This window comes from Apostichopus japonicus, chromosome 3 (genome assembly GCF_037975245.1).
Source record: "Apostichopus japonicus isolate 1M-3 chromosome 3, ASM3797524v1, whole genome shotgun sequence".
Taxonomy (NCBI): Eukaryota; Metazoa; Echinodermata; class Holothuroidea; order Aspidochirotida; family Stichopodidae; genus Apostichopus; species Apostichopus japonicus.
In genome coordinates this window covers 4,827,611-4,941,395 of record NC_092563.1, presented here as the reverse complement: position 1 = coordinate 4,941,395, position 113,785 = coordinate 4,827,611, and the positions used below count along the sequence as shown (strand labels likewise).

At 36.9% G+C, this 113,785-nt stretch overlaps 3 protein-coding genes across 10 annotated transcripts; 1 reads left to right on the top strand and 2 right to left on the bottom strand.

Moving 5' to 3' along the window:
- Window positions 1-6,691: 6,691 nt before the first annotated feature.
- LOC139961087 (transmembrane protein 70 homolog, mitochondrial-like) lies at window positions 6,692-10,723 on the top strand. Its single transcript, XM_071959964.1, has 2 exons — window positions 6,692-7,106; window positions 8,274-10,723. The coding sequence occupies exons 1-2, from the start codon at window positions 6,915-6,917 to the stop codon at window positions 8,850-8,852; spliced, it is 771 nt and encodes a 256-aa protein (XP_071816065.1). The 5' UTR covers window positions 6,692-6,914; the 3' UTR covers window positions 8,853-10,723.
- Window positions 10,724-16,512: 5,789 nt separating this feature from the next.
- LOC139961053 (neuropilin and tolloid-like protein 2) lies at window positions 16,513-79,447 on the bottom strand. Of its 8 annotated transcripts, none has more exons than XM_071959902.1 (11): window positions 79,343-79,447; window positions 59,107-59,254; window positions 41,873-41,974; window positions 27,750-27,797; window positions 25,612-25,773; window positions 23,416-23,664; window positions 22,457-22,525; window positions 21,121-21,260; window positions 17,974-18,202; window positions 17,594-17,710; window positions 16,513-17,065 (listed from the first exon to the last, which is right to left on the bottom strand). In XM_071959902.1, exons 2-11 carry the CDS (start codon window positions 59,165-59,167, stop codon window positions 16,551-16,553), a joined length of 1,692 nt encoding a protein of 563 aa, XP_071816003.1. In that variant the 5' UTR covers window positions 59,168-59,254; window positions 79,343-79,447; the 3' UTR covers window positions 16,513-16,550. The 8 variants fall into 8 exon arrangements, with proteins under 8 accessions (XP_071816003.1, XP_071816011.1, XP_071815994.1 ...); XM_071959910.1 differs by lacking the exon at window positions 79,343-79,447 and adding an exon at window positions 73,770-75,026 and having other exon boundaries at window positions 25,612-25,770; XM_071959893.1 differs by lacking the exon at window positions 79,343-79,447 and adding an exon at window positions 73,770-75,025.
- Window positions 79,448-87,582: 8,135 nt separating this feature from the next.
- Window positions 87,583-111,934, bottom strand: LOC139961045 (ubiquitin carboxyl-terminal hydrolase 10-like). The gene is made up of 14 exons (XM_071959880.1): window positions 111,843-111,934; window positions 109,979-110,068; window positions 108,548-108,596; window positions 105,262-106,479; window positions 103,082-103,173; window positions 102,175-102,281; window positions 101,072-101,210; window positions 100,502-100,610; window positions 100,147-100,280; window positions 99,727-99,852; window positions 99,054-99,146; window positions 97,200-97,344; window positions 96,524-96,589; window positions 87,583-92,852 (listed from the first exon to the last, which is right to left on the bottom strand). Exons 1-14 carry the CDS (start codon window positions 111,852-111,854, stop codon window positions 92,635-92,637), a joined length of 2,598 nt encoding a protein of 865 aa, XP_071815981.1. The 5' UTR covers window positions 111,855-111,934; the 3' UTR covers window positions 87,583-92,634.
- Between the last annotated feature and the right edge of the window lie 1,851 nt (window positions 111,935-113,785).

Below are 113,785 nucleotides of genomic sequence, written 5' to 3'. Positions count from 1 at the left end.
CTCAGTCCTGGTGAAGGATCCAGGGTCCCAGGCCTAAAAGCTCATAAGCTGTCGTACAATTTTTAAAGGATTCATTTTTTCAATTTCTGCATGATCATAATATAAGTTCAAAAGCTAACTTTTTCATCATAAAGTAAAGCAGGAGGTCTTGAGTAGCACAAAGATAAATAAATATCTTTAATTCAGTTTAATAAAGAAATGTCTTAATTTCTAGAAAGTAAGACTCAATAATGACATCTATAGTCACGACAATGTCTTGAAAAAGAATTATCGTTATCATTGTGTTGTAGTTGTTTTTATTGAGAAATACATGGTCATCAGTTCGTTCTGGAATTTTATATAAATTGTATTTTATTTCGATTTTATGACATTTTTTATACCATTGCCATTAAAACAGCTCAAAATATGTGTACAAATCGTTCAATGCAATGCTTAATTAGGCGATTAATAAACAAAATGAAATGAAAGTTTAAAGTAAACATAACCTTTTTTTATATATCAATTTATTTCATAGAAATAATTAGCTTCAAAAATGACAGGGTAAACCAACAAATGTGTAACGATATATTTAAATTTCATTAACAGGCGGCCAAGGTTTTTTTTTTGTAATGGTAGTAGCTTATTAATTTCCGGTATTAATTTGTTGAGATTGAAATTGCGTGTTCATTTAAGGTCTGTTTGTCGAATCATGTAATATCATGTGCCAAAATAATTTCAGTGTTTGATGTATTTGTTTTTTATAACCTCCAAACAAGGTAATTTTATAACTGGATATAACGACCAAACAAAGAACATTCATAAATATTTGATGATACTTTGGTTCATTAAATTTTCTTTCATTCCATGGTTCATTACATGTCCGGGACTATATACTGAATAAGTTCACAACATTGGTATATCTGGAATGACAAACAAAATAAATAAATAAACTTGATCATACAGATAAATATTTCATTATTTGGAAATCAATTTTGATATATTTGTCTCTTAATTGAATGTGAAAATTGCAGGTAGTGACGAAGAAGTAAAGAACATTCGTAAATATTTGATGTTAATTTTGATTCATTTAATATTCTCATTCATTCCATGGTACATATACATGCACTATATACATAAATATGTAAGTGTAAGAGATGATATTAAAGTCCCTTCTTAAACCTACAAATCAAGAACCTTGTTGGAATACCGTCTAAATTTATCTTCATCGCTTCTCTTAAAGCCTCATAATGAATTCCATATATAAACAAGAAGTAAACGGTAACTAACTCATAGAACTGGTTATAAACAAGAAGTAACCGGTAACTAACTCATAGAACTGGTTATAAACAAGAAGTAACCGGTAACTACTGTAACTCATAGAACTGGTTTGAAACAAGAAGTAACCGGTAACTTACTCATAGAACTGGTAATAAACAAGAAGTAACCGGTAACTAACTCATAGAACTGGTTTTAAACAAGTAACCGGTAACTAACTCATAGAACTGGTTATAAACAAGAAGTAACCGGTAACTAACTCATAGAACTGGTTTTGGTACTATCGTGTAGAAAAAAATCACACAATCATGTGTATGTACTACTTTCTTGACAAAATTTGTCCCCATTTGCTGAGATCGGGGAAATGAAAAAAAAAAATCACACAGGAACATTGGTGTCTGGACAAAAAAGGTCAGACCAAAACAGTTATAGGACGCACACGCGAGCAGCTGTATTAAATGTTGATCTTTCCATTTTGTAACAGTACATAAGGCAGCATGCCCGGGATTTGTATTTTACGACGCAACCCTTAGGCTTAATACAGTTGAATCCTTGCACAGAGTCATAGCGAAAATTTGTCACCTGTGCAGGCACGATTCTGTGATTGTTTTGTAATATACGACAGAAAGAAAAACAGATCGTTTGGAACGTCACGATTGGTTGAATGAATGGTGAGGCTTACGTCTTGTTTCATGACGATGTGAAACTTACACCATACAGTATGTAGTAGAACCTCCTTGCTGTCTGAGGTCGGCTGAGGTACATGCAGTATGAAGCCCAGCTAGGGCCAACTACTCTTGTGCTGCATGTGTCCTGTTTTTAAAATATTTGCTGGGAGGGGTTTTCCCCTCTGGTTTACTAATTTGGACTTGATGGGCACTTTTGACAAAACTCCAGATGTTCACTGCAGAAATTTTTCAAGTCAAATGTTGAACATTTGTTTAAAAATGTTTAAAATGTATTTTTAATTTACCTTTGTGTAAAGAGAGTGAAGAGAACATTGAAGTGAACAGGAGATGTTGCTGGAATGTTTAGGAATTTTGATAGGGTCATCCTATCTTCTAGTGCCTTAGATATGAAACTGATGCATATACATATATGTGTGTGTATATATATATATGTGTGTATATATGAATATGTATATACATATATATATATATATATATATATATATATATAATTGAAATCGTAGTGAGATGGAAAATCCAGAACAGTGAAAAAACTTCCAGCCTCCACCGGCATTCGAACCCGGGCCTCCCGCTTTATATGCGGACACCCTAACCACTAGGCTATGGACGCTTATTGTATATCCAGAGGTTCGAAACCGGTATATATATGTCTGTGTGTGTAGTACATATATATATATATATATATATATATATATATATTTATGTCATCCTGTTCTCTGACAAGCAGTGAACATGAACTTAGGATCTCTGCAAACTTTGTATGTGAGATCGCAATGATCATTTGTAGCTGATGGTTTCAATGAACAGGTCTAGGACAAGAGAAGCAAAAAAGAGAAATATTTTAAATCTTAGAAGAAGTGACTGTTCATAAACTCACATAGCAAGCATATTGTGGAAAGAAATCTTTTTTGTAAAGAACAGCAAATGCCTTTGTTCTATGACTGTTTATATAATAATATTTATGTAAAATAATTATTATCTATATATGTTGTCACTGTATTCTTTTCTGTTATATTTAGAAGGCATGCATAAGTTAATTAATGGTTCTGCTAAAAGATTTTGGGAAAATAGACGGTTTGAAAGGGAAGCTTAAAGGATATGATAAGCTGGTGATACATCTTGGTCAATCTGGGTACTTCTTGATGGCCATGCAGTCTTTTATTTTAAACTAGTTTCAATTCTGAGATTTTCTTATGGTTTTACTTTCGTACATTAAATGGAGGAATCTATGATGAAAACTTTTAAGTTAGAAAAGAAAAAAGGAAAAAAAAGAAAGCAATCTGCAAAACTAGGAAAACAGGGTTCATTTACTATCATGTTTAACTCTTGACAGAATTATTATTATCAAGTGATTAATTTTTTTGTCTTTCCAGACATCCTTTTATATTATAGCTTTTAAAGTGGAAGGTTAGTATTTGATGTTTTCCTGAAATGTCTCAATCTGAAATCAATAAGTGTTTTAAGATTATAATGTTTCTTTGGTGAAAGGAGTGATGATTTTTCTATAATTATAATTGTATTTTTATTTTGCTATCTGGCAACATTTTCTGTAGTTATCTAAGTTCATTTGGTGATACATTCCTATATCTGAATGTTAATATCAATGTATCTGTCTGTCTGTATATCTTTCTTTCCCTCTGTGACGGCTGAAGCAGATCAACAGACTTCTTCTTGTATATACAGTATCTAAGACTTGGTGGTGTCTTAAAACCCACCTTTAAGTCATTATTTATTCCTTTAACTATAACATGCATTTTTTTTTTAAATCTTTAACACTGATTTGGAATATGCACTTTGAGTCAGTTTCTATTGATGGAATCAGTAAATCATCCATCAGGGTGTGTGTCATGTTTTTTATGGCTCATCTTAGTTGAAAACGATGGTTTTGAAAGATGCGGTTTTGCATTGGTTTGCACCATTTTATGTCACTCTAAAACAATATATGCCACTCTAATACAGTTTGGGAGAAGTGACTGTTCTGTGCTCTCTCGAATTATATGTATTTCTTACCATGGACAAATAATTCGATACCTCTCATGTCCATCTTCCATCTGAAAGATTTGATGCATTTACTATAATTTTGCTAACTCACAGTTTGGAAGAAGATGACTGTTCTGTGCTCACTCGAATGATATTTATGATATTTATCATTTTAATTCTCAAACTGTTAAATTTAATGCCCAATTCCATTTGTTCCCGAGTGGTGATCATGTTTGGTTAGAATAAGAAGCACATTATGGTCACTGGTATTCCTCATTTTTTCTTTACTGGTCCCCCCCCCCTCCCAGTTTGTGACAAATTGAATACAACTTGAAGCTTGCAAGCTCTTGTCATATTATTATTCTAAATGGTGAAAACTATCACTAATCTTCCGGATTCCAGTTCACACTGTATGCACCCAATGAAAGCTGTCTTGCCATGTAACCATAGTGACAAGGTGTTCTTCTCTTTACTGTTTTGTGTGCATCGTTCTTAATTTATGCAGTATATATGTCATCGAGTGCTGTTTATGTTTGTACATTTCTAGGTTTATAACTAAGGGACAAATAGTAGTGCTACTGTTTTGATATACATTTAACTTGTGTCTTTTTGCTTACTTTTTCTCATCTTGTATTATAACATATGACTGTTGTTTGAAATGTTGCTCTGCTTTTCACAACAACAAAACTTCTTTCATAATTATTCAAAAGGGACTGCATGTATTATGTCAACATTTTATTTTTGCAACTGCCCACGTGGTATTAAACACTACTTCAATCTGAGCTACTACATCCCGTTGAGTAGAATCCTGCTTTCTCATTGAGCAGGTTAGCAAATTTATTTCTGCTAGTCGTCCGTCAACAAATATGGCACCGCCAAATTTTGTAAGGAATGCACCAGCGAGAACGTTCTTGTGTTGAGATTGACAAATGATGTTCGATCCTTCTCAGGTTTTGGTGTACCAGCCTGTTCAGTTGGGTATAAGTAACGTACATACATCACTGATCAATCGCTATTTCATGAAAACTGCAGGGATGTATACATGTTGTCCTAAATACCTGGACACACACCCATGGTATGGAGCAACCCTGGGTCAGTTAATTAGCCAAGTGACAACATCATAGGAGTAGCCGTCACGTTCGATGTTACGGAATCGATTAAATTACATTTCTAAGATCTTTGACTTGCTTGTATATATAATATAATACATCGGGTTTAACTTTTTCATCCTTTTTCAATTGGAGGCTTTTTTGTTGCAATTTAGTTGAGGCTTTAAGGTCAACTGAGTAGAGGTAGTTTTATTATGTATATGCTTCCTCCTACATATTTTTGTCTTATTAAGTTCTTCCTAAAGTGCTAACAAGGTATATTGCATTCAAATATATCAGTTTAATTGTGATGATTCTGTTTTGTTTCTTTCTTGGAGTTCGTCTGAACTAGCTATGATATTAAATGAATGGAAAAGATTGACTCTTTAAGGATTCGCCAAACTATCTGCCCTAGAAGAGCTGCCATGCATTATGGAGGTGGCTGGGGGGGGGGGGGGGGAAGATATGACAAAAACCCTGTTATACAGTGCAGCATCTCTTGATATTTGTAATTCAGACTACACATTCCTGCGCAAAGTAAGAAAGTAATATACAAAGTCAATCTTCTGTTGCTGGTTGTCTACATGTTGATTCTCTGTCAACACTATTGTACAGCCTGGACCGCACGTTTGGTTGTTTCACTTGACACGAGATGCACATGCGCAGTTGGCTGTGATGTAACGGTGTACTGAAATCAGTGTCGGCTTATAGGAAACGGAAACAACAAAAACCTAGCCTCCAATGGATTTTCGTATTTATCCTGACTATCGAAACATAATAAGAAACTGTTCTAACGCACAGGTATCTGTTGGTGAGCAACCCTCTGTCAATATCTAAGATTCTTTAAATAAAAAAAAGCGTATGAAGGGACAGAAAATCCGCCTCAAACAGCTCAAAAGAAAAACATTTTTATCCTACACAGACCAATGCTAAACCTTCGCCCATATTTCCAACCGTCCTTTCATATATGGGCTACTGTTTAATTTTCTACAAAGACCCTTCACGAATTTGTTTTTGTCCTTACTCCCTGGCGCGGATACAGGGGGAACCCTACCCCCCCCCCCCCCATCCCACATACAAACATGAAGAGTAGTTATTAGCACAGCCTTGCGTGTAGATCTTGTATCCCCCAGAATGCACCACTTTACGTATACAATTTTATTTATTTCTGGGTGAACCACCCCGGATTACCCTTCATGGGAGTCGGCTCAAAAGTTATAGTTTACTATTTATGGCCTAAATAACCTCACCATGCGCCATTGGACGTCTTAACTTTTATTTTATTCTGGGAAAAGGCGTCGCATTTGGAACCGGCTTCAACGACCCCATGATAACCGTGTCCTGATTTATACAGTCCTTGATTCGCCTCTTGCTCTTCCATAAAGGTTCATAATTCGACCTTTATCAGTCGGAGGAAATTTAGAATTTGTCCATCCCCACCCACTCCCCATAACTGTACTTTTGAAATTCTGTTTACGCTACTGAAAAGATAAACTGGACAATATTCCATCGGAGCAGGCTCGGTATCGTTCCCTGTCGTTGCACATATTTAGTACAAAAGTTTGACCACATATTATCTGAGAATTTGTGCGGCACATACTTATTCACAAAGCCCTAAACTTTGCTAGAGTGAGGGGTGTTGATAAACTTCTATACGTTTCTCCTTGCTACACGTGAATGTACCAGATATGCGAGACATTAACTATCGTTGTTGCATAGCTCCATCGCCGTATTGTACAGTATATTATTAGCCCCATGACATGAACTTTACTATCTGTACGAAAAAGGCTTCACGATAAATGGTTGAACGTTGAAGAACCGCTGGTGATTTGTTCTCTTGGTACATTTCGTCACATCTTGTTTTCACCCAACCTAATCCCGCTTTCCAAGCGAGCTCAAGACAATGGCAACAAAACTTATGCAAAGACTAAACAAGAACTGTGTAAACTTACCATGGTTTGCGAACAATCGCAGAATAGGCACCAATGGTAGAACGTTGGGCATTACGATATGTAGGCCTAGTAATACTGCAGAGGGTCTCAACAGAACAGCAATACTCTTTGGATCCGTCAAGTCATATTTTTCGTATCCACAGGTACGTATTCATTCCTGAACGTAGGTCTTACTAAGGTTATAAAACCTTTATCACCTTACACAGAACTGAAGTTAAGTGGTACTGGCCACAGGTACTGGCAAGAATGTTGTAGGCCTAGTCCAACTTATACTTAATAATAGGGCCTAAATTTGTTTGATATTATATAGCAGAAGGTATGCCCCATTTAAAGTACCAAAGTTAGGCCTAGGAACTCACTCATGCAACAGAACACTCTAAATCGTCAGCATAAACCCCTTTCTCTTGCCACAGTTCTGTTTTACAGACCTGTCAACCTGCCTTTCACAAAAGAAAAGGGGGAGGGGGGGGGGGTGTTGCCAGCAGATTAACACATAATATAGGGAGACCTTGGAATTGAAAGCAGCTTTTGAGCATTTATAAGCCATTGGTATTGGTCAGTATACAGCTGCGTATAACCTATGGGTGCCTTTGTAATGCTGCTCCTTAAACTGGTATTGAACCTAACACTACTTCATAGGTGTCTATTAACATAATTCAACAAAAAGATAGATACACTGACTGACTAAAGCTAACCTTTGACAGCCCATCCTTCTGGTCAACTGTGGCTTTCATATTTGATGCTCTTTTTGTGGGATTCAAGCCAAATGCAAAGAGTTATTTGTCTAGTTTGTTTGTATGTTAGAATTCATAACCATTCCAACCTTGGTATGAATGAAACAGCAACTCATTCAGTTGTAGAGGTTCCATTTCCATTTCCAGTTTTTAATTTGATCTTCAAACTTGTCATTTTAGATAACACTATTTTGTGCAGGCATCAATTTGATTGCATAGGATAACGCTTTCTCCTGTCTCGGGAATGAACCAGAAAAGAGCTTCTTGGGCAAGATCCAGAGGAAACCTGCCTTGGTTCTCAGCAGATGTAGCATTGAGACCAAATTGTGACTTGTTTCATGTTTCCTTGAACATAACACAAGAATATCCAAAATCCAAAAAGTATGATGGAGTTCCAACATGAATTAAGTCAATGACAATTGACAAGGATGGGGAAAGTGGTTTGGTAAATCCCTTGTTGTTATCCAGTGTCACAGATCTTTAAAAGATTATTAGATGTTTTGTATGTTGAAGATCTGGAAAATTAAATATCAGCCTATAAAATTTTCATTTATTCCCCCTTTCCCATTTCAACAGATTTGTGGATGCACTGCTACTGGAAATACAGTCCATCGAGGAAGAGACCGCAGGGCACAACAAGGGAGAGCATATTCAACTTCTGCAGAATCATCGACAAAACTAATTTATAGTGGACCTTTAACTTCTGTCGTGAGAGGCGTGAAGTTTTTCTCTCTAAGTACGACCATCATGAGTGGAACTTTGGTACCCCTCCTCCTGCGGTTTGGTGATTCTGGCGTCATGACCACAATCGGGCTGTCGTTTGCTACAGTGATGATAGCTACTCCAATCCTCTTACACTGGTTCTCCAGGAGCTACGTCACACGGTTGTACCTCGACGGAAGAGGAGACGGGTACGTCGCCAAGACCATGACTTTCATTCTCAGAGAGAAGACACACAAATTTAAAGCCACGGACGTTGCCATCCCTTCCGTGAGAAACGTCTTCACCACGTTTGTCGCAAACGGGCGACCTTTTCTGGTTGATCCCAGAGGATTTTTTGATCCCAATCAATTCAGTCAACTCATGGGACAAGATGAGATTAGTCAAGAGGAACTTGAAAAGATGATGAAAAATATGAAAGATGATGAAGACTGAAATTTTCAGTGACAGAGATGAATAAAACTGGATTTTAGAGGATGACTTAATCCTGCAGGAGTGGGAAGTTTATATAGCTATTTGATAAATGAACGTTACCATGGCGACTAGTTTAATATCAGTCAGGTTACGTGTTGAAATCGTGCCATTAAATCAGCTTTATGAGATGAGTTTGCTTCCATCTTGCAGCTCTCCACAAAAATGCTTAAAGGCATATTCCAGCTGCTGAAGTTGATTTTACATGCATTAAATGCTGGAATGTTTTCTGCACTTTTAGGTTAGGTCAAAACCACTTCCTCATAGCGTTTCATTTGATTAAGTTAGGAATATTCCAAACTTTGGTGATATTTTGGAATTTGTGAACAGAACAATGATGACTGGATGTGTGTGGTGAGCTAAACTTCAAAGATTGCGACTTCTAGGAGATTAAACATTACATAAACTTTAAAAAAAAAAATTCTACTCTGAAGAAGCTACTCAGGGGGTGACCAAATGAATGACCCAAAGGACTTCAATTTATCCAACTGCTCAAGTTTCAATACCATTATTCGGACGAGAAAGTCGCAGTTAGGGGGGGGGCTTTAATTTTGATTTTATCAAGTTTAGTGTCACTTACAGTTTTTCTGAAGGGACGTGACATTTTAAGCAATTGTGGAGAAGGTGTGTTACATGTAAGTTGATAACATGTTGTGAAGTGATATTTGTCAAGGTACACCAACTTGTCATCTTAACAATAGCAATTTTCAAATGGTTGAGTTTGGTGTGTTTAAATTTATCTGGACAACAGTGCTGTTATTTTTTGGGGGAGTTTTCAAGTTACCCCGAAAATGATATATTGACAAAACTGGTAAATTTAGTGAGTAGCTACGTATTACCCTGTGGCAGTGGCAGACTGGCCACACAGGTATTTGGGCAATGCTTGGTGGGCCGGTGGGCTGGGGAGCCTGGTAAAAATTACAGCCCATTTTCACAGTAGTTAATATAATACAGCCGGGCTGTGTAGAAATATATTTTTAACTGTGGGAATCAGCTCATGAAATCACCATGTTAGTTAGTCTGTTAGTTCGTAACAAAAGAACGTGCTATTGGCAACCTGTTCGTGCTAATAGATTTTGTATAGGTTTGTTTCCATTTTTTTGCATCTAGGCATTCCTTAACTTCAAAAATATCTCAAAACTGGAGGGCGATCACTATATAAGTAACAATCAATGAATAATGGGCATGTCTTGGTGAAAAATGCCCGGGCCGGTTTTAAGACCCAGTCCGCCCCTGGCCTGTGGTTATGCTTGAAGACAATGCAACATTTGCATTATTTGGAGGGCGTTGTGGTCAAGTGGTTAAGGCAGTGGACTGGTGATCTAAGGATTACAGGTTCGAGCCCTGGCCAGATCATTGCATTGTGTCCTTGGGCAAGGCACTTTATCTCCATTGCCTCACTTCACCCAGGTGTATAAATGGGGACTTGCGAGGTAACTTGTAAATATAGTTGCGTGCGCCGGTTTCTGGCTGCACCCTATGGGAAGTCCCCCGGGGGACACGTGGTTGTGGTGCACTGTGGTGCCCCTGGAGAGATTGATTGAATTGCGCACACTTTGGTGTGTGGGTGTGACAAGTTACCAATGACCAAGGCTAATAGCGCCTTTGAACAATTTATGTTGACTTTGGCGCTATATAAATGTCTTCTGATTGATTGATTGTTGACTTGCTTCAAGAACCGTCTGAATCCAGAATATGGCATTACAAAAAAGTTACACTTCGTTTAAAAGTTACTTGTAGATTTTACTGAAAGATTTAACATCCAGCTATAAAATAACCTTGTTTGGAGGTTAATATATGAACCCATTAAATGGGAAAAATAGGTCATTTCAAAATGAACATATCTTGTTGCTCTTTTGTAAATTAGCTTGTACATTGCATCCTTTATTTGGGGAAGAAATTATATATTTTTTTCATGGTGACTTCATTTACCAACTGGATGGCTCTCACTTTTCACTTCCAGTAGAGACAAGAAAGTGAATCAGAATTTAAATAGAAGTGAACTCTTGACACTCCCCCCCCCCCCCTCTCCCCTTTCCTGCTGCTCATTAAACTACTCGTTTTATCATAGCACAAGGATTTTTATTCATGTTGCACCTTTAGTAATGTTCATATTGATAAGTGATACTTCGTTTCTAGTAAAATAAATTTTCATTAGCTCATTATTTTTGATTTAGTAGATACTCACTGCTCAAGATAACAGATACTTGGCGAGACACAAAAATCTGCTACAGACTTTCGAAACTGCATTTTTCGCGATATTTTCTGCTTCCTATTTTGACCCTGCTCTTCTTACTCTCTATAGTGTCTTCTACAAGATATATGTCTTTGTACATCTTGAACCCCCCCCCAACCGGGGGGTCTCCAAGGAACCTACCACTTTACTAGTATGAAGGGCCGAAAGCGGGATAGCCAAATATACTTTTGTTACAAACTAAAGAGAAAAGAGAGGTGCTACTCATGGACATAGGCTATATTCATCTCCAAGTAATTCCGGAATTCCGATGCCCGAAGTTTCGTTAGTCCCGCAAATTTCATTCGAGCAAAACATTAATTGATATGCTGCCAGTCTCTTATCAAGAAATCATGCAAACCATATCTACTGTAACAGTAAGAGCCCACTCATACCTGTACCCCTTTGGATCCAAACGACATTCGTAAATATTCCCTCCATGATGATGAGTTTGCAGTTAAACATCTCAATTGAAGAAATTCTTCAACAATGTGTTTTAAATATACAACATACTTGGACAAATACTTTTGTTACTAAACTGCCCCTTGGCGGAAGGAGCTTTAGACTTATCTTGCTATTATACCCACCGTTTCACTGACGATTTCATATCCTCTGGAATTACCACCTTTTGGGAGGGTAGGGGGGGGGGTGGAAGGGTTGGTGGCGCAAGAGTTAGACCCTGTTTATTAGTATAAGTGACTTGCACCCTATTCCAGCTTATTTTTTATGCTTATATCCCTGTTACTTTGAAGAGCATTCTCAATCTTTGAGTGGGAGTGGGTGAAGGGGGTGGGGTAAAAGGGTTGGTGACGCAAGAGTAAGATCCTGTTCATTAGAATTAGTGCCATGCACCCAATTCTACCTAACTTCTTGATTATTATATCCCTTTTACTTCATAGAGCTTTTTCAATCTTTGGGGTAGTGGGAGGGGGGAGGGGGTTAATGGAAGGTTTGGTGGCGCAAGAGTAAGATCCAGTTCATTAGAATTAGTGACTTACACCCTATTCCAGATTCTTTCTTGATTCTTATATCCCTGTTGGTCAGGAAGGGGAGCATTAGGGCCCTGGTATTCAAACATGTTTGGAGGAGTCTACAGTGAAGTGGTCCCCCATCCCCCATCCCCCTCCCTTCGAGAAATCGTTAAATGAAGGGTTATATTTTGCTACTTTTGAAGCAAACTATTCAATTCTTTTCCACACTTATATTTAGGTATATTTGTTTTCTCTACCAAATTCAGTTGGCGACCCTCGAAACTGTATTACAAAAACTAAGAGGAAGGGTGGGGTGAGGGGGAGGTCAGCTTTGGTATCATAAATGTCTAAGGGCCAATAATAATCCCTTCCCTAATCTGACTCACAACAGATTTCAGTTGACCTCTGCGACCAAGTCTCACGTATCTATAGATATCGATAAGCCTATAAATATATATATATATATATATATATATATATATATATATATATATGTCATTAATCAATATATAAAAAATAAACAAAACCATTTTTATTTGCCTGTTTACTATCTTTATGTATAATATTTCCCAATAAATCATTCATTTCGTTTTATATTTACTCATCTTTCTGTTTCTGCTATTTTTATTGTTTTATTAATGAACAGTATATTGAATACAATATCCTTAATAATACACACTCCATACCGGAAAGTTTGAGAATTCGTGGCATATTAATATTATTTTTTATTGATTAATGATTTATTCCTTTTTTATATATATATTTAAATTTACACTTCTTACTGCTCCCTGAGCATTCTAGTGACGTCATTCACCACAATGAGCACGATCAATTGGTAGGGTTACATCGTCCGTACATATATTATATGAGCGTCCATTAAAGTTATAGCGCCTCTAGTCTCATAATGTGACGTCAGTAGCCTTGTTATCCTGGAAAATGGAATGTCTACGAAATCACTTTCTACTGATGTTTGTTGACCAACACATGCATGCTTATGCGAAAGCGCATGGTATATATTAATCTAGCGGCAATATGTCATAAAGAGAATGAAAGATAAAAAAAAAGCCAATGTTTGTCTATGAAACGAAGGATATACAAAACAACAAAAGTTATTTTTACAGAAATCGAACTAAAAACGAACACGGAGACCTTGAAAAAGATTTCACCATATATGCATTGATAACAGTTTCTACATGACAAAATTTATGAATATTCTAAAGAAAGATGAGACTGCTATATAACGGCAGAAATTATCGTTTCTAATGACATTTTGCTCATTTTCAACGATTTGTTCATACATACGTTGGTAGTAGCAAAATGTCTCTAGCGCCCTCGTTTTGAACATTGAAGCGTTTCAATTCAAACCTATTTATATTATATCTTGATACACTTAAACAAAACACCCCCTCACCTTTTGAATATAAACAAGAAAGAACAAGACACCACCACCCCCAGCCCGTGGACGTGCTCCCGAGGGGACAGAGATATTAGAAATACATTTAAAATGATATCTAGTTCAGAAAAAACCTTATTTTTGATCATGAGTAAAGAACACACTCTAAGCATCCTGGTAACTGTTGCTATGTTATCTGTGTGTTTTATACAGATTTTTGTGTCATGCAGACCAATGTGCCCCCATAATTGCACCACAAGTTACAGACAACAATATTTTGCACCTCCTTAAATTGCCCCCCCCCCTCCCCCTCCGGACTTGTATCAAATCAGTATCGTCATCTTCCGGCATATAAGTAGTCTAATATTTCAGTCGTTTTGATTGATCAGGCGAAAACATTCAAAAGCTGACGTTTTGGGAATTCCCCAAAATGTTTTAAAGAAAAGACCGAGAGAGAGAAAGAGCAAAAGAAGAAATATAACAAACATGATCTCACTTAGAATAATACAATATCGGTATATTTGATACCGTGATATATCTGCTTTCAAAGCAACGTACTTCAAAATATGGACATAAACTTCATGTGAGTCCATAAGCTCTTATAGCTTAACAACATTTTGATGTTGATAAACCATCTGTACTGTTTACTTTTTGTTTCACATTTATGATTCATTCATGAGTATAACATATCATTTTCAATATCTTCGTTAAATGATCAATTTTCTTCTTGATTTTTCACTTTTCTTAGATCATCTGACGATAACCGTTACCTCACGTAGAAAGCCGAGTATGCAAATATTTTCCAAATTCACTGTAACTTTTTCTGGACATCTACCGTATATGTACGCTTTCTGGATAACAATTGTAATCACCTGAGTGGGATTATGACTGATAGCCGATCCTGTAACCATGTGCCGAGTGTATTTGTAGCGTAATAATTATATTGGATTTTACATGACTTCTTTTCGTGGGAATCTTCCATATACCGAACAGGTCCTCGGCTCGGCTCGGCTCGGCTCGGCTCGGCTTTGGAAGAGCGACCTTAATTTTGTGAAAAGTAAAACATTTTACAAACAACTTGCAGCAACCACCATTTTGATACTGGGGGAGGGGTGTTGGGGGGGGGTAAGACTTAATGTCTTCAAGCAAGGGGAGGGACGTAAGGGGAGAGATGACCCCTCCCCCTTTGATAAAGTTTGGTTAAAATGGAGATTGACATTTATGTACTGTACGCTAGAACTTTTTGTAGTATTCTATCAGGCTGCCAGTGGGGCGTTGAACCCCCTCCCGTGATTGATTTTATTCTACGAGTGCACCCCCTCCCCCCTCCGCGCACCAGAAGTATACGTGGTTGCGCTGTTGACTTACACAAGACTACACTCTGTTTAATTGGTTACCATGGACTACCGTCACAGTACCGTGGACTCCAGCTAATCAGAGTCCATAGTAGAAGGGCGACTCGTCGATAGGCTAGGTCCAGTTCTAGACAATTCCAAAACTCCAGGACATCTCAAGTGGAAATTGAGAAAATATATGATAATGGCAAACGGCCATTACTCCTTCCTCATCGTATTATCAACATTAAACGAATTCATAGTGAAACTAGATATAGAGTTGACGCACATGTTTGCTACTCACCCTGTGCTGTTGAGCTACACGTACCGACTATACTGAAATCAATAAATATGGAAATACTAACATCTAGGCATAAGTGTGTGTTGAACAATTGTTTTAATTTTCTTTTTGCTTTATTCAGATTCTGACAAAGTTAAGGGTTATCATATAATGGAATTATAATTGGTAAAACATGACTGCTTTTACTGACTCTCAAAGTCCGTTTTTTTTTCCTCCTGGGCAAAACCAATGGTTTTAGATTGATAACATTTATCACTAGCAGAAAGTAAATAATATGCAATAAATAATTCATTTATTTTGCACTTTTGTAGTCATACATGACAGTTGATGGTTAAGCAATATTGTGAAGAACGTTACGAAAATTAAATTGATTAATTGCCGTTTTACAAATTGTCACCATTACAAAATACAAATTTGAGCACCAGAAGTGAACATTGAGCATGCGAACGAATTTGTTATGTTCACAAGCTCCAATTAATTTATCCTCTTCATAATAAGTTAATAACATCAATTGATAAGTCGTGAAATGCAATGCATTATGAACAGACTTGTCCGGACTGTTTGTAACCAGGAGTCAGGATACTATGTGGATGTTTTGTATTGGTTTGTACTGGATATACTCTTCATCGATAATAATGTATGCATGTGCCAAACCAAAATGGAGTTTTCTCTTGATCAACTCTTCTCTGCCCAATACTATACAGCCTCCATATATATTTATATATATATATATATATATATATATATATATATATATATATATATATATATATATATATATATATTTATATATATATATTTATATATATATATATATATATATACATATATATACATATATATATATATATATATATATATATATATATATATATATATATATATATATATATATATATATATATATATATATATATATATATATATATATATATATATATATATATATATATATATATATATATAGCTCTTACATTCATTATACAATTCCTCCATGTAGCCCAAAATCAGCAGAGGGCGTCTTAAGCCAGATCGGACCACGTCAAGGGACAACTATGTTACCGGGCTACATGTGTACATTCGTCATATGTCAATTAGAATACACTTCTCGATATCCCTTATTTTCCCGGCTCCCATAATATTTGACCCGGGGCCACAAGGGTCATGTATCCCCCCCCCTTGACGCCCTCTCGTCAGTGGGGATACAGGGAAGGGATCGCGCCGTCTCCGTCCACCAAGTGCTTCGGTCTACTGGTTCCCGTCCACTCTACGAAGGCATACACTGTGCAATGTTTTCTGCGGTCCAACATATGTACCATCAAGTACAATCTCAAACAACGACCAAGTGACGGTATAGGTTCGGGCCTCGGCACCGTAACCGTTTTATACAAATATACAAAAACGGTAGGCCTATCAATTTCATCTCTCTCTCATACATACATTTTCCATTCATTTGTTGTCTTAGGTATACTTTTCCCATCCGCTGGTACCCTTTCGTCCGTGTCCCAGGTAAATAAACTTAAATTCTGACCGGTGCTACTTCTTCTGTCCATGAGCTGCTCCAGATATTCGTTCACCTGTGAGGGCACACTACCAGCATCGCTGTTTCTACTCCTAGAAGAGATGCCCGAGACACTGGCCTCCGGTTGGGCGTAAGTCGGACTGGGATGCGCCCTCATCTCTGTATATCTGAATCTTTGAAAGTTTTGCGGTGCCATGGTGCTCAATTCTGCGGCATCGTGGCCGTCGTTATTGTCCATGAGAAACTGCACGGCACTCCTCTCGACCGTTCGACGCTGCCTCGCCTCGATGGCTTTGTGCTTAGTCCGAAGCCATGAATGGCGGCAAGAAAGAACAATGGTTAAAAATGTCGTCATAAGGATAATAGTCATGACTACACCTAAGGTGGCGTCTATTCTACCCTGTAATAGTGGCGGACTCGCGTCTGGGGAAAATAAAAACATTGAACCGTTTTTAAGAAGGAGAAAATATCCTATCCATGTAAGTCAATTATTAACCACTAACACCTAAATTTATCCTTGTCAAAGACGAGTGGAGAAGAGGGGGGAAGTAGGGTAAGGAGAGAGGGGGGTGAAGCAAGGAGATATATGCATACTATAATAATGAAGGAGAGCAAGGACGTAAGAGCAACTTGGGAGAGTTCCTCATGTAAACAACAACCTCTGTTCTCAAGAGTAAATATACAAAGCAGTTATAGTACGCCATCCCATCTTGAATTTTCAATATAGAAGTCATTGCTGTATAGTGGTGACCAATAAGACGATAGCGTATCATTGTATTCTATTGTGGGAGGTTAAACTTCTCAAATTGAAAGGAAAGGCATGAGAACGTTAACGCCCTCTATTTAGAAGCTATAACACATGTTATAGGCCTATACTAAAATTACACACACACACATCTTTTCAGGATTTCCCAACACTCAATGTCAATGAAATGTAATAAATGAACTTACGGCAATTCTCTTCGTCAGAAGGAAAGTTCCAGCAGTTTGGCCGGCCATTACACCTGAGTTCATGATCAATACAAATATGTTGACCGCACTCAAAAGATAAGGTACTATTGCACGGTTCTGTGAATATGTAAATGAGACGGTTGCAACAAACTGCAAGTATGCAAAATGACAGTCTTACTTGCTTTTGAAAACAATATATATATATTTGACTTAGCTCTAAAAAAACATGAAGCTAGAATTATTTCATCACAATTTGCAGATTCTTCGATTTAATGTTTCTAAATAGTTTCTTCCTCCTTATTGAGTCTTCGAGGCCACTTTAACATCCTTATTGATCCAATTCTCGAGTTATTTATCTGCAAACTAAATATTGAACTTACTATCGCGGTATGCTGTGTATATAAGTTGCCACTCGTTCCTGCCAATGTTTTTTGATGATACAAATCGTACATATCCTCGGTTCGTTTTCGTCATAACAGCTGGGGCAGTCGTGCTACAGAAATCATTAAGCTGCTTATCCTCCAGAGCGTATCTATCGTACACGATAACTCTGTTATATGCGCATTCATTGACGTAAGCTAGCGCAAAGTATTGAAACTCTATCAGTATCTGCGAAGTAAAAAAAGGACCGAATGAACGAAAGGAAGAAAGAAAGAATGAAATCGGAAAGACACAAACGAAATAGAAGGAAAGAAGAATGAATGAACGAGTGAATGAATGAAAGAATGAATTAATGAATGAATAAATGAAGGCATGAATTAATTACTGTAAATGAGTGAATGAACGAAAGGAAGAAAGAAAGAATGAAATCGGAAAGAAACAAACGAAATAGAAGGAAAGAAGAATGAATGAATGAACGAATGAATGAATGAATTAATTAATTAATGTAAATGAGTGAATGAACGAAAGGAAGGAAGAAAGAAAGAAATCGGAAAGAAACAAACGAAATAGAAGGGAGTAAGAATGAATGAACGAATGAATGAATGAATGAAGGGATGAATTAATGAATGAATTAATGTAAATGAGTGAATGAACGAAAGGAAGGAAGAAAGAAAGAAATCGGAAAGAAACAAACGAAATAGAAGGGAGTAAGAATGAATGAACGAATGAATTAATGAATGAATAAATGAAGGCATGAATGAATGAATTACTGTTAATGAGTGAATGAACGAAAGGAAGAAAGAAAAATACAAATCAGAAAGAAACAAATCGGAAAGAAACAAACGAAATAGAAGGAAAGAAACATGAATGAACGAGTGAATGAATGACGGAATGAAGGCATGGATGAGTAAATGAATTACTCTAAATGAGTGAACGCACGAAAGGAAGAAAGAATAAACGAGTGCATGTATGAATGCATGAAGGGATTACTGTAAATGAGTGAATGAATGAAGGAAAGAATCTTTGTGAGTGAATGAGTTAATTAATTGATGTGAATGAGTGAATGAAGGCATGAATGAATGTATTACTGTAAATGAGTGAATGAATGAAGGAATGTTTGTGAGTGACTGAAGGAATGAATGAATTAATTAATTGATGTGAATAAATGAAGGCATGCATGAAATAATTAATTACTGTAAATGAGTGAATGAATGAAGGAATCTTTGTGAGTGACTGAAGGAATGAATGAATTAATTGATGTGAATGAAGGCATGAATTAATTCATGAATTCATGAATAGATAAACGAATAAGTAAGTGAATGAATGAATGATTGATTGAATTAATAAATATGAATGAATGAATGTATGGATGTATGCATAAATTAATGCATCCATCAATGATCGAATGCATGAAAGAATTCGTGAAAGAATGAACAGATATCAGATTAAGGTGAGTGTATTAATTAATTAATTAAATAGTTTGTATGATGGCATCAATCAATGATAAAAATGCATGAATGAATGAATGAATAGATAAAAGAATAAGCAAGTGAATGAATTAATGAATGAGTGAATGAATGAATTAATGCATCAATCAAATATCGATTATTTGAATGAATGAAATAATAATTGTATGAAGGAATGAATGAAAGAACATCTCAAGCAGAATGAATAAATAAAGAAATGAAATAAACAATTAATGGGCATTTCACATTATATAAAGACATTTCAAGGGTAATACATTTTTTGTTTGATGTCACACATCGTTGCCAAATATAAGATTGATCAAGCAGTTCTTAAAAGTCGTAGATTTTACCCACAAAACGTGTCTTTTAATGTTGCTTATACATACTAATTATAGGCATTAGCCGATAATTGCAGAAGGCAATTAACTTTACGCCCTATTAATCTATATGCAAATCAGACTATATAATTATGCATATAAAGTATATTTGGCTGTCTGCATCTCAAATCCACTAACACAACCTCTCCTGGTTCATCAGCAATGGCAGTGTCGACTTAAGACTATATGAAGCTATCTGTTTTATCCAAGACTGGGAAACATTTTATCCAATCAGTTATAGCTTCAACATTTAATTGCAATACTCAATTCGGCCTGATCGTTATATCATGGAGTTGTTATGGTAACAACTACCTGGTTATATGTAAAGATAGTTAAGATGAGTTTAATCCTTAAAAACGTTGACGTGTGCATGGTTTGAAAAGAAGGTTTTAATCATCTCTTGTAGCATTGATATGCAATTAAACTTTATTGAAACAGAATTAAGACACCTGTTGATTTTGGTTTCGTGACGTGCATTTCTCCTTTCATGATGACAAAATGCCCATTTTCGGGAAATGTATCTCATTCTTAACTCCTGCATATTGCTTGGATATCTCTCTTAATATCGATGTGTTGTTTGAATCTTAAAAAATTCCCTAAAGGGCATTTTTATTATATTGAAGAAATCATCGAGGACTACAGAAAATCGATTACGTTGTCTGGACTGATTCATGTTAAAGTTTGACAAGAATTCTGATTTATATATGTTATATATATATATATATATATATATATATATGTTGATACTAGATGAGACTAGTGGAACACTAGTAGTTGTAACTCGGAGTTTCACGCTTTATAGCGATCTTCAGACAATATATATATATATATATATATATATATATATATGTATATATATTTGTACCATTATTGTTATTGTTGTTGCTGTTGTTATTGTTAGTATTGTTGTTGTTAGTATTATTATTATAATATTAATAGTATTAATATTAATTAGCAATCCATTTTGATTTTTTTTTAAATATTTTTAGAATTAGCTACAACTTAATTTTGATCATAACAAGCATGTTGATAGAAGAACGGATGTATTATCATGTGCATAATAATAACATACTGTGAACATACTTTTAGCAAGCTGTTTACATTCCTCTCTCGTATGCAACAAGATTTGGGCAATAATTTCGGTGTCAACCTGTACACTTACTTCCGCCAATTCTTACCCTCCTTCAGAGACATCCTACATTCGTCGCTGATAAACATTACCCCCCCCCCCCCCCCAGTTAAACAATTATGGCTAAGCTTGTCCTGCTTTAAACTCACAGTGTTACATTAAATATCATCTTACCTTGTAATTTACCGGTACATTTATTTCCCATATACAATCGACTCTATTTGCCGGAAAACGTCCTTCAAAAGTCAAAGTCTGAATCAGCTGTGCTGAGGTTATTACACCGTCAAATTGATCCTCGAGTTTGAAAAAGCAATCTGTGTAAGAGATATATATATATATATTATATAGAAGAATATATATATATATATATATATATATATATATATATATATATATTACGGTAGCAAATGTCTAACATAATTCATATTAATTGATGTCCATCCGCCAATAGTCACCCCTTGGGAAAATGACTGAAAGCAATTTTGAGGCCCGTTTATAATTACAGAGTGGGCGGAGATAGAGGGGGTGGGATGGGGGCTGGCCGAGGGATGATGACCCTATAGCGATGGATTTTAGCATTTTTGTAGGCGTTAGTGATTTAAAAGTACTTGAAAATCTTAATCTTCAGATATGTTTTAAATTGCAAATTAGAACATTTTTTGTCTCCTCAACGTGAGATCACACGCTAGTAAGTTTACCTCTGAGTGAAGTGGCCTCTCTCGATGTAATATTGTAACCAAATTTTGAATTGATATGAACATCGTTTGTATAAATTAACATATTATGCATTATTCATCAAGCTCGGACTGTGTGTTTCTTAACTGGAGCGAAATCAGAGATGATGTAAATGATTGTTAGAAGCATATGTAGAACTCCTCTCAAGTATATGTATATAAAAGCAGAAATTAAAGTTGACTGAACTCAAGGGTTATAAGCATGGAATTTATAGTGTCCAATTAATTTATGATAATGGATTAACAACTGCTTACTCGTCTTGCTTACCCTTTTCAACCAGTATACCGGTCAATACAAAGAGAATTAATGTGAATGGATTTATTATCAATTTATAAGTCCAGAAAAGCTAACGGCTGAATGAGAGAACTATATTTTTCTTGGAATGATTAGCTATGCAATGTTCTTCATAGCAATATGTGGATTTCTCTGAAATTTTACCCAAATATTTCCCCCCACAAAGGGCAGAAATAAGGATACGTAACTTCATATTGCGATATTGCCGTAATATAGGATGGGGATCTTTCCTATCATACAGACGGAGACAAGTTTTTATCTTGAATGGGAGGCACCCCTACTCCCAAAGTGCACGTTTTATAACGTTTAACGTAACTTAGAATAATGTATGTCCAATTACAAAATAGAGATTCATTACCGTACGACTGCATAATATATAGATATCCTCAACAACAAAAAAAGATGTGATATATATATATATATATAAATATATATATATATATACAGATTAAACAGATTATACAGATTAAAAAAAAATTACCTTCTGGTCCAACGTTACCAGATTTATCGACTTCTGTCACGGTCGGCTTCGTCATCGACCATCTAGGATCTTTGTGGTCAAACAGAGCAAACCAGGGAAATGAGATAAAGGCAGCAGTGTATGGTATAGGTCAAGTAGCATACCAGTAGCATCCAAACTGAACTTCTTGGCCTTTCAAAAACTTTCATGTTATTAGTAATCACATACAAATTCAAACCAGAAATATTTACAACAAAGGAGGAGGAGAAGGTGAAGGAGAAGTAGAGGGAGAAGGAGAAGGAGAAGGAGAAGGAGAAGGAGAAGGAGAAGGAGAAGGAGAAGGAGAAGGAGAAGGAGAAGGAGAAGGAGAAGGAGAAGGAGAAGGAGAAGGAGAAGGAGAAGGAGAAGGAGAAGGAGAAGGAGAAGGAGAAGGAGAAGGAGAAGGAGAAGGAGAAGGAGAAGGAGAAGGAGAAGGAGAAGGAGAAGGAGAAGGAGAAGGAGAAGGAGAAGGAGAAGGAGAAGGAGAAGGAGAAGGAGAAGGAGAAGGAGAAGGAGAAGGAGAAGGAGAAGGAGAAGGAGAAGGAGAAGGAGAAGGAGAAGGAGAAGGAGAAGGAGAAGGAGAAGGAGAAGGAGAAGGAGAAGGAGAAGGAGAAGGAGAAGGAGAAGGAGAAGGAGAAGGAGAAGGAGAAGGAGAAGGAGAAGGAGAAGGAGAAGGAGAAGGAGAAGGAGAAGGAGAAGGAGAAGGAGAAGGAGAAGGAGAAGGAGAAGGAGAAGGAGAAGGAGAAGGAGAAGGAGAAGGAGAAGGAGAAGGAGAAGGAGAAGGAGAAAGAAAACAAAGCTAATGTCCTCCTATTAAGGTATGTAGGCTTGACATTCAAATCTTTCTAAAGTTAAATTGAGGCTGTGGTTTCTTCGTGATTGTACGTATAGGCATTGGTTATAAAATATAGATCACAGAGACAAGAAATGACAGAACGTACTTGGAATATATTTGAAGTAGGCCTTGAATCCATTTTCCTCAATATCCAAATCGGTGAAAAAACCAACCCAGAGAAAATTTGTCGTCGAAGTGACTGGATCGGGAGGTTCAGTACCGCAAAGCCTGACAAGAAGAGGCGAAAATCCATAACGGCCATCGTGAATTTCAACTTGGTCGAATTGACAATTGTCGTCTTCTTCGACATTAAAAGTCTCTTCAAAAGTAATTTGTATTACCTCATCCTCTTCAGCTAGAATGTAAAATAAATAAATATATAAAAAAAATGAGAAAAATAAGAGATATTTCTTAGCGAGAATTAACTAAATCATTAAAAAGAAAAAACAAGAAACAAGACGAAGAAGAGGAATGATGTATGGGAGAGGAGAATGTTTCTGAATCTGGGATATTAAAGCAATGAATGCTTCGATCATTTATTCATTTTTTTTTTCTTGAATACAACACCGCATATGGGGTCCCAACTCCGGGCTGAGCTGGGCGGGGGAGGAGGACTACTGGGGCCAGGCTATGGACGGGCGTGGTAACGCCACAAGCTGCATTTCTTGCAAAACCATTGAAGCTTGATTTAACGTCCTTACCTCTTTCCTTTATTCTGGGGGAGGGGGTGGGGGTGACAATGATCTCTCAGAATATTATCGAGAATTTCTTTCATATTTACGCCATTTTTTCAACTTCATATACTATTTTAATGCATCCGAACCCTGAATATGAGACATAATACATAAACATGAGAAGTAACTAAAATATTCATAATATTTGAAACACAATAGGAAAGGTTATAAGAAGAAGAAGAAGAAAAAGAGGGACATTTATATTGATCGAACTATAAACATCTCTACCTGAAAGCTATGGTTATATAGAACTAGACCAAGACTAAACCCAGTTACCTAGCATGATATAAAGGCATAGAATAAATGGAAATGGTAATAATATTTATTGTTTCGCATCTGCGTGTGAAATTATTCAAACTAAGGTTAGTTATGCTGTACATTGACTGGACCGGCGAGGTTTTCTTCTTTCATCTATAATTCATCCTACATCCACACATTATAAAGGTTGTAGTTTGGGTTACAAAGTATAGAAATTAATAACTTTGCATTGTTTGTAGGTGGCATACCGGGGCGACGGAGGACGTTTCAATCTGAGAAGGTAGGGGGGGGGTGGGAGGGCGCCAATGTCACTTAAATTCACACACATGGGGAAGGGGAGTCAACTATCTGGGGCCTAGCCAATCTTCCCCAACCCATATCTGTAGCTGCGCCACTAATTTAATCGTTCGACAGAGCACGATAAATAAACGTCACCAATGAGTACTTCTGTAGAATGTACAGTTTTGACTTCTAAAGACAAACAAATTTTTGTCGAAGATATGGCCTCCTTGATAATTAGGTAAAAGGTCTCAGATTATAGAATGCTTTCCTTAGAGACTCATAAATCAAACATAGGAGGCCAACGTCATATGATTTTTGCATCTTTTTTGAAATCAATCCCCATACTGTGGTCCCACACGAGAGTAAAGACTGCATTATGTTGGACACGCACTCTTTGATGCAGTGTTTACAGATAGTGCGATACCAAACACATACACACACATAAACAAAACAGGTGATATAATCATATTAAGTCCATGCCCAGGCTTAACAACCTGTCTTTCACAGATAAAAAAAAGGGAGATAATTTGTTTTCCATCTCCACAAATAGAGAGATTAACTTAAAGAAGGGGGAAAATGGGTACAATTGGACAAAATCTAGCTAAAACAAGATAAACGATAATCTTTCCTTAAACAACCCCCCCCCCCATCCGCCCCCTCCAAAAAAAGGAGACATTATTGCTCAAATATCTGCCAGAAAACCTGTGTAGTTAAATATGTATAGGTTAAAGGGCATGATGCTTCTTCAGATGCTAACAGAAAACAAGCAAATTAAGAACTCATTAAGCGACACAGATGGAACGCAATGAACAATGAATAGTGCAAAAATAGACACTCCTAAATGTTTATTTCCACAGTCCTTAATCTCATCGTTTTTTCCCCTTTACATCTCCTTGCTGTGTCTATGTTTGCTCTATTCCTCCAGCTATTAGATCGAAACGTCAGGTCCTCTAACATTTACAAGATCATAATATTAACAGATACTAAACAAAATATGAAGATAAAAAAATATCAGTATTTCATCTTACCCTCGAAGAAAAATAAGCAATCCTCATTAGCATAGTATTCATATGGATAATCAGGACTTTGGAAGGAGCCCTTTTTATCGTTAGGACCGAAACTCTCCTCACATAGGCCAGCGATGACGTAATCATTCGGTTCGGGGAATAGATGGGTTGGTCCGTCATCTACTGTCCGGGAGAAAACAGACATGAACTATAATTGCAGACATTGTATAAGCAATCTAAAAATGATGATATATATCGTGTCGTCTGCTCATGTATGACGTCAGAATTTTATCACCGTTTATACTACTTAGAATAATGAAATGCATGCTTTCGTCCTTGTACGGCTAATAACGGATATATGGTATAGAAATCAGATGGAAGTAAAACTACAGTATTTTGTACAGTTTAATTTATAACTCCTAGACAAGTTTTTTTAGTCTACCATTCTGCAAGACCCGAATTGCGTGTCGAGAGGGACGAGTCTATTATTTCAAAGGGTAAGGTAAAAATTGTCTTACATTTTCATAGCAATAGCAGGTCAAAACGACAGTTTCCCAGCTTTCAAAGGGGCACCAAGACAAGTTTTAATAAAAATGTCGAAAATTTGAAGGGGAAAAAAATCGTACGGAAGTGACAAATGACAAAAATTAGTAAATTAAACCCCGTGATTTACGCTATATTAATATTTGACAAGAACAAGAACTGAATATTTGATTTACTTTCGCTGCATCTCAAAACGAGTGAAATAGAGTATACTCCCGTTATTATGTATAGTTAGCAATTCGGAATTATGTACCCCTTCAACACCTCGTGCTGAATTCATCTTTTCACCCACAATATCACACCAATAGATTATTGTGAAACTGCATGTAACATGTTTTCAACATGTGACGCGTGTGTTTCTTATTGGGTACATGCAATGCTATCTATTTACGAATAAATGCTCACTCCAAGCGTATATATCTATATAAATAAATAATAAAGGCTGATAAGCACAACAACTACATGAAACTGTGTGCACTGCTGTGCTGGAAAACAACTAAATAAATCTCAAAGTAACGATACAAAAGTTAAACCTGGTCGAGATTCTGGCTGAAATCAGAACCATTGACAAATACGTAGTGTTTTAATTGCTTCTTAAAAGTAGCAGCATTTTAGACTTCTTTAAAGCTGTCAGGAAGGCTATTCCACAATTTAGGTCCAGCCTTCGCAAACGAGCGATATACCCGTACGAGGATTTAACTCGAGGCTCTTTTAATACCATATTTCTGCTACGGCCAGAGGGTACCAACATATCATGGATATATTTAGGACCCAGTCCTCTAACAGACTTTAACACAATCAATATTATTTTAAAGTACACCCTCTCCTTGATTTTAAGCCAATGAAGATCATGGAATAGATCAGTCACATGATCATATCTACTTCTACCATATATCATTCTTGCAGCAAATTTTTGAACAGATTGGAATTGATCATGTAAATGTTGGTTGATACCTGGTGATCATCAGCAAAGCCATGAATATTAAAACCCATTCTAGAAACTTCAGCGTTAAGTGAACGAATATATATAGATGTTAAATAAGACTGGACCCAAAACAGATCCCTGTGGCACACCAAACTTAATTGTAATCTTGTCAGAAGAACAGCCCCCTATTCTTACTCTTTGCGATCTGCCCGCAATAAAACTATAAACCAGTTTAGGGCAATTCCATTAATACCAACTTCATTAGATAACACAGACAAAAGAACATTAAATACTTATATATATGCATATATATATATATATATATATATATATATATTATACATATATATATTTTATATAGATATATTATGTATATATATATATACATATATTTATATGTATTTATTTATATATATACATAATATATCTTGTTTTATCATATATTCTGAGGCAGGTGTCCCAAGAAACAGCAATGTTGCTAATGTTGTAAGACAATAAAAACAAGGAACAGCAACAGTTACAAGTTTTGATATTATTAATTAATTTTTCTCCAAAGACAAAAAAAAAACATAATAAAGAATAGGAAAAGAGAAAATCCATCTTAGTTTTCTCAAAGCGAAAACATCAAGGGAGATTTGGGATCATATAGTTATACAAAGTCTTTCATTAAAACGACTGGGTGTAAACCTACCGGCGCTATCCTGCCAACAGAGACAGAGGGACGTAAGCATGAATAGAACTGTGAAAGAAAGAAAGAGAAAAGGGGGAAAAACGAAAAAGTTAAAAAAATATACCGAGTCATCCCAAAGGTATTATGTTTGATTATTTTGCATATTAAATCCCCTTTTGGCGTTCCAGGCAAGAAACAAAATTCCCACCTTAAATTCTTAAATCCATAGCTCTCTGGCGGATCTATTCTGAGCACAGAGAAGATGAAAGACAAACATTATACCGTGGTAACTAATATAATTATTTGGAGCTGTGTTATGAATAGACTGTCGAGAATATATTTATAACTTATAACATGGCCAACGGATTTGGTTTGTTTGTAACAGGAATGTTGGAATAATCTATATAGGCCTGTAACTTCCGTCTGTAACTTCCGTCAGATCATATACTCGTGGATATTTACATTGGCTTTTATTGCATGTACATGTTATAAAGATACACAACTGTCTCAAAGGGATGTTCTGATATTGTTTCATTTCATTAATATCAGCGTTGCCATGAGCACGATTCTCTGTGACAGTTTTAACCAAACGTTCGAACTAATGATGTAGCAAAAGTTGTACACTGTTCTACATATATATATATATATATATATATATATATATATATATATATATATATATATATATACATATATATACATATATATACATATATATACATACATATACATATATATACATATATATATATATATATAATTACGAATTACGATCTTCCTTACCGGTTTCGAACCTCTGGACATACAATCAGCGTCCATAGCCTAGTGGTTAGGGTGTCCGCGTACAGAGCGGGAGGCCCGTGGTTCGAATCCCGGTGGAGGCTGAAAGTTTTTTCACTGTTCTTGATTTTCCAAGTCATTACGGTTTTCATTTATATATATATATATATATATATATATATATATATATACTTTCAATTACTTTCAATGTGGCTTGTATAACAGCCAGTATCCGTTTGACATAAAATGGCGCCCCATGGATTGAATATCAAACACAGATCACCCCAAGCACAGCGAACATGCAATTCGTTATCGAAGTGAAAACAGCGGGATTACCTTGACACTATACTATACATTTGAAGATACACAAAAAACTGCTGGCCCATGTGATGGATTGATATCCTATGGGAATTATCATATAAAAGAGATAATTATCATATTTTTCGACATTGAGAATGATAGGTAGATTTCTCATCGTGCGCTTGTGGTTACATCAGTGTTAAGAACAGCTATGTATCACTCATTACATATTCATGAAACCTGTTGAAGGGTGACTTTATGCAGCACAAGCTTAATTTGATGTTGTAGACGGTTTTAAAAGGGCTGATTTCAGTCCAGGTTTTATTTCTATACCAAGTTATTATTATTATTGTATTTTAGAAATTATCCTTTAAACATCTTACACACAACCAGGTCGTCTCCTCAGATATAACACAAAACTCAGTGGGAAAACAAAACACTTTTACGTTCCCAAATAACATTACAATGAATTACAAGTATGTCAATGCCAAAATGTGTTGAATGTTATCAAAGGGTGCTTTAATATTCATACTAAGTTAATTATTACGATTTCAAAGAATGGATTAACATTAAAATTAAGGCTTGCACTGAGGCTATGACAACTTGGACTATGACATTAATTTCAAGACAATAATTCTGCCTAGGCCTATAGTTTCCTCACATTTCTTATACCCGAGACGGAGTAAATTCAGCTGGTTTCATTGTCACAACAACTTCTGTCAGTATGAAAATACTCTAAAACGAAAAGTTGTTCTATTTTGTCCGATCAATGTCGGTGCAGAAGGTCCTGATTTTGAGGCCTCCTGAAAGCCCCTATTATAAACAACAACAACAACAACTTCAATATAGGCCGATAGCGCCCTCTTCTTAGGTAGACGTATGCTACATAGAAGTTTAATTTGCATATAAGGATCGGTATGACATTAGAATTATCATTAATTGTTATTACGTGTGGCTTACTTTGAAACACTGGAATGTCTACTCTTTTTCATCTTGTCCTATGTGAGGTAAGTACGGAAGCCTAAAAGTGCCATCAACATAAGAAACCTTTGCCCCAATAAGTCAACATTTTTCATTAAAAATTGTTTAGATGACAAGATAATATCTTATCAATAATCCGAAGAAATGTTGGATTGCTCAGTTGTTTAAACTGAGCAATTGAACAGTTTTCTGCAAAATGTTTGATGATTTTTGAGCTTTTAAGCTTCCGTAGGTAAGTTATTAATTGTGATGTAATCGAAGAAGTATAACTTTTACCGCCAAATGTGTTTCAAAGAGGCGCAGTATTAGTGTAGATTGTAATAATGAACATCCTTACACATGTGCTTCGTGTATATCACGATTGCTAAGACAATCTTACCAATCTTAATTTGTTTAACGAGTAACCTCCCCCCCCCCCCCCCTTCCATTCTTTTTTTCTTTCTTTGATAGTCAACAAATTGATTAAAACATCTTCAGACATGAATGAAGCGGGGCTTTTTTTTTTATATCTCTGTCACAAACATTAGCATTTGGTTTTAGTTTCGTTGTTATATGTGAAACTGAAAACCAAGTTGAACAGGTGCCTTACACATTTATGACGGAATAAAATGTCATTTTTAGACGGCGTAAAAATATGAAGGACATTCAACTTAAAATCACTACTTGGGAAACATTATGATGGAATTATTTCATATTTCTGTTTCCTCAAATTCTTCTGTTCTCATGAATTGAGAGTGAGGGTTGAAGGAACGGTACCTCGAGAGGTTAAAGGAAGGGTTCCTCGACGGGTTAAAGAAGGGTTACTCGAGCAAGAAAACGTCTCATTGAACAAAATTTTTGGATACTGCAAGCAATGCAAGTGGTGAATAATCTATTTCACCAACTGCAAAATATTTCAATCTTAAATTTGAAGCGGCCCTCTGAGCTCCCCCACCCTCACCCCACCCCACCCACACCCCTCCCTCCTTATCCGCTCGTATGGTATATACAGGTATATACTTGGAGCATTTAGAGTAGAAATAAACCACAGGTCCGTTACATCACTTTCAATTCCACAAGCTATACACTCTATCAGTTTCTGGAACCTACAAACCTAAAGCAAAAAAAATATAGTTATAAAGTTTATCATGTCATACACACAATCCACCCTACCCCCCCCCCCCCCCAATCCAAAGAAAGGTAAGTAAGTAAATAAATAAATGAAAAAAATGTTACCGCAGGGTTTTGGTCAGGTTGGTTGTGGAAAAATGAGCAAAACATCGTCACATTATTATAACCACGGGCATCGGAACCGGGGGCTGAGGGGCGCCACCCCCCAGTGAAAAATATGAGGGGGGCGGAAGTATCATTTCGCCCCCCCCCCCCGCTCCGCAAGTCAGAAAACCCCTTTTTCATTTCCAAATGAGAAAAAAAATCTCATTTGGAGCACCAAATTGCATCTAAGGACAGGTGAAAATGCAAAATTATTTACAAAATGGAGTGGGTGTTGAAGTGTGCTATATTGCACCAAATTGCATCTGAGGCCACCTGGAAATGCAAAAAAAATCCCCCTCCCCCAGACCGGCCATCAGTCTTCAGCCCCCCCCCCACTCAGAAGTACCTTCCTACGCCACTGATTATAACCAGCTCCGTTAAAAACAAAGGGGGACATACATGAATCTACATCAATATATGCATAACATCGAGAATAAAAATATAAAGAGAAATTTCTACTGATTTCTGAAGACTGAAAAATGACACCATTATAAAACAAGCAAAACCAAACACCATTCAAAAACCGATTTATTTCCGCAATCAAAAACCAAAATGAGACTATTGCTCATCATTTATACTCGTTTCTCTGTATAATTTACCATATATAATTGCACTCATATAAGATACATAATATGTTAAAATATCTTATAATTGTTCTCACGTTTCGAAATTATCCATTATATTTTGGCACTAATGATGGCCTTGCGGTTCTATTTACATTTTTTTTGTCTTACTTTATCAGAAGATAAAAAACAATTTCCCTGCTTAGGTGAATACCGAGTTAATAATGATTTTTTTTAATAAAAAATACCAAAGGACGTTGTAACCCTAACTATAATGATGATAAGCATAATTTCTTAATAGATTAAAAAAAAAATGGTGAGCATCTTTAGGTGGAATTTTGTAAGCAATTATTTTTTTTTTTTTTTAAACAGCCATTTTACCAAAGACGATTTTGTCAACATTTTATATAACAAACAGGCATTTTTGGTATGAATGGTATATTTTATGATTAAGAAATTATACCTGAACAACTACTTACCACTTAAGATCAAAACAGTATAACATAAATGAGGGAAACCGGCACATAAAATGACTTAATTTGAATTCTTACCCTGTGTGGTATTTTTTGTGATGATCATAATTGTAGTATACCGTATAGACCTTACGCAGAAATTGTTTTAAGTGTTTTCACCTGATTTCAACTTACAGATGAGAAGCCGCAGAATAAAAGTTCCAGGCAACGATGTTCTTTTAGCATCTTAGGTTTGATCATGCATGACAAATAGGCTTACAGATCTATAAAACAGATCCGGGGTGGCCCAGAAAGGATTTTGCTTTGAAAAAAAATAAAAATTGTCGAGACTGCTAAAAGGCTTGAAATTTCGGGGTTTGGATATCTCGAACATTCTTTTTGTTTTCGAAATTTCGATATAGAAAGGTTATATACGGCTGTGACATAAACACGTTTTGAAAATTTGGCAAATTTAACATTAATGTTTCAAATTTCCCCGTTTTCACTCAGAGAATTATAGAGCTGTATCTATGTATCAGACCTGTGCATGGTACGTATCTTTGAACACCGTCTGCATATCATACATATAGTGTTGTTAATATACAATATATAGCCTATGCGAAACACGATGCGAATTACTAGCCAGAACATTTTTGTCTTCATTGGTATATATAGGCATATAGGCCTATGTCAAAAAATAGCGTCCTAACTTGCGAGGATGCGCATGCGCATTTACCATTGTCATACGCAACTTTGACATGGCTTGGAATTACACCTGTTCTAAAGATAACGTATAACTGACCATAACCACAAATCGTGTTAATGTAATGAGAAGTTCTCCCTTAGAAAAAGAAAACTTAAAGTGCCCCAAGAAGTCAGACGGGTTCGTTATTTATTTCTTACCTAGTTTTATTTCGTATCAAATAACATTTATTTGACAGCCAATTTTGACTTCTGAAATGGATTTTATACCACTTCTTCCCCGAGTGGATATCTGTTGACGCATCCAAAATGGCAAAGATATCAGGCGAATCGAATGACGGGCCGTTTCACTGAAGTTTATTTTTATTGTCATTCTTTGACGTATAAAGTTTCAAAAAGGCTTGTCTATTACCTTATTTAGTATTCCATATTATTCTTTCCGTAAGTAGTCTAGCCGAGTTTTTGTAAAATATGCAAAATGTTCCGTCCCTCGTTCAATCAACGTGTACACAAGCTGCTCATTATTAGCATCACATACACATATGATATATAAACTGCCTCGTGTAGGTACAACACGAATATATATATATATATATATATATATATATATATAGAGTAGGTTGGCGTCTATCTTGGCGCAGAGTGCTCTATGTCCATTGGACAGAGCGGAATATATGTTGATACTAGATGAGACTAGTAGAACACTAGTAGTTGTAACTCGGAGTTTCACGCTTTATAGCGATCTTCAGACAACTCTGAAGTTGTCTCAGAGTTGTCTGAAGATCGCTATAAAGCGTGAAACTCCGAGTTACAACTACTAGTGTTCCACTAGTCTCATCTAGTATCAACATATATATATATATATATATATAAGGTTATTCCCGTATATTTGTGTTTGTGGATCTAAATATAGGCTTGCAATTGCAGTACCATATACCCATGCTAGCTTCGAGTGCGATGTATATACATATATCAGCCAAACGTTTGTCAACCTATACATAGACCCTAAATGAAGATCCAACACGATAAGACCATGCATGCAGTTGTAATATTTCTTCAGGGATTATTATTAGGCTACTTTTCTTTCTTTGATTTTTTTTCAATCTTGTGTTTAGTTTGTTGTCTGAGTCCAGTCTTGGAATTTTGGTGCATTGACAAAAAAATCACCTTGTTAAAAGCTGTTTTAAAATGTTGTATAGTGAACAGTCAGTGAAGTGAACAGTATAGGCCTGTGACACGATTTCATTGTAACGTCTGTATGTGTCATACAGACTACAGTGTATAAAATGTAAGATATAGCCCTTTCATACGTACAACCAATAGATCCGGTACTATATGGTAATATATATCAAACTCTGCATACGATACAATCTCATTCATTTTAACCCATATACATACATCGGTCTATCGCACCACTATAGCATTTCAAGCCTCCTAATAAACGATTTTCCTTCTAGACCGGCAGCCCAGAGCACTTTGATCAAACGAACGAGGTACCAATATCTGAGTATTGGAACATTTGTGGAAAAACCCAGTATATCCAGAAGTGGACGTCTGCCGTGGTCGCTCTGCTGCATGTGGCCCATGGGGCCGGTTAAAGGGGTCCAAAAAATGCATCTGATCAAACGAACGAGGTACCACTTGAAACCAATGTCAACTTAATGCATGAATGCCACATAGTACTGAATGGCCCATGACAGACAAATTTTCTGCTGCAAAGGGCCCGCCAGACGCCCCAAAAGGGCCCCTAAAAATGCATCTGATCAAACGAACGAGGTACCACTTGAAACCAATGTCAACTTAATGCATGAATGCCACAAAGTAATGAATGGCCCATGCCAGACAAATTTTCTGCTGCTAAGGGCCCGCCAGACGCCCCCAAATATGGCCCAAATGCCCATTATCGTAGCATTGACCCAGATTAAATATGCAAGGTACCACTCAAAACCGGTTTGGAATGTTCGGGTTGACCTTACAGACTATGGAAATAATCATGCCAGACAAATTTTCTGCTACAAAGGGCCCGCCAGACGCCCCAAAAGGGCCCCTTAAAATGAATTTGATCAAACGAACGAGGTACCACTTGAAACCAATGTCAACTTAATGCATGAATGCCACAAAGTACTGAATGGCCCATGCCAGACAAATTTTCTGCTGCTAAGGGCCCTCCAGACGCCCCTAAATGTGGCCCAAATGCCCATTATCGTAGCATTGACCCAGATTAAATATGCAAGGTACTACTCAAAACCGGTTTAGAATGTTCGGGTTGATCTTACAGACTATGCAAATAATCATGCCAGACAAATTTTCTGCTACAAAGGGGCCAACAAACACACTAAAAAAAAGGGCCCCCAAATGGGCTATGATCAATCATAGTTGGTACCACAAAAAAACCAATATCAAATGCAAAGGTACTTTCCACAGATTAAAGAACTGCCAATGCAAGACAAATTTTCTTCTGCATAGGTCCCACCAGATAGAAAGAATAGGTTGCCCAATGCGGCCCTATATGGGCCTAATGGATTGTATATTGATGCAGAATATATGTGCCTTGTGACATGACATTTGTAACATTCCACAGAGTAAAGAAATGCCAATGCAATACAAATTTTCTTCTGCAAAAGGCCCTCCACATGTAAAAGAAATATGCAGTTTAAATAGTTAAGATGCCACAAGAAACCAATCTATAACAATCAAGAACATCCTGAATTATTCAAATTCCTTCCCGCTACATAGGCCAATGGAATAATGAGATTAGTATACTAGTAGGTGTATCAATTACTGAACATTTCATTGAGCAAAACAAAAATGACGCGAACTCAGTCTTTGAGGGAGATCCTGACAGTTATAATGCATTCTCAAATCCATTCTTGTTCCTTTTATCTATTCTTTTTCCTTTTATCCAGTCAGTACTTTGTATCGTGAGCAGTGTTTAACTTGACAGTTACTTTGTTTCGCTGGAAACACTGGAGCAGATTAAAATCAGTTTATGTATTGTAAATAAGAAACCAAAAATCATTTTGTATCTTAAAACACTGTGTTTACGTTAGCATTGTAAATCTACAAAGTTTAAAATCTTGAGAAAGAACGCTCAAGTGTCCTCTTAAGACATACATGTAGTCGAACAAAAGAGATTGTTTTGTTTCTTAAGCTCAGACAAAGAAACAATTATCAAACAATGGTGAAAATGCTTGATAACTTGTACTTAACGATAAAGGTTTGGGTTGAAAGTAAAGCTTCAATTATGTATCTTTTAAAAACCATATTGGACAGTTTCAAGTTGAAACTGTCCAATATGGTTTTTAAAAGATACATAATTGAAGCATAGAAATGTATATGTACCTTTATGCTAGGTACACTCTTTAAAGGACTTAAAATGCTAAGATTGAACAAACAAATACTGATATCACCACGTATGACTCCATTCCCTGATACAAAATATAAAATGAGTAATTGGCGTATATTACTCCATCTTGGTCTTTTAGAACTTCCATCATTACACTAATTCAATTCGAATAGCTTGTAACAAGTCCAACAAATAGATGTGGCATCCATTTTTCAGAAATATGAATGCTAGATGAGGGTTTTTGTTTTCATCTATGAAGGGATCTTTTACCTTTGAAGAAAGTCATCTTGCTAGTTTAAAATGTACTAAAATCATAATTGGCAAAGATAGTAACAAAAGATCATTATGTGATTACTCTGAACATGACACATGTTAGGTTCGAAGTATAAGAACTGAGAATTCATGTCTCTTGACAGTGATTAAACACTGGAGTGTGTGCATTGTAAAAAGACACTGCATTTGCCATTCAGACAGATCTCTAAGTTTATGAAAATTAAGTATTCCCATGAACTTGATTCTAAAAAGACAATGGAAGCTCAAATCAATGTTTCATTGTCGGAGTCATCACTCCAAGATGGTTCAGTACTTGAATCATCGCCATCAAATTCGGAAGCCACGTCTGGTCGGCTACTTTGAAAATCTTCGCTCAGTTCCCCCTCTTGGAATAGATGATCTGGGAGAGCCGGTCCCTCAAACCAGTCAGGGCTGTAGCACCCATTCTTGCTCTTCCAACCGTAGTTCTGTGGATCCAAGCCAGGCAAGACTCTTCCTCAGAGTGTTAGAATTATAATGTGGGGAACTGTAATTTTTGCCCAGGCCAGCAAATCCCAAAATATTTAGAGGCTTAGGTGAAAGTGTTATCTTTACTTTGCTTAGAGCAGCGAATAGCTAAATAAGATAAAACACTGGTCTTGTGTACAGTAACTCCAATTTATGCTGGAAACAATATAATCATGAGCTTGAAATGTCATGTTACAAGGCACATATATCCAATTCTTTAGACCCATATATAGGGCCACATTGGGCCACCTATTCTTTCTATCTGGTGGGACCTATGCAGAAGAAAATTTGTCTTGCATTGGCAGTGCTTTACTCTGCGGAAAGTACCTTTGCATTTAATATTGTTTTTGTGTGGATCCAAACCGGTTTTGAGTGGTATCTTGCATATTTAATCTGGGTCAGTGCTACGATAATGGGCATTTTGGGCCATATTTGGGGGCGTCTGGCGGGCCCTTAGCAGTAGAAAATTTGTCTGGCATAGGCCATTCAGTACTTTGTGGCATTCATGCATTAAGTTGACATTGGTTTCAAGTGGTACCTCGTTCGTTTGATCAAATGCATTTTTATGGGCCCTTTTGGGGCGTCTGGCGGGCCCTTTGTAGCAGAAAATTTGTCTGGCATGATGATTTCCATAGTCTGTAAGATCAACCCGAACATTCCAAACCGATTTTGAGTGGTACCTTGCATATTTAATCTGGGTCAATGCTACGCTAATGGGCATTTGGGCCATATTTGGGGGCGTCTGGCGGGCCCTTAGCAGTAGAAAATTTGTCTGGCATGGGCCATTCAGTACTTTGTGGCATTCATGCATTAAGTTGACATTGGTTTCAAGTGGTACCTCGTTCGTTTGATCAAATTCATTTTAAGGGGCCCTTTTGGGGCGTCTGGCGGGCCCTTTGTAGCAGAAAATTTGTCTGGCATGATTATTTCCATAGTCTGTATGGTCAACCCGAACATTCCAAACCGGTTTTGAGTGGTACCTTGCATATTTAATCTGGGTCAATGCTACGATAATGGGCATTTGGGCCATATTTGGGGGCGTCTGGCGGGCCCTTAGCAGCAGAAAATTTGTCTGGCATGGGCCATTCATTACTTTGTGGCATTCATGCATTAAGTTGACATTGGTTTCAAGTGGTACCTCGTTCGTTTGATCAGATGCATTTTTAGGGGCCCTTTTGGGGCGTCTGGCGGGCCCTTTGCAGCAGAAAATTTGTCTGTCATGGGCCATTCAGTACTATGTGGCATTCATGCATTAAGTTGACATTGGTTTCAAGTGGTACCTCGTTCGTTTGATCAGATGCATTTTTTGGCCCCCTTTAACCGGCCCCATGGGCCACATGCAGCAGAGCGACCACGGCAGACGTCCACTTTTGGATATACTGGGTTTTTCCACAAATGTTCCAATACTCAGATATTGGTACCTCGTTCGTTTGATCAAAGTGCTCTGGGCTGCCGGTCTATTCCTATTGAAATATTAATATTAACATCCTCAGTTTACATGTTAATATACGTGTTTACGACATAGCAGCATTTGACGTACGGCAAATTAATTACTGTATCGTGGGCATAGTTAAAAGTCTGTACAAATAGATTTCCTGTGGTCCATGCACGTAGGTACCGTAACACACCGCAACGTGAACGTGATTGGCAACCATGGAGCATGCATGTAATAATTAATAAGCTGGTTGGTGTTTATCATGGATAACGTATATAATTGCCGCCATCGAGATTATGGGTGAATGTGCATAAATATTATTACTAATTCATCGTGGCTGATATGCATGTTGATAAGTGACTCTGTCTGTGAAACTTCTCTCGGAAGAGCAATATAACTAAAATCAACTCAGAATGGAAAATAAAAAGTACGAAGAGTCATAAATTAATGTCAAATTGAGCTCATTTATCGTGTTAATTTGTGCTCAATGTACTTTGTAAGACATTCATACATTCAAACATCCATACATTCATACATGCATACATTCATACATTCATGCATTCATACATTCATACACTCATACATAAATCCATATATCCATACATTCATACGTTCATACGTTCAAACATTCATAAATTTATTCATTCATTCATTGATACATACATTCATTCAATCATACATCAATCCACTCATTCCTTCGTTCATTCTCTCATTCATTCACTCATCTTTTAAACATTATCTCATTCATTCTCTCATTCATTCATTCGTTCGTCCATTCATTCATGGATTCATTAATTCATTCTCTCAACTTTACGTTCCTACAGGAAAGTTACTGTGTAACTAAACTTTTTTTATTTTTTTTATTAGTATGTTATGAGATACAGTGCGGTTACAAGGTTAAATCTCTGTGAAAATCTAAGAAAGGGAACACCCTAAGAAACACCCATGGGGTTTATCTATAGTAGAGTGATCCCAAACAAATATGAAAGGTAAAAAAATAGGATGATGAAATAACGAACCCAGCCCTTCCACAAAGTACACGACCTACACATATAAAATGTAATCTGTAATAAAGTGGGTACATTGATAACAAAAAGAAAAATTGTGTCCTGTAGTTAAAAACACTACATTTATCAACCTCTGATACTAAACCCCAGCCTCCCCTATCCCCGCCCTCCCTCCTTTAATCCCTTCGCATTTAGAATTTTTAAAACTGTTCACTGGGTCAGCGGATCGCCTTGACAAAATTATGGGTAAGGAATTTATGGAGGAGGGGGTGTTGCCATAGCGACGTTAAAGTCGACTCTCATTTAGGGGTTCTGGGGCTCTCCTATATGGCAATAAAAATACAATATGAGACGTGAAGTGGTGCATTATTATGAATATTTAGGCTATAAATTAGATATATGATTTGGTCTACCGCAAGGTAGCGCTAATAACCATTTTGTTTTACATTCGGTACCCAACGAACGAGGGTTGGTATAGGGTGAGGGTGGGGGGGGGGGATGGGAGCTCGTACCCAGACGACGGGAGTGGTCCTTAACATTACCCCTTACCCCATAGAACCTCCATCCTGGTACCCCTCCGAGGAACCACCATCCTCGCACCCCTCCAAGGAACCACCATCTTGGCACCCCTCCAAGGATCTCCAGACGCTTTATGTCAGAACGGTACAAACACGAAGAATATTATACAGGCATATCATTAAACGTTTTCCAATCATAAAAGGAAAATATTGAAAAACATAAGTGAAATACTGAAGAAAGTTCGTTTTTACAGTTGTACAATATGTTGCCAAGCTGTTTAAATTTAGTTGAACCATTGAACTAGTTTTATAAAAAAAAAATGACGTTACCGTAATTTCTATATATAACTTACTATAAATAATCCAGAAAAAATAATTCCGAATTTCATCCTTGGATGTTGTTTTAATTAGGGATATACATATGGTGATATAAATGCAACGCTGGTTCAACGTTGATTTCGAGTTTAAGTTCTCTGAAACTGATTGAACGCAATTCTCCTTTACTCTTTAAATGAATACTTTCTATTAATTTTTTTTTTGATTATTTTTCTCGTATATTTATTAGAAAGTTGCGGCTTCTCCTATTCAATTCAATCTTGTGACGAGACTGGGTGCACATGGAAGAGGTTATAAGTGAAAAGGACGAAAGCAAAATGAAAAAAAAAATGAGAAAATTCAATTATGAAAGGAACGGTCCCAAGTGAGCTGACAATGGAGGGGGGGGTATGACAGGGCGAGTAACAGAAGGACATCCCTACATGTACACCTGTATATTTAGCTTTCGTCATTATAACTGAAGGAACCCATTCAAGTTTACGATACTGATGACACGAATGTATTAATTATGTTACATATTGGCAACAAAATAGCACCAATAAAATATAATTCACATGATTTATTGCTTGAATTCATTTTTAGAACTTTGTATCTTAATTTGAAGTGTGCATGTATGATTCGAACGTTCGTTCGTTCGTTCAATTATTCCCAGCTTCCAAATGAACAAAAATTTAAAGAATTTCTCATGGACAAATTGCCAGTGTAAATATATTAATATGTAATTATACAAATAATCTTTACACAATATACTGTGATCTTACTTCTTGTACCATTGTTGCATGAGAAAGAAGAAAAAGGATGTCCAATATTTATTAAATCGTTTTCCCCTAAGTTCTCCTCAAGATTTTTCATAGATAGAACTATGCATATACATAAAGACACCGTTCACATGAAAACAGCATACCGAGAAAGGTACCCCATACGAAATTTAGATACCCCCCCCCCAAAAAAAAAACTGTTTTCACTCACACTCTGAAACTGTGTTTCTTAACCTTCATTACTCGCTTTCTCTGTATAATACTTGTTAAAAAACAAAAAACAATCTTGAACCGCTGTTTGCATTGGTGGATGAACTTACTCGTCCTGAAAATTGATTGTTTACACCCATAGCTTTGCACCCTTGTGAGTTTTCTGCCTCTAAGATGCGTGGAACCCAGGGTAAAGAAAAAACTGGTCAAAAACTATGTCTAGCTGGTTCAAATGGATTGCATATTGCGCTCATACGATACTATGAAACGCGCGAAAATATAATCTATTAAAAGAGACAAATTGATTATACTATGGCAGGGTGTTATGTAATTGTTATTTGTAAATATTAATTGTAAGTTAATTTACGAAATAAAAAATCCTCAAGACAACGGTGTCCATTATAGCCCAAACTCCTCTTAAGTTTGATTTTCAATTAACGAGCACAAAAAAAGTTGAGAATTTCAACTATTTGTGACTCGGTGCTTTTTTTCAAATGAGTAATACTTTATACGAAGTGTCTGGGCGACAAAATTTCCAAAATAGGATAAAAGTCATTATATAAAAAAAAAAATCATGAAATAAAGTCTAGTTGATTATCCTAGCCTGGTCAAATGCCATCTTGTTTTGAAATCAAACGTTTTAAAATTCGATAAACACTTCCGGACACTTCAGACGATATGCAAATGACTCCTTTATTATGTAAATTAGTAAGTTAACTTACTGTGTCTCATAATTATTGTGGATGCCCGATAGTCTCCTCTTTCCTCGGGTCCTCTACAGAAGTCGACCTGACGTTCTCGATTGTTGGTGATAAATTTCAGGTCTTAAAAAATAAATGTCCACATGGGAGATTATTCCGGGCCGTGAGAGGCAATTACACGTACAATCACAAGAAGAAGAAAATGGTCACAAATTGGTTCCAAGTAGGAGGCGACAAGTAAAAACCTACTTCCAAAAACACTTGGATAAACCGAGATCTCAAACAAGTCAACAAGGAAAAAATCGTCTTGTATTACACGTGGATTGTATTCACCAAAGCTGGATTCAAAACAACAACAACAAAAATACAGAAATAACCCGAAAGAAGACAACTATTACATTCGTCGATGTATATGAACGATAACTCGCGAATCAAACTGATATCATAAATAACAAGCTTTTGCCCTTATTTTCCTTCTCTATCTAAGATCGAGATTTATTATCGAGGAGCGCTCATAAAATTCACTTACAGCTCACGTGTTATTTTTACTGTTACATTAAATATATTACATTGTATACCTCCCTGGATATATATATATGTATGTATATCTATATATGCATCTATGTGTATAAATACAGGTAGGCCTATCTATATACAATATATATACAGATATACATCCAGCCAAAAACAGCTTACTCCTTCCTGTGTTAGCAATTTGACGGAACGCTTAAAATGAATCTTTTCCACAGTGACCTAATTTTGCTCAATAGCAATAAGTGACGCTACCCTTCATCAGATGAAAACATGCACATAACATGCTTCTATTGATAGAGAGAGAGATATTGCGAGAGAAACAATCCCGAGAGGATTTGTTTTGTCTGCTTTTCAAAACCCGTCGATGTTATACAAAGTTGGATGGACAATGATTCTTTAAAGAAATCTTAACCAACCGTGAAAAAGAACTCTTTGACAAAATATCAGACTGATCTAAAAAAAAAAAAAAAAATTGCTGTAATATCGAGAGTTATAAGTGGTATTGAAGAGTCGCTAATTGTGCTGACATTTTAACCGCCAATTTCCCAGAGTAATAGCTTTCGTCCCGACGAAGACGTAGATGATGATCAAGATGATGATGATGATGATGATGATAAGTATTGGCCATAATGTCAATCATCCTTACAGCCATTTCGCTGCCTCGTAATATTTCTCCATCACCTCTATCTTTCTCTCTCTCTGTCTCTCTATCTGTAAATTCCCGCCTTTCAGGAAATGGATGCAACGCATGCAGGCGTTTGCTTTTACGAAATGAAGCGAGAATCAGTTATGTCTTTTTATATTTTTCTCTAACGGGATTGCTGAATCAACGGCACCCACTGTCAAAACAGCTAATATGTTCGGTTCTGGATGAACGAGCGCGACATTTTAGTAGATTATGTACGTTGTCACTTGAAGCGATTTTAGAAATTTTAATACATATATATATAGAAATAAATGAAGCCTATAAAACGAAATTATAGGGGAAAGATTATAAAAAAAAAACAGTCCCTACATCTTCATCTACCTGTTTGATGTTCTGTGTAGTTTTTATCATCTTTGTTTTAACAGGAAATTAGCGAATGGGGTTTTCAAGTTTAAGTCGCCGGATACATAAACTTGTCATTCGTAAATCTGATTTATAGTTTGCAAGTTGAGTGTTATTGTGACTAATAAATAAGCAAGCTTATATTTGTCTAACGATATCGTTCAGGGTTTGATATAAAGTAAGTAACACTGTGGATATATATATATATATATAGGCTCGGTTTGATTTACACCTATATGATAATACATCATTATTATCGTATATTCGTATATATTGAATAAATGCGCTCAAAAACAAAATAAGTCGCGTAAACGCAATTTCGTCAAATGTTTGATCACCGCTAGCAATCTTGACAAATGTATATCAAGTATGATATCATGTTTTTTCATCTGTCATCGTGCATTCTGCATAGTATATTATGTATATACATATATATGATTCATCACAAACCCCTACGGATTTCCAAGAGATCGAAATCCCGCGAAAACTGTCCAATGGGACACAAATGTGTTTAACAGACACAGTGAATGTTTTACTCGGTACTATATGGCCTTGTAAAATGATCCACGTAATGCAAACTGGAGAAGAGGGCTGACACTTCAGCAAATTAAATCGCTAAGAAGAAAAGAGAAAGGAAAAAAGGGAGACGAAGGAGGGAAAAGAAGATAAGCCAGATATAAGGAGAGAAAGAGAGAGGAGGAACTTCTCCTGTTGCTCTTAAAATTGAGCACGACAAGAAAAAAAAAACATAATAATAATAAAGCCGATTGAGAAAAGTTAAACCAAAATTATTTTGATAAGAAAAGGATAAATATATTGAACTTCTCTGTTGTATGTGTAGGCTCTACATTGAAGGAGAAACTGAGAGGCATATGAGAGAGAGAGAGAGAGAGAGAGAGGGGGGGGGGGATATATACATGAGAGAGGTGGAGAGAGATAATTAGAGGGGCTATATGAAACGTAACATCCCATAGACAATGATAATTAGACAATGCTGTTCACTTTAATGGAAACGTGGGACATTCGGTCATATGAGAACTTGACAGGAAAAAACGGGAAAAATTATATCGGTAATTGAAAAATTATCAGCGTGTACTCCCGGTTGGCAGTTACGCGTCAATATTTGTGTATACTCACTTGTTATCAAATATACACCAAGGCTGTTTATTATCAATTAATTGTGATAAATTGTTAAGCTCCATTACACTAAATTCATAACAAAGTTGCCTTCTTACGCATTAAAGATTTACTCTTTTTTTAAATTTTATAATCGTTGATGATATTTTGTTCTCGATATAGTTTGGAGTGCTACTGAGATTTTCTTTCAATGTACTCTGAGTTGAAACTATCCTATAAAACTACAAACTTGTGTGTTTAAAGTAGTATAATATTTTTGGATAAATGGTTTACTAATTATCGCGAGGATACATTTTCCCGCTCAATTTGACTCGATCTGCTGTTGCCACATGGATAATATACGAAGTAAAGACAAGATGAGGGCTTTGAATTATATAGTGAAAACTAAAAAAAAAATTTGCATGAAAATAAAATGTTTGATATGCTAATTATATAATATTATATTAACTTCTCCAGATTAATGACGTAATAGATAGGTCTATCGCTCATAATTTTAAATTTTAATTGGAAATTTTATTTAACATTCAATTTCGTTTCGCAATCATGGGCAATCGAATTTCATTTCGCAAATTTCTTCCAAATACAGTTTTCGTGGGCAAACTTATCTAGTCACTTACATGCACCAGTGATAATGTTTCCACTCATGTACTTGTCAAATTACTGAATATTCCAGTCTCAGTTGAATGTTCTATAAGAAAATGGGTACCCAATTAGCATTGAAAAATGCCCAGATATATGAATATGCATATTTTGATCGGTCTGAGGTTTCGTCAAAAGAGATTACAACGTTCGAATGAAGGTTTCAAATTAGTTTCCGTAACGGTAATTTAAAATTCAATATTGTTTGATGGTTAACTTAAAGGAACGGGTTTTTGTCGTCCGTGATGTCATCCTTCCGTCGAACTCATGTATTACATGAATACCCCCCCCCCCCTTACCCACCCGACACACCCTTGAACTGAGTTGACGTATGCTATAGCTTCCTGACGTGGGTGATGAAATAAAAATAAAAAATGCAGTACGGCAGGGTCAACCGTGGCTAGAAGAAATTAAGAAAACCGGTCGGTAAGAGTTCCGTCATTAAAAGGAAGATTATAAACATAATTCTGTTCTTGGTATGTCATAATAAAAAAATAATATGTGCCAGTAACATTTCTCTAGCTATTGAGATTTATCGAGATAATCTCCTTTAAAATATTCTGAATCTCTGGAATGCCCCTTTAAGGCTAAACTGATGATGACGTCAGATCCTCAGTACAAATCGAATGTTAAAGTTAATCCAATGTTTTGTAAAATTCTAATAATTAAACCAAAAATATGTACATTCAACTTCATATAAACAACAGAAAACCTTTGGATGAAGTTCAATATACCAGTTTGTTCATGGAAAACTTGTAAAGACATTTGTACAACATTTCCCGTTCAGTTTTGTGTAACTGCATTTTGAGTGAACTGACCTGTATCGACTGCGTAATAGACCAAACAGTCCAGTCACTTTAATAGATGAGCCGCACTTGTTTAAAGGGTCGTACATCCGAAATGAAAAATGTTCTAGAAATATAACGGTAAATTTTCGAGTTTTGCTTCCGTGGACTATATCACATTTCAAAATTAATTGTGTATACCTAAAGCCGTCCTTAAATCTTATTTTCTTTGTGGTCTCGGTATTAAATTCAATATCCACAAGGACAAGAGTTTTCAACTCAAGAGGACGGTACCCCTTTAAGTGTCGAAGACATTCAAACTTTACAAGTTCCTTCAGATCAAGATTTGAGCCATGCAGTGCGATGCAAAGATTCTATTTATATATATAATAATTTTTTTTTTAGTTATATTTTATTTATATTCTGTCCTTTTGTATACTTGACATCCTCTTCGCAGCTTTACATGTGGGAAATGAATAGAAGTAATGAGAAATCGAATTTTTGCCTTCTCTTTCATCTGTTCCTATCTTTAAGTAACCTCCATTGTAACGCAAGGTGACAAGTTATGTCTGTAACTCTGCCATATTTCACACAAAACATCGCAAATATCCTCGATTAAAGACCCGAAGGCCTCACTCTTACGAAGGAACGTTGTAAAGTATATATCTCAAAACCAGCCAAGTGCGGTCACGCAATTGAAATCTGATATAGGTAGGGTTTTTTTCTTTTAAAAAAAAAAAACAAACGGAAGAAGAAACTTCCCCCTCTCCCCCCCCCCCCCCAAAAAAAAATTATAATAAAAAATAAATAAAATACGTGATGCTGTCGTTTCATTAACTTAAATCAGAATTAATATTATCTCAAGATAGAGAGGGTTACAGGGAGGGGATGCCGGACGAATACAGTTCAAGACATTAACAAAATACATACCGGTACATACAGAATTTATATATCATTTGTAAAACTAATAACAGTTTTCAGTAATTATATAAATATATGTGTGTGTATATATATAGGCTATATATATATATATAGGCTATATATATATATATATATATATATATATATATATATATACACACACACACACACACACATATATATATATACACACACACACACACACACATATATATATATATATATATATAGGCATATTTTATAATTAAATTACTCAACGGCAGAAATGTAACTAACAGATGCTTTCATTGCGAAGATACTAATTAAATGTTGTTGCATTAGCGTTTAACATTCATATTGAGGAATAGCAGACGGCTGACGCCAAAGTTGCACGTTGACAATAAAGAGGGCGCTATAAACAATAAATATCATACATGAAAGTATAAATACCTGAAGCGCATATACATCGATTCATCTTCCCCTGATGATGAAATGTAGGTTAGGAATGCATCTGTGTAACCTCTATGTACCCAGCGCTTTCATAATATCATTGAAAAATCTTCATTATATCCTTGAATTAGTCTAACAGAAGAATTGAATGAACAATTGGAACGGTAAAGATTCAACTACCGTTTAGGCGATGAAGCATACTAAATTTAAGATATTAAATAATCTAAATATAGAATTGTATTACAAAATATGACGTCGGGCGGGAAGTACTGAAACCAATGATAGCATAACGGGAAAGATGTTCAACCAAAGACGAAATGAGTCCTGTTTTGTTTCTTTATAAAAATTAAATAACAATAAAAAATACTGGCATATTACGGTATGTGGTATTTTTCTGGACTTTATTCTTCAAATCATTTAAAAAGCAATTTTTCAACCATTTTAACATTTTGTCGCGATTATGAAGTCGCTATAATAAAATAATATACAAATAGTATATTCAAATAATATGCTGGTCTCCGATTTCTAAAATAATCTTGCAATTTTTCCAGCCGAGAATTTATATATAACATACACGGTATATTGCAACCGCAACTTCGATACATTCAAGATACATGGGACTTTGGTTTTTACCGACCAGTGTCGCGCTATACCCCCTCTCCCGCCTCCAAAAACATGACTAAACACGAACTTATGAAAAGACAACATTGTGCCGAAGTCCTATATTGTATTGAGTTTCTCTAGTTTATATAGACACAATTTCATACGGTCGTCCTCTGCGTTTGACGTTTTCCAATTTTACCTTCACTTTCGTGTTATTTACTTTAATCTGTTCTGGTTACTGCAGACAGACAATACAGTCACGTGACAAATCGCATATCAATAATTAAATTGAGTCTAGTTTGGTATAAGTGACTAGTCTAGTCAGATATCTATATAAACGTTCAATAAATGTCGAAAAAAGAGAGGCTGAAAAACCTCATCAGAAACACAAACACGCGACCGCCTTCCTTCTTTTGTCAACAAGAGATCGTGCCATTTCTAAGGTTAGAAAGTAGATTTTCTTCACTCGACCATGCAGACTCGATTCATTAGAGGAGAAATAGAGTTGGGAGAGCTACAGGGGAGCTTTACTTACACGGTTCGAAGAGAATGAAAGTCCACCGTCTGACAATAAAATTCTACCACATTCTACGGTATGCTGCAAAGTATATTTCAGGTGCAGTCCATTATGAGTTATCTGTTATTTTAGTCAAATATAGATAGATTGATTGATTGATAGATAAAATGATAGACAGGTTGAAAGAACGAACGAACGAACGAACGAACGGACGAACGAACGAAAGAACGAACGAACGAACGAACGAACGAACGAATGAATGGAAGGATGAATACAGGCATGCATGAATGAATGAATGAATGGATGGATGGATTTATGGATAAATGAATGGATAGATGAATGGATTTATGGATGTATGGATTTATGGATGGATTTATGAACGAATGAATACAGACATGTATGAATGAATGAATAGATGGATGGATGGATGGATGGATTTATGGATGGATGGATTTATGGATAGATTTATGGATAGATGGATGATTTTATGGATGGATGGAAAAATAAAGTTGAAATAAATAAAAATAAATGGATGGATGGATGGATGGATGGATGGATTTATGGATGGATTTATGGATTTATGGATTTATGGATGGATGGATGGATGGATGGATGGATGGATGGATGGATGGATGGATGGATGGATGGATGGATGGATGGATGGATGGATGGATGATCGATCCATCTATCCATCCATCTATGTCTTATTTTTCTATTTAGCAATATGGTTATCGGCTAATATCACAATCGAAAAAAAAGCGGGATTCATGCAATTCAGTTTTCTTATTGTGAAGGACAATGTGGGTGTGGACAGGAGTGGGGAAGAGTTCTAGTATTATTAAGCCAACCCATCAGTTATTTGGACAATAATCGTTGTATTAAAATACCAACCTAAAAACTTGCAAAAAAAACTTGGAACATGTACGAAGCAACAACATACAGAAAAAGACATTTTATTTACAGAATATTTACAATACCTTTTTATCAGTTAAAATTAATCCAAATCTGCTGGGATTAAACAAAACATTCACATTTTTTGACCGATTCATCAAGGATTTTTTATTTTTATTTTTATCAACAATTTTACAATATATTTTATTCACAAAAATATTTCTTGAGATACTAGTAAGGAAGGACGATTATGTTTGCTTATTTGAGATCACAGTAACTTCTTATTACCATGTGCACAGTAAGAGTCATCGTCACATGAAAGCACTGAAGGTATTCAAAAATATGTACAGAAACGTATTAAAGGATCCAACTACTCGAGTTGTCAAGATAAACGTTTTGAACTTTTATTAAGTTGATTTAGATTTAAAAATAATACATTGCGCCAACATCAATACTTCTGTCAATTACAAGGTAACGAAGGCACTTTAAAGCTTCCGTCGATCAATTGTCTCTCAGACATGTTTTCATAGAACAAAATGTGGCCTATAGACGGGGAAGCATGAATGAAGTTGGCTTCAAATTTGACTTTGGTAAATTGGAAAAGATTTGTAGAAAATTGAGTGATGGATGGGAGGTGAGCAAGGATAGTGACACGCAATTGGAAAATCAACTATTTGTTAAATGTCATGCAATTTAAGAAGTCGACTGAAATGAAGCTATTTAAATTCAAATAAAAATGTCTGTCCTATCGTGTGAACTCGAGTGTATTGGAAATTTCCTGTATGTTTTGGTATTAAAGTATCTGGTCGTTTACCCAACTCAAGTTCTCGGTATTCAGTGAAGGCTATATGAATAAAAATTATATATAAATATACTTGAAAAAATACTGGCCCTTTAGAGGAATTCGAGCAAACCCACCCTACTCCCCACCTCCATTCCCATCTGGTGTATATGTTCGGACGCCTTCTAATTAACGATGTTGTTATGTCCCAAAGTTCAGCGAAACCAACAAAGTGAGATAGTGATTCCACTTTAGGCGAGACACCTAAATAGAACAATGCTAGTCCTGTTATATGACGTATTTATTTGCCGTAATCTAGAAAACCAGTCACTCTGTTATCCATCTCCAAGTCATTTGTGAATCTTTAAGTCGGATCTTTATAGGAAAAGATACAGTGGACAAAACTGTAAACATAATGGAAAATTAACGACCATTGGAATGAAAATATAAGAACAATGACAAAAAAATCCCGCCTCCACCGGAAGTTGAAACGTCTGTATATGAGTCAGATATAGAATCAATATATAGAAATACATTTATTAGAATGTATTTCAACCTAAGTATGCGTTTTCGCTGTCACAGTGTATATAGTTAGTTAATGGGGATTTAAGTAACACAAAAGCCGTTTGATTGTAGGTTATACATACAAAGCGTCAGTAATCAAATGATTTGCGATTTTCTTTTCTCCCTCAACCTTTTCATGTATGCATTTAAGAAGACGTTTAAAATAATAATGTTTGTTTAAAATTAAATTTGTATACACGATGGTGTAACAGTCTCATTCAATATAAACGCATTCATCCCAGTACATCTCAGTCCAATTCTATATAGCGCCACCACTTTAGACGCCCTAGTAGCAGACACGAAGTAATGTACGGTATATATATAGATTTATAAGTCGTGAGTTGGGGTCTCAAAGTTTATCAAGCTACAGTTGCTAAAACAATTTCGAGTTACTTTCTTCAAGGTTCTGAATCTCAACAAATTATTTCAAGAAATTGAGAAGTGCTTATTTAGACAACTGTATGCGTTAGTGAGGCAGCATCCTTTGAGAATGATATTGTTGTTCATGGTTGAGCTTCGGTAAACAATATCTGAATTTCTGGCATATTGGAGCAATACACTGTAATATGACGTTCACTGTCATCACAGTAATAATTAAAGATCCAAATGTTTAGTTTGCATATTATTGTTGTTTATGAGGTGATGCGCAAAACCTCGGGACATCATCTTTGTCAAGAACAACAAACAAACAACAACAACAACAATAGCAATCACCACAACCAAATAAGGATATTTTGATGGCCTATATACGATATGCAGACTATTGATGGCGTACAGGATATAGGCCTATTGATGGTCTATACGATATAGGCCTAGTGATGGTCTATAGAGATAAGCCTATAGTGATAGCCTATACGATATAGGCCTATTGATAGACTATACGATGTAGGCATAGTGATGACCTATATGATATTATCCTTTAGTGATAGCCTATACGATATAGGCCTATAGTGATGACCTATAGGATATAAACCTACAGTGATAGCCTATACGATATAGGCCTAGTGATGGCCTATAGGATATAATCCTACAGTGATAGCCTATGCGATATAGGCCTATAGGATATAAGCCTATAGTGATGACCTATAGGATATAAACCTACAGTGATAGCCTATACGATATAGGCCTAGTGATGGCCTATAGGATATAATCCTACAGTGAAAGCCTATACGATATAGGCCTATAGTGATGACCTATAGGATATAAACCTACAGTGATAGCCTATACGATATAGGCCTAGTGATGGCCTATAGGATATAATCCTACAGTGGTAGCCTATACGATATAGGCCAATTGATGGCCTATACGATATAGGCCAACTGGCCTTTTTTTGGGAAATCAAAATATGTCTGCACAAAAGGGCAGACAAGAACAAAGAAAGAGTAACAGAACAAATATTGAGTAAAATGCAAATAAATCCCATCTAATGACGATGAAAATGAACCATTGCAAGATTGATTCAACCGTCTTTAGAGTATACGAATGTACATACGAAAGATGTGCATTAGACCATGGAGCTGTGCATGGCTCAAATTCAAATACAAATCTTGGTTTTATCAAACACTCTTATATCATTAACAAAGCACGTGATTGCTCACACTATATAAGCCTGTTTGGTTTCAGGAAGCTAAGAATTAAAGAACATTTGAACCGGGTCATTAAGTTAATTCATTACTTTTATAATTACGTAACCGTATTTCAAGTTCTTTCCAGATTCACTTAAGCTACGAAACACTTATCAAATCAAACATTCTCGCACAAATAGTATTTTGACTTCCGTCCCAATCCTTATATGTAAAGTAGGTCAGGCGTTATTTAGATCTACGAATGTTATTTATTACATTATTATGAGTTTGTCTCCTATGCCTATGTAGTCGGCTACAGGGGGTCGACCCTCTTCATTAAAAGTAACATAGTTTCTCACATGAGTTCAAACATTTTGCATTTTTTCCCTTCAAGATTTGAAACATACTCGTCGTTTGTGACATTAAGCGATCTATAACAAACATTTTTGTATTCATGTATACAGTTTTTTTGGAAAGCAAAGATTAACTTTACTGTCCCAAAGCAACTGAATTTAAATGAGGTCCCTATATGTCATCTAGAAGGGGGCCGCTATAATATACTGAATATTCTTCTATGTGTTGATAAGAGGCGAGGCAAGCTATGACATGAAGTCTAAGCCTCTTTTTTCTAGATCATGTTACTACCCAAGGGAAATAGAAGAAGACTCTCATCGTCGGCAAACGGCCTTGAGTTTTGTGATATGTTCCACGCCTGATTTGCTACATAATACCTGATGTCTGGTGCAGGGTTTGTCCTCTAGGTCTTCAAAGTTAATATACATACGCTGAAGTATAATACCAGTATCACACACACTAAATATATATATATATATATATATATATATATATATATATATATATATATATATATATATATATATATATATATATATATATATATATATATATATATATATATATCATGATAAAGATTCAGGACTGCAAGGAAAGTGCTCTATGCTATAAAAGCAGAGCCTAAATATATAAGTATATGCCTTGGCAAGTACAGTTGTTACTCGGAGTTTTACGCCCTTATGGTGGCGATCATCAGACAACTGAACAAATACTCGCTGCGCGGGTATTATCCTAAGAGGAACACGAACCCGATTTCTAACGTGCACGGTTCATTGGTTTGAGCCTATTGTGGCGACACTTGGAGATGAAAAACCCGCATTTGCTCAATAAGAGATCCGAATTCTCAATTGATATGGTTGAGCAACAAAATCTCTGATTAGAAATTCTTTTCCTGTTAGTCGCTTTATAAAATGATTTTGAAAACCTCCCCATGGACAGCAGAAACTTGTTTGGGCGCATGCCGCACTTTGCGTTTGTATCTTTGTCGTACAGGAATCCTATCCATTTACCCTTTTGTCCAAGAATATTGGTTTGTTATATGACGCTCTCTATAATCTACAACGATGGCATCAAACTGTGAAATAAGCAACTTATAAATTGAAGTTAGTTAATTATATGTTAAATTATCAGTTCGTTACGAACGTTCAAACTTTCGTCTCATCGGCCTACTTTCCTTCCCACTCATCTTCTTTTCAAGAAGAAAAAAGAATAATAATAAACGAATATAATTTGGAACTTAATGTTTGTGACCTTGGAAAAGATTTGGTGATGTAATTTGATCAACTTTGCCATATCCCAAAATAATACATCAGTAGTGACAAAGTTATGCGTAAACATATTCAAACCTCTGAGTGATATTGGAATATATATTTATATGTATATATTATACGTAAATAATACTAAAAAACAAGTAATGACATTATAATGTTATATAAAACGAAATGAAATGAAATGAGTCCTTGTACCAACAAATTGTGATAAAAATCAACGCAAAATGCTATTTTTTTGGTTGCAGAAATGAATAAGAGTATAGTACAGAGATTTTCAATAATTACAATGATACCAGATTTATTGTATTAATAAGGATCTTTTGGGATGTACATGCCAACAAGTTAAATATGTAATCCATCTATAACCTTCTGTTGGGCCTCAAACTGTTCTAAGAGGCAATAAAGGAGACACCGAATTCTTAACGAAACATCTTAGGGGAACAAAAATTGATTTTAGTCATAATAGCATTCTCCCAAATTTGGCGTCGACGAATTTTTAGTCAATTTCGTTCCGTCTTTGCCAGAGGGTATATATGACTTTAAAGTCCCCCCCAAAAAAATAAAGAAGAAAATAAAAATAAAAGCGATTTTAAATATAAAATAAAAGTAATAGAATAAAAAAAAGTCAAGTGTGTAAATGGTCAGAATATAACATGTTCAAATGATGTCGTAGATGTGTAGGTGGGTGTAGATAGTAACTGAACATACGTTAGTAAAATGGAATGTCACAGTCAACGCAATAGTGTGGATTCTAGCCTACATCATGTGTATATACGGTTTAAAAGAAATAGCTATAGTCATGTGTTTGGCACATGTATAAGGTAGTCTAAAATCTTAATTCATTTATCGAGAGGAGGGGTGGAGTGGTGTTGGGTGGGTGGTGGCCGGAAGGTTAGGATTAGAATATTTACTAAGCAGAATTACTAATAAAAATAACATTGCATTAGAAAGCATATATAGGCCCACGCCACAAAGCGGTGCCAAGAATGTGTGTCCATTATAGTCCTTATCTGGATCAAAAGTTAGGCCTTTCTGTTTATTAGATAATTTAAAAAAGGAGAGGGAGGCCCTCTTCTTATAGATCCACCCCTAAAATTGACTTTTACACGGGCAGAAAAATTCAGTGAAGTTTGTGTACAACAGGTCTGTACCAAAATAATATGTCTGGTAAAAATTTCAAACTTTCAACTTCATATGTTTATTTTCTTGTTTTCAGAGAAATATTTGGTTTGATTAGATAATTTCGTGCTCACCCATGATTCACTTTCAGTTACAAACATAACCTATGGCCCAAACAGTTGTCAACTGCCATCGAGATGATGACAGAAAACAAACCCCCTCCCCGCCCCCCCCCGCCTCCCCCAATAAAAAGTACCTGAAGTTAATAACCTATTGCGTCATACATGTCATACTTTCAATTACTTTCATTTGAAAAATAAATATATCCTTATTTTCATTATCTCGCTATATATTATTCATCATTGCGTGCTTAGAGAACGACTTTAGACAGCAGAATTTATATTTTCTCTCAAATTCTCTCTCTCCTTCTCTTAGAAATTTATATTGTTGATATTCCATATTATTTAAAAACGAAGAAAGAAAAAATTACATAAATAAAAATGTGAAAATATAGAGAAGCAAAAATGAGTGAATAATATCCACTTAAAATATATTTAATGTGTGAATTGCTCCTTTAAGGTCCAATCGATGATGACGTCAGCTTCTTTTTCAAGGCCTAATTGTAAACGTCGAACCATTGTTTGTATATCAAATTTAATAACACTGTCAAATAATTTTCCTTTAAGATCATATCAAATATAACAGAGCACCGAAGCATGTTATACAACATGATTTGTCCTTGATGGTATGTACGGCATCATGTGTCACTTTTGAGAACCATTTATGTCTTATCATTTCTTATTGATTTTTGAGATGTTTCCAAGGAGTTGAGTTTATATTCTATTTGCTAGACTAGTAAGTCCAGTCACTTTGATTGACAAACCTTTGATATTTAAAAGGGGGAGGGGGACATATTTCTTTAAAACAAACATAAAAGTAATAATGCAATGTAGCATACACTGTTGTGACTTGTTTTGTAATTATTCTAATGCAATCTGGTTTGGTTAACGTCATCCATTCCTAAACCGGTTGTATATGGCTTATATTTCTTCCTCGTTTATCGCCAGTTCTTACATACGTTACGACACAGACCCATGCGGGTATACCATATAGAGCATGGGTTCCCTAACTGGGGTGCATAAACCCCCAGGGGGTGCATGAGTCCATCCCAGGGGTTTCGTGAGACGTTTATGAAAGTCAAAACTAGAGTACTTTTTGTTGAACTAAAATCTGATATATCATATAATTTAGTAATGTACAAAAGTCGTACCTATCGACAAACTCTGCAATATTACACTATGAACTTGATCCTTTACGAAGGATTGTTATACATATTATAGTATAATAATGACTCAAATGGTGTCTTGAAAAGTTGGGGCTTCCACTAGGGGGTTCCTGAGGAATGAAATTAGGGAAACCCTGATACAGAGAAGGAAGGGATATAACCAATGCAAAATGGGGAATTGGGTGGTAGTTTCACCATTTGAGTAAGACAACATGTTATTGTTCCCAATTTGTAGGATGCTGGAGAGATTAAGAATTTGCTCCTGAGAAATGTACTTGCCTCTGTTTTCTCTTACAACAAATTTAACTCCACCCTATGCCTATCTCATAACAGAAAGTATTATTCGATACACAAGTTAAGATTTTAATTTTTTTTATTCCTTGCAAGTCCTATACAAGATGACACGATGTAGTCAGTATTGTGAGATCTCTCGTACAAATTTTCTTGTAGATATCTGTTTTTTCTGCAGTCCCTACCCCGGGGGTGGGGTAGGGAACGGGGGACCACTTCCCATCACAAATAATATAGGTTTGATGTATAGGTACAAATGCCTCACAGAGTGGTTACTGAGTCTGAATAAAGTCTTAAATTTATCTTTGAAATATGACATGTTATGGTTTTGTTTTGCTTTCTCGTTAAAAATTGGCAAATTTATGATAATTATAGGCCTACTATAAAACGCCTAAATCACGCTAAACAATTGTGCATTAGCTTCGACAGAGTTTGATTTCAATCAACAAGAACAACAACAAAATTAAAAATAGTTGACAGCATTTTGCAAAAATTTTTTTTTTATGTAATTGATATCAATATTGAAAGGTTCTGGGTGACGACGAAATATAACTTAACGGAATTCGTCAGTTTATATAATGCATCACTTTTGTTTAGTTGCTTAAAACAATCTTGGCGATGTCTGTCTGTCGTATGATCAAGTTAACAATATTATTTTGATTAATACGGTAGTTTCAGCAAAATTGCCACAAACTGGCGACGTAACGACTTGCTTTATGGTATATGGAAACTAAAGTGGAAGTGATTATGTATTACAATTTTTACTTTACTCTAAAAGCTGTTATTCAAATACCAGTCATTAATTCAACATCAGAGGCAAAAATTTCCCATTTTTCTTTTTTAATTATAAAGAAAGGGAAATATTTTGAAACATTAATCGATTTTATTTGTAAATCAATCTACACTTGAACATCAATTTATTGGTTAAAATATCAATTTTTTTTGTAATGAAGTATATTTATTTTGCTGTAAACTGTCTTCCAGAGGCGAATTCATTCATTTTATTCTTTAATTAAAACGGCTGTTATAACATTTTCACGAGGATTTGTTTCCCCCTCGCCATCAAATAAAACGTGATTAGGAACGTGAATATAAGTCTTATAAAAAAACATAGACTAATCACACGAGCATAGCAGCAAAGAGTTCATATTTAACATATAATACAAGTACCTTGATTAAATCTAGTGAGAAGTGTGGTTACCAAAAAGAGGCAGCTGCTTTAATATTTGGAGGCTGTATACCTGGGGGAAGGGACCAGGGGACTGGAACTCCTCCGGGGCCGGGGTCAATAATAGGAAGCCCGGGCAAATACAGGACAACGAATAATGTATTTCGATGGTATATTTAAAACATTAATAATAAAACAAAATATGTATGTATATATCTTTGTGTGTGGGTGGGCGGGGAGGGGGGGCGGCTGTTGACAAATAATTGTCCACGAAGCCCGATTTGGCGCTGGACGCCTCTCGGTGGGTGCCAAAACCAATGCAAGATGAAGTCGTTTATGATACTGATAACAAAATGGATTTTTTTTTGTATACATAAATACGAGGATGTTACGTTATGTACACTCTGCCTATACCAATGTAATATAACAAGCAAACCCATACGAGTATAATGACACTCAAAATATCGCTTGGGGAGTCTGCTATCTTGACAACTGTGGCGGTTCTATGTTGTGATTTACATAATCCACGTATAGTGTAGACTATACTGACTACAACTGAAAATACAACAACATGAATGTGGGAAACACACAAGAGTATAGTTGAATGACAGCTAAGTTGACGAGGAGAATGAAGGATATATTCTTGAGATAAGATACGGTACGTTCCAACGTTGATGCGGAGATAAAGAATGGATTTCGGCAGGAAAAAAAAAAGAAGTAGCAGTTTCATATATTTTATGTTTTTATCTTGCAGCTATACAAAGAACACTTTAAAGAGGGTTTATATGTTTCTATTGATCCTTTCGGCTGTTTAGGATATCCACATCAAATGTGTGGAATGCTCCTTTAAGGTCATATTGATGATGACGTCATAGGTTTAGTACAGAGTGAATAATAAACCAAACAGAGTATTTGTCCTAACAAATACTGGAAAGATAACAGAAAGTGGACTTACCTCTAGTAATGTGCACATGATTTCAAAGGTGCGGGGGAGCAGTGGGAGAAAAATTCTACCCCCCCCCTCCCCCAACCGACTGACTTAGGTAGAATTATGAACTTTTATGGAAGGACGTTCTGGGCTAGGAGAAATAGTCTAATTCGTACCCACCTGAAAAATCCCACCCAACTGGCAATATGTGGGTGGGACATGCAACCCCTCCCCCCCCCTGTATAAGCTACTACACTCTCCCCATTTGTTGTTATCCCTTGTGAAACATGTTGATTGCGATATGAATGACGAGTTAATTTCTATATATATGGTGACATAATAATATGCAAACTATGTGAACGTTATACTCCTGTTTAGTTTCACATAGAAGTTTTTTATTCTCAGAATAGATCAACTTTACTTACCAAGGCATTTAATGGTGTCTGCTATTTTGATCTTCATATTTAGATGTATTTTCTGAATCATATTGAAATGATTTTCTTGGTATATCTTCGTCGCGTCAACTTAACTTCGTCATCTCTTCCCCGAAAATTAAACATGGAAAGTAAGAATCTGAAAATAGATTTTAAAAAAGACAACATTATAATGAGAAACAGTAAAGTAATCCTCTTTTGCAGGAAAATACCTCTGTTACTTTCACTTTAATAATAAATTATAAGTTGGATGTTCATGAAGGAATGGTATATAACATAAGGGAGGATTTGGGCTGGGAGTATCACCCCCTCTCCCTTTTTTAACCACACACCAATATCACAAGTACAGTAGTTATATAGTTATACTAGTTAGACCTAACTATGGACCTATCTAAAGTCTAAATATGCCTCGAAATGCCCCTTCATGGGAGTCGGCATCAACGACCCACACAGGCCAGTCTTCATTTCTAGAATCCTGCATCCGCCAAATTCGTTTTGTGTAAAGCTATAGTAGAAGCTGAGTATCCGGCTTGTGTACGTTTTGTAGGGTAACTAAAGCTGTAATTGTATGCCAACACACACGCAAGTTGCTGTGTTTTACATTCATACCGAGGACACCGTTGTTTTTTCTATTGTTTAAATCCACGTACCGTAACCTTAATAATACCCTCAACAATAGAATTCTTGCGAGGATGGAGTGATTCTTTAGAAATCACATCCGAGGACCTGGAATTCTTTTGTTCAAGTCCTCAGAATACAAAACAAACGCACACGCACGCACGCACAGTCGCACAAAAGCGTACAGCAACAAACAAACATGTGTTTTACATCATCAACTTTTTCCATCATAGTAAACCCCATTAAGTATTGCCACACGATATTCATGCCATGCATGTGTATGTCTTTGCACGTTTGAAAATGTCTTCTAGGGTTTCAACCCAAGACCTATAAACAGTTGGAGAAAAGACGCACTGTAAAGTCAATGCACTCGACTGCAGATGTAATGTTAATAGCATCACGTGAGGCTGTAGCTAACTTCCCCGTCTCTACTTCTCATCAACTCGACAGGAGCGGGAAATGTCACCGTGGAGAAACATTTCTGTACAAACCACTTTTACATGTGCAATTTTAGCTTTTTATATCGTCAGACCTTAGGTCATATAGAAGGGCTTGTGTAACAGAATCATTCCTTTCACAACAAAAACAACAGCAAAACGAGAGAAAGAAAGAGAGAAAGAAAGATAACACAGAGTGCTCTGTCTAAAACTGAAACCTCCGAAATGTGTCATTTGGCTATATTTTAGTGTGTGTGTCTGGTCATATTAATCACTGTTACGACAAATTTACACCCCAGAGGTGTCAAATTTGTGTGTTGAGTGTTACTAGCTGAGGCTAGCAAAATATCATCGAGATTAACAGAATCGATAAAGGAACGTGAAGAAACAAACAGAATGGCGTCAAAATCAGTAAAGAGTTAAGGAATGCACGAAAACCCTGCGGTACTTTTGTATGATATTGTCGACGAAAAACGAGGTGGTTTGATTTTTCAGGAGAAAGAGAGAATTAATGGGTTAAGGAAAGACAACAATGAAATGAGGAAGAGGTTTTCGTAATTAGCGTAAATGGAAAAATGCTCTCGGCAGTAAGAGAGAGAGAGAGAGAGACACAGAGATAAAGTTTCGCTATTCCGTCGCTCTTTATCTCGCTAATTTGTTTGTAGGATAGCACAGAGGTTTAAGTCACGCAATTAAGATGGATGGATGCATGGTAGCGATGTTTAGCTAACAAATCCTATCGCCAATTCACCAACTTAAAATCTTAACAGAGATTGCCTTGATGCACAGAATGCTAAGCTATCCATACTTATACAGCTTTCCTGAGTATAGCTTGAGATTTCTTTATGCATCAGTGCTACGCGTTCTTACCTCATATGTAGTAGTGTTATGAGTATTGGCCTATACGCGCCTCATGGGATTGTATGCGTCTTAGCCTATATATTATTGATATCCTGCTCATGGTACGACAAAAGGTCGCGGTATAGTAGACTGTTCTATGGTGCACACAAATAATGTGAACGGCTATGGCAAGCCATGTGGGACAAACACTGCATAATATATCAGCGTATTAATCGTAATTTATACGCGTATTAATTGGAATATATACGCGTCTATATTATTAGCCTATCATATGGCCCAAATGTATCCGCGTATTAATTCGAATATATACACGTATTAATTCGAATATATATACGTATTCATTCGAATATATATACACGTATTAAATAAAATACATATGGGGATTAAATCCAATATATGCACGGATTAATTAGAATATACACGAACACACTTTTCCGCTCTTGCTGTGTACATACCAACGATAAATGTTTTGGCGGGCTCGCGAGATCGCTTCATAAAGCGAAACTTTACACATGTACAACACATATTATATTCGAATTAATACGCGTATATATTCGAATTAATACGCGGATATATTATGCGGTGTTTGTCCCACATGGCTTGCCATAAACGGCGAAGAGATAGCTTACAGTAGATACCTCTGCATTCACTATAGACTTTGAGATGTATGCTGTAAGTTACATGTAGTGCAGTGATGCCGCGACAGTGGTATGCCTCAGTTTATTATATTGTTACGTTGAACGAGTTATGTCGGCATCGTGTATAGCACTTTCCCAAGATACAGTGTCTAGGCGCGATAGGTACAATAACACAGATAATATCATAATCACTGTCAGCTACACAGAGACACTTAGCATTCAGCCATATTTAGGCTATTGAAATAACAACCAGCGAATCATATTACTCATTGAAACGTGCACAAGCTGTTTAAATCACAATGACTGGTCTTTACTTATTGCGGCACTGCACTTTTCAAGTTGTCCAGGGTAGGCTTTTATATTACATGCATGTATGTATCAGTTCGGTTCATATAGTTTGATATATCTATATGCATATATATATATATATATATATATATATATAAATCTCGAATATATATCTTAATTTAAATTGATAAAGTTTTTGATCAGGCCCGTCCAGAAAGGGCCATAACCCTATCTAAATCAGTGAAGGAGTTTGAAATTATCTGGCATTCCCGTCGCCTCCTCGAAATCCTGTGCACACCACTGAGGATGGACACAATACTCCTGTAAATTGTGAAGTCATTGTACACATGGTGGTAGCATCGATTGCGGGGGAGGGGGGCACAGTAGTCTGCACGTCGGGGCGGGGGGGGGGTCTGCCTACGGGACTGATTCAGTGTATAACATATACGATATACTTATTATTTGTCTGAACTGGTTCTCGTAGTTGCATATGTCTGTACCGGTTTTCGCCATCCAGTGGATTTGTACTCGTACGCTTTAGAAAATTTAGCATCTAGATACAACTGCATGTATATATGCATATTCATACGAAGGGCGGGTATATGATACTAATTAATCTCCTACTCACTCTGTTGTGCTCCTACTACTACAGGTCTGTCATTTAATATTTACATGGGGTTAACATGTTCCTTTATCTCACTGCAGAGATCTATGTAGTCCTGTTTCTACCATGCCACCGGGTTCTGCTAATGATAATTCAATTACATACCCGTCTTTATTCAACCAAATCCGACAAACATGCATGTGCTGTGTTATGTCGTAGTGTTTAAAGTGCAATCCTTCAAGTTGAGGCGTATATATAGCTTCAGTTTCTTTTTCCCTTGTGTGATTTTGGTAAATTTAAGTAACATATTTTATATTTCCATGTACCCTATCGACGGCCCTCTATATACCCCACTCACCAATGGTGGGCTAGTTCTTCCTTAGTACAAGTCACAATGCATCTAGAAATATAATAAACATTTATAAATACACTTTCGCGTTCCATGGAGTAAACGGAAAGCACTATGTATAATAACTGCATCACGTCATCTCCCTCGAGTCTCTCTCAGACGTCCATTAATTTATATATGTAATATATATATATTGCGACTATGAAACTCGTCAATCTCCGTCAATTTCATTTCTGAGTGACGAGCAACCGAGAGATTAACCTAAATACGTGTACTCGTCTCATTGAATAGACTACCAAAAGACGGTAACAATTTGATTTCTCGCAATAGTTTAGACAAAAGCGTCTGTTTGCAATTGCTTCCGCGGGATAGATTTAAATGCGGACTTGTCATGTGAGTCTCGTATATATATATATATATATATATATATATATATATATATATATATATATATATATATAGGAATAACGGAAAAACTGTTAAACAACTATGCTGCATTTAGAGAAAGGCTGGATCTCGCGAGTGAGATACAATAATTGAATTAGGTAAGTGATTGGAAGTAAAACAGCCAATGTTTGGTTTTTGCAGAGCTTTCGAGCAAAACTAGCTCTTCTTCAGAGCATGATCACCGAAAGTGACAAGGAGTAGCAGGAATGGAAACGAAAAAAAGCTTGACTCCATCTCCAAAATTTGCTTGAAACTCTCACATACCCTAGCTTCAAGACAATGTCACAAATTGAAGAGGGATAATGTCACCCAAAGAGTTAAGTCTTCTGGTGAAACCCAACTTGAAACCTCAAAAAGAACCAGGTCTCGCAGATTCCGTCGGAAAGAGATACAGACCGCATGCAACACCACCAAAAGTGCAGTTGTTACCACTGATTGCCAACTCTCGGCAGGAGAAACAAACCTACTCTCCAAGGTCTAAATTTTTGCCATAAACCACGGCAAGTTAACGCTCAGAAACTTTCTCTTGACCTAAATCTGTTCTATCGACGCGTACGTCTCCGTGAATTTTTTGCCGACGAAAATGGCAATAACACCACGCAACAAACCAACGACTTGCATTCCAATTTTAAGCCAAAAAGCTCGTGGAATCCACCCAAGGCCCATTGTGCGCCTCTTGAATCATTTATTTCGGCTATTGAAGAGGATGTTAAAACACAGACCTCCGCCCCAGACTTCCGCGACAATCTCAACAAAACTGAGAGACAGGCCATTCATGAACTCCGGAAGCGCGATGACATTGTCATCAAGCCAGCCGACAAGGGTTCTGCAATTGTCGCTATGGGCAAACAATTCTACAGAGAGGAAGCCAACAGACTACTCGGCAACCCTCAACACTACAAACTCCTAGATTCTGATCCTATACTCAATAAATCACACAAAACGTGAAAAGAGTCATCCAAAAGATAGTCTCTAGCGGTTCCATTGACCGCAAGTTAGGCCAAAACCTCCTGGAAAACGACCCAAAACCTGGTCGCTTTTATTTTCTGCCTAAAATTCACAAAAAAGGCAATCCAGGGAGGCCCATAATATCGGGTAATGGTACAGCGACTGAAAAAATTTCCAAATTCGTGGATCTCCTTATCCAACCTCTTGTTTCGGCCCTACCGTCCTATGTGCAGGACACTACGGATTTCATCCGGAAAATTGGGGAAATAAAAAATCTTCCCTTATCTACTCTGTTAGTTACCTTGGATGTGTCTTCGTTATACACAAATATCCCTAACGAAGAGGGCATTTCTGCCTGCACAAAAGCATTCAAGCCGAAACGTGGCAAAACCCCCACGAAGAAAGAATTGGCCGAATTAATGCAACTTATCTTGACCAACAATAATCTGGTATTTGGCAACAAACACTACCTCCAAATTCATGGCACCGCTATGGGTACCAAAATGGCACCGTCTTTTGCCAACATCTTTATGGGAAACCTCGAGAAAGAATTTCTTTCTCGACAAAACACACGTGGTTACGTTACATTGACGATATCTTTATGATATGGACCCATGGTGAGGCAAATCTAAAACTCTTCATTGATGACATAAACTCGTTTCATCACACTATCAAATTCACTGCTGATTTTTCTGGACATGGCGCTCACTTCCTGGACACCACTGTGACCCTACAAAATGGTTCACTCAAAACAGACTTGTTCAATAAACCCACGAACAAGCACAACTACCTCTTACCAAGCAGTTGCCATCCACGTCACTGTACCAGAAATATTCCGTACAGTCAAGCGTTGCGCATTCGACGCATTTGCTCCTCTGAAGTCGATTTTGATTCACGCACTAAAGAACTGTCACAACACCTCCTAAACAGACAGTAGTTTCGGGGTACTATTGAAAATGCCATCAAAAAGGCTAAAAGCAAACCCCGTACCGAAACATTGACGTACAAAACTCGTCAAACCAGTTCCAAAAGGGTACCATTGGTTACTGAATTCCACCCTGGTCTCCCACCACTGGCTAATATCATTCAGAAGAATTTTCACCTACTTCAAGGCACCGAACGCCTGAAATCAGTTTTCCCAGAATTACCCGTCATCGCTTTTAAAAGACCCAGCAACCTGCAGGATATCTTAGTTCGGGCATCCTTTCGGGATGACACCCCATTAGGGGAAAGCAAAACAGAAACTAAGGATCATCGCCCTGTACACAAAATTGCAAAACGTGCTTACTTGTCGATTCGACCGGGGCCTTTCAGAGCAACCAAACCAAACGCACGTTTCAAATTCGGCACAAAATTAACTGCCTATCCAAAAATGTCATTTACCTCATCTACTGCAATATTTGTAACTTACAATACATTGGAGAGTCAAGAAACACTCTTAGAATGAGAATGACACAACATAGATCGGCGATCAAAACAAAAAAGATCTACCAACCTGTTGCAAATCACTTCAATCTCCAAAATCATTCAATTGAGAATTTGCGTGTTATTGCCATTGACCAGAACGATTCTTGGACAGATAAATCTAGGAAAGCGAAAGAAAATTTCTGGGAACTAAACCTAAAGACCACGGCACCATTCGGTTTAAACATCAGAAACGATTTGCCGTCCCAAATAAACCAAAACAATTCCTTTACAATTACGGCGGAATCGGATTAAAATAATCCGACGCGGATTAAAATAATCCGAATTTCTAAAACTTCTGCTCAATTCAGCAGAAATCAGTAAGTCGCTTTGCCTTTACAACCATGCCGACATCTTCCCTATAAAATAGTTTCAATTCCTGCTACTCCTTGTCACTTTCGGTGATCATGCACTGAAGTAGAGCTAGTTTTGCTCGAAAGCTCTGCAAAAACCAAACATTGGCTGTTTTACTTCAAATCACTTACATATATATATATATATATATATATATATATATATATATATATATATATATATATATATATATATATATATATATATATATATATATATATATAGCCTATATATATATAGCCTATATATATATATATATATATATATATATATATATATATATATTATTATTATTATTATTATTATTCACGCCGACACCATCATGAGCAGGTTTCTCTTCATAATTATGCATATTTTCACAAATAGTGTTCCATATAAGCATAGTTGGTTGTATAGCATTTTGTCTCGCATTTATGAAATAAACTACTAACGCAATAAACCATGCACCTCATATACATGCATATCATAAATAAATAGCCTTTGACGACATTGTTTGTTTTGAATATATTTTCAAATATTTACGATGTTTTTTAATACCAATCATAGACGTGTATAGTATTCATTAATTGGGAATACCAGTGAAAGCCATAAATGTATGCATATATTGACACAAAATGTTCCATATAAACATCGTTGGTTGTATAGCATTTTTACTCGCATTTATGCAATATATTACTGACGCAATAAACCATGCACCTCATATACCCACCCGCATATAATATATAAACAGGCTTTTACAACATGTATTTTTTTTTAAATATATATTTTCGATATGTACGATTGTTTAATAATAATCGTAGACGTGTACAGTATTAATTAATTTGAAATAGCAGTGACTGACATATCAAATGAAATTATGGATTATTTTTGACTGGCCTTAAAGCAGCCGCATTCAATTGGTCAATAAATTATTCAAACATGACCAAGTATTGTTTTAAATTAAAGATCTCAATTTATCCGACTAATACATGTCCTACATACATTTTTTCTTTTTGACAAAGTGAATGAAAATGAGGGGTTAATTAATCAATGTGATTCAGCTTACGAACATTTCGTAACTCAGAAAATTATTCATTTACCAGTGTTAATCAATGTTCTCATTTCACGCCGAAATCGGCGTCTCTCACGACCACAGATTACATATTTTCGACCCAAAATATGGTTCCGTCGTAAAAAAAAAAAAATAGTGTTACGTATTATTAAGACCAAAAATTCAACACAAAATTCATTCAAAACTCACTTACTGACGATATTCTTGCCTTCCACCGGCATTTTTCAATATTACCGTATTTTAAAGTATCATAGTTGATATGTAATTTATATTGTTATCCTCCTACTCCTTGGCAAGGCTAGGTAACATAATAATGCCAATACTGTTAAGTATTGTTCTTTAGCCTGCCCCCGTTTTGGCATATAATTTGTTACGTTAACAAATGCATGTGTACGTGATTTGGCATTGCCGGATACGTGCTACATGTATACAGTGCTGTGTTAACAATAAATGTATAAAGTGCACTGTAGTACGGTAGTCAAGCTTTAACGTTAGGTCTAGGCCGCGTTTGGTGCCATTAATTAATTTTTAAATTTTTATATTGTTTCACAAGATATCGTTGAAAGTTGAAATTCTAATTCTTCATTAGCGAAATAAGAAGCCATCCCATCATTACGAATAAATGCCAAATGAGTAGGCTAGATATTGGTAATCTTACAGTATGACTTTCCAGTGTAAAATAAATTATCAAAACATGCAAACGATAATTTATTATAGTCATGAGAGTTATGACAGGAATTTTGAAAGTTACGACCAATTTAAAAAAAAAAAAATCCCCGAAACATGGTGTTACTAACAAAATCCCCCCACCCCTTCCCAAATGAAAAAAAAATGGGAAAAAACACGCTTTAACACGAGTTGAAATTTTTGGAAATCATTAAAGACGGCGCATGCGCGACACAGATCCAACCAAAAACCTTGCTCGATCATAGGGCTAACCTGAAAACTGGTAAAATGTTTTGAACAAAATGTACTCGCAAAATGTCAAACCATTTTGAACCCTAGCACCTTTAATTATACCGCAATTTCTCAAAGGAGATGGATTCCTCCTCCTTTAAGACCCCACTCCTCCTATAGATCCCTCCCCAGGATGCATATGAGGAGCCGATCCTCCCAAACGACCTTCATGGATCCAACATTGTCTTTCCCCACCGTTCCGGCTCTCCTGGGTCCTGTTACAATTTTTCGCCTCACATAAAATGCTAAATTAACAGAATACGTTTTCAATATACCTGTATCGGTATCTTTATACTCCGGTTGTACACTAATTATATATACCCGATCTTGCAAGAGTCCAACGCAAAATGCATATTTGAAAGATAATATTCTTGTCTCTCAGCAAGATGGAAGATTAACCTTGCAAGCAATCCCTCTTATCCTTGCCAGGAGGTTTTACGCGAGAATAGAAGTAGAATTATGGTGTATATATATATATTAATAGCTGCAGGCGACATTCTCTTCGACCCTTCCCCCCCCCCCCCCCATTATTTTCTCTCTTTTTTTGTAGCACTCAGAATTCAGGTATTACAGTAAAAGATTGAAAATATTTGAAGTGAGTGAATCTATTTAGATGATTTGGGTACATACATATAGAACTATACAGACTGGGACTGAGAAATTATATAACACGATATGAATTTGAAAGGCAGGATGGTGGTTCATCTTTGAACAGCGAGAGAAACTTTCATACTCTACCAACAGCATTCTTTATTTGGAATATACTTAGTTTAAATGTATTCATCTGAATACCAAAAAATACAGGCCCTGTAGGCCTGCCGGGCCTGGAAAAGAGGCAAATCCGATTAAAGGAAAAAATCCGAACATAGAATGTTGATATGTCTCCCCTGGAAATGAACACAGAAGACCCCTAGACCTTGAGGGCCCATTGGCAAGATATTGGGGGACCCTGCATGAACTTGCCTCTTCTACCTACAATACCACACTGTAAAACCTGAAAATAGAAAGTTTCTCATAGAAGTATCCACGGAGCCCCCTAGGCCATGGGACTATTGTTGTCCCCCCCCCTCCCTCCCCGGAAATGGCCTCGTCTACCAATTAGGATAATCCGATACTATATATTATATATTTCTTTGTAGAACTCAGAATTCAGGTATTACAGTAAAAGATTGAAAATATTTGAACAGAGTGAATCTATTTAGATGATTTGGGTGTATATATATATATATATATATATATATAGAGATATATATATATATTTAACTATACAGAATAGGACTGGGAAAGTATACTGTACCATGATATACATTTGGAAGGCAGGATGGTGGTTCATCTTGAAAGTAGAAAGTTCCGCCTAGAAGTATTCCCGGAGCCCCCTAGGCAATGGGGACTATTTTTGACCCCCTGGAAATGGCCTCTTCTACCTATTAGGATAATCCCACACAATATTACAATCTAAATGCCACCAATTGAAGATGCCAAAGTTCTTTATTTTCATATCAATTGATCACATTTCTGGTCATAAATTCAAACGTTAAAAAAAAATCTTTGTGCTAAAGGGCTCGGCTTTGTCTGTTCATATTTCCTATCTGGTGCGCATTCTCACTGCTATATTTAGATTCGAAAACTACGTTCATTGACTTTTGGTTCAATAACTTGATATGGCCAACACGTAACCTCTTCTTTCATTATTTAGGTATTTTTATATTTCCCTCATGGCGAGCAGTTTTTTTTTTAAACCTGTGTCGGATATTAAGCTCACTGTTCTATTCTTCTGTGGCCGCAATAAACTTTGAATAATTGAAGCATACTCGGCGAAAGAAAATGATGATTAAGATTCCGAAAGAGTTTTTTTTTTTCTCTTCCAAAATACAATCAAACGTCTAAAGTCATTAAATATTGAACTTGTCATTCCCGTAGAGTGTAAACAATATGGAGCACAGATTTAATTGTTATTACCCTCCTGTTCTGATTGTAGGGAAGAGAGTATAGGCTTAGTATCTACCGTGTTAGTCAGACGTAACGAAGACATCATTTTTACGGTACAGTACGGCTTATGTATATGCATGAACTATACATGGTCGTTCTATGAATCACATTGTGTTTGAAATAACCAGTTCTTAAGCTAAGAGCACGTCTTCATAGAGATGTATGTATTTTAGATAGTCCTGCAAGCAGGAACTCGCGAAAAAGCCTCACTGGCTTATCAAAGCCGCAAGCTGACCGAAGTCAGTCTCTCAGACTCATATTTAACGTCCATGATTATGAATGTCAATTGTCAACAACTCTGTAACTGGACGACGACATACATTAATCTTGGAGTGACTCGAACTCGGGACCTTGTGATTGGAAGGCACCGGCGTTAATCACTGAGCTAACACTCCACTAAGTTCACTCCACTAATCATACACTTGAAGGCGGCTGTTGCTATGTATAAAGCTATATATATACACAATCACGTGCAGAAATAGATGGCGATGCCCCCTACAATATTTTTTCATCCAAGAAAAAACATGTCAAATGATGTATTGCTGTGGCAAAACTTCACAACCATTTCACAACTATAGTTATCACAGCCACTATTGTACCACCAATCCAATCAAACCTATCACCTACCCCCCCCCCCCTCTCCATCCAAATGGAAGGGAGCTACCAAAAAGGTCAAAGTGAGTGTCATCACAGCTTAAATATAAATCTATCACCTTCTGCAAATCTCATGTCAAAGCCTCTGGGCACGGGATTTTTTGCCATGTTAATACTCCATATTTCATGGCTATAGAAACAAGGCTTTTTTTTTCTCTTAAGTCTTCTTAGCTACAAATTTTCAATTTTCGTTATGAAGGTTGCTAAGTGGATAACCACAGTAGCTGCAAAGACTCCAAGTTGGGTAATGAATACGAGCCCACCTTCAAACAAAAAACTCCTCTTAGCTTCTTTAAAGTTTAAAGCAGCATTCACATATTGTCTCAGCTTCCAGAATCATGTTAATTAGACTAACATAACACCGACAGAATCAAGTAAGAACATACTCTAAGCTCCTTTAAAGCAGTATTCAAGATTAAAAATTGATGGTCGGTTAAAAGTAAAAAGTAAGTATTGGGATTTCTTCATTTTCCCATATATAAATCCCGCTTAAGTAAACATAGAAAAAACTACCAATGTTTTTGTTACATTATAAAAAAGACCTAATGCAGAAAACCGCTGCGTCGTTGTAACTTTCATTCCCGAAAATTCACAGACGCCACCCTGTATTTCACGAGGCACGACTGTGAACTTACCACAAGTCGTTCGTTGTAATGTAAAAGTAGCAGATGCTTGGAGAACCATGTTATCTCCAAACATTGTAAAGATTTTTCGCAATATGTTATTCAATTCGCTATATAAATAAGTTTAATTTTTATACTTCAGCGATTTTAATTATCCATTTGTCCTTCCATCTCGTAACAGCTACTGTCGTTTCTTTTCTCAATTGTTCTGGGTTACCCTTGGACGTCCTTGACACCCCTCCGGTTATATATATATATATATATATATATATATATATATATATATATATATATATATATATATGTGTGTGTGTGTGTTTATATATATATGTTTATATATATAATTGAAATCGTAATGAGTTGGAAAATCAATCCTCTACCGGGGTTCGAACCCGGACCTCCCGCTTTATATGCGGACACCCTAACCACTAGGCTATATGGACGCTGATTGTATGTCCAGAGGTTCGAAACCGGTAAGGAAGGTCGTAATTCCACTGTAGGCGTTTGTCACCTGCATCGAACATTATATACTAGTTCTGTTTTGCTGACATATTTTGCCTTACTCTGGATATGAAACATGATGCTAACCTTGAACTCGAAATCATTTGTGATTCCTAAAGCCGGATCTCGCAAACGAGTTAATACAAGGCCTTTTTCAATATGTGGGATTTGTTTTATAATTAAAAATAGAAAGTGTGTGAAAAGAATGTCAATGATATTCTCTCTAAAAATCAGAAAGATATTGATTTGCAGTTATCATTTCATCTGTCGAGTATATCCCAAATGCACCTGCATGCAAGGATTTTTGTCTTATATAAGAGTTTTAAGATACAGTTGAGAAAAGTAATTTTAACGAATTGAACTTAGTTGACACAGTTTGAGGTTAGTTTATAATCGAATCATTTTGTGAAAGATTGAGTATGACATGACATGCCTTGCTTGATTCAATTTCACGTTTCGTACAAAACAAAGAAAAACGTATCAACTTCAAATGGTATCTTTCAAACGGCCTGCATAGGAATTGAATCCAAATTGACCAAAATGCTATACCAATATATTCTCCTTTTCTGCTTGGAAATAAACAAAGCAATTTAGGGATCTGGTCCTTTATGTTCTTCTGAAGGTCTTAATCTGGCTTTGTGGTAATAATCAATGCAACTTTTGTATATTTCATATACATTCTAATTAATCCTCAAGTCGGTTGTTTTATGTAAACCGTAAATTGCAATCGATTCCAAACTTCAACAAAATGCTAATACGATTATATTCTTCTTTCTTTCATCTTTTGAAAGTAGCGACGAATATTATGGCTAGGATAGGATTCGAACCAGTGACCTCGGGATTTCTGGTTCGAATCCATGTCTAGCTATCAATGTCTTTGCTCGTATTACATTGTCTTACATTTCCCCAGTCAGTTTTTTCTGTCGTTCATTTACTTATATATAAAACATAAAAAAAATTGCTTTATCTTTGAGTAAAGTAAATTAGCCTCTCGCCTATAGACTAAAGATGATCTTCCGGTTTCGAACAATGTGACACAATTATATGGAAGAGAGATATATTCTACCACTGTCTGGAAACCTCATCTCAGTATCTAATTTATTCTAGTACCTTTATAGTACATGCACCCTTCGTGAGGACAGTGGAACCATGTAAAATTTAGATGTAAAAGATGATTAACGGCTGTACTGTCACTCTTTCCCAGAACTGAGAAATCTGTCTAAAGACTCTACATTTGGCGGAGAAACACTGGTTACGTCATATCAAGAATATACATGTTTAATAGGGTGTACCAAAACGAACCACGATGTACCTGCCTTTCACCACCCCTAACCTTTTCCTGACAATGTAAACCGACCACCGAATCCGTTACGTTCTGCAGGGAGCTAAATCTCATCAGGGGAATGATATAACATTAGTCATAAAATACGAAAGTTATCCAATGAAAAGTAAAACATAAAACAATAAACTGTCTTAGCTAAACTAGAAAAGGAGGGGAGGGGAGGGGAGGGGAATGGGAGGTTAGGCTTATAACCTGTTAGGCATGTTTGTTACGTACCTCGCACAGAGCGACACAAGTGTTATAGATGAGCCAACAAGCACCTTAAATGTTGTGGTCCTGTTGTATGTTACGTTACGTAATGTATATGCTGTGTTATGTATACGCATAGATTCGCTATACAAATTTTTACAATTATGGCCATAGCGACGACGTACGAGCATTGGATGCACTTAATTGATTAATATTTGATTACGATAGCCTATATCGGTAAAGACGTTATCATTAAAATGCTGATTTTATCAGTAATCTATAAATATAAACTATATGTACATGTATCATTATTATTATTAACGGTGGTTAAAATGGTTACCTGAGAGGATTCGAAATTTACGATGAACTTATCGTTCAGCCCAAGTCTTGAAACCGAGTCCGCATTTTATAGCTGATCTTCAAAAGAAAAGAACTTGCACACTTCTTCTTGTTAATTCCCTCCAGTGTTAAGAAGCCATAAAAATCAAATTAAAGATTCCACAGAACAGAGAACTGCAACGAGTTGACTTGTGCACCTACCTATATGGTACAGTTTTTGTTATAACAGCTTACTGCTATAAAACAATCCGCTCACTCACCAACTATATGCAACGTTCAGTTTTCACACGTATGTACGGACTAGCCTATATGTAATAGTATAGCATACATTCGGTAAAGAACCGATGCTAACAGCAATATAGTAAAAAAGACAACGAGAGATTCCAAACTTCGCTGCTGCAGAGCACATGCAAGAAGGAGATCGTGGAAATTAATTTAACAGCGTGACTGAAAGATCTATCTACCGTCAGACAAAAAGAAAATCAACTGCAGCATTTCGCTTTTCAAATATTGTTCTTCCCGCGCACGCCCTCGAGTTTCGGATGCCTATAGTTAACACTTGCTCGCCGCTTCAATTCACGGAGGACATAGTTTCGAAATAGCTGAGAGAATTGCCAATGGGGTTTTACATAGGGTTACATAAGTATATTCATGATTTCATGATTGTTTATTGGGGGGTTTTTTTTGGTGCATATTTTATCCGGGCATGATTACAGATCCTAACCAAAACGATGCAGTACTGTATACACGATTGGATCAGCTAGGTTCCTTCCAAAAAACAAAACAAGAAAGGCTCCTTTTCTGTCAGTCTGTGAAATATACACATAGGCCTATATAAACGAAAGGCTTATAATTGTCCGGACGGTGAGGATGTAACAATAAAATCGATTTCCCGGCCACATTCACAATTGTCTTTGAAACACTGAACCATTACAGGTCGGATTATATAGGTAACTGTTTATAGATCTGTCGTCAGTGCCTCGGGCCAAGATTCCGTTCCAGGAGTTGGACTGAGCTGAATATCATTGTAAAAGCGGCGGCACAAGTACGAAACAATCGTTTGTCGCTTACGGTGTCGTAAAGCGCTGTAAAATATCTTAATAAAAATAGTAATCGTATGTTCATAACCGAATCACAACAAACCTCCAGGTGTGAATGACTTACTTTTTCAAAGGCGGCGAAAGTTCAAAAATCAATTATGCCTAGTGAGGTGATCAATATCACTGTGCACTCGTATAGTATAGCACGGACACGCTGTATTATATACACAGAAAACGCCATTGTCCTATTATAATGTGCATGTCAAATATAGGATTTTCGTCCCTCTCGATGTGAATCCAGGATGGAGTTTGTGTGACGTAATGCCTCTTATAGAAAACCACACAGACACTTTAACTGTTTAAGCAAACACTTTAAATGGCGTATCTGAAAGGAATGGGTGCAGTGAAGGTATATCAGCACATTACATATAACCCCTTTCGTATATATAGGCATATATATATATATATATATATATATATATATATATATATATATATATATATATATATATATATATATATATATATATATATATATATATATATATATATATATATATATATATATATATATATATATATATATATATATATATATATATATATATATATATATATATATATATATATATATATATATATATATATATATATATATGCACATGTAGTATGTATGTATAGCCTACATACGTGCACTTCAATATAATAGCCTACAGTTAAATTGTATAGCATTAACAGTAAACTGATTTGGTGATGTAAGGATTTCTGGAATAAGGTTTAGAATTACTGGAATAAAATTAACTACATTATGTATGTATTATTCTATTTCTTCGGCGGTACACTGAGCAATTGCCCTGGGGACTTTGTAGCACAGTAATGGTTTCACGCGAAACGTACGCCATGAAAGAAATATCAACGGATGCCTTAGTGGGACGGTCTAAGCATGAAATGAAAAGGGATGTCGATAAGATTATATTATATATATATTCCTTCACTGAAAGTTCATTTAAGAAAACAAATGGTAGGTTTCTTTCCTTCTTTAAAGAAATAATTCTAAAAACTCAGACAGGATTTGGAAGTAACAGCTTTCATGCAAAATGTTGCACAACTTGATATAGTTGCAACCTATGCAAGTATAATGCTGTGACTGGTATGTGGACGCGCGGCATGTCACGAATTGGGGGTGGTAACTTCCAGCTTGTTTGTACTGATGCTGATTCATTATAGTAATTACCCATTGTTATGAAAAAGAATAAGCAACCGAGAAAGAAGATTGGAATGAGTTTACTGTCATGGTGTTCTGTTATTCGTATGTATTGTGCGTATATATTGTGCGTATATATTGTGCGTATTGTGCGTATATATATATATATATATCAAACACACGTTTTAAAACTTGTTGCGGACCATTAGCAGGTACGGTTAGTATGCCAATATATAGTTACATTACATTACTAGCATGATTGCAAAGCAATTCCTCTTACCTTCAAACTGTAAGAGGATTTTAAAGGTAGTCTGTATAGGCCCCAAATTATAGCACGCTATAATTGCTAGAAGTTTTCAAACAATATACTTTCCTGGAGGTCTTTACTCTCCAAATTGTTCTCAGACATTTTCTAGAAACACACAAGATGACTGAATGTCCCAGTGAGGAAAATTTCCTCGAAGGTTGTAATTAAACAGTCCAAGAATTTTGACCAAAGGTGACCATATTTGAATAACTAGCATATTAGGGGCCAATACAGCATACCTTCAGGCTCAACTTTAGACACGACAGTGACAGCCTATCGATAGACATGAATTGTATCCATAAGGCCTATACATTTGTGGTACTTGCAGCCTTTAACGGCTACGTTATGTGAGAACCTCTCGATACCTTGTAAATAAACTAGAAACTGCGCAAATAGTTTTTAAACTGCTTTTGTCAATATATACCTATATGTACGTTACCATATAGAGTTATAAACCTTGCACCTCCAATTTGATTGCCTGTAAACGTATCGTTATGAAGTTTAAATGCTTCCCCGTCAAAAACGATGGACAAAGGTTGAAAAAACGATAAAAGCGACTGCAGGACAATCGTTGCATTTTGAAATGTTGAGGCTCCATATGAGGAGGGTTGAGATGTTATATAAGGCTTGAACAATTCCAAGTGTTCAATAACAGAGGCCTTATGACGGGTATATTAAAAGAACTGAACTTATACATCCGTGTAATTGCTCAAATTAAATCAAAGAGGCTCTTTCCCGCTGGAGTATTGAAACAAAAACAATAACTGAATGTGCAGTATTTTATCGCTACACATATACTTTAAAGACAGAGCGACTTAAAGCAGAAGGGTGTGTTTGCAGTATAAAATTCCTCCGTCAATCAAGTTCATGAGCGGAAAGTTCATTTGCTTGAGAAATTAAAGGCTATACCAAAATGGGCTCACATAGTTTTGAGGATACCAAAAGTACGTCTGTGTAGGCCAACATAATAACAAAAGTTATAATCAAACTTAGAGGACAACCGGATGTCTCGATCCTACATCAACCTCTTAATTAGACGAAGCTACATCCAGCCGGGGGCTAGGATGTAATAGAAACACGAGGGACCCTTAAACTTTTCAACAGAAACTGTATATATATTGCAGTGGCGTAGCCAGGATTTTTTTCATTTTTTCAGTGGGGGCACTGGGGGGGGCTTGACCATTTCCCGGGAGGGCGTCTCGTTACTATCTAAGCGTAGCGCCACCATAAGTTGGCGCGAAGCGTACAAGCAAATTTTGGCCGAAAATGCCTCCCAGATCGCTGGAAATGGCACTTCCCAGGCCTTCCTGCATCTAAGCATTTTCTATTTTGAAATTACTAGCGATATCATAAAGACGTACACAAAAAAATATGCTCAAGAGGAGGGGGGCGGTCACCCCTTCGCCCCCCCCCCCTTGGCTACGCGCCTGTATTTATTAGAGCAGGAATTATATAATTCGACGGTCGTTAACATGCGTTTTCAGTACAGTGCGACTACTGTAGATGTCTTCTCAGCCTATGCGCTATGTCACGTCAGGTTTTTCAGCAACTACAGCCTACTGCCGTTCCGCGGTCGAAGGGTCGTTCATGAGTGGTCATCATGGAGATTCAAGACCATTCAGACCAATGATATATTTTTCGCACATGTAATTTTTTTTCGACACCCAAAATCCCAGTGGGAGGGCGACAAGCTTTCATGGGGGCTGTTGCCCCCCACGCCCCCGTGGCTACGCCACTGATATATTGTATCATCAACATCAACATATATGCCGACTGTCCTCCACGCAATTTCGTAGATGTGTGTACCGTAGCAAACATCTACTGTTATCATACTTCAACAACGCTTTCATGTATGACGTAGGCCTACGTTTACAGCTATAGCCTATAACTACACATGGTGTAATTACCCATTGCGGTATCAATTAAAATAACAGGAATCCCCACCCTGACCCCTTTGGAGAGATGACAGTAACATATGTTAACTCATCCGTGCGCCCTGCCGCTCCCCATCCCCCCTCACTAACACACTTTTACGACACTGTTATGCACGTTATATGTTTATATCGCAACCGGCGTGTTGTACCGATATCACAGCCGTGATGAACCCATGAATGTGTATATGCACAGTTGTTTTCATGCTTAGCTACACTTTGGTGTTAAAGGGAAATAAATAATACAAGCACATCCTACATGTTGGTTCTGTCAACACGACTTTCTGCATCATTTGGGGTTTTGTATTTTAGCATTCTATATTTCAAAGAAATATGTATTTACTAACTGTAATGACTTGTGATGGTTTTGATACGTTAAGTCTATTGGCTGTTTAATTAGAATATTCTGTTAAGATATATAGGCCAAACAAATCTCTGTACATCTTAAAATATAAACGTAATGATGAGACTCATCTAAATGATGAGAAAAAAATCGGCGTTACGGAATTTGTCGGAGACATTATACCCCAAATTTAAAATGAAATGGAAGTAGAAGAAACAAGCAAAGAAATCAATTAATCAATCAATAGATAATTAAAGAAATATCCGCGCATCTTATTGTATCTACGGGAACTATCGTCAGGAATGTGACTCTGTTGAATAAGACGTTAACTGATTTTAAAACTGACCGAGTTTTCGTTGATTTGACATATTTCTATTTTAAAAAGAAAAGAAATTATAAATGAAGAAATAAATGAGTAAAATGAGTAAATATCGGCAAGTAATTGAATATTTTAAACCAAAACACCATAACATTAGATTCTATACTCATATGTGCTTGCTCTTTAAGTTTATCGGGCTGTATGGCAGTCATTTCGCTCTTAGAGCAGGTTGGGAAAGAGCCCTTATCTTTGCTAGAACTACCAGCACTTTATAGCCTATACAGCTAATGTACTTTACGCTAACATTGGCCTCAATTTAACCATGATTAGATATAAACAGATTAATATGTATCTTAAACAGTAATTAACTAAATAAATACATAATTAATGAAAAGAATATAGATAAACAAATGTAGTGGAAAAAACTTACTATATTGTAGTAGATGCACTCACATGTGTTTGTCCTTATTGACTTGTAGACTATCAGACTAAGCGAGTTATTTCTCTCTCAAGAAGGGTTCAAGTTATTAGTAAGAGCTCTTATCTTCTTAGATCAAAGAGAAATATAGTGCTATTGTCTCGGTACTTAACATTATCAGTGAGAGTTCGATTTAATCCAGTTAGTCAAAGCAAACAACATAATTAGTCTTTTGGTGCCCCTTCGTCAAAATGGAATATTCTCACACATATCAGAGAATTCAGAGACCATCATTGGAACAAAATAACCAACTTGGCCATTTCACTTCAAATGCGTAAGTGCGTGTGTGTATATTGTCAAGTGTATATTAGGTCAAATGATGCACGCACACGGCTATGCTTTGGGTTAGACCATTTTGCATGGAATTCTATCCTAGACCGAATATACATTTAACAATTCCTTGCAAAAGGGTCTTCTGTTAATGTTTCTAATTGCTAGATCTCTTCGAAACTGTGTTCAAACAAAGGGTTAAAGTTCGGGTAAACATTGAGTGTGTGTGGGGGGGGGGGGGCAGGGGTCATGCCTGACGAGAGGGGGTTCAGAGGATACAGGAACGGAGAAATATGAGATAATGAAAAAATAATTCTCTTCCTCAAAATATACTGAAGGAAATATGAAGACTTCAAGGATGGGGACATTGACATATTTCCCCCCTGGGGATCGTCCTGGTTTTCGACACCCCAAGGGGGGGGGGGTTATCGCCGGTTACTGATGACCATCTTCTGAGAGGTTGAAGGGGAGGAGTTCACCTCCCGTTTGAGATATTTTTATTTGGCTCAGGGGGGGGGGGGTCTTAGATGCAAAACAATGCTATCATTTACACCATTTCTGTAGTACAAGTATAAATATTTGGTTGTCGCCGCCGGAATATATATAATTTAATAGTAAAATCCAGTGCACATATGTTTTATTTTAACGTTCCATAATTTACATGAGACTTTTCAGTTTTCAACTAAGGACCTTTATGGAATGCAAGCTCATTCAATTTTCTTTAACATTTACAATATACGTTTCATCAATTTCAGTTGACCTATACAGTCTTCAGCTTTACCTTATACCCGTGTTCTCGAAGAAAGCGATTTCAAGAACACGCACGTCTTTTACTTATACTAAATGCATAGCAAAATCACATCAATTCTTTATTAAGGGTTTTTCCCCAGAGGCAAAACATTCCCGCTATATGAACGAACTATTTCATAGTATGATTAAATTTATTTCGGATGGCAGGTGGAGTGGGCGGGGTGGGGGGGGGGTAGGGAATTAGTGGCATATTATTATCCTATATGTTCGTACGTGTTCTTGTCTTATATATGTATGTAAATTTTATTACATCATCCCCCCCCTCCCTCCCCAACCTCTTTTCAGCCTCTGTCAATAATCAGATGTCTTTATTCTTCCTATTTCAGCATTCCTTCTTTTATCTCTCACTTACATTTATCGATAGCGGTATACATATGAACTACTTTGAATAATGTCTCTTTGGCGATGGCTTTTCTCCGTCAATGGCAAAAAGGAAGATGTGTTGATTGCAGTAATGTGTAGTAGTGTAATATTAATCTGACTGACGTACACTGCAGGCATAACTTGCACTTTGTCCTTCTATATATGCCCTAGGGTTCTATACACAATACTCTGACTATATGGTAAAATAAATGACTGCATCAAGCTCTTGGATTAGACTACACATGACCTACTAGTTTACACTTACCGGTACGTCAGTAGTGGATGCAGTTTGGTTATGGGGTGGGGGTGCGTTGAGGTAGAGAGGGGGGAGGGTGGGAGGGATAGGGGTGACGACAAGGTTGATAAGGGAGACATGGATTTTGGGAAACAGGGAGTGAGGAAGATAGGTAGAGAGAGAGAGAGAGAGAGAGGTGGAGAGAGAGGTGGAGAGAGAGAGAGGATGATAGAAAGGGAACGGGGAGAGTAGAGGGGAGGAGGGGTAAGTGACGGGAGGCAGCTGCATATGAGCCAGGGATAGTGGGAGGGAAAGAATCGGACTCATAGTGCGTCCATACTCGTATTTTTGCATAGATATTACCTGCATGTTCTGTAGTTGTACTCATATTTGTACTCGGAACATATTAGAAATCCAGATACTGTAGTGCACGATTATATATTATATCCATATAGTCACGCATAGAGCGTTGTACTCGCACTTGTAATCATACCAATGGTAATTGAACGTGTTTACTGGTACTCAACATGTTGTTCTCGTACGACAAGACTGCTTAGAGTCGAGTCCTCCTCTCGTACTGCTTTACTTGCGTATATATTGTTCTGATTTTAGACTTGGGACGTACATGCCAGCGAGTTTGTACCTGCTTAGTGTTTAAACATGCTAACCTTTCAAATACAAATACGTGTAAATATATGCCTGCAAAATGACTTATTGCAGCTATGTCCGTTTTGCATACTTCTATACGCACACGATTTGAACTCCTTGTGAACCCACAATCGTCCTTGTGAACCCACCGATCATAATTCACACGTCACAGTCGCGATGGTTCGCACAAAACCCATACTACAGCCTGGAATGGTTATTGAAACGGTCAAGGTTTTGAGTAGGGGTAACGCTCGGGGAAGGTGGGGTGGATAAATTGGGTGCAGTGGTGAATATGATTGTGCATCGGATGGTTGCATAGTTGTGGCAAGGGATCACCTTGAGGTGTTCGTCATTCATTTAAGGTACATGGTCGTATAGTCCCTGTATACTCATGCATTCACTAGCTCTTTAAGGCGAGATGTTCTCTTTTCAATTTTTGTCAGACTTCTGTGTGGAATACACTATTATAACATCGGTAGTATAGAGTAGCCTATACATATGTCACCGTGTTGTACGAAACCATGCAGGCTGTTTTTATTCTCGCAGTATTGTGTATGATATATAAGTTAACTAATACCGTACTACACTGAGTGGTATATTATATAAACCTAGACTCGTCAAAAAAAGAAAGATCTAGGACAGAACAAGAATGTCCCATGGTCATAAATTTATTCACTTCACTTTATAAATCGTCAAGTTTTTAAATGTCAAATATCTTTTTGACGACCAGATCTTTTAATTGAAATATGACATTTGACATTGAGCTATCATCTTCGATTCCAGGGGACATCTTCAAAAATCAAATGAGAAAATAAATCGGACAGCAAATCGCACGAGAAGAGCGAGAGAATTGAAGAAAGATGCATTTATTGAACCCAGGAGAGAAATGTACGCCAGATCTCTCAAAGGGATGAACTTAACTAATGAAGAGGACATGTCTATTCAGAACCTCGGCAATTGAAAATAACTCAATAGTTTAATAAAACCATCTCAACTCCTCGGACATAAATGGATATAATTATATCTATCGGTACCTCGAAAACTATCTTAAGATGTTTCTTGTCAAGGATGACGCGGTTTTTGTCAAACAAAATCAGAAAGCATTTACAGGTTACATAATTATACAGTAACAAAAGCAAAAGCAAAAGAATGGCAGTATAACAACGAAAACTAAAATAAAACAAAGTTTTCGATTTAATTAAGCTGAAAGTAATTTAATAACTCCTCTCAAATTCTCAGACACAACTAAGTATAATTTCCGTGAATCCCTGTACCTCGAAATATCGTTAAATGATTTTGACAAAGAAAGGGAGGGAAAATCTAGCATTTTTCAATGAAACCTGGATCATAGCTTTATACAGCAACTATAAAGCAAAAGTATAACCACTTGTTCAATAATCCCTCACCAGATTTTCTTAAGTGCACGGAGTATTTTATTTTTTATTTTATCACTTTTAATTAGTTTCTGCTTCACATTCATTCAAATACAGAACACGAAAAACCCTCCCATCTTATTCATTAGCAAATAAATTGCGCTAATGTTTGTCCTTTTCATTCCAGGCGCTAATAATTAACAGAAGGTTAAAGATTTTCTGATATATCGGAGGGTAAATTAACTTCCCATTCGTCAGAAAAAAAGAAAGAAATTCAATAAAATTCTATTAACTACTTGAGCCACTCTGGGAGACAGGCTTATTGGCCGACAATCCCTGGGGTTTACGCGGGCGTTTGGTAACCATCCAGATTAGATGTACATAATATATAGGGTTTATATATATATATGCATTGACCTATGTATGTATTAAAGATCCGCCTAGCTATACTTGTATATATATGGGTGTTTAATACGTGCATGTATATAGGTTTGACTAAATTAGGCAACACACTGAAGAGGGTGGATTGCAGAGTTTGTATGATTAAATTTGTAGTAGCAGAGCGTATGGAGCAAACGGTTGTGTTTCATATTAATATATGGTTTGGTTGACTCATTTGCAATATAGTGCAATAAACACTCTATTACACTCTTAATGAAATGTTGAAAATGTCGAAATGTCGAAATGATGAAATGTTGAAAATTTCAATGTTGAAATATTGAAAATGTTGAAAATGTTGAAATGTTGAAAATCTTAAAAATCTTGAAAATGTTGAAATGCTAGAGAAGGTTAATCTTTATAATCTTATTGGAGGCCTTAAGCTTGTTGGTGGAGAGCGATGAGGGTAACATTTTTGGTTAATGTTTCATTGGCGGAGACAGAAGAAAACCTCAGGATTGGTGGTGGGTCGGTCCTCCAGTATTCTGTACTTTTTCCGTCTTGAGTTGACAGCTCTATCCCCTCTCAATTGTTAAATATTCGTCGGCCTGACGTTTCGATCCTAGCATGATCTTCTTCAGAGGCTAAATGACAAGTAACAGTAACAGAAGGGACAAAAACACACACAGAATACAGACAGGTTAATGAGCACGGTGAACACAATGAGATAGATGAAAGGGGATTATAAGTAGACAAGGGATGGAGAGAAGAAAGCAACAGGGGAAGAGGAGAGGTAGGAGATAAACAGTAGAGGGACAAAGAGAGGATAAAAGGAACAGGGTAGGGAATAAACTGGAGAGGGACAAAGACAGAAAGGTGTGGAGAAAAAAGGAGGGGAAGAGAGCTACGAGAAGATAAGTGAAGGGGGTGGGAGTGAAGGGGGGGCGGGAGGGAACAAGGGGAGAAGAAGGAGGGGACAGAAGAAAAGTTAGTCATGTCCTTCCTGAATGTTCAGCCCATGAGGTTGAATGGTGCGAAGGCGTTGCATCCACAGCCTCTCTCTGCTGATACGTACTAGGTCAGGACGGCTACCTAAGGATTCAATCCCCTGTAGGGACATGTCGTTAATGGTATGGTTGGGAAGGTTAAAATGTTCTCCAACTGGGGTCTCAGTCTTCATGGTTTTGACTGTAGATCTGTGACCATAGAATCGCTTCTTGAGGGGGTGGCTTTGGTTTCGCCAACATACTGGATGCCGCAAACTCTACAAGAGATCAGATAGATGACATTGGTGGTGGTGCAAGTGATGTGACCCTTAGTCTTGTGTGTGAGTTGCATGCCGTGGCTGGTGATGGAATTGGATTCAACAATGTGGTGGCTGCAGACGATGCATCTCGAAGTACGATCACATTTGAAAGTACCATGCTGAATGAGTGTAGGATTAGAAGTTAGAGGTGGAACAGCAGCACGCACAAGAAGGTCTCGTTGGTTGCGTGGTCGTCTGTAGGCGATGATGGGTTTTCAGGGACGGCTCGTTGGAGTCTATCTGAAGTGAGGAGAATGTTGTGGTTGTTAGAGGTGATTTTCTGAAGAGGAGGAAGATTTGGGGGAAAGTAACAACCAGGGGCAGCTTGTTGTCGCAATCTCGTCCCTTTTTGTCCTTCACTGCCAAAGTAGATGATCTGGAAAGGGAGCGTGTTGTGCGTGTTTTTGTCCCTTCTGTTACTGTTACTTGTCATTACCCTTTGAAGAAGCTCCTGCTAGGATCGAAACGTCAGGCCAACTTACTTTTACACATTCTATTACACAGGCTCTCTAGTGGAAAAGCAGTTTGCTAACAGTTTTATTTGATTTTTATTTTGTTAAATATTCGTGAATTTTTACGAATGTCTAAAATTCTCCAGCCATGCAGTTGGGAAAATTACCTAACGCTAATAACTCTCTAAACTGTCCTCCCAAATCATGCTTCAAAGGACTCGTATTGACAGTACAAAGAGCTGTTTCTAATCTTTATCTGGTAGCAACATGCTATTCATACTGCTCATACTGACACTACGAGTGCTCTGAAAGCGGGAAATGACAATACAGTGTAGAGAAACTTGTCTCAACTGGGTGATTTGTCGGTTCAGTTTCTTCAATACAAATAAATAAGCTTTCATAACTCGACTTAGCCTTTATGTTAAAGTACCCTTTATAAATACGATAGAGCAGCGGGTCTGTTGGGTGGGTGGGTGGGGCGGTCTGGGTGGGTGGGGAGGGGTATCTAAGATGAGTGATAAAGTTGCAACGTGTATACATAACCTGTATTTGAAACAAGAATACTGGTTAACACAGCTTCAACAATAACCATATACCACCCTTGATTTGCATTGACCTAAAGATGCTATATGCAATCAACATTAATCAACAGAATAACCCCCATTTATCGGATTTCCATTTAAAATCGAAAATATTTTGTTCACATTCAATCTATAGGTGGACAATGTATGGTCGCATTCAGAAATGGAGTAACGAAGTAACCCTATATACAAAATAAACGGCTCTTTCACGACTGAACCACTGTCGTCAGCTTTTTAATAATCTAACATATTGTGTACCAGATGAAGGTGTCACGCAAATTATTCTACGTGTTACAATTCCCTGGTTATATGCTCAGTTATCAATTTACAAGATATTCTGTGTATGTCTTCTTCTTCTTTTTTCTTCTTTTCCTTCTGACCGTTTGGGCAATCTAATACGAAAAAAAAACGACTAAAGAAAGTCTACATATTATCGTTTAGTGGCCTACTTTTTCCCAAACTAATTTACATCTTTAACCAATGCAGTATAGCATTTCGAACGTAATTACCGAGACCATAGGGTAGCTATTCTTGACGACAGGATACGAGATGTGCTCGTAGGACGGTATTGACTTAAGACCAATGAAGGCCAGAATCTATCGAGACTTCAATATGGGGATCGCTTATTATAACCTAGAACCGTTGAGATTGAGTGTATAGGACTGACGCTATATATAGCCTATATAGGTATGGTCGTATAGTTGAATGTAAATGAGAATCGAAAGAGGTCAACATGCAACCTTTCAGGGAGCCTCGGCATGAGTTATTGGGGTTAATGAAAGATGACATTGAACGTAATTGACTTGAGGTGACAGCTAAGCACTCAAACCAAGTTGGTGATTGCAAACGTATTTCTGTGCCGTCGTCCTGTCAGGCTTTGAGTAAGGGGATTGGCCTCTTTATTAACGTTAAGAACTCTAATATAAGGTGTTAAGTGTACTAGGCATCAGTGTATAGGTCAGACAGAAACCGCCGAGATGTATTACTTGCTTTGTGCCTGTCTGTCGGGGTGTGCATACGCGCTGCAGTGGCTATATCCAGGGGCGACACTATAGCTCAACCTGTAGAACTGAAGCACAGATAATTACATTCCACTTTATATTCATTCTAAATTATTCAAGTGTTTAATTAGACATATCATAGCAGTAGATTGCTCAGCAACAATTGACTTTTTCCCTTTCCAAGGAACTCGTGATTCCTTACTTGAGGTAACATCGTAATGACCAAACAGTTATAGTCCCAATGTAAGGGGACAGGGGTTGTTTTGGTTTTCGTGCTCAGGCTGTATTTTGGATGCCTTTTCTTTTAAAAAAATAGGGGCGGTATATTTGACAAAGCAGACAAACGTTGCTTGTAGGTAACCGCTGCATTCATAGCTCTGACTCTCTGCTGTTAAAAATACTCTTCTCAAGAGGAAAAAAGATTATTTTGGAGACCAAAGGTCTTATAGGACGGTCTTAAAGGACTGTCTTATAGGACTGTCAGTCTTGTCAGACAATCAGTCTTATAGGACTGTCACGTACGGCCAATTAAATATTTAGTAGAATTCTTTTAACACCGTCAAACTCACAGCCAATTTACGATAAATTACTTTTAGTTATCGTTAGCCAGCGTTAGCTTTTAGAGGGAAGGAGGGAGGAAAGGACGGGAAAGGGCTATGGTATATATAAGGAGGAGAGGGAGAGGGTAAATAAGGGGAGTGAGCCCCTTAAGCTGCTCGGCAAGGTAACGTGAATTGACACAGTTATCACCAAAAAAAAAAGAACAGAAAGGCTCCAGCATATCACAATGGCTTTTTTTTTATTGACCTTGAGAAGTTCATCTTTTACATTTTCCCCTTCCGTATATTGGAACCTCTTTCCACTTATCTGATATTTTCATGTTCGCAACGAAGCTAACTAATTCCTCTCATTTCTTAATTTCTCATTCAGTTTGCTAATCACATTCTTATCAATGAAATTACCATATTACAAGACAAAAGAACCGTTGATTACATAGAATCTCATTTTGAAAGAAATCAAAATTCTCTCCACACACAGAACTCTATATATTGTTTTACACTACATCCGAGTAATCGCATCGGCATGAGTTATCATATCCCACACAAAAATTCGACAATTTTCTCCTCACTTTTTAAAAAATTTCTTACATTTTCGAATTTAACTCATGTTAGACGACCTTACAAATTCGTATTTTTCTCGAGAAAAAAAAGCAAGCAAACCAACAAACAATGGGTGGGTAGAGGCTTCTGTACCCACAGTTTCAAGCCTCTATCATATGTCAGGTAAAATGTGTTCATAAAATAATGATTATTCCCCGTAACAATGACGTCACATCAACACATTCACAAAACAGCCAGAAATCATTCGGCTCATTTTGTGTGATGCGTACTTTGGTCTTTGGTTCCGTTGCTCGTAAGATTTTCATTTTAAATTAAATCCATTTTCTTTATATTCAATTGCAAGGTAAACGATTCATTCCCCAATACTTACGTGACCAATCAGCAGCAAGCACAAGAGTTTAGGCATCGCTATTGCGGTTTATGCACAACGTGATAAAAGAAGACGTATTTTATGTTATAATGGAAGACTCGGGTTATTTGTTTTTAACCATCAGATTGCTGATAGACGCTTTAAATTTGCTCACAACAAACATAATCGAATACACGGATACATATGGTACTTGGAGGCACGTCGACTCTTATCAAAGAGATTGTAGCATTATTAAAAGCATGTTATAACACACATACTCAACGTATTCCGATTCAAGCATACATACTTCTTTTGTCCTTTTTTTCTTTTTTAATACAAAATGCCGATTTTGGAAGAATGCACTCCCTCTCCACCCCCGCCCACATTCTCCACCGTCGACAAATCTGTCACACCATTTTCCTTAATGATTATTTCTTAGTAAACATTCGTTGTCTGATTTCTGTGTGTAAACCCTGTAAATATATACACACTACACGTATACTGGCCATCAATACACACTCGAAAGCGAAACGTAAATAATGTCAAACTCAGTCAGCGAGTGGCAATGGTCAATGTTAAACAGGACAAAGAAAATTAATTGAATTATAAAATTAATCATAATACATTGGTAATTAATTGGAAATCAATCAGTTTTAATAAACATAAAAACGTATTTTTTACATCATTTGGTATCCTCATTTATATATATATTTATATATATATATACATACACATACATATATATATAGATAGATACATATATATATATAGATACATATATATATAGCTATATATAGAGATATATATGTATGTATATATGGGGACACGTTGTAAGGCAATTGGTAGTAAAAAGTCCACCCCCCCTCCCCCCACCAATGAGTCTTTGTTCCAATATAATTAAAAGATGGCTCTAACAGAAATTATGAATATTCATATCCTCCAATTTTGTTCCACTCTCATTCCGCTATCAGGTAAAATAAACAAGACAATGTCTTAATCAACATCCCAAGGGGTACAATTATTGTCATATTATGACTATTTTAATCGCTATCTTCAAGCAATTTTCCAAAATTATAAAACCACAGATTATGAACGGCTTTTTGAAGTCACAAGTTCAAACATTTCCAGGGCAAGAAGGTTTTGTTGATATGCAACTCTTTAATTTAAAAAAAAATAGAAAATCAACAGTATAAATATTTTTCATTTTTTCCAAATTGTGTCAATTTATTTAAAACTTACATAACAATCACTATCCCCACTGGGAGTTTTTTTTTTTTCTTCTTCTGGCCAAAATTCTCAATTTTCAAGAATCACAAATTAGATTAAAGAATTGAGTTTGCAAGAAGCATCTGTAGGTAATTGTCTATGATTTTCATAGAGAATTATTAATTATACAACCCATGTAGTAATTTATCTGGTATTACATAGCTAAATGCTATGCCAGTACATGGTGAAACTGTTTATACCCATGAGCAAAGTCGAACAGAAGTTTTTGTTTTACAGTGAAGCAAAACATTTTTCAGCATTTTATGAGAACAAAAAAGCTCATAAACATGAAAACTGCCACAAAAAATGCGCACAATCACCTATTCCCTAGTTCAACCTTGAAAAATCATTCCAACGAGATTCACTGATTATTCACTTTTGAGTATAAAATTAGTGATTTCTACGGGCGATATAGATTTTGAATACTCATATGTCAATGGTGACATCGACTGGTAATCTAGTCTATCATTTTAATAACTGTAACAACTTCTGCCCTGAGTTTTATAAGCAAATCATCCTCATGAATATGCAACTATGAAACTGTTGTAGGATGTGTGTGACTAAGTGTTCATAAATGTTGCAACACTAAAAGCTCAAGGTATTAAAAATGAAGAAACTAAAATCAAATTTAGTCCGCTGTGATGGAGTGTTAGCTCAGTGGTTAACGCCGGTGCCTTCCAATCATAAGTTCCCCAGTTCGAGTCACTGCAAGATTAATGCATGTCGTCCAGTTACAGAGTTGTTGACAATTGACAATTCATAATCATGGACGTTAAATATGATTGTATATGATGTATTACTTCGGTCAGTTTGCGGCTTTAATTAGCCAATGAGGCTTCTTCGCATGTTTCTGCCTGCAGTATGATCTAAAATACATACAATACATACATATGTCCATACACTGCAAACCGATCCTCCTGCTCTTAAGTACCATTGCGCGTACACAGGAGTCCCTTCATTATATCATCACGAAAAGGTAATATTTAATCCACGAGCAAAGTCTTGGTTTTTCAGGAATTGACGTCAACTTCCGATAATGACATGTGATAAAAAGCTTGTTGCCGATTTATTTTTCATAGTTATATAGAGCGGACTACACACGTGATGTCTCTACGGCATCTCTCTTTCAAGCCGCATTTAAAACTCTTTCACACTTTCTATCAATCAGTACCGAGAGCGATTTATGTGGGAATAACTTAATACGGGGCCTAAATGAACTAACTTTAAAAGCCCTCAACGTGAAACATGACAGTCATACCTTCCATGGGCAATAGCCAACACAAAAGACAAAGTTGTACCACCACGAGTTGACCTAAACCTTATAAAAGTCTTCACGGGACACAACTTCTGTTAAATCGTTTGATTACATAACATATATATGAGGACTATCATTTGTGTATGTCTTTCTAATGTAATGTCTACCAATTCATGGAAAATTCTAATACTAGAAAAAAGTATATACCAAAATGTCCAAACCTGGGTAAATGAATTAAATATGCTTAGCATCCCTTTGTAACAATAGCTGTACGCAACATGGTTACATTAGAAACTACCATCACATTATATTTTAAGTTTTATTTAAATTCTAAATGCTAAAGATAACCTGATAGATTGCCATTTTCAATCTGAGAACGATGAGAATGTTTGCCAGTAGAATGGGCTGATGATCGCTCAACGCTTGAAACAACTACTAGTGTTCCACTAGTCTCAACTAATTCTCTCACCTATACAAAATACTCTGTTGTCACACAAACATACTATCATCCGTTTACTGAATGTTTATAAATTCTATCCAGAGAGATGCCGATGGCCCGAAGTATGTTTAAGAGATTAAACGTCCACTGTGTCTAAATATGAGAGGACATCTTAAGTCTTGAAAGGTTGAGGGCTAGAAATAACAAGCTGAATTGTTTTGGAAGCCATGAATAATGCCATGGGGATGAGAAAGGTTCGATGATGAAGATGATGATAAAACTTCTTTTTATAGAAAAAGAAACAAAGAAACCCACGGAATACCTTTTACTGTGCTACTCATTGAAATGATAACATGAGACGAAATGAATAGTAAAACTTGCAACAATAAAGGAAAATGATTTCCAACACTTCTTTTTTCTTGTAGATAAAAAACACTTTTTGACCGAAATATCCTGTGAACCAAGATTAACTTTTGTATAACTTGCTTGACTTTGGCTAATCCATTTCCAAACTGTCCACTTCATCCAAAAAATCTCATCTTTACCTTACCTCTAAAGGATGTTAAGCTTTGAGAATTTCAAGTTTACATTTGTACAGAGTTGTATGTGTTTTAGAAACAAAATACTTTCTAGCTGTCCGGCAAACTCATGTCGACTGTTGCCTGGGTGTGAGACTGGAGAAGAGGACCGGGGGTCAGAGTAGATAGAAGGCAGGAGAAAAAGGGAAGGAATGGGGGGGGGGGGGGTGTCAGAGCAGGTGGCTTGGAAACATCCCTTCCTCATGCTCTCTGCTTTAAGCCTCATTTCTGTAAACTAACAGACCTCCCTTCTCACCATATGACACATTATAAGCAAAGCCCTTGGTTTAACACTTTCTCATCTAATTCTACACTTTGCCTCCCAAAAAAATTCTTTGGTTTCAAAAAAAAAAATTTAAATAAAAAATACTGAAACAGTAGGTTGTCAGAAAACAAATAGCATACAAGAGATTAAACTTTAAAAAAAGAAAAGAGAAAAAAAAAAAAAAGAGAGAAGAAAAAAAAGAAAAATATTACTGCCTTGCCCACCAAACCAAAGAGACGTTGAAGAAGAAAAACTGAAATACTTCACATTTGGTCACTCAGGCTAGCTTTGCCTCAAGCACTTTCTGATAACCGATCAGAAACCATCAACAGCTTCTTTCAAAGATCCACCCGCCCGACCTCTCTTCGGTCGATTTTCATTGTCCGTTCTCCGACATCATCGTGAGATTAACGCAAACGACTCATCATCTCTTTTGTTCATAAGTCTGTTGCTTATGAATGTCTTTCGGAATGCCGGGCCAACGACTAACAACATATGTCGCTCGTTAACGTTTCCTTTTAATTGTTCTTACTATTTTCTGTCCCGATTCTCTATCAAGAGTTTCCTCCGCTATGCGAGGAAGTAGAAGACACTTCCCTCCGTCTGTAGACGAGCAGATACGGAGTGAAGCCGGACGGCGGGTTCATGACCTGGGCGGGCTTCACCACCTTAATGAGGTCATCGTCTGCTCGGATCCATCCGTTGATGCCCACGTGGTAATAGTCTGAGATGTAGTGGCCCCCTGAGGCTTCCTTACCAGTATGGTAGATCACTGGGAAGCAAAAGGTAACGTACGACTCTGTCAGATTCGGACCACCTCAAATAACGTTTTACTGTCTTAAATTACTGTTAAATAGTAACACTTCAATTTAAAAAAACCTTCTGATATACCACTGTAAAACTGATGTAGAAGTTTGCTCCATTATTTTGCATAATATTTTGCCATCTACTGTAATCCCTGATAAATTATTCCCTATGGATACTGCAAAATTTTGGAAAGTTCTAAAAAATAATCATTTCCAGCCAAAATTGTGCTTCTGCCCATTTTTTAATGTTTTTTTTTTTTCAAAATGTATTTATTATCTTAAAATTAATGTAATATTGATCCACCTTTGAGAATTGATAAAGTAAAAAGGGGGGGGGGGACGAGCAATTGGATGGTATTAGTAAACAGCTGCTGAAAAATAAGTGAATGAACAGCACAATGTGATGATTACCCCCAAGGCCTCCTGGAAGAAATAATATTAATTATAGCTATAAATATGGCATCAGACAGAGAATGGTAAAAACAGAAGAGGAGAACGTGATCACAGATGACGGGAATATTGAGTTTCACAGCCTCTTATAATATGACATCCCCAAAGGAAACAAAATTCTGTACAGGATTGTAATCAAACATTTCACATTTCGATAATTCATTTTGCAGGACGGATGAAATGAAGTAGGTCTACAAACAAACATGATAACAAACTTCAACAGAAGACTTTGACAAGCCTAATGTATGTGTGTTGTCTTGTAAGTTTAACAACTGAAGAGAAACTTTTTCTGATCCACGGTGAAAGGGTGATGGGATTTATGATAACCATGCCATAGATAAGCCCTGTATTAGCTCATTGCATGATTACCATGCCGTAGATAAGCCCTGTATTAGCTCATTGCATGATTACCATGTCGTAGATAAGCCCTGTATTAGCTCATTGCATGATTACCATGCCGTAGATAAGCCCTGTATTACTACTCATTAGCATGATTACCATGCCATAGATAAGCCCTGTATTACTGCTTATTCACACGATTACCATGACATAGATATGCCCTGAAGTACTGCTTATCAGCATGATTACCATGCCATAGATAAGCCATGTATTAGCTCATTGCATGATTACCATGCCGTAGATAAGCCCTGTATTACTACTCATTAGCATGATTACCATGCCATAGATAAGCCCTGTATTACTGCTTATTAGCATGATTACCATGCCATAGATAAGCCCTGTATTAGCTCATTGCATGATTACCATGCCGTAGATAAGCCCTGTATTACTACTCATTAGCATGATTACCATGCCATAGATAAGCCCTGTAGTACTGCTTATTCACACGATTACCATGACATAGATAAGCCCTGAAGTACTGCTTATCAGCATGATTACCATGCCATAGATAAGCCATGTATTACTGCTTATTCACCCGATTACCATGACATAGATAAGCCCTGAAGTACTGCTTATCAGCATGATTACCATGCCATAGATAAGCCCTGTATTACTGCTTATTAGCATGATTACCATGCCATAGATAAGCCCTGTATTACTGCTTATTAGCATGATTACCATGCCATAGATAAGCCCTGTATTACTGCTTATTAGCATGATTACCATGCCATAGATAAGCCCTGTATTACTGCTTATTAGCATGATTACCATGCCATAGATAAGCCATGTATTACTGCTTATTAGCATGATTACCATGCCATAGATAAGCCCTGTATTACTGCTTATTAGCATGATTACCATGCCATAGATAGGCCCTGTATTACTGCTTATTAGCATGATAACCATGCCATAAGCCCTGCATTACTGCTAATTAGAATGATAACCATGCCATAGATAAGCCCTGTATTACTGCTTATTAGCATGATTACCATGCCATAGATATGCCCTGTATTACTGCTTATTAGCATGATTACCATGCCATTGATAAGCCCTGTGTTACTGCTTATTTGCTTGAAATTAAGGAAATGCCTAGTTGACAACCTGAGCTTAGACAGTAGTAATTTTGTTCTTAATCACTAGCGAGTGTTTAGCAAGTGGCTACTAAAATTGTGAAATTCTTAGCTCTGTCGTGTTCAGATTTTAGATCCAATGAAAATTTTAATCTTTTTTAATCTTTGAAGAAACACAGGGATCTACGGAAAGACGTAAGACAGTTTGTAGTCTCAAATATCAAGACGAAGAAAGACGAGTTTGTGTAATGACAAATGACAGAAAGGAACAAGGACAAGTGAGGGGCCACCTGTTGTTTACCCTTCAGCTTACAGAAAATTATGAGGAGTTAAAAGAACTTACAGACGACAAGGAACGAACATAGTCACTTGTTAGCTTCGGAAAAGCATTCAGGACATTTGACGAGTTTTTCTCGTTAAGTTACATCTTTGACAAACGACACAGACCTAGAAGGCGACATGCACTCAATTCGATTTTAAGTCCTTGAACAAACACTAACATATCACCTAAATTCTTTAACAACTCGTCTCACGACAGTTTCATAAAACCATCGAGAAAGACAGGCGAGTAAGGCACAGAGTCGGAAATCTCAAAATTGTGAATGCTTTCGACATGTTCACTTTCCAAGAGGTCACTTCTTACTGATCACAATGTGCGGTAATATTAGTGTTGTGCTCCCTGCCTTGTGAACAAGAGGGCTACACAAAAATACAGTTAATGTACTTAGCTGTTAGAGCAGGCATTCCGCATATCTTTACCTATCCCACCGCTGATGTAAATTGAAACATAAATGTACCATGTGTCGGTTACCTTAGTGTTGTGCATATTGTTACTCATCCCACCACTGCCACCATGCACCTGTAAGCAGAATGCCTGTTCTGATTTCTTTACAACTTGGTATGTTTCTTTTGAGAGAGGCTTACTGCTCCACCAATGTGTGGGATTCTAGGCTCAAGTGATACAAAACAATCCTGCCTTCCTGTTTCCATGGAAACATAGTGAGTGGCTCTCCAAAGAGAGATTTAGAATTATCGAAACGGAACGGCACAACTCTCCCATCGCTCTGTAGTGTCATAAGTTTGATTTACGTGAGAAAAGCTTATCACAAGATCTCAGACAGAAAAACCACAAGTCAAAGAAAAAACTACTCTTTTTCTTTCCTTCTGGAGGCCCTCGGGAAGCATAAATGGTATTCAACACAAGTGTCGGGCTTTTGCATCGAACGAAAAATACAGAAGACGAAACACAACGAGAACAAGTGAGAGATTTGTAATGAATCACTAACACTGCAGTGGAATTGGACATAATTTGAGCTTTTGACGAGTCGTTGGTTGTGAATCGAAATTCAGATTTAACTTTCATTTTAAATGTTGTTTTAATAAGGTTTGATGTAATAAACAGATCATTTGGCAGTGAAAATGTGTTTTTCACTGGTGCAAATTGGTGTGAAAATGCCCCAAATGATCTATTTGAGAAGACGCAAAAGTAATTCCCAGGTCTTGCTCGTTCACCTGTATCTTGACTCCCAGATAACCTTTCGATGGTTGTTTCGATTAATCAATTTTAACATTGAGGTGTTCCTATTGATAGATTACATTAATGTTGTCACCGGCTGAGAATAACTTATCCATAACCAATAGCAACACACTATGCAAAACGTGTGCTCAAAACATATTTTACGCACATTTTTGATAAAAAGGGGGCAAAGCCAACTCACCTGCAAATAGTTTGAAAGTTCTTTGAATTGGAGGTATTTTGGCCTTCCCACTGGGAGACAACAAATCTGTGAACAGAAAATGAAGATAGACAAACTTAAAATGAGAATAAGGAAGCTTTCTTTGGACATCCAAGATCCACAAGAAAACTAGGAGAGATGTGACAGTTTTATTAAATTGGAGGACTTTGTCCAACCATTGAAATCTATGAATAGTACTAAATAATCTATAACACAAAAAAATAGCAAATTTTGAATAAAGTCAGCTCTTGTTTTAATAAGACTCTCTTATCGTACTGAGTGTCCACCTCAAATAAAAAACAGTCATTTTTTATGGACATGAGTTTTTGTCCTTTTAACCCTACTGCTGATACAGTAGCAACAACATCATGAGCATGCCGTTAACTGAGGTTAAAACCAGAAAGTCAACGAGCTTTTCCGTGCAACATTTTTGTTTGAGAACATCTAGTATAGAGCATGCATACATGATTATTTTGTACTCCATAAGGTGGATCTACACAACCAAGTTTGCAGTCCACAAGTGGCTCGTGTGCAATGAATGTACGCCACTGTTACCGATATTCTACACAACTTTTGATTATGGGCAGTCGTTTCAAAATGTTTATTCAAGGGCTAACGTGAATGTTTCACGTATCCTACGTGACGTCTTTCGCATTACCTTTGCCAATTTCCAAGTCCATCTCGTAGTCCATTTTCTTGGTCAGTTTCTGGCTTCCCCCCGTCTTATCGTAGACAAACTGCTTAAGGTGTAGGATGAGGACCGGGGGTAGCTCCTCCAGGGTTGTCCTTTTGGAAGCTTCCACCTACAAGTTGGAAGTATAAAGTATTGTACCATGTCAGTAAAAGATTTCTCGTCAATAAACAAAAAGGATACTTCGATTCTGTGGCAGCATATTAGATGGCGAAAGAAATTTTGTTGAAAAAAAAGGAAAAAAAATCAGCTGTTTTGTGCCTGTTGTGTACCACTGATACAACATTGCAGTCAAATCTCTGACACTCTCATGAATATTTATTCTGATTTTAATTCAACTAGAATATTCAGGAGCACATTTAACCAAGCATCCAATTATCCTCATCACAAATACCCACAGGGGGATGTTCTTGCTGTTGAGGAATATTAATGCAATTTTTTTTTTCTTTTTTTCCCAGAGATGCATTAATGTCTGTGATAGTAACGTGGGTCAAGTAAATAATGAATAAATGAATATTCATTAGTGCAAAGGTGCATGCATGACAGGAGACAGACATTCACAGTATACACAACAGGATGTTTTAAGCTTGAAGTTTTAAAACAACCCACAACACAGTCCATAAGTGTCATCTTCCTTCCTCGCTCTGTCTCTCAACATTTTTCAAAAGCAATCTCAACTAGTACAATATTTATCTTTCTATAGGACGCACTATAGAGCATGAAATTTACAGTTACAAGAAAAGGAAATGACAGTTGGAAGAAATGTAAATATGTTGGAAGCTTGCTGGGGACCGAAGAAGACATTAACAGAAGAATTGGTATAACCAACGGTGCTTTCAACACACTGTCAAGCATTTTTAAAAGCAAAAACATAAGCCGGAAAATTAAGCTTAGGATCTTTGAGACTTTATTAAAGAGTATTTTTTTGTACAATTGCGAACTGTGGGGCACAACGAAGGATCTTGATCGCAAAATTGACACTTTTCAAAGGAGACTACTTCGAAATATTCTCAACATTAGATGGACCAATAATAATTGGTTATCAAATGATGAGCTCTACAACGAAACCAACCAAACACCTTGGTCATCGATAGTCGCACACAGAAGATTGAGATTTTTCGGTCATGTAGCAAGACTCCAAGAGGACGCTCCAGCAAAGGTTGCTTTAAGAGAAGCACTGAGACATACTGCTAAACCAGTTGGAAGGCCCGTGACTACATTGCTTGGAAAAATAAAATCGCAATTCAAGGACATTAATATTAACAATTTCGAAGAAGCAATAAACCTTGCGCAAGATCGTGATACGTGGCGGAGGTTAATCCCTGAGCATGTCAGATAGACGAGACTCAACTTACTACTACTACTAGGACACACTGAAAATCTTAGGACACCATGTTCTTTATAGGTGCCACCTTTCCCCCATACTTTAGCCTAAATTTTGCAATCTCCTTTCTATACATCTGAGTCAGCTCATTTCAGCCAAAATAAAATTTTGAAGTAACCCGAATTGGAGAATAATTTACACTCATATATCCTTAAGCAACAAAAAAAGGGAAAAAAGGGCTGATGAAGGGTTGGAAACTTCTGATGGGTGTTACAACTTTCCACTTGTCAATACAGCCTTGGACTTAGGCCACTTAGTGGGTTGCATTTAATAAAGTAAAACTGTTAGCAAACTGCTAAAAGGTGTTGTATCAATCTAACTCTATGCAAGTTTTTTCTTGCACTCGAGTAAGAGTAGCAAGAAATCACAGGCCAGATTCACTAATGTAACACCATTTTCTACTACAACAAGCAGCACTATACTCCACGGTTACCTACCTCGGTTTTGGTTTTGTTAGACATAAAACCGTGGACTGCTTCCTTTGTTCCAAAGTTTTCCAAGGCTTCTTTGACACTGGTAATCTTTGGAGACTAAAGAGGAAAACAGAAGAAGCACAGTTAACACCAATGGTAGCAGACCAGTGACCTATCATTATATCCTAGGTGACCTTTGATGCATGTATCCACCCCACCCCCCTCCTCCCACTGCCCACATACCCCAACACCTCACCCCTACCATAATTAACTTCAAATTCACCCCTCAGCTTAAAATGCAAAAAAAAGAACAATCCTAAGTTTCTAAATCAGCATATGGCTACATCCATTAGATGCCACAACAGATTCAAACAGAATGGATTTCTTACGCTGTACCTCATTCCATCTACACCAAAGAACACCGAAGACTGATGCAATTCACCATTTTACAAGCAAGCCTTGCCACCACTTGAGGCAAGAATGACTCAAACTGTTTTATATTGTATCATATCAGTAAACCGAGGCTAAAACAAAACAACCCCCCAAGGCAAACAGCTGTTTCAAACACTGTAGTATCCCTGGCTAAGATACACATTCTAAGTTTTATATATAAAATCCTTCTAATTTGTCATCACCAAAGATTGCCGACCGGTTCAGCCATCCGAGAGGATCCATCGATACTAAGTTTTAAGCTCACCTGAATGTCTAATTGTAGAGTGAAGAACGGCTGCAAGGTAGCCGACTCCCTGGCTCCGTGCTGATGTAGGGCTGAACGCATCTGTCCACCGAAAATATTATAGATGGGGGACTTGGTGAAATCAGCCTGGCAGGAGAAAAAAACAAGAGAAAATAGGTTAGCGTTACGGTGTACGATTTGCGTCATGGTTTCTAGGATTTCCGGCCAACGTCGGTTTTGATAAGCGACCAGGAAATTTTTTCAAAAATTTCCATAATGTCGAGAGGGAAAAATAAATGGTATGCTACTTTCGTGTTTGGAATTTGAAGAGCTCACCTAGCTATTTTATTTTTGAATTATGGAATTATTAATTAATTAATACATTTAGGAATATTTAGATGCTATCACTTTGGGGAGACGATGGTCTTTAAAGTGACTCACCACACGGGTGATGGTGGCCTTCTTCTTTGGGCCGACCTGTTCCCATTCATCATCGTCCCCATCCTCCTCCTCCTCCGCTTCTCCTTTATGATCCGATGCTACACCATTTGGAGTAGGTGGTTGTGGACCGTTAGCTAAAGAAAACCAACATCAAATTTAATCCCAGAATAAAAAAAATCTCTTTTCACATTTGGCATTTATCTCATAATCTCTTATTTCCTTTTTTTTTTTTTTTTTTTTTTTTTTTTTGCTCTTTGTAGCAATTGCGTTTTTTTTAGCAAGCAGTTAACAATTGTGACATTCTAAGCCATGGAAAGTAACCGACTTTTTATTTCAAGAACTAGGCACTACATACCTTCAGGCTTGGAACTACCATAGGCTGCCTCTATGGCGGCAATCATCTCGTCATGGAAACCATTCAGCAAGCAGCTTAGAAATTCCTCTGCATCTTCCTGCTTGCCTTGCTGTTGACGTGGAAGGACAAATACGACCACGGTAACCAGATATGACATAAAATACTTGTACCCTGAGCAAGAACTCTTTTAATATCAAGTCACATAGATAGTCAGCCTAGCTTTTGTATTCAGGCTTGAATATCCTAAGCAATCTGATGAGAATTCCTACCTATCCCCGCCCCCACCCCCCACACCACCCAACCCTACCCTTCCCCAAACAAATCAGTAACTAACTAAGTTCCAAGAAACAATCAAGCAAAAATCTTTTTATTCCCCCAAATAACAAACAACTATGCACAATACAGAAGCTGCAAATTTACTGCAGAAATCTAACCGATTCATTACTTGCATTAATGCTATTAAAAATTGCAACAAACTTTAAAACGCAACAAAATCAACGTACGGTGGGGTTGGAAAACCAAAAAAGTCTGTGGATTTAATTCTTTTATTTTCCACTAGAATATACTTGCCTTGATGGAGAGAGTTGTGTTGACATTTCTCAACATCTGGTAGACTCCCACAGGTTCGAACGATTCGCCGGGACGGACGTCTCGACTGCCCTTCTTGCCGACGAACGGGAGCTCCTCAAACTGCTTGCAGAGTTCGAGACTGGATAATTAAACACATCGATGGAATTAAATGATATTAATTAATTAATTATATTAATTAGTCCCGATAGAAAAGTAAGTGGTTGAAACGGAATGTCATTGGCATAACATCGTTTATTATTAACACTGACTAGATATTTAAACACATCGATGGAATAAAATAATTATTATTGTTGTTATTAATCAGTCCCAATAGAAGGGTAACTGGTTGATACAGAATATTTATAAACTGTGTCATTGACATTATAACATTTATAATTAACACTGACTGGATAATTAAACACATCAATGGAATAAAATTATATCAATTAGTCCCGATAGAAGGGTAACTGGCTGATACGGGATATTTATAAACTGTGTCATTGACAATACGTCATTTATTATTAACACCGACTAGAATATGAATTTAAAACTGGAAATGTTGTAGGAGATAATACACTCAAACACGGAAGAGACCTTAGCTAATTTTAATTTCAAATTTGAAAAGAGCAAAGAAAGAATATAAATTTTTGGCTAGAATATGTGATTCAATCCAGTGTGCATAAGGATAACAAATCCTGTGCTCTACGGACTGAGATATCTATTAGATGAACCATCAATTGGTGACAACCCCTGCAGAGCTGTTTCTTTGCTGGGGTGCCATTTAGAAGCCTGTAGTACTTTGTGCACCATGTAACCAGGGATTTGTGTAACCAGGGAACTGTGTAACCAGGGATCTGTGTAACTCAGGATCAGTGTAACCGGGATCCATGTGGCCAGGGATCCATGTAGCAAGGGATCTCTGTAGCCAGGGATCACACCTCGTTTACATTTTCATATAAATTTGATTCAACTGATGTAGGCATTGAAGACTATTGACCTAAACTAGACATTACAGAGAATAAAGGTTTACTTGGTGAAAGAATCATTGAAACTGAAGTTATACAAGCCATATTACACATTTGATATAAGAATTAGATACTCACATGGCATTTAGCATAGGAGTAGATGTAGGTCCTCTCCTCTTCAGTGCCAGAGGCAAGCGTTGGAACAGGTTATAAAATGGTGGGCAGGCTACCAAAACTTGCAAAATCTGGTACTCAAGTCAAGGCAGGTTTATGTACTTCATTGAAACTCTTTCTGAATGCTGAGTACAAGGCCATGCAGTACATCACCCCAATGTAGCAGACTGCTAGCGTCTCCATGGAAATAGACCGGGTAGGAGAGTAAGATCTGAATGTGCTTTCATATGGCTTTTGTGAGCTGTATTTACTCATACTTTACTTGACATTTAGACATTTGGCCTGTAAATAGCTCTAATTTTGAGGCAAAATTAAGACAAACTGCCCACTGGACAACACCACCCTCTCTTCACCCCACTAACATCTCTATCGAGAGAAAACAATGGCAGTGTCGACTTTGTTTGGACTAAAAATACCACACTGAAAGGGTGTGAAGACTCGCGCACAAAGAAACGTCTAATGCCGGTAATCTGACCTAGTTACGAATGAGGTGTAACAGAAGTGTTAAACACCACCATCGATCCCAGAAAATACAAACACACAGCTTGCTACCATCGGTAATTAGACACTAGTGTACATTCAGTACATACAGCTGCGGTCAATACCCACAGCACAGTGTACAAACAATACAGCGATGGACATCTCTGGTCCAGCTAAAGATAATAAGGTATCACGTTTCATTACTGTACTGTCTGCATTTTGTAGGGACACAAACAAATCGTCACTTGCAAGCAACGGAAAGTTAACTTTTTCAGATGGCCGCACACGGTTTGGGGCGAGTCTTCAATGCCTTCAAGCATCACCACAAACACTTTTCAGGATTGACCATAACAAAAATTCATAATATTCATAAGGAATTGTAAAAGGATACACTATTGATGTAGCAGTTATTGGCTACATTGATAAGGCCTCTTGGTTGTATAAACATTGGTTTGTTAATTAGCGTTGAATTCTTTAAATATTCTGCAGAGAAAAGAAATTTTTATATCATTACGAGACAGTGATGTATGTAAATGGTATTTAGGTACTCTTCATACAACAAACTATGTCTAAAATGTTATACAAGTTATGGAACTCCGCAAAACTTTGTTAACAAAGGATGACTTTAGACAAAGGATACTCGTTGACACAATTACTTATTATATAAACAAAAGCATGGTTTATGATTAACTCTAATGGTATGGGGTCTGAGATTAAACTTCAAAGATTGAAAAAAAAAAAAAAAAATTTGTAATAATTACTCTTAATTTCTGAAAATAGTGGATTCAGAACAAGTTTATGACATTTTTAGAGAAAAACAATGGAATTCATAGAAATGACTAGACTAGTCATTAAAACTGAAGTGATGCATTACAATTCTGCAGGCCGAGAATTTCATGATCTTAGCCACTTATTAAACCGTGTCAGTGCATACAAAAAACATCTACTTGTTAAAATCAATTTCCCACTTGCAATTTCCTTAAATTCAGACAAAAGCAACACTTTGCACTGGCAGAAAGATACCAGTGTCCGAGTGTCAATTACTCTGTTTGTTCTACTGGCAAACGAAAACATCCACTGTCATCCGGCCAGTATATACAGCCTGAATTTCGAGGCCTCGTTCTGTGAAATATTGCCCGAAAAATCTGTGTTTCTGTCCTTTGCAGTCTCTGTGATACAAACATCCTCTGCAAAATATTCCAAAAATGTTATTCTTATAGAATGTGTGTCATCATTTCAGTGATAACAGACACATCAATTTGGACCAAACTGTTTTTTTCGTGGTTTGGGTTGAGTCGCTACCAGCAAGTTTTTCCATGTCTGGATTGGAATCAGTGATTCAAGTCTCAATGATTGACTCGAGTGACAACTTGTTATGACACTGGCTTTCACTACAGAGAGCTTTACAGAACCTGTTCTCCTAAGAACTTGCAGATATTCTACGAGTTACATACGATAGGCCTAGAGTTTCACAAATTTTAGTCACTTGCTAGACGAAAGCCTGTGCTTCAAACTTCTACTGGCTAAAATTTAAGTTTTCGCTGGCATTTACTTGAATTTACAACACACATCAGTTACTGTACAGAAGCCAACGGTAAGTGATATTTACTGATAATAAGTCATAATAGAGGGCGCTCATGTTAGGTATGGAAATCATGCCGATTCTTTGACTGATCATTGTCAACGGACTCAATATGTGTTTATGTTCTTAATGTCTACCGGTAAATAAAATGCCATCGCCTACTTTTTTTTTTAACTGGAAAACGGTGAAACCCGCAGGCAAGTTAGCCAATATAGAGCATGAATTTCAGGGCCGGATACAAATGTGAGTCGTGTCTTCAAAAGTCACACTCCCACTCTTTAGGATACTTTGCACAGTAAAATAGCCCAAAGTACACTATAGAAATGGAGCTTGGGGATGAAAAATAAAACATGATGGCGCTATTCCAAAACTAATAATATTCTCTTATGTAGAGCTCTCTCTGATATATATCATAACCTTCGCTATCTGATTATGAGGTTGTGTGTGCCTTGTCCAGTATTACCAATGTTCCCTGTTCAAATAATACACCATGATCTTGATAAAATAGCCTTGACAGGAGAAAATTTGAACATGTCAGGGCTTCCGATTTTTTTCCTCCCTTAATCACCACCTCCCCAGCGATGAGTACAGTATTCCAGTACCAGTGCAAACTCTCAAGGTCCTAACCAGCTGACATGTTTAAGTCTGCGCACGATTTTACTACTAGTGATCTGCTGTAACATCATTGTGATCACGAAGTATCCCTGTGAACACGTAGGGGACGAGAGTGGCACCAGTTTGGAAATGGCATACGGTTTAAGAATTGTACATTTGGATACTACGCCACCATGATCATACCATGTCTTGATGTCAGAGTGCTAGGTTAAAGACTGATCTGAGGTTGGCAATAGCAACATCTTGTTAAGATGTTTAAAACTCAGTAACCAGATCAAAGAGACAATTTCTATGAGGAAAAACATTTCTCGTGCTCGTTCCCTTTTTGCAGATAAAAAAGAATATATTGAGAGAAACAAATCCTACATGCTTACCTCCTAGTTTCTTTACTTGGGGGTCTTTATCGGCGGACACTGGATCAGTTTCCTCCGGTTTGGTTTCTCCTTTCTCAACCGTCTCCGATTCGTTCGCCGACCGATTTTCGGGGACAGAATGAGCGACCGCACTGCTCTCACCGTCTTTGCGAAATAAACTGGCCCAGGAGGTGGGCTTACTGCCCCATGGGCCTGGCTTTGGTGCTGCTGTTGCCTGCTGCGCCTGACCAGATGCGGACCTGACGCCGCTTGCAGTTGTCTCTTCAACGTGGGAAGTCTGCTCGTGGCCTTGCTCTGGCTTTGGATCCGAGGATGCCAGATGACCCGGCGCGGCACTTTGGCTTACCTCAGCTGTAACGTTCTGCGGTCTGCCGTTCTCGCACGAGGCGACATTCACAGGGGGTTCGTGGGGACTCTCCGCCACCCTCTCTGTAACTACGGAGGAGGGAGTGACTGGCTCTGTTGGATGGCTTGCTGCGGTGGTGGTGGTCAGTTTGGGTTGCTCGCTTTCTGTGAGAGGCACTCGGGAAACTGGAAAGTTGGAAGAAGTACTGAAAGTGAAATTGGACAAGTTAGCGGTTCTCTGATTCGGAATTTGAATATTCAGGCAACTTTTGGGCTCTGTAGTTCTATCATCAAGTTGCACATTTTCAAGATTGTTGTTGCCTATATTATGCTGGCTGTCTGGTTGGCTATCGGCTGGATTCCGGACGGCAGTCTCCGCTGCCTGTTTGGGAATCTCTACACTACTTAATGTACCGGTGGCGGGCCCCGAGGGTCCATCGCCTGCTCCGTCAGGTATGTGGGCTCCACTCTGTGTCCCTTCCTGACGGTTTACGGCGTTTCTCCTGTTGTCTCCTAGCTTGGCTTGGTACAAGTCCGGATTGTTGTAAAAATTGTCGTAGTAACTCGGGTCTCTCTGCTTCTTATTTCTCCTCTTCAGAGAATTGGACCTCTGAGAGCCGTCAAACGGCGGTAAAGATGGATCTATGGACACATCGTACTGACTGTTCTCATGGAGGAATGGTCCACTGGTGGTTATTGCACTAGGAATGTCCTGGTTAGGGACAGATGAAACGGTAGCCTGGGGCTGATTTGTATTGCTGCTGTGGATATCGCTGGATGGTACTGGCACATTGTTGGAAAGGTAATCCTCCGTCGCCACGGACAAGTGACCGACAGAGACTTGAGTTGCTGTAACATTGCTATTGGGTAGATCTGAATTGACGGGAGGCAAGGAAAAAAAATAGCTGTAGAAAGTCAAAATTACAGAATCAGTTTGCTCTAGCCATTCAATCAACATCGACTACAAAACTAAAACAATCATAATACCGCTTCTCTACTAAAGTAGAAATCTATGGTTTGGGTGGAGATGTTTGCTGCAGCTTTGTGCAGTATTGTCTTCTTTTGTTTTGGCTTGGATCGCTGTGCCTGACTTAAACTGTATTCAAAGTAAACATCTAGGGATCACAGTTTGTAACTGTGATGATACTAAATGATGATCATTTCTCAAATTCTTTAGTTTATTGATACAATATGTATATATTTATAAAGACATATACATATACAGGGATGTGCCCAGGATTTCCTGAGTGCAGGGTATACTGATCGCCGTCCTGGGGGAGGGGTCTAAGGGGGAGGGGGTGAGATTGCTAACAATTTACAATTTTTTTTTTTTTTAGTGAAATATATTACATACCTGGTAAAAGTTATTAGTTTGTTTCAAAAAGATTTCACAAGGGACCGATTGAGAGCCGTAAGTAATGTTTCTCGCATGCGTAACTGATGCATTATTAGTCTGTATGATTTTGGCATAGGCTAGGCCCAATTTATGTTGAATATATTGTTAGGAATGTCGGGATTTTAGATGAAAATAGTGCTGGGCGGGATTCACGATTTTTAAGACATTGCTGGGCGGTAATTTTTAGTGCTGGGCGGGGCCGCCCAGTGCCGCCCAACATGGGCACATCCCTGCATGTATATGCCTACAGTGCAATTACAACCTTCCTGACCAGTTTCGAACCTCTGGACATACAATCAGCGTCCATGGCCTAGTGGTTAGGGTGTCCGCATATAAAGCGGGAGGCTTGGGTTCGAATCCCGGTGGAGGCTGGAAGTTCTTTCACTGTTCCAGATTTTTCAACTCACTACAATTTCAATTTATTTTATATATATATATATATTTTTTATAGTACTGTAAAGGTTATGGGACAGGGAATAATTTTGTGGAGTAGCTTAGCAGCATTCAAAATGCTGTGGATGATTGTAATGCAGCTATATATATATATATATATCAGTTTGTCTCACATAAACTACTCTGCTTCATGTGGACAAAAAAATGCTATATATACATCTTTGCCCTTGTAAATGAATTTGCCATTCTGCATAGCACTTTGCTATGCGATAATGGATAATTTATTCACTGTTACATTGTGCTGAATAAACAAATTCTTGGCGGTGTGATTTTTGTAAATACAGCAGATATATAGACATGTTCAATTCAGTGGTTTAAAATGTATACTAGTACCATATGGTACATTACTGTACGATAGTTAGGTGGTTGACCTGCAAGTAGGATTTTCACGGTCTCATTATATAGTCATGCACCAACGCACAAGTCACCTTCAATAAACTGAAAGACTGCCTTGCCTTCAACTATTTACTTAATCTCATTCAAAGTCTGTGCGAACACTGCGGTGAGAGCATATTGAACAGACTAAATTTTAAAGGAGCTTTGACTGTCTTGAAAATATGGCAGAAGTTTTCCCTGTTCATTAGAATCAACAATTGTATTACTTTTACAGCATTTGGGTCACAGCAGATGTTGGACTTATATATTTTCTTTATTCCTCTTGTGACAGAACGTTTTATGTTATTAGATATGCTAGGCTCACAACAGTTGCGCTGCAGATATATCAATTTGGTTTAATAAATTATATTTAAAAGTACTTAGATTTAGATTAGAAACTATTAGAAAATCACAATAAAGAAGAACCAAATCAAAGCTGAATTTACTCAGAATAACTGTTGGAAGGATTCCTAGAAGTAACAAACCAACAAGTTCATTTCATCTTGGAACTAATCTGGGCGGGGGGGGGGGGGGGGTGGGGGTTCAACTTCAGCAGGATTTGGAAATTGTTCATGTTTTTATTTTTATGATGTTATCATGTGCCTTTTGATTGCCTCCCACTCGGACACTTTGAACAACAGGTAAACAATATAGGTTTCACAAAAAAATTATTGTCTATATATATTTGCAAATTAAAAAATTCAAAGACATACAAACCTGTTGATTTAGCAGGTACTTCTTGATTGCCTTGGTTATCCCAAGGAAACTGTTGAAGAAAAACAAAAACAAAAAATTTAAGAAATAATAAGAGAAACAAAATTACCTTCAAAGGGTGTAGTTATATAACAAGTATGCCTATTTTGCATTGGTCATCTTATCATTTAAAGTGACTTGCTTATTTTGTTTAGAACATTTGCTGCTTGTGCCTCAGGCATCTCTTACAGCAGTTTTGAACTTTTGATGTTTTAAAAAACAAAACATGCTTCATATCTCTTCACTTCTGTAGCAATTCACAAAAAGTTTGTATCGTTTCAGCTTTTGCAACAACAGAAAAATTATTGCCTGATATGTTAACAAAACTCACATAAAAACTACCGTAGGTTGCTTTTTTTATGGCAATAGATCACGGGATGCAATCTATTATTTGAGACTGAAACTGGTACAAACGATGTGCATTCTAACATTTGTAATTACTAATTAATACATTGCCATTTTTTTCCCCTTTCAAGACACAAAAACGAAAGAGATTCAAATTTATGAGTCGCCTTATTTATGATCATTTGATGATATTACATATTTTGTGATGACAATGCAGTTATAGGCTGTGAGCATCAATGAAAATGCATTGCTTTTCCTCTTCAGATTATTGAAGTTCCAGATTCAGTGCAGAGTTTACTATGAAATATAGATGCAACTGACAGTAGCCTACAGTAGGTAAGCTGCCTGCATTGCATGCCTGCTTTAGTACCAAAAAAGGGTAATCTTCATTGTACCCTAGGCTAAGGTGACCATATAATTCCAATTAATCAAGGAAAATGATGTTGACTGTGCACCCTCCAACCCACCCCCCCATCATCTGACCCCCTCTTGGTTTGTGAAGGAAGGGTGGATTTTCTAGTGCTTCTGTGTTTTTTGGTGGATCTATGTTTCAAGGATGATGTTCCAACGTTCAAGTTTAGAACACCTCATGGTTGTTTTGCCCAAGATATAACAATCCAATGTCAAATAAGGCTTGGAAGTTTATGTCATGGTAGTCTCTCCATATATTAGTCAATTCAAAAAGATGTTTTCCGTGTGAATTTCAGCAGATGACATATTATTCACTGATTTGAGACCTGTGCATTCATCTGTGAGTCACAAATGTATTTATCATACAGTCGAAAATTACATCGAAATCGCATGTTTCTACGAGCGGACATCCCAAACACAGGTAAAATATTGAAATTATTCAGGGACGGATTACAAATTTGAGGACATTCTCTGCATAGTACTACATCAAAATCCAGGACCTTTCCAGGGACACTCCATGGATCGTAAATGAAAATCCGAGGAGATGGGTGATGTGTGGTCACCTTACTCTAGGCAGCTGATTGTATGTGTAAAAGTCAAACCCTGAGATAGTAAATTCAAGTGCATTGCACCGCTTACCTCCACTCTGCCCAGAGACTTACTAGATACAGATTCTTCAACAAAGAATGATTGGTAAAAAGATTCGTCGAAATCTCCGAATGTGACGATCTAGATATATATAGGTTAAAGGAACAAAGTGTCATCATAGTTACCTCAAAATTTGATCAACATTTATTTATAAGTGTACAAAAGTCTCCAGAGCCTCATTTCATGAGCAAAACAGGGCTTTTTTACTATGTTCAGTGAAAGTTCACTATATACCTTACCATTGTAAATTAAATATTATAACATACTAGCCACTTTAAAGGTAAACATCCTCATTAAAGTATTTAAATAAGGAATTAAGTATTTATTGAATGTTTTATAAAGGACATCATTTAACAATTTACAAGACCAACCAAGATTTGTTTCCCCTGTCTTTGCAAATATATATTAATAAAAACATATTTCAATAACAGTTTCCAGTTGTCTGGTCTTGGTCAGCATTTAACTTACGGTAATGTGATGGTAGGACTAGGCTAGCAGATGTGAATTTTTAATACAGAAATCTGTCGGAATATCATTAAGTGACATTCATACTTCAAGAAATCTAATTTAGCCGTTTAATTGCACCCGCAACACAAAGTTCCACACTGTTTCTAGCTAAACCCTCGCATTCCTGACGGTGTAGCCACAACAACATTTTATTTTATTATTATTTTTGGCATTTCTCTATGTATTTCTAAACTTGCTAGGCTATATGGGCACTATAGCCAACTTCAAAGTTGCTGGGTATTCTGCAATTACTCCAATTTATAGCTAGGCCTATGCCTTATATTGCTGAATTCCTTCCCATATTGTACATTGTAGCCTAAGTTGGTACATATACTGTAACAAGTTTTTCAAAGTTAGGACTGTAGTCTACTGGAACTTGTGGAAGTAAGGCTATTCCAAAGCAAGAAAAATCATTACGATACAGCCTCTAGTACAGAGCTAGGCCTAGGGTATAACAGCCTACTCTACAACCAGTATAGTCAGTATTGCGAAGTTCGCCATACTGCGAAGTTCGGGCACCCTAAGAAATACACGATTTTCACCATGAAAACCTACAGGAAGAGCCAAATTTCACCAAAAAGTACGAAGCTACAGTTATTTTCTCTCCAAAATGACCCGTGTGCAAGAAATTACTTACATATTTGTCAATAAAATGACGAAGATCTATGAAGTCTGTTATAATTACTGAAAGAGCAACAGCGCCACCAATTTTTACCAGCGCCACACTGTAGGTTGTGTGGCTGAAATTCGCAATACTCTAGCAAGAAATACCAGTTCCACAATCACGAAGAATCTTCTTGGAAAACAATGTGAAAACAGTTTGCAGGAAAGAAAGTTTGGCCGTGTATCGTACTATAACAAAATTCTCCCACCATATGAAGTATATTTTCTGGTGATTTAGACCAGAAGATTTAGTTTTGGGGTGTTTTAAGTCTTAAGTGGGCGAACTTCGAAGTCACCATCCTACAGGCTAACTTGGTGCATGTTAAATGAGAAACACATGTGCCATTTCATGTTACACAGGCCTAGTAATATAACCTATGGACAGGGCTGTATTTCCTTATTATTCTTCATTCACTTGGCTTAAGTTAGTACTAGAAATATGGGTCTAGCATTGGCAAAGTTAACATAAAGATCTTAAATAACATTAGGCCTAGGCCTAATGTTATGAGGAGTGGAGTGACTAACGCTAGGCTACTTTTGGTATGGTACCAATTGAGCAACGTTCGCGGTGGCAAAGTATGTGCATACCGTGTAACGTGCGGTTTTGTGACAACCAAAACCCCACAAAACTATTTCAAAATGTATGTTATAATTCATATACACTGAGTATATAAAACGTAAATACCTCTTCTGCCATTTTGGGCTTATATTTTAATTTGGGCTGTCACGCTGTGTTATTCATCTTCGTCGCCATTTTTGATGTTTATGACGTATACATATGCATATGCATATCAAAGTAAAGGTCATGGCATAATACAAGAGAGTTGTTGTGAGAAGTGTGTGATATGACACTAAGATACAAACGCTACATATCAAAACTATTTTTATATCCACAAAACACAAATACCAATTCCAGACTTCCATGTATTTGTTATCAAGAACAAGTATAATAAAAATCGGCAATTATACAGGACACTTACCATATGGAATGCTATACTTGTGATCACCGGATCGCAGATGCAGGACCAGGGGGGGGGGGGTGGTGGCAGAATAAGTGCGTTAATATAAGTCTCGAATCACAACAATTGCGCTCGAATCATGAATTGTAATTATTATTGAAATACTCTCTCAGCCTACTGGAAGGACCCAAAATTTCTCAGACGTTGTCGGAAGAAACAATTGAAATAATGTTAGTGGATCGCTAAATTTTCGTACCGAATACGATCCCTTAGGGTGGGGGTATGTGTGGGTATTCTACCTCAATAAGCCTATCACGAAGTCGCCACCATCACTACGAGTTCCTTCAGCGTCTATGGTTACTTTATAATGCATGAAACGTAATTGTAAGTGCCAGTGGATCATGTGGATATTTGAAATCCACTCTCTCGTCTTTACAACGAGCAAGGGGCGAGGAGGCGAAGGGGATACTACACTAATGGGTATAAGCTGCAGTTCCCAAAATTAGTGCCGCCTGAAATCTCGTTGATATTTATCTTAACAAAAGTTTAACATGCTTCAAACAATAACTGTGATTAAAATACTGACATTTTGTGCCACTAACACAAGTTGACCGAAAATGTGAAGGCTTAATAGAGTGTCATATTCGTTACGCTTAAAGGCATTGAAGACTCTCCCAAACCGCGTGCCGCGCTCTGCAAACGTTAACTTTTGCAACAGGTGAAGTTTTCTCTTGTCGCTACAAAATGCAGACAGTAATGAAACGTGATACCTCCTTATCTTTTATGTAGACCTGAGATGTCCACGCTGCTATATGTACACTGTTCTGTTGGTATTGACCGTAGCTGTATGTATTGACTGTACACTAGGCATGTCTAATTACCGACGGTAGCAAGCTGTGTGTGTATTTTCTGGGATCGAAGGTGGTGTTTAACACTTCTGTTACACCTCATTCGAAACTAGGTCAGATTACCGGCATGAGACGTTTCTTCGTGCATGAGTCTTCACACCCTTTAACTTAGCCTATTTAAAATACCGCAAGTGTCTATAAGTATACCGTACTGAAAAAGAAAACAGTAGAGTATATATAACAAATATGGGTTGTTTATACGTGGGATCAAGTCGTATATATGTGAGTGGACGGTACAAGTCAGCATCTCCTCCGTCTTCCGTCCAAAACGTTATACTCGGCATTCTTTTCCAATTTCTAAGGCTAACGAAAGAAGTAGAAACTTTCAAGTCTATCCTAAAAGTATGGAACTGTGATTAATGCATCACTATTTAGACATTAGTGAATAACGCCCTCACTTAAAGCTCACTTAGCAATTAAGCACTTTGATGCCAGTATCAATGATGTTGGCCGACAGCATGCGTGGTGGAAGGATGTATGTTGTTTCATTATATGTACAACATTGTAAGATTATGGAAATGTTAATACCCATTGTCTACTTAAAATAAGAAAACAAAATACTGGAATGAGGGAGAACAGAACCCCCCCCCCCCCTCCCGATATTTGACATCGTTTCCTTTCGGCTAATATGTCCTACCGCTAATTTTATTTCACATTTGCACCATATTGCACAATAATGCTGTCGTACCCTCAGTTCAACGAATACAAAAACTGTTGAGAGTTTTCTCACCGACGGAAATAATCCGTTCTTACATAAAGCA

Bases quoted from the DNA above. Each gene is read 5' to 3' on its own strand.
- LOC139961045 (XM_071959880.1), bottom strand. The intron at 101,211-102,174 runs GTGAGTATCTAA...TTAATTATCCAG, and splicing joins ACTCCTATGCTAAATGCCAT to TCTCGAACTCTGCAAGCAGT. The intron at 99,147-99,726 runs GTGAGCTTAAAA...TTTCCTCTTTAG, and splicing joins CTCTACAATTAGACATTCAG to TCTCCAAAGATTACCAGTGT.
- LOC139961087 (XM_071959964.1), top strand. From the start codon at position 6,915: ATGGCAACAAAACTTATGCAAAGACTAAACAAGAACTGTGTAAACTTA. The intron at 7,107-8,273 runs GTACGTATTCAT...CCATTTCAACAG, and splicing joins CATATTTTTCGTATCCACAG to ATTTGTGGATGCACTGCTAC.
- LOC139961053 (XM_071959902.1), bottom strand. From the start codon at position 59,167: ATGATTCAGAAAATACATCTAAATATGAAGATCAAAATAGCAGACACC. The intron at 23,665-25,611 runs GTAAGATGAAAT...TTTACATTCTAG, and splicing joins TTGCTTATTTTTCTTCGAGG to CTGAAGAGGATGAGGTAATA. The intron at 17,711-17,973 runs GTAAGTTCAATA...ACATATTCACAG, and splicing joins ATACACAGCATACCGCGATA to AACCGTGCAATAGTACCTTA.